A 132,589-nucleotide genomic window follows, 5' to 3' on the forward strand; every position below is an offset into this window, starting at 1 on the left:
CCATGAACAGAACCTCCTCCCTCAGCCTCTTGCCTGTGTTGCATGAATATATCCTTGGCTCTTGATTTCTCCCCACAGAAAGGTGGGAAGGGGAGGCACAAAGGCCATCATTAGGAAAGACAGTCATGTGCAGGACACAATAAAATTTTCTCCTTCTTTTTGACTGTGCTTACTAATATCAAGGTCATGGAACAAGCCCAGGGTGGTGGTTTGAGCCTGGAACATCATTCCTGCTGCCTGTAGTTGTGTTCATGGATGGGGTCTGGCTGTGAGCAGCAGGCAGAGCAGCCCCCAGCCCCCTGCAGGGCACCCTGGGGACCCTCTCCAAGCAAAGTCTCACCCAGTGAAGTCAGCAGGAGCTCACCTGGCCCATAGAGTCCTGCTGGGCTCTGGTGTGACACCTCTGCAGCCTCCAGAAGGGATCCCTGGCTGAGAGCAGCAATGCAGGATTGAGCTGCCTGGTTATAATCCTCTGTAATTGTGGAGAGTTAAAGAAATGCCCTACAGGTCAGGGTAAGGCTGTGTGTTTTCCCCACATTCAGTCACCCTGCCAGCTCCTCAGCTCTCCCTGCTAACACAGAAAACATTTTCCTTGTGTGGGACCAGGGCAGGGGAACTACAACCCCCCCAGTCTGGGTGCCAGAGTCAAACTAGGATTAAGAAGGGGTCAGTGGTTTTCAGAAAACTGCATGGTGATCAGCAAATTAATGAGCTGCTCCCATCACCCTGAGCAGTCTGGGCAGGCTCTGCCAGCAGAGCTTTGATTAGTATTGCCAGCACACACTTGCACAGATGCACGGCTGGTTGCTTGGCTAAAGGTTGGGACAATTCACTCCCCTTTCCCCCTTCTCTGCAGCTCTCAAGAGAAATATCAGCTGCAAGGCTCACCACTCTTAAATTCACCTCTCTTAAATTCACTGACCACATGGAAACTTTAATTTATAATTTAAAAGTTAATATTTTTGTGCTTGGTTGTTCTCATGATACACTGAGCAGCCTGCACCCCTTACAGGGAATGCACTGAGAGTTCTCCCTGCAACAAGGGAAAATAGGTTTTCTTCATTTGCTAATCTAGAGAAAAAGTCTGGCAAGGAAAAAGGGCATCCTAATGGGCAATGGGATTGGATGTATGAGCTATAAAAACTTAATTCCCCAGAGCAGCACCAGGAAGCTTTTCCACAATCAACCCCTGAAGCTCAGTGTGTCACAGCCCCCAGTCTGAGGAAAGGCTCTGGGTCCCTGCCTGCACAAATAACCACAATCCCCAGGTAAGAAACAGGTTACAGAAAATTCTTTGATGTTTTTCCTCACCAGCACTCAGTTCCAGCCATGATGACAGTCTGTCAGTGCTTGGCTCCTGGTGAGGTTTCCTCTTCCTCTAAAGTATAAACTTTTGATCTGTGTTTGTGTAATCCTGAACTGGTTTGAGGTGTTTCTCTCACCAGTACTGATGATTTTTCTGCAAGAGATTTCTCAAGCTGAAATAAGGCCTCAGGAAATCAAAGTCTTTCAAGCCAGGAATGAGAAACATGTGAGTGCAAGCAGGGCAGGAAAGCCTCCACACACCTCCTAAGAAAGTTTCTGGAGAGGTTCTTATGAATAGGAGAAAATGAACAAAGGAATTAAGAGCTCATGGGAAATGGCTGACCCAGCATCCCTACAGGAGTATAAATAGCTGCCCTGATTCACTGCATTCCCTTTGGACCAGTCTGCCCTTTGTCAAATCTTGCCTGGTAAGTGCTTGAAAAGGATCTTGGCAGCAGCTTCACCAGAGGCTCATTTCTAACTTTGGGATTTCTTCCTTTTCTGCACCTTTGCAGCCAAAGGGCTCCTGGAGCTGGTGTGGCTGAGCCAGCCCAGCCCAGCTCGGGCTGCTGAGCCCTGACTGAGCAGGAGAGCTCAGCTGCAATGCTCTGCTCTGCTCTGCCTTACCCAGGGCACTGGAGCAGCATTCACAGCAGGACACAGCCACATGCTGCTGCCTTTTCTATCTCTGGCCTGCCCTTCAGCCTGTGAAGGATTTGTGGCACAGTGAGACACATCTGACTTTGCAGCCTGACACAGCCTCCCTGCAGCATTTGCTGTGGGTTCAGTGACCCCCCTGCAGTGCCTGCTCTGGGGGTGGGAGCCTGCTGTGCAGATGTTGTGCAGATGTGTGCTCAGCAGCTTGGAAACCCCTGGACACAGGTGGGTGCACTGGCCACACCTGCAAGGCACATGCATGGGAATGCTGTGGCAATGAAGCACATTCCTATTTCTGGACTTTCTGGTTCACAGGGAGGGGAATTTGGAGGTTGCTCGGGCACAGTCTCAGGTTTCATTGGCTGATCCAGGCTGCTGGGTCCTGACCTGGCAGAACAGGCTGTGAATGGGGAGAGTGCAGCGGCTGCATCCTGTCAGGTGAAAGCACAGCACAGGGAGCTGGGAGAGCTGGTTCTCCAGAGAGGCAGAAGAATTTCCTGTGCACCTACACATTTTTTTGTTCCAGGGAAGGCAGCTCTCTCACTGTAGGGTGCTATCCCCACAGAGATCAGAAGGAAAGAACTGTTTCTCTGTACAGCTTAATCCAGCTGAGCACAGCCTTTCTTTTGGGTTCTCACCCAAGAATTAGGTACTGACATGGGGAAGAGAAAAAAATCCAGTAAGACCAAAGGTTGCAATAACCAGACTTCTAAGTAACTAAAAAAAAATTCTATCAAGAGTTTCTCCTGCAACCTTTTGACTTCTGGCAATTTCAGTAATGGAATTGTTCCTCTGCAGCTGGGTTAAGGCATAAAGAGTCAGCCTAACATCCAAAGCCCATGCCAAGACAGATGAGTGCCTTGAATTCTACTTCAACCTCTCTGAAAGCTGAGTGCTGCAGGATTTAGCAGGGATGGTAGTGAACAAGGAGGAGGAGAGAGCCTGGCTGCTGATCTGAAGGTGTGATTGTGTCACATCCTGCTTTAGGAGAAAAGACTTTTCTGCTGAAAATCTGAACTTTACAGTAAGTCACATCCCAAAAGCTTTTTTTTTTTAAAATTATATGTTACAGCAGCACTTGACATGTGAATAAGCCACAGGCTGTGGAACATGCCCTTCCTCAGGTGCCTCTGAAGATAAGTACCTGCTGCCTTCCAAATCTTACCAGCATTCTCAACATTAAAAGCTCAGGGCCTGATGGGTTTGGAATTCCTTTGCTTTGAAGCAGAACAAGGAGCTGCCCTCCAGAAGTGCTCTTTGTATTAAAAGCAAACAAGAATTTATGATTTCCAGTCTAAGCTGAGGCTTAGGAGGGGCTGGGGGGCAGCTTCACCACTTGGCTCGCAGGACAGAGATGTGATCTGAGGCCAGGTGAGGTCATGGGCATTTCCTACCAAGAGGGATTGTTACAGATTGTGCACAAGTGTTTTATTCACAACATCAGCAAATAAAACTGGCACCAGACCCAAGAACAAAACAATCCCACAGAAATAACAGAAGCATAAAGCAGGGACAGTAATACCCAACCTCAATCAGGACAGAATGATCAATCCCACCTGCAAAGTGTTTGAATACCCAGCATTTCCTGGGGTTGCTGTGTGGCTGACCTCAAAATCTGGGCAGTGCCAGCACAACTCACCTGCCAGCAGTGCCAGGGCAGAAATGGCTCAGGCACTCTATAAATCAGGGCAGTCTCACAAATCTGTGCTCCCCTGGGGGGCTGTGTAGAGCAGGACCCAACCACACAAAGCTGCAGCTGCTGGAACCCAGCTTTCCCTTCTGGAAGTTCTGTGCCTACCCCAAATTCTGCCACCACCCCATGAGTGGGGAACTCCCACTCACTCCTCCAAGGGAAGGAGGTGGGAGAGTTGGAGTTTCAATAAATGAAAGATGCACTTTTGCACTAATTTCCCTTCCCAAACCATAATGACCTATGCAGTGTCACAGCAGGGAGTGGAGCACAGAGAGCTTCCCCACCAAATCCCTGAGCAGGGAAGAGATTCTGCTGTGGGAATCCCAGCTGCTGTTTCCTTCCTTTGCCTCCTACATGATAAATGGATTTGCCACTTTAATATTCTTTTAGAGCAAGCCTCACAGCAGCTCACTGACAATGCAAAATGACAAGAAGAGGTGTTTAAAATCTCTCCATTACAACAGAGACCAAGCCCCTCTCCACCTCCTTAGAGCAGCTGCTCTGCAGAGCCTGTTAGGGATGGAAAGGGTGTTTCCTGGCAAACCACCACAACCATCTTTACCTTGTGTGCTGAGTTTATAAATCAGGATGCAGAGTGGGGAAAAGTGTGCTGGCACCATCCTGCATGTTCAGGTTGTATTAAAAATGGACATAATTTGGCAGAGGTATTAAAGATTCTCAATTTTCCCCCACCCCCTACTGCTTTATCCTTCTTCAGGCCAGGTGAACCCAGCATGTGGATTCTTCCAGCACATCTGTCTGCAGTGTGCTCTGCAGGTGTTTCCAGCAGCTGTGGCTGCAGGTTTGAGAGTTGTGAGCAAGGATCAAGGAGGGTAAAAGAGAAGCAACAATATGGTTCAGTGTCAGGCAGAGCAAGGAGAAAGGCAGCAGAGGCACTCAAACATTTCAGACACAGATGTGCTCCACCCTGCTCCAGGAGAAAACCTGCTGTTTGTCCTTCTAAAGGTCACCAGCTTCCCTTGAGAAGCCCTAGAATGCTGTGACAAAATTCAATGTTGCCAAAGGCTAAGGGCTGTTAACTATCAAATTATTTTTACTTTGCTCTTTAATTACCCCCTCCTTACAAGCTTCTCCCCATTGCTTCAGTCTCCAGCCTTCACAATAGTTATGAAGCAAAATCAATTACAAATTTATCCCAACAACACAACTGGAACCCAAGTGAACTCTGTCAGTGCTCAGCAGCAAAATGTAAAGGGCAGTCTGAACTGGGAACAGGCTGCTGAGCTCCACATCATCACAGCTCAGAACAATACAAGATAAAGTTATGCCTAATTAACATGTTAGAAAATAATTGTGGACAGCTCCTGATTCTCTGTTCCTGCAGCTTGTTAACAGTGTCTGCTAGGGTGAGACAGCCCCACAGCAACTCTTCAACTGATCTGTGCTGTGAACAGGCAGAAACAGAGCCCCAGAACATCTCAAAAGCTTTGGGCTGTTCCAGAACTCAGGTGCTACACCAGACAAGATCCAGGATAAACATTTCTGAAGAGCCTGCCTGGTACTACAGCTGTGATTGTTCCTCTGCATGGCTGAAGGCTTGGTGGAGTGAAGGACAACAGGAAAAGCCATGGCCCAGCAGGCAGCAGTGAAAATGTGCTGGGGAGGAGCAGGGGCTGGGGATTCTCACCAACACCTCAGGGAAGGAGAGCCAGGCTGTAACAATGCCAGTGCAGTGGCTCCTGGACAAAGGCAGCCTTGCCCTGTGCAAGGGTCACTGGCATTGGCTCAGGATGTGCTTTTGTGCAGAAAAATCAGGCTGTGAAAAGCCAGTGGCCATAAAGGAGAGAGAGCAGGGAGAGAATAAAGGGAGAGGCCAGCAGGGCACACAGCTGCAGGGTTTTCTCTCTGAGGGGTTCAGAGGGCTCAGCCTCCTTTAATCCCAAACTCCAGCCTCACATTCCCTCTTCTTTCCCCCATTGCTGAGGTACCAGGAAGGTGCAGCCTTCCCAAAGCACCCCCCTGAACCTGGCATTTCCCCCCAAAGTTCAGAAACTCAGCCTTGTGCAGACCCTTGCCTGTGTCAGAAGTCAAACTGTGACAGTTCTGTAACAAACCTGCCTGAAAGGGGCAGAGACACAAACACTCATCCCCAAGCTGTTAACACCCACCTTTCATCCTCTGGTGCCTGGAAAGGCTGAGCTGGAACAGAGACCAGACAGAGCAAAAGGAATAAAACAGGTATTTATTGGAAGGATTCACCTTGGGCAGTGCAAGAGCCAAATCAAATCCAAGATGGAATCTGCCCAGGAGTTTTTACACTTTTATAAGTTTTGGTTCATCTTGGGGTCAATTATCCAACCACAGCCCCAGGCTATGAAGCCAAGCCTTGCCTTGCCTTCCCTTCCCCTTTTTGGATACCAGTTGTCCTTGACTCTCTAGCTAGAAAGGAATTGTTTTGTCTCACTCCCCTGTGAAGAGAACTCACTAACACCTAATATGAAGTTTTAGAGTTGCACACGAAACAGCAGAGATTCTGAAAAATAAAAAAACTAAAACCCAAGGCATTGTTTGTAAATTGAATTGTTTGTAAAGACATTAGCACACATTTGTTGCCCCAATGTAGCAAATTCCTCTCCTTTGCTTTAGGAACTAGTTAAGCAATTGATAGTTTAGAGAGAAGGTGAGGGAAAGAATTCAGTGTCCCTCGTGTGGTTTTGAAAACTCAGGCACAGGAAAGTGCAACTGTGCTGTGCTGGGTCCTGCAGAGCCTGACAGAGCATGGCCCCAGCAGATGCCAGAAAAGGGAGGGTCCAAACCCTGTGCCCACCCCATTCCTCCTGCAGCTGGAGCCCAGCTACTGCACAAACAGCAGCAGGACTCAGGCTTCTTCCATTTCACTGATGCAGCTGCATGGAGAAAAGCTTCTGAGGTGCAAACCCTGAACAGTTTTAAATATTGATGTGGCAAACAAATTATGCCTTGGGTTTTAGCTTTGATATTTTTCAGAATCTCTGCTGCTTGGTGTGGAATTCTGAAACTTCATATTAGGTGTGAGTTCTCTTCACAGGGGAGTTGGACAAAACAATTCCTTTCTAGCTAGAGAGTCAAGGAAAACTGGTACCCAAAATCAGAAACAACAGTGAGGGAAAGGGGGCAAGCCAGGGGCTGAGACTTCATAGCCTGGGGCTGTGGTTGGATAAATGACCCCAAGATGAACCAAAACTTATAAATGACCAGGATCCACCTTGGATTCAACCTGGGTGCAGCCCCAGCCAGGATTTGTACTGTCCAAGCTGCATCCTTTCAATAAACACAAATTTTATTCCTTTTGCTCTGTCTGGTCTCAGTTCCACATCAGCCTTTCCAGGCATCAGTTACCTGATGGCAAAGCCTCAGGCAAACCGAGGCACAACCTCTCCTGAGCTCCCTCCCTCCCTGCAATGAATGGGATCAACAGCCACAGCCCAGCCACAGCTGAAAACTGCATTCACCTCAGGTTTCCTACCCTGCAAAGCATCACAGATCTGCTCTGGCCTCAGAGCCTGACACACAGAATGATCCACAGAGTGCTCTGAAACTCCAGGTGCTGGGGCTTGGCAACCAAAGCTGGAAATCTGACTGGAGAAGTGAATATGGATTCACCAGCTCCCCTTGCACTGCTTACTCCTCTGGAAGCACATCTGGGCTTGGAAGTCATTCCACTTCATTCAAATCTTACAAGAGATGGAGATCACTACAAAAGTTAGAACCAGAGTTTCCACAGATCTAGTCACCTGCAAGGAGGAAAGCAGCACCATGGGTATCACTCCTGTAGACAATTACCCAGCTGGAGCTGGTACCTGACCTGACAGAAAGAATCTTTGCATCTGTATCTGGAGGACAATTTCACAATGGCCAAAGCAAAACAGTTTTGCTTGGTCTTTTCTTTGCATCTAACAGGCAGTATTTAGTCATTGCCTCCAGCTGTCCTTTGAAATGTAGATTATAAAATACCCAGTGCCAGCATGGGCTGTGGAGATAAGAGGAGCAGCAGGCTGAAAGTGAGGCTGTGCTGGTAGTTATGGAATATTGTCACACAGAAGGAAACAGCAGAGTGTGGCAGCTGAGCAAGTGCTTCCAGCTCTGACAGTGCCAGCAGCAATGCTTGATCAGCCTACCTGCACTTGGCAGCTGCAAGGAAGTTGATAACACATCCACTCCCCTGATTGATAGCAATTGCAATTCTGATTGCATCTCTGAAATTCTCTTTTACATTTTTTTTTACTTTCTCTATTAAGTCTCCACTTCTTTCCTCATTTCAGGAGGTTGGACTGAAGTATTTTTTCACACATGCCTTGATGCAGAGACTGAGGGACTGGTTCACATAAAAGTTAACAATTAGGTAAATACTTGCTAAAATAATTTTATTTCTTTTGTGCATTCAAATATTTACAAACATACTTTCTGTAACTTTCTAAGACAGCAGCATCTTATCAGAAAACAATTTACTGAACTTAGCTACAATTTTTTTTTCTTTTTAAACAAGCAGTTCTGCTCTCAAAGTACAAAATTAGGTATGAAATTGAATTGCTTGGCAACAGAAACAAGCAAGACATTTTCTTTCATAAAAAAAACCAATTTCTTTGCAGCCTCATTTTGCAAGCAGGGACTATTAGAAGCAGATTCTTATTGGGCTTATCATGGGTCACCAGGATACTAAAATGCATCTGTTCATTATCCTTCCACATGACACACACACAGAAATCAGCCCAGCACTGCTGCAGGTTCCTGCATTTAAATCCTGCCTCTGTTTGGTCTCAATCATTGCCCTTCTGGTGACCATACCTGTGGCCAGTGTTTCTGGTTAGGGTGAGTTGGCACAACAGGAAAGTTGTTTGTAGAGTTTTCCACACAACCATAACCAATCAATGGCCAAGGCTGATGCATTAATCATCACAAAATAGCATTCAGGGTTTGTATTTAAGCAAAATGAAAATATGGAGGTGGCTCCAAAGTGCAGGTATGTTTAAATTCAAACCCTGAGCCCAATAATCCTCTTTTAAACTGTCTCCAAAATGCTCCCAAGTATCTAAACAAACTGGCTGCAGTGGCAAACAACACATCACCATTTCTCTGAGGAGGCCAAATACTACATTTTCCAACCTGTAAAATTTAACATTTATAATCCCATAGTTCTTTATGTTAACATAAAGCTTTAAAGAACAATTCCACCTTGAGGTTGTGTAAGGAATTTTATCATTAGGGAGAGCAGCTCACCCTCAGGACATGAGGTAAGCCCCGAGCTCCTGGCACTGGTAGCAAGCCACGCTGTCCAGGACCCACTCCCGAGTTACCAGGGCAACACGGCTCTGCTGCTGGATTGCTGCAAGACAAAGACACAAACAAAGCTGCAGCTGCTATCAGGCACTCCAAACAAGCTAAAGGTGAGCCCACTGATCTCTCAGAACAAGCTGTTGGCCTTATCTGTGGCATTTTCAAATGATAAAGAGCAGAAGTGTGAAGCAGATGTGGCACTCCCACCCCCCAGCAAGGCAGCAATGCTGCTGCTCCAGAGCTCTGTGGGACTGGCAGAGCAGGAAGCACCACCACAGAAACACTAAAAACAACAACTGCACTTGTTATCTTTTAATTTGGGATCTCAGTGAGAGCTTTGGTTCCTGTCTGCCCAGACACAGTGAGTCTGTGACAAGCAATGAGTCTCATTAAGGCAGAAGCAACAGAAAATTATTGAAGTGTTTTCAGAGTGTTCTTCCTCATTCCAGGATCTTTTTATTTTCTCATTTTTCCAGTGCCATGGAAACAGCTGGGTTTTTTACATCACCATCCTGCTCCACTGTTTTGTTGGACTTCACTGCAGCCTCACCAGCTCCCTCTCCTCCCAGAACCCCCTGTCTCTGAGCAGGCTGGAACACTTGCACCTTCAAAGTCTCTCCTGAGCATTTTGCTTAAAAGAAAAAAAATCCAAAACTCAATCTGTTAAGGCTTTTTTACATGACCTCTTCAGACCAAGGGAATCTTTTTCCATCTGAGGCTTTCTCCTAGATTTTACTGGTCCTCCAAGGACACCCTTCCCCACCTTTTAAAAACTATTCAATTAGAAAAGTTTCTGTAGAGCTGAGGATACAGAGAGGACAACTGAGGCAATAGTTTTTGTTTGCCAGAGAAGCTTTTAAGGCTATTGCTGGTTTTTAAGACAGCATACTTTGTCCTTCTAGATTTTTCTTACAAGACATACTTCCATCTCCAGATGCTGTAGTTTTGATTTCTCTACAACCCTCTCTGATATTTAGCTATTAAAAGGACAGATGTGATAAAGACACTCAATGTGTATCAGAAAGCAGCTCAGGACAGTGTTGCTTTACCTCTGAAATCCATGTTTTCCTTCCAAGCATCTGGCTGCACAACCACAACAGCAGTAGAATTCTAGGATTTTGAGATAAAAAATAAAAATGCTATTATTGTCTGTCCTTACATAATTCTCACTCTCATATCTATTCACAGAGAGCAATAACTGGGCTAATTCTGCTTCTGAGTTTCACTTCAGAGAGGAATTTAACTAGAGGGGAAAAGACATTAGTTGCTGAGATTCTGCTGTGATTTCTCTCCAGAAATTCTGTGACTATACTCAGTCCCTAAAAGGCTTTTGGAGCTGGAAAAGGAGGCTCAGTGCTAATTTCAAGACAAATTAGTGACCTGGCCAACACTAATTTCTCTACTATGAGGGAGCCTGGCCAGGCCAACCAAGGGGCACTGCCAGGCTGTGCAGACAGCTCTGGAAACTGGGAGAGGGTAAAAACTCCTCAGCACTTACTGCTGTGTGTGAGAACAGGTCAGGCTGCTTCACCACAGAGGCACCACAGAGCTCCACCATCCACTCCAGATGCTCTGAAGAAATCAGATGAAATCAGTTAGCTCAGTGTTTTGTGTCTCATTGAAGCTGACACTATTCCCTAAGCCCTTGGGTGTTTGTTCCAATTCACAAACCAACATCATTTGAAAGAGATGTGAGCCTCTGAATAAAAAAAAAAAATCCTTTCACTTCCAAACCTGCTAGGGAACATCAGCTCACTCCTCCCTCACCCCCCAGACAGGTCTGCACTAAACTAAACCCTGAACACATGCCCAAAACACTCATAATTTATTTCCACTTATCATAAGGATGCAAGAGGTGAGATGAAAATTAAAAACAAAGTTAGAACTGTGATTATCTCTCATTAACAAAAGTAGCCAATGTACTTAATTTGCACCAATTTGTTGAATTGGTAGTGAAGATTAAGTCTCTCAAACATAAGAGCCCCAATTGAGGATCACTGCAGCAGGTGAAAGCTCTGCACCCTTTGTAGCAATTACTGTAAATGTCAAGAAACTTGAGTATGTATCAACCAGTCAAAAATAAAATTATATTGGACAAATCAGAAAGTATCTGCTGAATAAGCCACAAAAATGGGAAGTTGAGTACAAATATTTTAGGTAGAAAAATGATAAATTAAATTTTAAAAAACTTGTAACCTATTTTATTAAATTTTAAAAGTCAAAAAATTAAGCTATCCTGAACAGATTTTTCTTTTTATATTAACTTTATATAAGTTATAACTTTATATAATTATATAAGCTTTGTCATGTTCCACTTTTAATACTGGCTCCTATAGACAGAAGGCTACAATAAGGATGTGTCAGTTGCTAGAAAAAGGAAACTTAGGAATTGTTTACTAAGACAGAAGAAAAGAAGAAAAAATGCTCAAATATGAGCGATCAAGAGCATCAATAATAATTACCAAACAGCATGACATCAATGCTTTCCCTTCAGTGCTAGAGAATCAGATAAACTAGATAAAAGGCCTGGTTTGAAATGCAGCAAAATTGCCAGGGGGTTGTCTGAGGACATCCAACATAGAGAACAACATTTCCACTCCATGTGGAGACAGAACTGGATAAAATGATTTACCTACACTTATCCCATGTAAGTATTTTTAAAAAGGAAAAGAGGTAAAAAATCATCCCAGAGGTCAAATATAAAATTCTGGTGAATGCACAGTGCCCCTCCAGATATTTTTTATGTTAACCATTCATCCCACTCCCCTAAAGTGACACACCTGTGGTCATATCAGTGAAAGGTCCACAGCAGCAGATCTCAAAGTCTTTAAAGATCTGAAAAGCAAGGAACATGTTAGAGTTCATATGGGGTTTTTAAAGTGCTTTACATGCTGTTTTCACTGCACTTCAGGGCTTGTGATCAAGTTATGACTACTTCACAAACCAGAAGAATATCAAAGACCACCAACCCTACATTATAAAAGGGCAGCATTCACTCCAAGCTTAGTGAGAATGTCTGAATATCTGCTCTGAATATCTGCTTCAGAATATCTGCTCTGCTGCTGACAGAGGTCACTCCTCATGTATAAAAATGCTTCATTTGTACAACTCTGTGTGTACAAAACAGCAGAGAAATTGGGAGAAGTTTCAGGTGCTCAGCCAGCACAGGCACATATCTGACACAGTCAGAGCAGGAGAGCTTGCATCCCTGATGTGTTTGTACCTTTTCAGTCAGGGCCTGTCTGGCCCTCTTAGGACCTTGATGATTTCTCCCATTGATTACATCTCCTCGAACTTCAAAGTTCTCCTGGAACAGAACAGAAGCAAGGAATCACAAGTTAGACTGAGAACACTTTCCTGTCAGAGCTCTGCTGCCAAACAGGAAGAGATGTCAGATTTCAGAACTGAAAACCTGTCAGTGTGTTCAGAATATGAATTAAAAGGCTTTGCAAGAGAAATGCTGGAGTAATGAAACCCCTGCAGCACCAGGAAGATTTTAAAGAAACAAATTATAGTCAAACTGTAGTAGTCTAGTAGTCTAGCAAACTAAATAAAAGCAGCAGCACACTCCAAGACTCTAATTGTCTTATTTGATAGAAATTACCTGTACATAACATGATTTCCTTAAGCAAAGAACAGATCTTTTGCTGTATGCTACAGTCTATTAATATCAGGTGAAACACCTATAAAAATATGTCTATAACCTGTTAAAAAATAATAGGGGCTCATTATGTCTTCAACACAAATAAATGCACAGGGCCTAAGTGTGGCCTTTGGTCCCAGCATTTGGTAAAAACAGAACTCCAGATTTCAGAGCTAAAATTCCATATTAAATGTTTAGACAATATTGGTCTATACAATACAAACAAACTCATGAGTCCATCATGTAACATCATTACTTAATCACTTGACATTTCACTCAGGGTAAAAGGTAAACCCACCTCATCCAGTATTCTTCCTTCTTTAAAAGACTGAATTATCCCTAAATAAAAAGATCAGAATAAGAAAAGTCATTTTATCCAGCAAAAAGGTTCTTCCACTACCAGTATTGTGACTTCAGTGCTATATTAAATTGAAGGTATTTATACTAAAAGAATACTAAAAGTACTTAAAGAATTTTTTTACCATTTATAAATATTACTAATTTTACACTAATTGATGCCATGCATTGCAAAGATTTAAATGAAGAGGGATAAAAGGCTTTTGCCATGGTGGGGAGGAATTCAGTGTGGCTATCTGAAAGCAGAAAAAGTTTACACAGGAGCAAGAAGCTTGATATTGCTGTTTGTTTGTGCTTCTTAATTTTAATTTCTTTTAAAGTATTTAGAAGAAGCACTGCAAAAATCAGATGGCAAGACATGAAGAGATTCTTTTTCTTTACTGCAACAAGTGAAGACTGCATTCATGGAAGAAGAGCAAAGACCATTTATCTCAAAAAAAACCAAAACAAAAACCAAAAAACAACCCAGTTATACATACACTGATAACTCACTACCCATTTTCCTCCTGCAATGCCCAGGAAATATTTCAGTGTCCTTTCACACACCAGCTCCTTATCTGCAGAGCAAACAAAGCAAGAACTCTTTTAATTTTGCCATTACCGAAAAACCACAGGTCAGGGTACTTGTATGAAAATGTTTTTTTTTTTTTTTTTTCTAAGTGCAGGAGCAAAATATCAAAGCTATACAAGGATTCCAAAAATCCAATATCATGATTCTACTAAACTGAAGGAAATGAGCAGAAATGAATCACAGGTACCACTTGTGAGCCCTTTTTAAAATTAATCAATAAAGATAAGAAAAAGCATGACTTCTTTGGGAACTGTTTTGGTTGGTTCTGAACTAATTCACACTGGTGTGCTGCCAACACCTGAAAATTAACCCAGCAGCTGGAGAAACAAATATCAATTAACAATAACACAAGGGAAAACTGCCCTCACACTGATTCTGTGAAACAGAATGAGAAAACTCACAAGCTTAAACAAAAAACTTCCAAGAGAAAAAGCAATCAATACCTTTTCCTCAAATTTATTAAATTTATTGCTGCCCTGTCTGTTTGTTGGTTAGCCTAAAGGTAAAATTCTGCCAATAGAGGGTTTGGGGCCCTAGCTCCCAACAAACCTGTTTTCATTATGACATGAGTTGTTCCTTCAGTAATGTGATTGGATAAAGTGCTCTGAGTTTTTTTCACAAACTTCTGGACCACCAACTGAAAAGTAGTTAAGAAAATAACAGTTAGAAACAGTTTTAAACCCCCCAACAGCCCCAGTTTGTAGAAGTGTAATGTAATAGGATAGTTACTTTAACAGTTTCATGTGTTGGCACACAGAGTGTATTTTTCTTTAAGTCAGTTTTGGCACCATTCAACAAGCTGAAGTGTGTTTTCACTCTTGGTGTGTGTTTTATAACCCAAAAACCAAATCCTTCTGGACACTGAGTGCAGAAACAGGTTTATTAGCAACTCAGAATGAATTACAGAAATGCTCACTGAGGATCAGAGTTTGGGTAAAGCAGCATCATCTGAGAATCTGAGTGACTGAACCAAACACCCCCACAGCCCCTCCCCAGCCCCAAGGCTTTCTCCAACTCCTCTGGCTTTGGAATCATGTGTTTTCCCCCCACACACCAGGGATCAGTTAAAAAGTTCAAATTTCACTAAGCTTAACAGTGCTCAGTGAAATTACAGGCAGCACTCTCGTAGTTTTAGGAGTGATAAAGGTTGACTTAAATTGCTGCATTACTCACCTGCAATTCCTGCCAGATTAGTTTTATTATACTTAGAGATTGAGGACTATAGGGCAATCAGGAATTATTAACTAGTGATCTCAAAATTCTAAAATTTACTTACATGCTCACTGTGATTTAGACCTGATGCCACAACTGACATTTCTTTCCTCTTGGTCTCAACTGGATTTGGAGCATTTTCTTTCCCAGTTGCATTGTGTAGAAGAGGTAGAGGTTCCTTTCTCTTTAATTTGTGTCCTGGGCCACGGTTTTTATCAGTGCTCTGAGCTACCACAGGCCCACCTGGGGCTTCTGCAGTTTGAGGAGTAAAAAGCCTTACAGAGGAGGAAGGGTGATCTGGACCCTGGCTCACATTTCCAAAAAGAGCTGATGAGACAGATGCAGTGTTTTGCCTGGTCCCAGATTTCTGCTCCTCAGCAATTTCTGAAGGGAAAGAGAAATTATTCCTTGAGAAAACTGCATCTCCTTCTTGCAGTCATGGCAAAGGTTGTTGCCCTCTTTTAGGTTTAAATTCTGCAGTTATTTCCTCTCCTGGTGTTTATTACTCCATCTTTGCCTCTATCATTACTTTTTCCTGACCTATAGGCAAGACAACTTAGAACACCAGAGAAACTTTAGCAGCATATTTGTCAAAGTGTCTGAATTTAGAAGTGAGACAGAAAAACTCCTACTTCTGTCAAAATGCTGTCACACACCATTTGATGGGCAGCCACAGAGCTGAGCTACCAAACAAAGCAGTAACATCTTTTTAAAATGATAGGAACATATAAATCAAAATAATGGATTTACAGGAAAAAATTGTATATTGTTGATATGTAAAAACATGAAGAGAACAGGAGAAACCCACCAGAAATCAAAATGTTCTGGGTTTCTCTTAAATGTTACCTTCTTCAAGCTGACACTGCCTGTGTTCTTGCACTGCCTCCTGCTCAGGTTTTGTCTTTTCAGAGGGAGTTTGGTGCTTTAGAACACTGTCACACTCAGGGCCTTTCTCCAGATCTGATCTCTTTGTTAAAGAGGATTCTGAAGATGGAAGCAACAATTCTGGAGACCTTGAGAAAGGGAAATTGATTTTAATACCCTTTTTGCTCTTCTAAGTATCAGAAAAATGCAGCAACAGTGAAACTATTGTAATTTCCCAGAAGCTCAGAGATAATTAGGATTTTTTTTAAAATAAAAATAAAGAAATAAACCTTAAAAACCCCAAAACTCCAAACAAAATCATTGACCTGTTTTTTTCTGTCCTTGTTTGCTCCATTTCAAATGCTCCTTCAGTACTGGAAGGTGGCAGCTCCCTACAGACAGGTAAAACTTCACAGTTCTGACTTCCATTCTGCTTCAGCACTGCTTCAAGTGCAGCCATTTCTTGCTGAAGTTTTTTCAGGCTGTTTTGCATAGCATTCTTTTGCTGCAAAGGAGGCACAGGAATGCCAACATAAGCAAACTCAGGATTAATTTCTTCAGCAAACACTTGAAAATTAGAAACAGTAAAATAGTTTTGAATTAAGTTTTTGCCACATGTTCAAAAAGTGATTGTGGTGCTTTTACTGTACCAAACAGTGCACACATCCCACATCAGGAGCAAGAACACCCAAACAACCACACACTCATTTTGCCACTCAGGTTATTTCAGTTTAGCTGTCTTAGAGTTTCATCAATCAGAAAACAGCTCCTGCACAAATTTATTTGAAATTAATTTTGTCCAAACTCCATTAGTAGCTGAATCCAGGATGTTCATTATTAAATTTTAAATTGAGTCTTCATTTTCCACCATTACTAAAAGCCCCAAAGATTATGTAAAGGACTAAAACATTTCATAATATTCTTCCTTATGTTCTCCCTCAAAAATTACACTACATGATCAAAAACATGCCATAGGCAGGTCCTCAGAAGAACAGCTCAGGGCTCAAAGGGCATTTTTAAAACCCAAACCCTTCCCTTTACATGATGAAGCAATTTCCACAGTACTGAATATTCCATTTGTAGCTCCAGCACTGGCACCATGTGGAGCCTCTTTGTTACTGAACCCATGAAAATCCCCAAGCAAACAGAAAATCCTCACCACACCTCAACCCCAAATCCCCTAGCCATGCTGCATTAACCCTTTCAGCCTGGCCACATCCCAGTATCTCCATGAAGCTCCAGTAGGAAGCAATGTCCTGCCAGCTGACACATTTTACACTGATGCTGTAAACAGAAGCACCCACAAAGCACAAAAATTAAATTCTTTTTTTTGGATATACATAAAGCCTGTAGGGCTGATAATGCTGAAGAGAGAGTTGGCTTAAGACTTATTTAAAGTCACTTAGGACAAAGAAAAACCCCAAAGAAAAACAAAAAAACTCAAGCCCCTAACACTCAACTGAACCCCTAGCCCAAATCACCCAATACATAAAGTCAGGCCACTGAGCTGCATTCAGGATTTTAAGAGCAGACAAAAATAAACTGCTGGACACACCTTTCATTAGACACTGCCTGTTGGGACTTGTATCTGTAATATTCTAATATGGAATTATTTGATTTAATCTTTACACAGTGAAGTCTCTGTGCTTGTAAACATCATATTCTAACAAATCTAATCCTTACCACCAAATCCTTATAAATTCCTATGATTAAAGCTTTTAAATACAGGGAGCTGACATTTCCAGCATTGGACAAGTGTGGAGATGCATTAATTAGCATCCCCCACAATTAAGCCCTGTAACCAACAGCACATCACAAGCTGTGGCCATTGCAGTGTAAGGTCACCAGGAGAGGCAAAATTGGACAAATAATGGCATAGAAGCAGCTCTACAGTTCTTCATTAATTATGCTTTTGGAAGTAATTTAGTGACAAAGAATTATGATGAAAGAAGTTTTCCAATGTATTGACTTCACAGCTTGCATGTGCTTGCTTATCTCCTGAATGCAAGCTGCTTCTAGCACTCAGTGCATGAACTCACTCACCTGTGTGGTGAGGATTTCCTCCACAGAGAATGGTTCACAAGAATCTTCTACAATACTTATTTCACTGTCAGATACAGACCCAGCTTCACCTTGAAGAAAGTGGAAAAAAACCCTGGGTTAAAGAAAAAATCCCACCAAACAAACAACAAACCAACCAACATTATCCATAATCTATTAGCATGTAGAGGTTTTATAGAACCAAAAACTGTAACACTAAGGTAATGTTTGAAAATGTTGAAGTTTGGACAGATCACCTGTAAGTGAACATTTCAAGAATACCATGTCACACACATGACAAAGTAACCAGAATTCAGTGTTTCAACAGGGTTGGAAGAGTCCTAAACATTTATAAAGGCCATAAAAAGGGCAAAATATTCACTACAAGATTCTACAGCCAATTTCAACAAATATTTCCTCTGGGGAGAAAGCCTGGATAGGCTGTGAAATTTTGCTGACAATACAAGTATCACATTGCAGTAGTGGAACCAGCATTTCCCTCAAACAGGAATTCCCACATTCAGGCTCTAGTGCCCACTCTGTTCACTTGTGATCTGAACAAAGAAAACTGGAAGAACATAATTTTCAGGAAATAAACCACTGAAGGTTTTTTGTTTGATTGTTTAAGGCTGATACATTCTTCTAGAAGAGCAAGCACCCCTTAAATACAGAACAAAGTTTCCAAACCAAACCTTACACCAAAACCTTGATTACTACTTTGACTTACACCAAAACCTTGGTGTAAGGACATGATAAACACAGCTGCAGAGAGAAAAATCTTGGTTTGTACCTAGGTTTGCTCCCATGTCTGGGTCTTCCTGGCATTCATCTTTGGTTGTCTTCAGCCCTTCACTGCAATTCTGAGAAGTTTCTTTACTGTCATTTACACTGCTCATTTGTATGGACTCATGAGCTTGTGGTAAATGTTTCTTGAGTTCTTGTGCTCCATTAGGTGATTCTTCAGACATGTTGGACTGGGAAGAAAATAAATTGACAGAGTATTCTGACTCCTGGCTTGGTGAAACACACTCATTGCTTAGGGCAGCTTCAGGAACTTTCTGCACAATATTGTCATCACTGGGAGCCAGCACACTGGGACTCACTGGACACTCTACCAAAGATGCCATTTGTTTATTAGTCTGCAAAGGTGTGCTTACTGATTTGCTGAAGATTAATGTCTGAAAGCATGGTAAGTCTTCATCCTCACAGGACTCCTCATCTGAAGATGGAAGTTTCTGCACTCGTCTTCGAGACCTTTGGACACCTTGAGATCCTGGCTCAGAACTTGCACTTCTATTGTGCAGTTCTTTCCCCAGGGCATTGTCACTTTTTACAAACACTGCAGATTGCTCTTTCCTATCAGTTTCACACAAACTGGTGTCCTCAATATCAGTGTCAGAGCACAGTAAACCATCAGGGGTTTCAGACAAACCTCTAAGATCACAATTCTCTCTGAGAGGCTCTTCCAGAGCTTCTGCAGCTGAACACGTGGGCATTGTTGTGCTAACAGTTTGGGCTGCTTGTTCTTCATTCCCTTTTACAGGTTTGCTTTTTCTTTTGCTACTTTTTGTCCCAGTGACTTCACAGCTGAATTCAGCAGGGTTTTGTTGACAGGTTGCAGGACAAATCACTGATGTGGATTGAAAATGCAGAATTTGTCCTTTGCCATCAACAACTTCAGTCTTTCCTGCCTGATTGCTTTCTGAACTGCAGCTGATTTCCTGGCCTGAGTTTAAATAATTTTGAGTGGAATCATGCTTCTCTGTGTTACTCTGATCACTCTGGCTTCCATCACTTTCAATGGGATTCTGTCTCAACTCACTTTCTATCCCTATCTCATTTGACACTGGCTTTTCATTGTCCTGCTCTTCTTGTAGCAATCCATTCTTGTGCTCAGTCTGAGCAGTCCCTGTTCTTGCTGGTGTCAGAGTCCCTTCCTCTGCAGCCTGTGAAATGTCATCCCTGTGTTCTCCTGTGCTGACAGCAAAGCAAGGCACAGGATCAACACTGGCAGACTCACAAGTCTTGAGCTTCTCTTTCTCAGAAACCCGGCTCAAGTTTTGAGCAGCTGTTTTCTCCTCATGCAAGCTTTCTGGTTCTAATTGTTTGCTAGGCTCATTTTCTACCTGAGCAGCACATGACAGATTGAAGGTTCCAGGAGGAGGATCTTCCACTGCACGTGCCTGCCTGGGAGTCTGGAAAAGGCTGAAGGAGGAGCGCTTCGAATGCCTGAATATATTTCGCAGGTACTGAGTGTCTAAGTCACTGTCTTCAGCTTCCTTAGTCAATTCCAAAACATTTTCAGCCATTGACAACTTTTCAGTTTTGAAGTCCCCTGGAACACTGTGTGAATTATGCCCACACTCCTGGGGACAAGCAGCAGGTGATTCAGACACCTCTTCAGTCTGGTGAGAAGCAGTTTGCCCAGCAGACACTGAAGGGAGTTGGAGGAGGAGAGGGCTACCCAGGATTTCACTGCATTGAGAACCTGTATCAGGCACAGTGGAACCACAGTTTGAAGGCTGATGTGGAGGACTGAACAGACTTTTTCCAGTTTCTGCAGTGTCAGGTAAGTTCTTTAGACTAACCTGCATTTTATCTGCTTCCAGATTACCTCCCTCCAAATGAGTGACTGGCCTGTGACTCAACTCATCCTGAGGCTCACACAGGTCTTTGCATTCAGCAGAGTGAGCTGCCACATTCCTTTGGTCTCCAGAGACAGACCTTCCATGACCACTGTTCTTCTTTCTTGCTCCCTTTCCTCCTCTCCTTGTTTCTTTTGTCATTTCTTCAGAAAGTAACTGAAGCCTTTTGCTGCGTCTGACTGCACTTTGCTCAGAGTCAGCTTTCCTGGGCTCCCCACTGCTTGGATAGCTGTCAATCTGTGGCTCAGCTGCATCAGGGAAAACAGAGCCTCTATCCACTACCAACTGTAGAGAACACATAGTTCTGCTAGAATGCCTGCTTCTTTTTGCTGCAGAGCCTCTTTTTTTGGTGCTTTTCTGATCACAGTTCCGCATTTCTGGCTCCCCATCACAGTGCCTGGCAGTGACATTCTCAGCACCTTTCCTCCCTGTGGATTCTCCTCCTTCCTCAAGCTCTGTTACAGGATTATCTGCTCTATTCTGAAAGAGGTGACTCTCATTAACAGCAACACTTTCATCACATCTTTTCTTTCCAGCATCTCCAAGGCCCCTATCAACACTTTGAGCTCCCCCATCTGCCTCCTCTGTATCTTTTTTCTTGATGAAATCCTCAGGTTGCAGGGCACAGGCAGACCTCCTCTTCCGTTTGAGTCTGTCTTTGCTCAAATTCTTCAGGCACTTATCAGCAGCCACATCTTCCTTTCTCTCAGTAGGCAAAATGTTTCTCAAGGTAGAAGTGGGATTTGATTTCCTCCCTCTCTTGTATGTTCTTCCAAATATTTTGTCTTTCATGCTTTCTGCTGTTTGTTTTGACTGCCTCTTTTTTCCTTCCACTGCTGCAATTTCCATGGAATCTGCCATAGGGTCAGTTTTTTCTGAAATACAGGACTCTTTGTCTGACAAACACAGATCTCCTTCACCTGAAACATCAGCTGATGCAGCAGATTCATCCAGGGAAGAACCAGAAGACAAAATCTCATTGCTTTTTGAAAACCATTCGTTGACTTTCTGAATGCTCTGCTTCAGTCTCTTCTTGGAGACTTTGTTTGGGGAGGCAGAGTGGGGAGTCTCTGGCTGAGGCAGCTTCTCCAGAGGCAGTTCTTGGTCATGAAAAGAGTCATTCTCAGGTTCAGCCTCTACAGCTTCCACACTTTGTACATCAGCCTCCATTCCCTTGCTTTTATCCAGCCTGCTCTCTGAGCTATCTTCTAAATCAAACTCTTGGTTTGCACTGTTGTGCTGGGTTTGCTGTTCATTCATTTCTTCTGTGTTCTTAAAGAATGATTTGTCCCCATTCCCTGTGGGACTGGCATCACCTGTTCTGCCACACTGCTCTGGGAGCAGGGCTACAGCAAGAACTTTTAAAGGAGAACTCTGGCATTCAGTCACATTCACTTGGTCAGGTTTGGCACATTCAGTGATGCTCTGAGTGCTTTTCTTGCTCAAGCATTCCTTTGAGAAATCACTTTCACCTGTTAGATTTATAGGTATAATAAATTATTAACCTCTATTTTACAAGCACAACAGCAAGCTTAATGGCTACTTTGTTTGAAAAGAACTGCTCTTACTTCCCCCCTAACCAGAATATTACACTGCACAAATCTCCCTCTAGAGAAAGGCAGAAAGATCATATTACATGTTCTTCTAAATTCGTACATGAATTACCATCCAGTGCTTTTTCATGTGTAATATGGCTCATGCAGAATAGATTAAGTTTTGTATTTTGACCAAGTTAACTTTTTTTCCCTTCTGTTCCTGTGCATAGAACATCCACATTTTAAGTATTTAGGCTACAGGAACAGTCTTGTATTAGCTGTAGGCATCAACAGAACTACCTTATACAAGACTACAAACATATATATATATATATGTAATCATGTGAAAAAATGTTAACTTGTGGTCTCTTTCAAGCTTAATCACCTTTGTCACCAAAATATCAACACACCTGGGACATTTGGTAGCATTATTTCTTTGGCACACGGTTTGTCAGGCTGTGCACTGCAAGAATTTTCATTCCCTTTCTCAGCACTCTCAAGTTCTTCCAGCCTTCCTTGAGAAGAAACCTGAACTGCTCCTTTCTCTTCAAACCTGTTGGGAAAGGAAATCTACTTTCATTATAGATAAAACTATAATAGACAGAATAGAAGATGATACTTATTTTTCCCTTTTTGCTCTCTGAAATAGTTTCTGGAGAAGTCAAGCTGCATGACTGACATTCACTACAACAGTTTCAAGCCATTTCTTCAAAAGATTCTCTCTTGCAATCCTGAATTTAGCATTTACTTTCTAAAGCACTTTTCTATGGAAAATCTATGTCCTCAACAAACCATTTAGAAAACAGTTTCAAAGTGTGCAATATTGCAAACTGCTGGAATTCAGCAACCCATTCTACTCTAATGCCTTCAAAGCTGGAAATAATTTGTCAGCTTAAGAATTATATCAGTCCTAAAAGAAACCAGAACAGAGGAAATGAGAATATTGAACTACTGTCTTTAGAAAATATTAATTCCTTAATCACCTTTACTTACCCAGTTTTGCTTGCCTGTTTAACAAACTCTTCAGATGATTCAGAGCCTGAAAACAAATCATCTGTTACTCCGGTTGGAATGATTCAGAGGAAGGTGACTTGCCTGATTCAGTGGTTATCATCACACACATGCCTACTCCTTTCTAGAGTTAGATGCTTTCAACTTTTAGCAGAAGAAATCAAGTTCAGTTGTGAAGTATTTACCTAATTATAATGATTTCTATGTATAACTACATGTCTCCAGCATAAAACTGAGTTTAAATACAGTGACTGGTAACAGACTGGTATCTAAGAATTAATTAGCTAAAAGTTACTTTCTAATTTCTAAATTTATACACAAAACAGCTACTAGTATTTAGAATTTTGAGCTGGAAGTCAGAGAAATATATTCAAATGTCTCTCACAGATCCTTTGATCCTGGCAGATGCAATAAGGGAAAAAGTGAGGAAGCAAACTACCTGTTAAAAGCAGCATTTCCTTCCTTGAAGGAACAGCATGGCAAAAACAAAGCTATGCATGGCATCTGTTTCGTTTCTCACAACAGTCAACACCAGATAAAATAAAATTCTGAAAAGCTAGGACAGATAGCAAAAAAATATTAACATTCAAATAGATTTCATTCTTATCTCAAGCACTGGTGACAGGCTTAGTATTATTCAGAAAACAGTGGCTACCTTTAGCTGTAACAGCTGTAATTTTTTGCACAACTCTAAACACCTTCTCTGGATCTTGTACACCAAGGCTTAAGGGCTCACTACAGCAGCATTTTTTGTCATGCTATAATAAATTATGTTAAAACCCCTTTTGATTTACCAACTTGGAATTGTCCATAATTTGTCCCTTTGTTGCCATTTTGGGTGTTAAGGAGAAAATAGTGCTTATAAAGAATTTGAGCATAATCACCTTTCATTACTTTGCAAGCATTGTACATTGGATTAATTAGTGTGGATTTACAACAGATCTTACCAAAGTCTATGTAAGTACCCTTTAGAGAATCAGATTTCTGGGGTTTGTTTCTTGGGTGACACATCTTGGCATCTGTAAGCTGAATATTCACACTGGCTTCCTGCTGACAGGAAAACAGAAAGGAATAGTTATTTACAGCAGTGGGGTATTAAACAAAATTCATAGCTATTTAAACTTTAACAGGGGGCTGATTTAAGTGCTTAGTTCATATGCATTGGTAGCTTCTGTGCTCAGTACAATAAAAGTAATTTATCATATTGACACCAGTAATTAAATGTGTCAATAGAAACAAGGTATCATGCTTTTAACAGATCAAATCATTAACAGTTTGATCTTGCATTCTGTATTGTCTAACATTCTATTCAGCACTAAGCAGATGAAAACAGTCACACACACAGCAATTACCCCAAGCTGGGTAATGCCTTAGGAATCCTAAGACACAGTTATGATCTTAGCCCTAAAAAGATAAAAACCCTACAACAGGTAGGCAGCCTCATGAAACAAGCAGGTGGAACAAGTTTTCAACCCTAGTTTCAGTAACAGACTGTATTATGGCAATATTATGTATAAGTTCAGGTCATTTTATGCAAACATCTTTCTCAAGTAGGTTAGGAAGACAAAAATATAGAGATGTGCTTGTCCAGAATATCACTCAGGTCCAACAACAATCTGAGATCAACCCAAAATCTCCTACTTCATCTTTTATGTATATGCACATATACACATTCCAAATACATTTTTAAACAATCCACAAAAATAAAATGGGAAAAAAACAGTTACCAAGGTGATGTTTTCTTGCCCATTGCCTTTAGCACTTTTTCTCCTGTTCCTGAAGCCCCTGCTTTGGATGACAGAGCTTTCTTTACACAGGGACTCAGCAGCTTCTGTGGATGCTTGAGCAAAGTGGTGACTCTTTAGAACTAGAAGATATTATTAGGCAAAAAAAAAAAAAAAAGTATTTTTTACACTGAGTACAACTCAAGTATTATATATTAATGAAACAGACCTGTGTAGACTCTGTGCCCTTAGTGCATATACAGCTAAAATAGGTTTAGCCAAGAAAGAAATCTTGCTGTGTTACTAGTCTGATTATTCTTTCTAAGCATTCTGAGACTGTTGAACAAATTAAAACTTCAAGGTTGGGCATAATTAAAAGCAGGACTTTTCCTCACAGCTACAGATTAAACATCTGATATACCAACAAACACACACAGTAAAACTGTTCAAGACATTTTTCCAAGAAAATCTTGGAAACTTCATGGAACTTATGTTTCTACATCCAAGAAAAACCACTTTTTGATAATTCTTCCCATATTTATTACTGCACAGTAAATGGGTTACCTTGTAAATAATCATGACTGTGTCAAAACCTTATTTAACAAAAAATTGGGGGCATACATTCACAACACTTACACTTCACTCCAGTGTCAAGCTCAAAAGCATGGATAGTTTCCAACAATCCTTCAATTAGTTGCTTAAATTTGGAATTTTCTTTCAGACTTCTGAAACAATATCAGAACTTCAGTTAAGACAAATGATCTCCTGTTCGTTTATAGGATAAATATTTGTACAATAATTATAAATATTTCTAGAATTTTGGCTGAACCACAAAAGGGGTAAAAGTCCAAAGTGGAAGATAAGACAAGAAAATGTTGCCAAGGAATAACAACACAATTCCCCCAAACAACCCTTCCCTAAGGGAATTGGAACTATCACAAAAGTGAATATATCATTTTCTCATATAGGTTTAGTAGAGAGAAAGCAGCAAGGATTAAATACCAAGATAGCACAAACATTTGTTAAGAGAGGTGTGATCACCTGGAAAAAGCTCACATTGAGGAAAAACACTACATTTATTCCTTTACAAATAGACAGCTTACTTAAAAAAACATCTTTTCTTCTGTATTTCAGTCTATGCTAATATATTTTAAACCTATTATTAGTCTTTCCTCAGAGTTCAAACACCTCATCCTCCAGCTCCTTACATTCCTCACCTCTTGGTAACTTCAGTCTTACATAGAGGACACTCCACCACACCTTTTTTCTTTTTGCTGAGAAGTTTGAACATGCAGAACCTAGAAAGAAAGAACACTTGTGATAGTAACAAGAGAAGGATATTATTTTCCCTAAAACTGAGTATGCACATTCAGCACTGAGTGAATCAAGTATGCATTCTTGGTCTGGTGGCACAGTGAGTTAATTTGACACATTTGCAAGCTGCAGTTCTCTCTTCTACAGAATTGACTTCTCCCCTCCAGTAGCTATGCATGAAGTTATCAACACACAGCATACACATGATTAGCACTGAAGAAGCACATATGGCATTTAAAACCTATATGCATAGAATTAGAAATTATAAACCCAAAACAATTATATATGGAAATTAAAAATTGCATTGCACTGGCAAGTTTTCAAACCTACCTGCAGAATATGTGATCACATTTCGTTGAAACGGGCTCTTGTACCACATCCAAGCTACAAAAAGGGAAACAAAAACAAAGCACTGAGGTTTTGGACACTGAGGAGCCAGACTCCAACCAGAACCTTTGCTACTTCAGCATCTGCTTGCATTAAAGAACTACATTTACCTTTCAGGGACAAGGGACAAAACCCCACAATTACATACATTTTTACCCCTCACTGAATAGAGGACTCACACATTCAGGTTTTAATAGAAAAGCAAAACTTACTAGAACATAAGAGCAAAACATAAGTTTTTTCTTGCACTTTCTCATTTGAGCCTTACAAAACATCGATATGTGTAGTCCTAAGCACAAATCTCTTTTGTTTCTGGTAAGCCACAGAACTAACAAAGCATTTTCAAAGAAATGAGGAAAAAAAAAAATTTCAAAAAATTAACTACACTGATTATTTTTCCCTGACATACCATATAGGGCACTCCAAGTTCTTCTGCATAGCTGAAAGCACATTTTGCACTTGTCCAATAGTAACCACTGAGAAGTCCATCCTTCATATCCAAAAATAGCCTAGAGAAAAAAAAAAAAATATTACCAGCTTTGCTCCTGCAAAAAATTCTGTTGTGTCCCATGATTGCGCTCCCACACAGCTCTGCTCTAACTGCAGAATGGCACCAAACACGGCGCTGTTTTGGTACCAAACACGGCGCTGTTTTTATTAAAACTTTGCAGTACTGAGGGGTTCTTACTCTGAAGCTCCAGTTCAAACCTCTCGAGTGTCTCGTAGCCAAAGGAGCGCCCAGAGAAACGTTCGGGTGAAACTCAGCGAGGGCGCAGAGCACAGAACAGCGAGCTGGGGGCTTGGGAGGGGGAAATGCAGGCAAAGAGGGAGAGGCTCATGGAAAGGAGCCTGGGCGGGCCCACACGGGCCAGAGCAGGTCAGACCTGAAAACAAAGAGAAACTGCCCGAGCTTCCCGCAGCGGCAGCTCGGGAGCGGCCCTGCAGCGAGGCCTGAAGGCGGGGGGAGGCGAAGGGTCCCGGTACCGGCGGAGGGAGCGCGGGCAGCGCCGGAGCGGGCAGCGCCAGGGCAACGCCGGTGGGGTCAGTACCGGAGCGAGCAGTACCAGTGCGGTCAGTGCCGAAGTGGTCAGTGCCGGTGTGGGCAGTGCCGGTGTGGGCAGTGCCGAAGTGGTCAGTGCCGGTGGTGTCAGTGCCAGACCACGGCCAGGCCCGTTCCGCCTCAGCCCGCGCCGCCTTTCGCGCCCTTCCCGCCCCGCCGCGCGCAGCCAATCCGCGGCGGCGGGGCGGTGCGCGGTCCTGCAGCGCCCTCTGACGGGCTCCTTCCGCCTTGGGGGGCGGGGCCAGACCGGGCTGGGCCAGCCTGATTGGCTGTGACTGGCTCTGATTGGCTATGATTGGCGGCTCTGATTGGCTGCTGATTGGCCGCAGCCTCCACGTGATCCCGGGGTGCGCAGGCACCGCCCCGGCGCAGTCGCCGGACGTGCGTGGCCGCGGTGTGCGCGCGCGCGCCCGGCTCTGTTTATTGTTGTGGTTCTGCGGCTCTCTGACCCCGCCTCCTGACCAATCGGAGAGGCGGTCTGGATGAGTGACAGGCGTCTCCGCCAATAGCAGCGCGCAGCGGGCAGGGGGCCGGCCGCCCTCGGGCCGCCATGTTGTGCCTGTCGGGAGCGCTGGCGCCGCTGCCCCCGGCCCCGCGGGAGCGCGCCATGGAGCCGCGGGTCACCCTGCGCGTCACCTGCCGCGGCGACACCCGCACCTTCCTCGTGTCCGACCCGGCGCACACGACGTGGGCCGATGTGGAGGCCATGGTGAGCGCGGGCGGGAGGCGGAGCGGGGTGTCCACAGCCGTGGGCAGCCGGTTCGGTGAGGGGCCGGCGCGGCCAGCGAGGCTTCGGGGGCCCAGCGTCTGCGGCAGTGTCCCTGTTTCACAGGCTGTTAGAACTGCTGGTTCATACCAGTTGCTGCGATCTTGATTTTTTTTTGTTTCCTTAATAGTGTAGTTTACTCCTGCCGTGTGCTTAGATTGACGTGAACGGCCTGGTTTGGAAAAAGATTCTCAAGGGCCTTTTTTTTTTCTGTATGAGCAGGTGGTCTTAGCTGTGTTCTTTGCCCTTTTCCACAGGTATGGACACTTGGTTTGGCTCTGTATCCCCCTGTAAAATACATCATATTCCTATTGTTTCCTATTCTTATTGAAGTACCTATGGTGAAGTAACACACGTCTGTTGCTTTTCTGAAGATTTTTCTGTGTTCTTTGGGGTACTGAGTCACTAATAGATTTTTGTTTGGTTCCCGGAGCTTTGTGTGTTGGTTTGGAATCAGCAGTGTCCGATCGGGCCGTGCATGCGTGGGCAGTGCTTAGGAAGGTCTGTGTATCATGCACTTGGTGTAGTTAAGAGTTTGTTTGGGTGCTTATTTTCAGGGCTGTTTACTGACGATTCTGTATTGGCTTAGGGTGAAATTCTGTTGTAAGAATTCTCTTGGCTATGATGAAACTAACTTTATTACTATTACTATTAATTAATTCTGTGGCAACTGTTCTGTTTTTTTAGCTTACTTTCAAAGCTGCATCTGAAGAACTCTTGTTGCTGTATTATTTTCTGTCTTTCAGCTCTTTTATAGCTAGTTTATTCCAGTATAATGCAGCAGGGTTTTGCTTTAGAATTGCTCAAGTTCAAAGTTTGACCTGCATCATCTTCACTTGTTGTATTTTAAGTCCTCTGAAAGAGGCCCTGGTCCAATCTGAAAATACTCAGTGCAAGCAGACCCTGCAGGAATGTCTGAGCTGCTCAGAATCCTGCTTGCATCAAAGCTGGAAGCAGATTACTGTGTAAGCACTGTGCTGCCCTTAATCTTAGGTATTCTGAGAGCCAGGGTGTGTTTGTTCAAGGTGTGGTGTTCTATTTCAGTGTTTCCCTAACCAAGGCAGAACCACGGGCTGTCTCTGTTGTGTGAATTACTGTTTCAAGGGAGAGTCAGTTCAATTTGTGTCTTTTTTATGTTTTTGATATTTTATTAAATGTGCTTAATGCTTATTAGGGATAATCTGAGCTCTCATTCTGCCTTGAGTTTAGGGGAACAATCTGTGGTACTGACCATGTATGTACAGACCATGGTTTTTTCCTGACAAAACAAGCTGCTTCTCTCACTGCACTGAAAGAATTTGGGATGTGTTGCTGGAAGAACCTGCCTGGAGCACGTTCACTGCAGGCTGTGTCCATGTGTGCCCTGTGTCCCTGTGTAACTCCCCAGGCAGCCACTCTTGGCTGGGGCTGCTGCTGTTGTTCTGTTAGGTCTGGCTAGCAGGACATGGGTCAGTTGTTTCAGGGAGTTTCTGTTGAGAAAAATACAGCTTTTATAGGAACCTGGTACAAAAACTTACAGGAGCCTCAAAGATTCAGCATATACAAACAACTGCTTCAATTTAATGGTTCATTTGGTGCTGCTCGTTCTGCCTTGTTAATGTAAAATGCCAAATAACTGCTCAGCTTTGTTCTCTGAGTGTTGATAAGCTGAAAAAAGGCTGATCACCTATGTGAGCTGTCTTCCAGGTGCTTTTTAATGTAAAATATAGAGTTTAGGGATTGTTTGTTTTTGCCTTCATATTTTGCATTGTTTACCATGTCTGAGTTTGTTAACCCTCAGCTTGTCCTCTTAGAATGGGAGGGTTGTTATGATTTATTTTGGAGTAAACATTAACCAAGCAAGGTACAACAGGAAAGAAATGTGTTTATTCTTGTCATTGGGGAAAGTTAGTAAAGCTTGGAGGGAAGGCACTGGGAAGAGTTCAGCTCCAGAGGAATGGATTTGGTAAAACAGTGTTTGCTTCAACTGAGAAACTGAAGGGAGGGGATAGAAGGGTTTAATGTTATTCCAATTAATAATCATTATTAATGAGGGCATCTGTCATCCTGCCTCACTATGGTTTTGTGTTCTTTTTTTTCATTACAGGTTAAAGTTTCATTTGGCCTGGACAACATTCAGATCAAATACATTGATGAGGATAATGATGAGGTAAAATACCTGCCACCCCACCCTCCTAATGAGCCAGCTGAAAATGGCTGATGCCAGAAATGACTTTGTGATGATTTGTAGTGGGTCCTTCCGGAGAGTCTGTTGTGCAATGGGGTGGGAGAACGTTTGCCCCTTTAATAAGAAAACCTGATAGTCTTGTGGTTTTACTCTTAATCCAGCATACATATTTTAAAATACCTTTTTTAGAAGCTACTGCCTTTCTTTTTCCCACCCTGATGAAACAGGCAGTGATTCTCTGTGCTCTGAGGGAGGAATGTTTCTATTGAGAAACTTAACTTTTTTTGAACAAGAATCAGTGTGATTTACAATTTACTATTGAGTAGTTTACTAATGAGAAGTAGTTGTGACTATTTGTGTTTACAGCTGTGGTAAAGCCCTGTCTGTTCAATCTAGACTCCTTGCTCTGGAAAATGTAGGTCCCCTGTCATTAGCATATGTTTGCTTCAGTGATCTGGTGTGCTCAAATCCTCTGCTTGCTTGATGCAATTGCTGTAATCTCCAAGCAGATTACTGACTCAGAGAACAAATTGGTTACTTCTAGTTGTCCTTGTTGAGTAACTTCCTGCTTGGCACAATCTCAGCCTCTCATATTATTTTTGTTTATCTAGAGATTCAGAAGGGAATGTAACACACACAGAATTGACCTTTTGCAAATGCAGTGTTCACTGCTTGGATTATAGCTCAATGAGATGGGGTGGGAGTTCTTGTTCTTACTTTTTTCCCCTAAGGGGAAATACCAAGAAGCTTCCAACAACCTTTTAGAGAATGATTCTCCCCTTATTTTCCAACCTTTTTAATATATTAACACAATGCATCAGTGAAAGCTTTTCCTGAAATACTGAGCAAACATTGTTCAGAATCCTGTGATGCTGTGGGGATTAAATAGCTTCTTGTATTAGTGGCTTCTATGTGCAGAATTGATAAATAAGTAGCAGAATGGGCTTATGAAACACTTAATGGGTCTTTTGAAACACTTAACTGGCATTTAAAGCAACTGGGGCCAAGCTCTGGAGTTGTGCAGTGAGCCCAGGGGGACAGGCAGTGACTTTGTGAGGTGAGCACGTTTGTTCTGTGTGCCAGCAGTGCCAGCCCCACCTCCTGTGCCAATCCAGTAAAAACATGGGCTGCTTCAAAGCACCACAGCTCTGGGTAATGATTAAACATGACAGCAATAACAAATACCTAAAGGACTGGTGTTTAGAAGCTGTGAATAAAATGTTTATTCTGAAGTATGTTAGTTTTATGAGAATTGCACAAATGTGTCTGTGATTCTCACTCACTGTTCCTTCTCTTTGCAGGTCTCTGTGAACAGCAAAGGTGAGCTGCTGCTTTATTGAGGTGAAATAAAAAAAGAGAGCCCAACTGTTGCTTGTGTTTTTTGAAAATGCAGTTGGGAATGCTTGCTTTTTGATTTTTGTATTTTTTATATGATTTGGCATAAAATTCTTCCTAAAGAAAAAAATTCTTGATCCATAGGAACAAATTGGAAGTGACTAAATTAATGGAATGTTGTGGCTCTTAGCTGTGAAAATATGTCCTTATTGCTGTATATACAATTTTTTGCTATTTGAAGGGAATTTACAGAAGGTAGGGGAGGCCCCTTGTCATGTAAGGGTTTCTAAGTGCTGTGTGCTAAACTTACATCTGTTGTGTGAGATAGGGGCCATTCACATTTCTTTCTATTTTTCTTTAGAGGAATATGAAGAAGCTCTGAAGGTAAATGTGCTCTTTGACTTTTCTCAATATATTCATCATTCTCCAATTAAAATTGGTGTGTCTGAGAAATGACATTATCTGGCCCAGGAAAACAGAATAACTGTTTTCTAGCTTTGGACAGTAGCTTGAATGTCTTAGTATGTTTTTCTTCCATCCTGGTTGGTCTTTGTTTTTGTAACTTAGGTTCAGGACCCTGAGCAACAGTGGGTTGGTTGAGACTGACTTTCTCAAACCCTTCAACAGTAATCCCATACTTGGAAATATTGGGCTTTAGTGAAACCCTTCAAACATCTTGCCACACAGATTCTGCTGCCAGAGGATTTCATTAAAACTTACTAGAGTTACTTATTAAAGTAACTTAGTTGCTTTATAAGCAGGTAGACAGAATAAGAATTGCATTACTTTATGTTTGTTTTGCATTATTAAGGCTTTCAGAAATGGCTCATGGCTTGAATTTCAAATTTAATAATTTCAAAATAATCATAAATTCCTGGACACAATCTGTTGTTTACTGGCTGCTATGAACACTTTATTGTAGGCTGAAAGATTCCAGTAGGATATTTGCATTATTTGGCTTTTAATAACCTTTTAAATAAACATATTAGTACCTTTCAGAAGTAGAACATTAGCTGACTCTACCTTGGCATCTCTCTCAGTTTTTCTTTTTGTCTGTTAGTCTTTCCCCACTCTGTTCCCAAACTCTCCAGTGTAGTGTAATTCTGTATTTTTACAGATTTTGTATGCTGATTGTAAGTGGAAAACATGGTGTATGTATGTACTGTTCATTTAGATTGCAGTTAAACAAGGAAATCAGCTCCAGATGAATGCCTATGAAAAGAACTCTTCTCATGCTTTGCAACTACATGAAAAAAAAGTTACAGAAAAGCTGATGCTTCTTAAAGATGAGAAGAAACCACTTTTGCATTATTCCATGCTGGCTCAGGGGTTAGAGGAAGAATTAAAAAACAATGAGGAGCTGACCATTCAGGTAAGAAGCTGAGCTGCATTAAAACAAAGAATTATGAAATGTAACTCACTCTGTAGACTGATTGTCCTCTTCAGCCATATATAAAAACTGAGTTCAGAAGTTGATCTCTGTTTTCAGTTATCTGCACCTGTTAAAGCTCACCAAATTGAATGTTTTCAAGAGGATAATTTGGTGCTGTCTTTAGAAATACTAAAGCAGGTGCTTTCATGTTGACCATTCTTAAGTATTTTGATAAACTGAGCAATTTGTCTCCTGAAGCCCTCATTGCCATCTGGTAACTCCTGGTTGACTTTGGTGTGTAATTACACTCAAATGCTAATGAGGCAGAAATGTGTCAGGAAACTGTCAGTGGCTAATTTGTGCCATTTCACTGTTTTCTGAAGAATTTTAAATAATTTTCTATAAAGACACTTAGAAACTATTTCAGCAGTTAACTTGCTGTGTTGAGAGTTTAAAAAAAAAATCAACATTGCCTACCTTTTTTTCTTTTTCCCCCCCAGCAAAAGTTAAATCAGACCAGAACAGAAAGCACAAATGAAAATCCTCCAGAATGGTTTACTAGCTACTTGGAAACAGTAAGTGTACTGTCTTGCAGGTTTTGGTGTACTTAAATACATAATAAGTTGTACCTGGAAGAGATCTTGTGATGCCTGACTCCAGACATCTGGACACTCTTTCCATCAGCACTTGTGGCCAGGATCTTAATGAGAACTGGAGTCAAACTATGTCTGCAGTGTAGTTAAAAAACCCCAGAACCATAAACGTGATCCATACCACTTGTGGAAAGTGGAATGTTTAGTTTATGGATTTGATTAGTTTGAGTGTGGTTTTAAGTAGCTCCCATAACCCGTAACAGAATCCTTGTGGCTCTCCAGGCAGCCATAGGAATTCCAGAGCTCTCACTGTGGGAGAGCACAGAGCAGTGTTGCTCTTGTAGGCTCTTGATTGCCCAGTTTCAGCAGGGCAATACTTTTGATTTCCTGTGATTGAAAGCAGAATATTTGATGACCTTGCTTTTCTTGACTGTTCACTTTGAGAAAATACTTTCAGGAAGGCATTGACAATAAACTGCAGATTAAGATGTGGATGTTAACTTGTTTTGAGCAGCTAATAAACAACATAAAATTTTTATCACTGAAAAGCAGTTTGATATCACTGCAAAGAATTCATTAGCTAGCAGATTCTTGAAACTATGTGTGTTTATCTTTAAGGTTTTTCTCTAGAGTCTTCTTTCCTTTGCCACCTATTTATACAAACTAAAAATAGGGGAAGTTCATGGTTATGTTTAGAACATCACTGATAGGCAAATCAAAACTTAAGGGTAGAGAGTCCAGAGGGGTTTGGGAGTTGTGGGAATTGTTTTGGAGATGAGTTTCCTTCCCTTCATGCAAGCTTATGGAAGAAAAACAATATTGTAGGCACAAATATGTGATTTTTAACTTGCATTCTTAAAAACTCTGGGTTGGTATTTTCTAAAATAAGAGTCCTCTTCTCTGAGGAATGTGGTATTTGTAGAATTTTATGTAGAGTGTGCTGGGGTAGGGGAAATGATTGTGAAGTAGTGTATGACTACTGACACATTGGGAGTCTTGTGACAATGTAACTCAGCTTTTCAAACGTAATGGCTGAAGCACATTCCTGACTGCTTTCATTTCTTTCCAGTTCAGGGAACAAGTAGTTAAGGAGACTGTTGAGAGGCTGGAGCAGAAGCTGTATGAGAAGCTTGTTCATCACCATCAGCCTGCAGACTTTGGAGAGAGCTCGGTTACAGCAGCCCCGCAGAGCCCGGCGGGGAGCGGCAGCCAGGGTGACTGGGACTGGCTGATGGCCTGCAGCAGCTGCCAGGCCCCCATCGTTGGGGTGCGCTACCAGTGCAGGTGGGGAGTGCTGGGAGGTTGGGGGGCTGGCTGCACAGCCTGGGAGGGACTCTGTAACTCTCCTGTAGGGCTGGGAGTGTGGGGAGCCTGGCTGCACAGCCTGGGAGGAACTCTGCAACTCTGTCTCTAGGGCTGGGAGTGTGGGGAGCCTGGCTGCACAGCCTGGGAGGAACTCTGCAACTCTGTCTCTAGGGCTGGGAGTGTGGAGAGCCTGGCAGCACAGCCTGGGAGGGACTCTGCATCTCTCTCTAGGTTCCTAACCCGCAGCTTGCTGTACACTTCAGTATGTCTGCTGTGTGTCTCACCCATAGCTGATGTTCTCTCCTGTGGTCACTAGACTTTATCTGTATAAAAGCAAGGTTAACAGTGTTTTGAGAAAAGGTGATTTGTGGAAACTCTGAAGGCATTCCCAGTTAGGGAACATGAGAGGCCTCTCTGTTGCCTCTCCTTGATAACAATCCTGTTCTATCCAACCAAAGCAACTCCTGTTCTGTTTCCTGGGTCAGCCCCATGCCCCTCTCCGTGTCCCTCAGTCTTTGGTCACTCCCACCCTGTTTCCATGTTGGCCCTTTGCCCTAAGCCCCCCCTTGTGACACCCCCATATCCCCTGGTAATTGGTCTCTGTTGCTTCTTCCCTGCTCATCCCATGTATTTAATCTGGACCCTCTCAAGGCCCTTTGCCTTTGTTCTCTGAACCAGGGACTGAGCATAACTAGATAAACATCTCTGTGAAACCCCTGCAAAGGCCCTTCTTGCTTCTTTACCTGCTAGCACCCCAAGCAACAACCAGATGCACCAGTGATTGTTAAAATGAGAGAAGTTTACAACACTGTGTTCTCAATTCTTTATCTTATCTGCATAGGACATGCAGTAATTGTAACAGAAAATGTTTTGTTTGGTTAACTAAACAGAAGTTTAAACAAGACTTGGAACCACTAGTCTGTAATAGTTGTTTGCTTGGTTCTGAGAAGTCAGTGAGACTAAGGCAGGTCATACTCTTTTTTAATGATTGCACTGTTGTGTGTCTAATAATATGAAATAGATTTTGATGAATGTCTTAAGTGAGGTGTTAAAAGTGAGAGTTTGATTTGACTGAGTCAATTGCTGTAATGATCAGCATTTTGGGACTAGGCAGAAGCAGTGGGTGAAATGCCAACAGGAGTTTTTCTTTGGATCTTTTTTTCCTTGCTGGCAGAAGATGACAGTCTGGTTTTTATCAGCCCTGTTCCTGGAGGAGCAATCTGCTTTGCATCCCTGGATGCTTGTTGATTTAGCCTCTGTATTTTCATTAAGTGTGGTGCTGTTTCTGGCACTGGATTTTGGTAAAACGTTTTGTCCTTTGTAGCAGCAATTTTAGTCACTTGTACTAAAAGAAGCATCAACTTTTTTCAATGTGTGTTCAAAGAAGTGGGAAGTGTGTTGCAGTTTTGCCAAGAAGAGAGATAATCATGTAGGTATGGCTCCAAATACTGATCTGTGGGACATCCAGCTGCTGTCACTTGGGAGCTGCTTACAGTGGTAGCATGACACAAAGTTATTTCTCTGCAGAAATCCTTTACCTCTTGGTAACCTTCTGTGTTTTCTGCTTGGCAGCCTTTGTCCAGCCTACAATATCTGTGAGGAGTGTGAAGCAGGAACATATGCACACGACCCAAACCATGTGTTGCTGAAGCTGCGCAGACCCATCCCCTGTGTCACTGACAATTACAGCCTGGCAGAGCTGTCCCCACGCCTGCCTGCCACTCTGGAGCAAGTCAGGTAAATGTTGGCACCTGTCAGTACCTGCCAAGATGGTCCTGAGTGCAAAGGGAAACACCTGTGTTGGAGTTGAGATTCAGATTTTATTTTAGAGATAATGAGAAATGGAAATGGTGCTTAAACTTTATTGTGAGTAGCTAAAAATAGCTACATACTTATAAAGGGGCTAAGGCATAAATCTCACAGTGTGTTCAATAGCAAAGTAGAAAAGACTTTTGTGTCATAGATGGGTAGTAAACTTTGAGAGGTTGCTTTTTTTTTGAGCATTCTGTGTCTGCCTCTTTTTGTTCTTTCAAAGACCATTCAAAGTATTTCCTCAAAACAACAGTGAGAATGTTCTTTTGAAATCATTTGGTACCCAGTCTAGAAGCATGGGGTATTTCCCAAAGGGTTCCCTTGAGACTGTGTTGGCTAAAGATGAATTCTGATCAGTTTAATGTAATAAGGTGTGTTAATCCCTTTGCAGGCTCCAGAAACAGATGGACAAAAGATTTCTGAAGGCAGAGAAGCAAAGATTGCGAGCAGAAAAGAAACAGCGAAAAGCAGAGGTCCGAGAGCTCAAAAAGCAGCTAAAATTGCACAGGAAAATTCATCTGTGGAACTCTATCCATGTATTGGAAACAAATGGCTCAGCTGCTCTGAAATCTGAGAGTCTCCAGCCTAATAACTTCTTGTAAGGCTTGTTGTTAACTGAGCATCTGGTAGTTGTGCTGTCTGGCCTTTTGTTATGACACCAAGTTAAAGTAACAGGAGGGAGGTTATGAAATTGCTCATTTGAAGTATGATTTGTCATTTGACTGTGTGAGAATTTTGTCTAAATGTGATTTGCAAGGTAGAATATTTTTAATTGAAGAGTGTAGGAGAAAGGAAAAAAGTGACTGATGGTTATTACCAGAAACTTAGTGATTTATGTAGATTTAGGAGGAAGGGTAGTGCTTAGGTTTATACATACACATGTATGCTCATACAGCATAAATTAATATTGCTGCTAGTTTTAAAAAATTCTCTATCTTCCTGCTTTATTAAGTGTGTCTGCATAAAGTCAAGTACATTCTGTATATTTATGTTCAGTGCAATTTTGCTTTTTTTTAATGTGCTGTCAAGCTGAGGTTCATTGCACAGCAGACTTTGCAGGCAGCTGCTCTGCATTTCCCACTCCCTTTGAGTTTATGAATGTGCAGTGTAAGACTTGTATAGTTTGTTTCTTTAATTCATCCTTTTAATTTAAGGCATTTAAAAGCCAAATTAACATTAATAAGCAGCTGAACTTCTTCAATTTTGTGTATTTTGGGTTTTTTTTATTTCCTCTCTCCAATCCCAGGAGCCCTAATCAACCCTTCCAAGCAATTGTCCCAACACTAAGTGCAGTATTTGTGGATGAGAATTTACCTGATGGTACTCACTTGAAACCAGGAACAAAGTTTATCAAACACTGGAGAATGAAAAATACTGGCAACGTGGAATGGAGCTCAGACACAAAGGTATCTTACCTTTGCTCTTCCTTCTGCACACTCAAATCATTCAGGATGATAACATTTGTATGTGAATTCTCTGGTAGGACCTGGTTTAATATTTCCTTTGGCCTGTTGATTCACAGCTGGAAATTCTGGGGCAATAAGCTGTGTAGGTACTCTTTACAAGTGTAACCTATAGGAAGAAAACAATTCAGAATAGCCTCACTGATCATGTTTCCCATTAATTGTATGTCCCCCACGTTATAATGGTGCAGCTTGACCCTGTTTACAACTCCTCTGTTGCTTTTCTGGCCTCCAAACCCCTTTGTTCTGTGAGTGGCTGCATTTGTGTTGGAAGATGGGGATATCTTTGTGTTGGTAGTGACTGATGTGAGGATGTGTCCTAGCAGCCAATCTTCTCCATGCCTGGGATCTACAAGGCCTTTCAGCAGAGGAACTCTGCTTCCTGCTGCCCACACTTTGCAGAGAAGCTTGAGAAGTTAACTTTTGGCTTTTTCTGTTGTGTATTTCAGTTGAAACTTATGTGGGGGAATCTGACCTTGGCATCTTCTGAGAAAAAAGATGTGTTAGTGCCATCCCTTCCATCTGGACAAGTAGGAACTGTTTCAGTTGAGTTTGTAGCTCCCAACATAGAAGGAACTTACACTTCTCACTGGAGACTGTCACACAGAGGGGAGCAGTTTGGGCCAAGGATCTGGTGCAGTATTGTTGTGGATCCCTCTCCAGCTGCTGACTACATAGAAAGTGATTGGAAGGATTCTGACTCCTGTCAGAAGAGTGGAGCTTCCAGAACCAAGCAGGCAAGTCACTCACCTGGTATTTGGGGCAGTTCAGAACTGCCTAGAAGGAGCATTGTGTATTATTTGGCATAGTATTCCTAGCTAACTATTCAGGGGGATTCTTTTAGCTGTTTGCTTTTAAATTTTATTTTTAATAGAGAAGAAATACAACATATATTGCATTTATAAGTTCTAAAGTAGTTGTTCTTTGACAGGCATGACATTAGCTGTCGGTCTGTTGCAGCTATTTAGATTTCATGTGATGTTTTATTTACTGTGGCTAAGGGGCTTCTGTTTCTTTGTTTTTGCAGGATGCTTCCTTAAAGACAGAAACAGGTGCTCAACTGATAGGTGAAGTTGCAGAGCAGACTGAAATACCTCTGCCAACTGTTCCTTTAAAGATCAAAAATCTGCCAAGTGAGAGAGAATTTTATATCCCATCTGTTGATCTCCTCACTGCACAGGTAAAGTGCTAAAATTCAGGTTGATACAAAGCAAACCACCTTAGGTTTGATATCTGGATAGGCAGACATTTGTAAGAATAAAACTTCTGAGCTCTAAAAATGGCCACTCTATTTTCAGAAAGAGTACATTGCATTTTATATAGCAGAGCTGTTTTCTCAAACTGGTATTTGGCACTGTCATTATGTGGAAGGTGTGTGTAGGACAGATTAAGATTCACAAAAAAGAGTCAGCATTGAGTTTTTCTCTGTCCTTAACAAGGGAGTTTTTAGCTTTGTCCCTTGCTGCCCTGATTTGTGCACCATATTCAGTGATGTAACTTATGTTGCCCCCTGAGGTTGTGTTGAGGAACAAAGTGTTATTTGTGCATCAGTGGGATCTGTGCTGCCAAGTGCAGATCTGATTCATTTGCAGAGTTTGCTCATGGAAATTGTGTGTGATTTTTTTCCTGTAGGATTTGCTGTCCTTTGAGCTGTTGGACATTAATATTGTGCAGGAATTGGAGCGAGTGCCACACAATACTCCTGTTGGTAAGGCTCCTGTCTTCTGTGTGCTCTCAAGCACAGACAGCTATCCTTTGTGGTTTTCAGTCTTGGCTTCTATTCACCTTCATTTCCCCAAGAACATAACATTCCATATGTTGAGGAATGCTGCCATTTTCTTTGCACACTCAGTGGCAGAGTAATGAAAAGCTAGTTGTCTGTTCCACCAGATTATCTTACAAAATAACTTAAGTTTCTTCAGTCTTGAAAGAATGTCCCTTAAAAAGAATAACTTGAAAAAATGTTACCTCATGAAGGCTGCTTCTCCTTCAGTGCCAATTATCTTTGCTCCCTGTGTTTTCCAGACATGACTCCATGCATGTCCCCTCTGCCACGTGACAGCCCCTTGCTGGAGAAACCTGGCTTAGGTCAGATAGAGGAGGAGAACGAGGGCAGTGGATTTAAACTAGTGCCTGGTAAGCAGCAGTCCTGAGGAGCTTGGGGGTGAAGGGAGGATGTTGTCACTTCTGTGTAGTCAGCACACTGATGTCTAAAAGGAATTGTAACTTCTGTCTTCCATTTCTTTGGGGAAAAAAAAAAAGTTGTTTGGCTCATAGACCTGGAGTGTGACACTACACTAGTAATTATAAAGGTTGGAGCATAATATATATATAGATTTGGAAATGGAAATCATAGAATCCCAGAATGGTTTGGGTTGTAAGGGACATTAAAGATCATTCAGTTCCATCCCTCCCTGCCATGAGCAGGGACAGCTTCCCCTATCTCAGGTTGCTCCAAGCCCTGTCCAGCCTTGCCTTGGACATTCCAGGGATGGGGCAGCCACAGCTTCTCTGGGCACTCTGTGCCAGGGCCTCACCACCCTCAAAAGGAAGAATTTCTGCCTAATACCTGATCTAATAAACCCTCCTCCATGTTAAAGTCATTCCCTGCTGTCCTGTTACTGCTTGCCCTTGTATAAAGTCCTTTCAAATTCTTCTGATTTGTCTGCCCACTAGAATTGTTGGGAGAATGAACAATCTGCCCTTTATAGGCCAGGTAATACTCCAAGCACTCCAGGTGTGCTCCCCATACTTCTCAATCATGTTTGCATTCAACTTGAGCTGAATTCAAAAATCTGTCAATTTTTAGAAGGAATTAACACATGGAGTCACTATTAGCTATGCCTAGTCTAAAAAATTCTTCTTACAGTTCCATTTCCTTGTTGTGGGGATAAAATCTGTTGTGTTTCCCTTTCCAAGGAATGGCAGAAGGCTGCCTCTCTGTGGACTCTCCTGTGGTGAAAGTGAAAGCTGAACATGCATTGAACCAGGAGGAAGGGGAAGAAGATATGAGTGGGACTCAATTTGTCTGTGAAACTGTAATTCGTTCTCTGACTCTGGATGCTGCACCTGACCACAAACCCCCACAAAAAACCCCAAAAGTTCTCCAGAGTAAGTGCTGCTGCCTTCTCTGGCTTGACTTGTTTGCAGTCAGACATGAGACACAAATTGCTCAGCTCAGGTGGTTGATACCATTTAATTGGTTTTTTTTTTCTGATTGGTTTTATTAGACTCTTTGCAAACATTGCAAGAAACCTTTAGTTGCAATATGATAAGTGAAGAATCTCCTGTGATAAATAGTAATTCTACTTCCAAAAAGGAAGCAAAGATTCATCAGTCAGAACCAGTGACAGAAAATTCCTGTGGTAAGTAAAATGGCTTTGAATGCGAGATGAAGCTGTAAAAAAATCATGTGTAAGAATATCTGATGCTGTTCTAGGAAACTGATCTTCACTAGATGAAGAGAATCATTAGATGGTCCCAGTTGTGAGAATCATTACATCAGAAAGTTGATGTCATTATTTAAACAAGCAGCTAGTTTAACAGCTAGTTTTTAAAGAAGTGAAATTGAGACCAAAAGGTTCCAATTGGGTATTGAAGTAAGTGCTCATATGTTATACATGACTGGTGCCTCCATATTTTGTACACATAGCTTGAAATATTTTTATCCTTTTTCTAATGTGTGGAATTTAGGAGCTGAAAACTGCAGTGTAAGTTCTCTGTATAGCTCTGACTCCTTTTTTTTCTGTAAGCATGAATACCAGCACTGTGTTTGCATAGGCTTAACATTGATCTGCTACTCTTTCACACTGCACCCTCCCCACAACAGGGAAAATGACACCAGTAATGGCAGCAGCTAAGGTTTAACAGTTGTTTCTAAATACTTGTCTCTTACAAGTGGAACAATTCTGTCTCTGCTGTTGTTCATACAAATGGACAATGGTTCATACCTCACTTTTTTCCTGCTAGGGGACCTTCCACTGTCTGATGAGAGCACAAGCCCCCATAGTGGTACTGGTGATGAAGAGGAAGATGATAAAGATGATGTTCAGAGTCAGTGCTCCTCTGCTTCCTCAGAGGATTATATCATCATCCTCCCTGAGTGCTTTGACACCAGTCGACCCTTGGGTGACTCCATGTACAGTTCAGCTCTTTCTCAGCCTGGTGTAGACAAGGCAGGAGAACCTGAAACAGCAGCAGAGGACCCAGAAGGGGGAAGCCAGCCACAGATCCAGAGGGTCAGTGATACACTGACAACTTCCCAAACACTGGCTGCAGTACCATTAACCCCAGAGACTGTGGACAGCTTACCCCAGGCACAAAGGTATGATCTGGGGACAAGAACAAAGTGGGCATGGTGGTATTGCTGAGGAGTCTGCAAGGTCTGGTGCTTCACAAACAGAATTGTTGTAACATAAGTTTTGTCATACACTGAGGTAAATGTTCTTAAATCCTGCAGCTTTTTATACAGCCTGCACTCATTGATTTAGGTGAGTGCAAGAGAGGATGTGAAGTGTTTCCTTTTTTCTGTTGATTGTGATTCGTTTATGTGTGTACTTGTAGAATAAAGTAGTGATGTTTTTGCCTTATGTTCTCAGGAATCTTTCATCTCTTCAGAATTCTACCTTCCAAGAAACAAACACACCAGCTTCAGAGAATATCTCTTCTGCTCCTCATGATCAAATACAAAACCAAGGTATTGAGATTATTTAATAAAGGGTGCAGACTTTTGCTATCACCTGTTCATTATGCCTAGTATTGAATTTGATGTCTCATTTCCCTTGAGGAGAGCAGAAATCTCCCAAGTAAAGATTTTAGTTTTTCTCTGGGTGTTGAACTTCTGCTATATGGATATTTCAAATAAAGAAATAATTGGCTTTGTGGATCAGTTAAGAGCATCTATTATGGGAAATGGTAAGAGGATACTCCAAAGTACTTACAGGCACCTGGAAAATTACCTTGCTCTGGAATTAATGAGCTGTGTATTTAAGCTGCTGTTACAGTCACTGAGACTGTAGAGTCCTACAAGAGTTCCTCTTGTGTTAAACACCTCTGATGAATCAGTCTCATGGTTCTGAAAATGCTCTGACTGCTTTCACTGCAGTGACAATCCTGGATACCTGGTCTGCATAACTAAACTTGGAGCATTAGTGTTGTACCAAGACACAGTTTTTTCTGTTCATGTATGTGTTGCATTTCTACAGCTTAATTGTCATTAAATGGGCACATTGACATTTGTCTTCCTCTTCCAGAACCCAGTGGTGAAGATAATCATGGGCCAGGATCTTCTGCATTTCTCACTAAGTTCTCAGAGTACCCGAGGTAATGAGGCTGAAGCTCTGATTTGACAAACACTATTTTAGACTGAGAACAGCTTAATTAGACACCTCTGGCCTACAGATTTCATGTAGTCATTAATTTGGAGAGAGGCCTCCCTTCTTAAAGCAAACATGCAATGTTTTCATAAGATCTTGGTTTCTACTTGGGCACAATTGAAAAAGACACAGAACTGGCAAACCAAAGTTAATGAAGAGCTCAAGTTGAATGCTTCTAAAATTCTGTGGGGGTTTTTCCTGAAATATCTCAGGAGTCTTAGAATGGGGATTTTAGAAGCTAGCTATAAAGTTGTCTTAAAATACTGAGACTGGAGAATTAAGTCAAAATGTTGAGTAGAATATTAAGTAACTTCAGTATTCATAGAAAACAAAAAGAAGTTACCCTACCCTGAATGGATGTGTCAGGGCACAGCTTTCATGTGGGTATGTTCTCCTCTAGATGAGAACTCTTTACAAAAGGTCATTTCATGGAAAGCATACACCCACAATTTAATAGGTGTCAAGAAAAAGGAATGTATAGCTCAGTTCCCAAACATTGCTGATTCCTTTGGATGACAGGCTGTTGTCTCCAGCAATCCTTGCCTTATAACAGGCTGTGACTTGCATTTCACTGAAACAAACCCTTGGCTGTACTGACCTGGTCTCTTCACAGGTACCCTCAAGGAAGCAGCATTGCAGGAGAACTCGTGAAAGGAGCTTTGTCAGTAGCTGCTTCTGCCTACAAAGCATTATTTGCTGGACCACCCATTATTGAACAGGTGAATGTCCTTCCTATGTGCTATGTGAGTGTCATGGAATGACAACCTTAAATTTATAGGTGTTTGTGTTTTAAGTGTATCAATATTCTATATTGGAGTTAATGTAAGAGTAAAATGTTAAGTTTGATAGTGTCCCTTTGAGGTTTGCTGCTCTCAGCAGACTCCCCATGCCATAGGGATGGAAGCATCATGCAAGAGTAGTAACTCACCTTTGTAAGTGAGCACTGAAGGGATTATAAATGGTTTAAATGGGGCCAGAAGAGCCTCTGTGGCTGAGTTTGATTCTGTTCAAATGGCAAAAAATAAATGACCATTTTTAGCTTATCTTACTGTCTGTTGTTTTCAGCAGCCTGCAGCTCCAGAAGAGCAGACTGCTGCTCTGCTGTCCAGCCTGTGTGAGATGGGATTCTGTGACAGGCAGTTAAACCTGAGGCTGCTGAAGAAGCACAACAATAACATGATTGAAGTGGTGACTGAATTGCTTCAGATCAGCAACAGAGACTGGTGCAGTAGGTGCTAAACCTGCTGCTTGGAGAGAGGAATAGTCTTCATTGAGTAAACTCTAATTAAAGATTGCAAGAGTAGCAATGCTGCTCCTCAGTGCTGTTTGGAGGTTTGACTTAAAACTTCAGCTTTTCTTTGAGCATTTGACTTTTTTTTTTTCTTTCCCCTCATGGAAATGTCAAACAACCCTTGTGGCATCTCTTGAAATGGATACCAGAATTTCAGTTTTTATTTGGACCTTGTAGTTAAATGAGTAGTCTTTTTAAATCTCTGATTTCAGATCAAATCCTTTTACCAGGGAATCATGTAGAACTAAACTTTGTACCCAGATGAGAACTTCCCATTTTATTGTGTATACACATTGTTTTAGGCAGCTGGAATTTTTTTCTTGGCTTATTAGCTTTGGAATAGAAACCAATGTAAAATGCTGCTGTAAAATGTAGTCCTGCTTAATTTCCAAGAGATGCCTGAAAGTAGGAGTTTTTTTGTTTCTTCTGAGGATTTAGTAATTGGTTTTCCAATGTGTTATAGTAAAGTGACAAGTTTAAATCTTACAAATTATTCTAAGAAAAAGAACTTACTCATAGAGGAAAGCCATCTTGAAGCAAAGGACTTTTCAAAAGTCTGAAAGACTAACTGCAGTTAAACTGATGAATACCAGTCAAGTTGTTGTTTGTTGTAGCAGAATGAAGCAGGAGAATTACCACCAGCAATTGAACCAGTAATGATAGTGCACACCAGATCTTTAACAGTAGAAGTATAACCTACATAAAATATTTTGTTAAAAACAGATTGTAAGGGTAAAAAAGGCTTTTCTAGGAATCTTTACAGGCTCTTTTTAAAAATATTAAAAATTTGACCATTACCTTTTTTCACTATAGTGCAACCATTTTACTCTGTTAATACCACATAAAAAATACAAGAATGTATAGGAACCCAGACCTGAACTGGAGTACAAATTTTGGTAATGTTTAGGCATGGAAAGAATGCTTGAAGCAGGGATCACATAACTTTACATTAGAGTTTGAAAAATGCATTAACTTAAGCACTTTCAAATGTACAGTGTCCTCTGATGGTTTTAGCTGGTCCTGTGTTTCTGTAGCCACATCTGTAGAATTAATTTTTCTCATAAGATTTTTAGATGCCTATATATAATTTGGAAATCTAAGAATTCCCTTCTAAATGTGCTGAGAGATTTGATTCTGAAGAATGACAGAAACATTACCAGACACTGCTATGCAGTGGGGTGTCCATAGATAACTTCTCAGAGTTCACTCCCTCAGCAGGTGACAGTGTTGGCTTTGTTCTTACTTTCAAGTAAATGTTTTTCCTTGCTGCAGTAAGAGACCATTGATTCTAAAATGTTTTATATTACTCCTGCTTCAACCCAGTGTTTTGTCACAGTATAGCTGAAGCAGTGTCAGTATTGTGGCTGACCAGTTATCAGTAATTTTTTAAAAGACTTAGAACCCATAAAGATAAAATACCATTAAAATAGGTCAAGAAAACAAATGTATCATACCACTTCCATTTTAAACCTATTTTTATAGATTGTGGAAGATATACTCTTAAATGTTTATTTTGAAATACAGTAGAAGTATTTTGCAGTGTTTCCCATCTCTCTGTACACTAGTACAACTGTGTGCTGTGGACCAGTTAAATCTCCTTCTGTAACTTCCCACCTTAACTCAGGTGTGTTGTTTTGAGTATCTTTTGACTAATGCCAACTCTGGAACAAGGAGGAGGAAAGGACAGGGGTGCAATGCAGAAGCTGATGGCACTTTGAACCATGGTGTGGTTTTTGCTTGGCTCTGTGAGGCCCAGCAGGACCCATGTTTGCTGTGTGTACCTTCCTACTCAGAATGCTGCTGTGTTCTATAAAATACAAAACGAAAACCTTTGGGGAGGAACACTTCACTATGGATTGAAACGGCAAGGGCGAGATGCTGTTCTCTTTACTTTTTACTAGAGTTTAGATGCTGTATGCTCAGGCTTACGATAGATACATTTCTGTTGGCTTTGTATATTTTGTTAATGGATGCATGATATAATTTATAATATATTCTATAGAGCACATGTGACCTCTGTATCTTATTTCGGGCGAGCACAGGGGTTGGGATGGGGACTCTGGCCTTTCCCTCGGCCCTGCCGGGAGCACAGGGCTGGGCATGGCCGGGGACAGAAACGGGACTGGGAGGGCTCTGTACCCGCAACAGGCGGGGTACCTCAGCTCGCCGCCTTTGCTGCAGAGGGAAGCGCCTTTCCGCTTTGCTTGAGGAGCATTTGCACGGCCCAGCCCCTTCTCCCAGGACTGCATCGATCACGGCTCTGTGCTCAGCAGGCACCGCCAGGCCCCGCCCACCCAGGTGGCGTCACGCGGCAGGCCCCGCCCATCTCTCGTCCCGGCCCCGCCCCCGAATCTCCGCCCCGCCCATCTCTCGTCCCGGTCCCGCCCCCGAGTCCCGGCCCCGCCCATCTCTCGTTCTGGCCCCGCCCCCGTGTCCCGGCAGGCCCCGCTCTCGTCCCGGCCCCGCCCCCCCGTGTCCCGGCAGGCCCCGCTCTCGTCCCGGCCCCGCCCCCGTGTCCCGGCAGGCCCCGCTCTCGTCCCGGCCCCGCCCCCGTGTCCCGGCAGGCCCCGCTCTCGTCCCGGCCCCGCCCCCCCGGTCCCGGCAGGCCCCGCTCTCGTCTCGGCGCCGCTTCCGCCGTGTCCCGGACGCGGCCATGGCGGAGGTGGCGGCGGCCGAGGAGCTCGCCAAGCTCGAGTACCTGTCTCTGGTGTCCAAGGTCTGCACCGAGCTCGACAATCACCTGGGCATCAACGACAAGGACCTGGGTAAGCGAGGCTGCTCCCGGCTGGTGAGCATCGCGGGCTGTAGCAGCCCTTCCTGTGGGGCCGGCTGCGTTTTGTCAAGGCTCTTTTCGAATTTAAATGTCAACACCCGTTGTTTTTTCTTCAAAAAACTTTGAGGGAACGCCTCGGTGTGGGCTGCCGGGGAGGGAGCTGAGGAGAATCCCCCCTCCCCGCACCGCCAGAGCAGCTTCTGTCCCGTGCGGCCCTCACACTGCTTTTTATTGTTTCAATTTACTTTATGCAGAATTTACTTTACTTATTTTTTCTTCACAGCCGAGTTTGTGATAAGTCTTGCTGAGAAGAATACCACATTTGACACATTTAAAGCAATTCTTCTGAAGAATGGTGCTGAGTTCACTGTAAGTGACACCTGGACGTTATTTATGTGTTATTCTTGTGCTGTATTTTACAGAACTTCCTGTTTTAAAGAGGGAGTTGTAAGGAGTTATTATTGGCTTTCTTCAACTGGAAAATGACATACTAATTAGTTCCTGATATTCCTGTCTCCCCTGCCTTCCCCTCATATTTTTTAGAACTTTTGTTGTCTTTGAAAAGCATCTTCCTAAGGACTCAAACTGCTTATTGTTATGTTGAGCATATAAAACGTGGAAGGAACAACTTTTCATGCAAGCAAATGTTGTCATTAAGTCTTGTTATGATGCTTATATACTGTGTTTATTGATTCCTTAGGAATAATTGTAGTTGGATTAAATAGATGATTAAAATAATTAACAGAAACATCACTTGGATGAAATTATCATAATTATTTTTGGGTTCAACTTACGTCTTTTTAGGATGTACACAAAGTCCAGTGATAGTTTTTAAAAATCAACCTGTATCTTCAGAACTGAGGGCTTTTTGTCCTGCAAACAAACCCTCACTAGTGCATTCTAATAATGAAAGTGTTGCAGTCATTTCCTGAAGTATTTAAATGTTTTTTTCAGGATTCCCTCATCAGTAACTTGCTGCGTCTCATACAGACAATGCGGCCTCCGCCAAAGCCATCCACAAGCAAAGGTAAGTGCAGTGTGTGGTGGCATTGGTGCAGTTACCGTTTCAGTTTTGTTTAAAAAAATCCTTTTGCATCCTGCTGTTGTTGTTCTGAGTGTGCTGCTCAGAGTATTCAGTCTTTCACATATTCACTAACCATCAGAATTTTGTTTGAAGGAGAGTAATAACACAGTATTCCTTGAATTGAATCTCTAAAAACTGTATCAACCTTTGCCTTCAGATGAAAATTTAACTTTGTATTCAATTATAGAAAAAACAGGAGTGAATTGTTGTAGCAGTTCTGAGTTTTGTGTTTCATTGTGCTTTTTTTTTTCTTTTCTTTTTTAATCTCAAAATCAGAGGCGGTTGTCAAACCCAAATCAGAGAAAGAAAAGCTGAGGGAATTGTATCCAGCCCTTTGCAGGCCAGACAATCCCAACATCAGGGTAAGATGGACATTTCATATTTCTCTTGTGATTGTGTGAAAAGTTTTAATTTTTTTCCAAGTTAGTTTCAACCTTTTTTTTCTCTAATGCATGTATAAAAGTGAACTTTGAGAAATGAAATGTGGAAGAGGTAGAAGTTTGTTGTTACTGCACAGAATTGCTGTTAGCAATTGCCTTTTTGATACTATTTTGCAGAATATGTGGAAAGTGAGGCTCTTGTGACATGAAATTTCTAGCCTGGCCTTCCTCAGACAGTGTTCAAAATAATGATGTGTTACAAACTAATTAAAAATGTTGTATATTCAGATGCTATGAGGGACTTGCATTTTGTATTTCTGTAATAATTTGGGGCATTGAGATGGAGCTTTCTATTGTATAAAAGCAGAATTGTCTCAATGTTGTGCCCAAATAGAGAGAGAGCTTTATTACTTGTTTTTTATCGCATATTGAGTCCGATCTTTTAAATCTTGCATTCTTTCTAAATAGATACACATATGGTGATAATTCTGTAGATTAATTCTTTGTGACAGGCTTTTTATCAGCCCTTTTGCTGAAAGTGGCAACAGTTTTCTGTTGTTGTAGAACATGCTGGATGAAGATGATGTGAAGGTGGCAGCCGATGCCCTGAAGGAACTCGAAGCTCTGATGCCCAGTGCAGACAGGCAGGGCAAGCAGAGGAGCAGCGACCATCGGTGGGTGTGCCCTGTGTGTCTGGGGGGAAGCTCCTGGCTGCTGTCACTGCCTCAGGTGGAAATCCACTGCTAAGATGAAATGTTTGTTTTTCAGGACAAAGAAAAGGAAGAGGAGCCGAAGCCGTAGCAGGGACAGGAAGCGAAGGCACAGATCTCGCTCCAGGTCTCGTTCCAGGACTTGGGATAGGAACAGGGGAAAATCCAGATACAGATCAAGGAGCAGGAGCTGGAGTCCCAGCAAGGACCGCAGGGATAGGGAAAAGTACCTGGATAAGAGCCATGAGAGATGGAGAGACAAGCACATCGACCGTCCTCCAGCTGAGGAGCCTTCCATCGGAGACATCTACAACGGCAAAGTCACCAGCATAATGCAGTTTGGGTGCTTTGTGCAGCTGGAAGGACTGAGGTACCCTTTGATGTTCTGCTACTATTTCAGCTGAATTCTCTTTTCTGCTTGTACCTGAAAGATGTGGTGAGGCTACCAGCAGGTATTCTGGACTTTGAAGGGCTGTTTCAGAAAAATAAATTAGACAGCAGAGAGTTATAAAATTCTCATTACAAAAACTGGTTTGTGAACATACGCAATCTCTTGACAGCAAAATATTTTAACATAGATTCTGAGTGATCTGAATGGCAGTCAGAGTAATAATGTGCCCCTGTTATGCTCCTCTGTTTCACCCCAGGAAACGCTGGGAAGGCTTGGTGCACATCTCAGAGCTGCGAAGGGAAGGACGGGTCGCCAACGTTGCTGATGTTGTGAGCAAAGGACAAAGAGTGAAAGTCAAAGTGTTGTCTTTTACTGGATCCAAAACCAGCCTGAGCATGAAGGTACAGAGGTGCTGAATTTGTTTACATGATGCCTCTTTTTGCTATTTTTCACTCTTTTTGATGGACACTAATATATAATGATTCCATTGGAAGCCAAAAACTCAGTTGCTGTTCTGTATTTAGGTCATCTATTATTTTTAACTCATTTTCCCTAGGTTCTTAGTTTTGATGTAGTGTTCCTAACAATTTCTTGACTTAGCATGATATCAGAAGCAAGGCAAGGCAAACCTCAAGCTGTTGCTGTTTGTCTTCCTTTTTGAGTAGGAGAGAAACTTTAAATTTTAAACTAAATCAGTACTATTACCAAGACAGAGTAGAGTGTTCCACACCTGAGGATGTTCTTACCCAGCAGTACCAAATGAAAAAACCAGAAAGTCTGCAACAACATTTTCTGTGGATGGGCTGTTACTGACATTAGAAAGCACCAGATTTAATAGAGAAGTGTAGAGCTGATTGATTAATCAATCCATCTAATGTAGGATGTTGATCAAGACACTGGGGAAGACTTGAACCCAAACCGTAGAAGGAACCTGGTTGGAGAAAGCAATGAAGAAAGCTCCATGAGGAACCCAGACAGGCCCAGTCACTTGTCCCTGGTGAATGCCCCCGAGGTGGAGGATGACAGCCTGGAACGCAAACGCCTCACCCGCATCTCAGACCCAGAGAAGTGGGAAATAAAACAGGTATGTGCTGCATTCAGGGAAATAGCATGGCAGGCTATGAAGTTGCCAGGGAGCTTCATGAACTAGAATACAACTCCTAGATTACAGTAATGTCACGATTATAAACCGCACCATTTTGACTAAAATTTTGGTCCGAACCCAAAGTGCGGCTTATAATCAGGTGTGGTTTATATATGGACAAAGAATGAAAAGTTGCTGTTTTAGTTTGGAGGACAGGTGTCTGCTGAGAAAGGCAGGAGCTTCTCTTTGAAATGGAGAATGCAAATCCCCTCCCTCCAAATTATTGTAATTTTGAAATCAAGGGGCTTTCAGGTAAAGATATGGGAATTAGGAATAACAGTTCTTTACTAGGGAAATTAAAATAGAAATACAGTACTACAAAGAACAAACCCCAAACCCTGACACAGTCAGAGTACAACCTGACACCCATCAGTCAGGCAGGGTGTTGGCAGCAGTCCCATCCCATGGTGGCTGCATCCTCCTGCAGTGACAGATGTGGCTCAGTTGGAGCAGTGCTCCTGTACAAGGTGCAGTTTCCCTCCCAAGCTCCAGTGGTGATGTGGAGAAATCCGGTTTTCCTCTGGTGTCCAGTGGAGAAAGGGGCTCCCTTAGTGTCCCAAAACCTCTGTTTTTATCTTGGTAAGAAATGTTGGGCTCTTCCTCCTGGCTGGAGCAACTCCCAATGGGATGCAGTAATTTTATCAGTCCCACAGTGGGACTCAATGGCCATGAGCAGAAAATGACTCATGGAAGAAGGATGGGAAGTGAAAAGATAAAGAACAATGCCCCAACTGGTTTCAATGGATGCCCATTAGCAGAATGTCTCACATGGAGATCAGGATCACTGCCCCCACCCTCAACAGATGGTGATAGAACAGATACCTTTGAGCACATCCTGGATTGTAATGTGTGGCTTATAATTGTGAAATTACTGTAATTGATTGTGTAACTTACTCCTTAACTCTGAATTGCTGCCTTCTGATTTGGGACTGTTTTGGTGCTGTTTGGACTGTTTGGTCAGAGGCTGGATGAGCTGGGGAGAGGTGTGCCAGGATACAGGGCCATTCCTTTGTTCCTGTTTTACAGGAATGGGGTTAGAACTGAGACATAGACATGAGTTGTGTTTGTTCATGGGACCATATTAATGTGGTATTCATTCTGTTCCCAGATGATTGCAGCTAATGTGCTTTCCAAGGAAGAGTTTCCTGACTTTGATGAGGAGACTGGGATTCTTCCTAAAGTTGATGATGAAGAAGGTAATATTTCCCAGTATTATAAATTCCTTGTCTTTCTGGATGTATTTTGATATTGATGATAAAAATAACTATAAATCATCTCACAATTTGCTGTCATCTTGTACATTTGGAAGTAGGGTTCCTCTAGCTTTATTATTAGTGGCATTTGGATGTGCCCTGTCTGTGCATTTTTATTTACAGTGTTTCACTTTTAAAACTCTTAAATCCCTCACAATCAAGTATACACATGAAACATTATTTGAAGAAGCACTTTTATGTACCTGAAAGATGTTTAACTTTTCTGTCACTTGTGAATTTTAGATGAGGATCTTGAGATTGAGCTGGTTGAAGAAGAGCCACCATTTCTTCGAGGTCACACTAAACAGAGCATGGATATGAGTCCCATTAAAATAGTAAAGGTAAGAGATTTCAGGGCTAAAACAAATGTACTCGATTAAATGAAATAAATATTTGGGAATTTAACAAGCAATTTCCCAACTGCACATTACTGAGAGCCCTGAAAAACATAACCACTGAACTAAAGCTCCTTCCAAATAAAGCTGGGTTTCTAACTTAACTGGTGACATGAAGTGGAATAATGGAACTGAAATGCCATTTTACATAAGTGTGTTAGAACAAAATTTATCTGTTCTGCTTTTTCTTACCTATTCAAAGTAGAAAGTCGTAAAGAAATACTTTTCATTGGTTGTGCCCATAATCCTTCTGACTGGGCAGAGTTAGGGTGCTCCAAATCAGTTTTGAATGTTAAAGGTCATGAGGCTAGCCTGATGGAAATATCCTGAAAATCTGATAAAATTTAACATTTTAAAAGCATTTTAAAAAGATGCTTCCAAAAGACAGTGACAACAGAAAGATAATTGAAGGTGAAGGAATGGTGGTCCTTGAAGTCTTTTCTTCTTGCTCTCCAGAATCCAGATGGTTCCTTGTCCCAGGCTGCAATGATGCAAAGTGCTTTAGCCAAAGAGAGGAGAGAGCTTAAACAAGCCCAGAGAGAAGCAGAGATGGATTCCATCCCCATGGGCCTCAACACACACTGGGTGGATCCTCTCCCTGATGGTATGTCTGAGCACAGGTAAACTGTGTCTTCTGTTTGTCTGCCACACTTTAAAAGTGAGTCAAAGAAGAAATGCTTTTCCACTGAAATGGAAATAGGAATGTCAAGGGAAGTGTACAGGTATATCCTGTAATAGTGGGGCTATACATGTAAGAACTTAAAAAACATTTAAACACTTAGAATAAAAGGCCTGGATGATGGAGCAGTTGGAGCAGGATATCAGGGTCTGTGCTGTTTGAACCTGGATGTCATGATGAAATTGTTTCTTTTCTAGTGGATGGAAGACAAATTGCTGCAAACATGAGAGGTATTGGGATGATGCCAAATGATATCCCAGAGTGGAAGAAACATGCATTTGGTGGCAACAAAGCTTCTTATGGCAAGAAGACACAGCTTTCCATCATTGAACAGAGAGAGAGTCTCCCAATCTTCAGACTGAAGGAGCAGCTGATAAAAGTAAGACTCATGAAAAGGCATTCTGGTTTGAGCAAGCATTAATTTAAATAGTCTTTGGTTTAGTTTTTTGACTGGTGAATAACCAGCTGATAATTTTAATTGCAGAAGTTCAGTTCACATTATGTATTTTGAAGTATTACATGTATCTGTGTACTTTAATGAAGTCATTGATGTAAATCCAAGTTGATATTAAGATCATGTGAACAATGGCTAAGTCAGCTGAGCAGTTAAACAGGTTGCTGATTTGGAACTTACATGGAATGTTAGGAATACTTACATGATTTTTGATCTGGGTCAATTGAAGCAAAAGCTGCTCACTCTAGTCTCAGATAGCCCATGCTGATTTTGTTTGGTTTGTTTTGATTTTTTAAAAATTTTGACAAGTGTATGTTTTCTGACCTTTTCTAGGCTGTGCATGACAACCAGATTCTGATTGTTATTGGAGAGACAGGATCTGGGAAAACAACCCAGATTACCCAGTACCTGGCTGAGGCAGGATACACCTCAAGAGGAAAGATTGGATGTACTCAGCCTCGCAGAGTGGCTGCAATGTCTGTTGCAAAGAGAGTGTCAGAGGAATTTGGTTGCTGCTTGGGACAAGAGGTGAGTTTCCATGTTGAAGAACATGCCAAAATGAGCATGAGGAAAAGTAGGAAAAATCAGTAGTGGAGCTGTTTTTCTTGTGTGTTCATGTGTCTGTTCCCTTGTAGGCTTTAAAGTGAGTTTGTGGAATAATCAAACTGGGAATTAATGAAGCTGATAATTGTGTAACTTCCATTTCTGTGCAAACTCTTCCTTCCAGGTTGGCTACACCATTCGGTTTGAGGACTGCACCAGCCCTGAGACTGTCATCAAATACATGACAGATGGGATGTTACTGAGAGAGTGCCTGATAGACCCAGATCTGACCCAGTATGCCATCATCATGCTGGATGAGGCCCATGAGAGGACCATACACACAGATGTGCTCTTTGGGCTCCTGAAGAAGGTGATGTAGCACTGGATTTTTATTGCTTTGAGTGTCCCTGTGTGGGTGGGAGAGCTCAGACAGAGTCAGGTTCATACTTGTTAGCACAAGTCAGGTGCTTCAAGAGCAAATGCTCTTAAGGGTTTGTGGTCTGAATCTTGGTGAAATGAACCTCTGTGTGAAGGCAGAGAAAGCAAAATGCAGCATAAACAATGACAATTTGCCATCCTGGATGTTCATGGTGGATGAACAGGGGAGTATTCTTGCTTTGCTCATTCTTCTCTGCCAAAAGCTTTCTTGTGATATGTTGCTAAGGGAGGCTTCAGTGGAACCTCAGTGGTCAATTTTCTGAAATTCTGGGTGCTGGGATGAGCTGCCTCTCTACTCAGATGTTAAACACCTTGTATTACTGGTTGTGTTTGTCTGACTTGAGTCAAGTGCCATATTTTATAGTTCCAAAGGCAGTGAATGACCTGAGAACTTTGTCCTCCTGCAGACAGTGCAGAAACGGCAGGACATGAAGTTGATAGTGACGTCAGCAACACTGGATGCTGTGAAATTCTCTCAGTATTTCTATGAAGCACCAATCTTCACAATTCCTGGCAGAACATACCCAGTAGAAATTCTGTACACAAAAGAGCCAGAGACAGATTATTTGGATGCCAGTCTGATTACAGTAATGCAGATCCATTTAACAGAGCCACCAGGTGAGTAGAGAATGGTCTTGGGTTATTGGTGATTTAAAGACCTCTAAACAAGGTATTTCTGTAAGTCATGGATCATGTTAGTAACATGAACAAAATGCTGTCAGGACTACTCTTTCTTGTTTGCAAATACAGTGACTAAAATGCTGAAAAATTTGAATGAAAGACTGAAGTCTGTTGCCTTTGGCTAAGAATTGCTGCTCAGGGCTAGCAAAAGTTGAAGATCCTCATTAATGGAAAACATGAGGAATGAAAATATGATAATTTTTCATTTCAGGAATTGTGCTAAACAGAATTGATCCTATGGATGTTTTAATTTACTTCCTGTGTAGGTGACATTTTGGTCTTTCTGACTGGCCAGGAAGAGATTGACACTGCCTGTGAAATCCTCTATGAGAGGATGAAATCTCTAGGACCTGATGTTCCAGAGTTAATTATCCTACCAGTATATTCAGCTCTGCCCAGTGAAATGCAGACCAGGATCTTTGACCCAGCCCCACCAGGGAGCAGAAAGGTAATTTAATCTATGTGCCCTTTCATCTGCTGCTGATACATTTTAATAGTGGGATGTATTACACTGTTGAAAGGATGCAGGTTTTGGAGAAAAGATGATTTACATCTTAGACCATGTTTTCTTTGTACACATATCAAGTTATCAAAGCCTTTGCACACATGTGTAAAAACATCTGGTGTAGCAAATCTTTGTGTGGAATGTTCTTGGTGTGTTATTTAATGTTGCCTTTAAAGGGTATTAACTTCAGTTAATCTAAAATCTAAATGCATTTCCTGTAGGATGGAGGTAAATCTCCTACCCAGCAGCTAGTGAATATCTAGGGATACATTCTCAGGAGGATTTTTCTCTAAATACAGGCTATGTCTGAGTGATCGATAAAAAATCTTCCTGAAGTCAGTGCAGTCTGCTTACAAGTTCTCTCTTGCTTTTAATTTTGGATTTTAGCACACTCTTTCCCTTTTTGCCCAAACTTTAAACAAAGGTAGATACTCTAAAACCTGTCCGTCTTTGTAGACAACATCTCCTTTTGTTCCCTGTGAACACATTTCTCCTTTCAACGTTAAGTGACACTTGTTGCATTTGTAACAAACTGCTCCTGTTATACCAATGCATGAAGTTGAGTGGTGGGGTTGTCGTGGCAGCCTGACACAGAACTGGTGCTGACTCAAACTGTGATTTGCAGGTTGTTATTGCCACCAACATTGCAGAGACATCTTTGACTATTGATGGAATATATTATGTGGTTGATCCTGGCTTTGTGAAGCAGAAAGTTTATAACTCCAAGACTGGAATTGACCAGCTGGTGGTGACACCAATTTCCCAGGTAGGTATTCTGTGTTTGGCTCTCCCCATGGCTGTTGTGTATCTTGCCAATGTGGCATCCAAGCACATGTGAGCAAAATGAGGCAATGATAAAACCCCATTTTTCATAGCTCCATGAGGCTGTGCCTACAGAATACATACTTGTATTAAAAACCTTTCTCTCAATACAAGTAAAATTGTGAATAACTATTTTATTTTACTTGTCTTTACCTGTTCCAGTTTGTACCTGTTCACTGAGTTGCTCTGTTATCTTTAGGCTCAAGCCAAGCAGCGTGCAGGAAGGGCTGGGAGAACAGGCCCAGGGAAGTGCTACAGGTTATACACAGAACGTGCATACAGAGATGAGATGCTGACCACCAATGTGCCTGAAATCCAGAGAACAAATTTGGCCAGCACAGTGCTCTCCCTGAAGGTGGGTATTTCACCAGCTTGGTAGGTAACCAGCATGCTAAGTGTGTCAATAAATGAGTCTCTGCCTTTGAGCCTTAGGAGGTAGTGCTGTAATTTCAGATCCTTCTAGTGATCAGAGGTATTTTGAAAGGGAGACTTCAACAAAAGCAATTGTCAGGCACTGGGCTTGCTCCTCTGTTTTTCTGTTGAGGGTTATTCTGTTGGGTATCCAGCTAAATTATGACTTTCAGCTGCACAGAACAGTTAGTTGCAGGAGCTAGAAGAAACAGAAATCTCAAGAGCAGTAACATTTCATATGTAGGGTACATTTATATTGTTATATATTTATATTGTTAACAGATGAGACATGTTGTTTTAGAGTGGGTTAAGAGCTGCAGACTTGGGCATGTCTAAGTGTGTACCATCCCTCTGGAAGTCTGTGAACTGAATTAACCCAGTCACAACTGGGAAAGCTGCTGCCATTCCCCTTTCTGGGAACATGCTCAACCTGTGGAGCTGTCAGGCCACACTGTTTTACAAGACAGAAGTCCCAAAAGCAGTATTTAGATTGTGTTTCTCCAAAACTGAATCATCTTGCTTGAGGGATTTGTGGAGCAGTACCAAAGCTGAGTAATGCAGGAATGCCATGGGCATTATTTCATGTGCAGGAAGGCTGCTGTGTGTTTGTGACTGCACCTGCAGACAGGATAAGAACATGAGGCTGGGCTTGCATAAAGTTTTGTAGTGCCTCAGTGTTTGCCATTGTATCTCTGGCTGGAGTTTGTTGTCTTCCTTCTGAGTGTTTTAACTTGGCTTTTCTCCAATCCCTCCAGGCTATGGGCATCAATGATTTGCTGTCCTTTGACTTTATGGATGCTCCCCCCATGGAAACTCTCATAACTGCCATGGAGCAGCTCTACACCCTGGGAGCTCTGGATGATGAGGGGCTTCTCACTCGACTTGGGCGCAGGGTAAGCAAAACAAAATTTCCTTTTGCCTCTGCCTGGGCTGTCAATACTCAGGAGGTGACATGAGAGCAGTCATGGCAGGCCTTGCTTAGCATTGTTGGTTTCCTTTTTCTGTCACTGTCTTGTGGTTTTTTGGTGAGTAATTGGGATATTCTTGTGATAGTGAATACAGACAAATGATTTGCTTCATGTTGAGTAAGGTTATTCTGGGTCAAGCACACCTCTTTGCAAAGTAAATGTTTAAGAAAGGGCCTTGCTTTCTTTTGCACTGAGAAGACTCAGGATTTTTCACTGAATGCCTTGAAACATGTTTCTTGTAGATGGCAGAGTTCCCCTTGGAGCCTATGCTGTGTAAGATGCTGATCATGTCTGTGCACCTGGGGTGCAGTGAGGAGATGCTGACCATTGTGTCCATGCTGTCTGTGCAGAATGTGTTCTACAGGCCAAAGGTGAGGAGCTGAGCCAAGAGGCAGCAGTGGTACAGTCTGGGTGGGCTTGGTGTGAATGCCTCAAGGGTAAGAGTGAACATATTTCCCAAAAGAAACATGTAGTTTGATCAGAACATTTACTTGTGCATTACCTCCCTGATGTTCCTTTTCATTTAAGGGCCTGTAGCTGTGCTGTTGATAGTTTCTATGGGAAGGTAGAAGTGAAAAGTCTTAAAATTTCTCTTGCATTTCCCAATAAACACATAAAGCCTAAACCAAGTCAGTCCCAGCTCTGGAGTTCAGATTGCCTTTGCATTTTCAGATACACAGAAAATATTTCTGTTTGGCCCCTCTATCCTGTGCTGCTTTCTTTTAAGGCAGTAAGCAGCAGGCTCTGCTGTGGTGGGTAGTCTGTTTACTTCACTTTTGATCTATGTAACTGCAGTATTAGATTAATGTTTTATATGCAGATGGCAGAAGTGGGGAGAGGTGTGTGGACCACCAGGCTCAAACCTACTGTTCAGCACATTTCTTGATATTTCTTGAATAACTGAAGAAAATTCTAGAGCAATAAGAAAACCAGTTAGTGCAGTGTGTGCATGTGCTTCGTGCAGGATAAATGAACCATTTACTCACATGTGTTCTTTCAAAAACAGGAAAAAAAAACTTGTGTTGTCTTAATCTTGTATCATCTGTTCCATGACAGGTTTAAAACTTGCCATGATGTGAATGACAAGGAACCTCTGTCATTTGTATTGTCCAGGGATTTTCTCTATGATGTAGATACCTGATTGATTTATGTTTTTTATGTGTTAGGATAAACAAGCACTTGCTGATCAAAAGAAAGCCAAGTTCCATCAAACAGAAGGTGACCACCTCACCCTGCTGGCTGTGTACAATTCCTGGAAGAATAATAAGTTTTCAAATCCCTGGTGCTATGAAAATTTTATCCAGGCCCGATCCTTACGGCGGGCGCAGGACATTCGCAAGCAGATGTTGGGAATCATGGACAGGTGAGCACATCAAGGAGGACGAGTACTGACACTGTCTTGGATGCAGCTACAAAGAACAGTGAATCTGGAGAGCTCTAATCTTTTTCTCTCTCTTGCCTGGCAGGCATAAGCTGGATGTGGTGTCCTGTGGGAAGGCAACAGTCCGTGTCCAGAAGGCCATTTGCAGTGGCTTCTTCAGAAATGCAGCGAAGAAGGATCCCCAGGAAGGGTACAGGACACTCATTGACCAGCAGGTTGTCTATATCCACCCATCCAGTGCTCTCTTCAACAGGCAACCTGAATGGTAAGGAAGGCAATAGCATGGAATTTCCTGTTTCTCTTCAGACTTTGTAAAACAAAGTTGTGCTGTTTATGGAGTACAGATCTGAGCAGAGGCTGCTGATTCCTTAGCAATGGGCAGATTGAGAAAAGTTTCAAGTCTGCTTTTCTCTCTTTCTGCTGCTAGACTTAGTGCCTGTGCAGAGATGAGACTGACTTCTGGAGCCAAGGCCAGGCCTGAAGTTGTAGTTGTGTGTTTCCTTTTTGTGGAATTGAGTTTAAAACACTTGAGTGTTGAAGAGGGAGAGAGTGTTGTTTAAAATGAGTTGAAGGAATTCTAAAGAGTAGTTGTGTGTTAGTGGCTCTACATATTAGTGGCTTATCTGTTTTTTTCTTTTGCCTCTGACTATAGTCAGGATTGAAAGCATGAGAGACAGGATTTCCATGTTCAGACTTAGTTGTTTATTAATTCTTATTTATATTACAGTGAGTTCTTCAGCACTTCTAGCTAACAAGCTAAAAGCAAGAAAATGTCCACAGATCTAGCTAGTCACAGGGTTTTTGAAAGTCTAACTACCCAATTAAAAGCTAACATTTATATTATTTATACTTTTGACCTAATGACCAAACTCCTGTGACCCACACTGTGGGATTTTTTATCTAACCAAAAACTGCACCAAAAACTAAGAAGAAGGAAGAAGAGCCACAGCCCCAGAACCTCCATCTTGTCCCATACCTGTTACTATATTTTAAAACCCTAAATTCCAAACCCTTCACCATGTGATATTACACACTTCTATTCAAACTACACACCAGTGATTCTAACTCCATCACTCAAATCTGGAACTTCTCCAAGGCCTCAAGTGAAGAGCAGTGTTCTGGGGGTCAGTGTCAGCAAGCACAGAAAGCTCAGAACTCCCAGGCTTCAGGGTTCCAACAGCTGTGGAGTAGGAGGGGGAATGTTGGGATGGTTCTTCTGGAGCCTGCACTGGAGCTTAAAAGGAGCAAGCTTAGCTACTCCAGCCCTCTTCTTGTTGCTTGTTGTTTGAAAAATCTGATCTGCAGAGTTGCTGTCCCTTTTCCCAGGGTGGTGTATCACGAGCTGGTGCTGACCACCAAGGAGTACATGCGGGAGGTGACAACCATCGATCCTCGCTGGCTGGTGGAGTTTGCCCCAGCTTTCTTCAAGGTCTCTGATCCAACCAAGCTGAGCAAGCAGAAGAAGCAGCAGAGGCTGGAGCCCCTGTACAACCGCTACGAGGAGCCCAATGCCTGGAGGATCTCGCGAGCGTTCCGGCGCCGGTGAGCTCGGCTCCCTCCTGGACTCTGCTTTCATGTTTGTGGGACTGGGACTTCTGCACTGCTGCCACTGTCCTGGGGGACAGACATTGCCATGAAGCTCACCTGTGCAATGCACAGCTAGTCAGTCTTGACAGAACAGGAGCTCAGGGGGCACTCCAGATGTGCTGCAGCTGCACAGAGCCACTGCAGCCTCTCAGAAATGGGTCTTGGAGCACTTTAGCGATTCCCTTTTTAAGTGACAAAATCTAAGACTCAGAAGTCTGGGTACTGAGCTGAACAACACCAAAAAAATGGTGATTTAAAACTGATTGTTCACCAACCTGACAGGGTTCTGAGTGACCAGACAGATAAAAGCTGGATTACTTTGCTAAAGGAAATTTATTTCTACTTAACATTCTTGGACAGTCACTGCTTTTTGGGAGCAGCCTGTTCTCTATTTTACCAAGTTCATGCATTCTTCCCATTCAATATAACTATTTGTCTTTTATTTAAGCCATCTCTGGTGAGATATTTGGTATCTCTGGCTTTGGGATAAAGCAGGAAATATTCTTGAAACCCAACTAGAATATATTTGGAAAATGGCACAGGTCAGACTGTAAGCCTTACCCTTCATTCCCATCTCCTGGGTGCTGAAGGGTTTATCAAGCAGGAATTATCACATCCCCTCTGCAGCACAGTTCCATCTGGAAATGTAAGTGGTTACAAGTGTTTGGACCTTTTATACAATGTGCCATGTGCTTTATTTTTACTTAGAATGGTTGGTGACGTCACAGCTGTTGGGTTTTTGTAATAGAATGAGCTCTTACAGCTAAAATGTAAAAATTGTGTAAAGTTTTGTGTTTTAAAAAGAAGTTGACTGCCCAGTGTGTGTTATGCCATGCCCAAACTATCTGTAAAATACATTTTTTGTTGCTAACAGATGAAATTTATTTAACTCCACAGCTGCAGAAACCTTATTTTTTTTCCAAAGCTGGGACATTTGCTAAAATTCCTGTTGGAATGAAGAAAATTAGGTTGACTGGTTGTTTTACACAGTGAATTGGAAAAATATTTCACACTGAAAAGTCGCAATGTTGGAAATACCTGTCTGTACAATGGTGAGCAGGGATGTTGTTAAATGTCCTGAGCTTTCCCTTGTGTTATATCATCATAAAATTAAAGGGAATTACAAAGTTTGTAAATATGGACTCAGAGAGTCAAAGCAAAAAGGACTGGAATGGAAGTGCCTCCAAAACATGCTTAAAGCTAATTTAAGGAAACAGAAATAGGTACCATAAAAGCAAAACTCAGCAAGAACTCAGGTGCCACAAACTCTTTCAGCTTCTACACTCCTCTGAGTCACCTTCCTCTCCTGCTTTGCTTTCTCACCTGATATATTCCATAGTTCCCTAGTGCCCAGGAGAATGGTTGTTAACATCGTGAGCAGAGCCTGGGATGCACACTGATGTGTTTGTGCTGCTGTACTGGGCAGGCACAGCAAAGCCTTCAGGAGTTTACAGCTCCACCACAAATCCTGGGGCTCTGTGCTGGGCACTGGTGAGGCCACATCGCAAATCCTGCATCCAGTTCAGCCCCTTCACCACAAAAAACCTGTTGAGGTGCTGAAGGTGTCCAGAGGAGCTGGGGAGGGAATCCAGTTGTTAGAGAGATGCTTCTACCCAAATTAAGATGCAAACAAGACACATGCTGAAGCCAATAGTACAGATTTTCTTTAACTGCAAATATGAGAGAGAGAAATAAATAGGTGTTACTCTTTCACAGAGATGAGACACACATTTCTAAGGAGTGAAAGAGGCTGCAGGTTTATTTTGTGATCCCCTTTATATAGAGTTTTGCAGACTGTCCTCTGTTCACTGTTGGTCAGTAACAAGCTATCACTCTGTAATAATTGGTCAGTCCGTGTCTACATGTAAGAAAGAGTTGTCTGTGAAATATTTTTTTCATTCTCCTATGGAGACTGTTGGGATTGTTAAAACAGATGCAAGAAGGTGTCCTAAGCTATAGAATTCTTTTGCAGGGAAACAAGTTGTTTTTCACTGTTACAGGACTCTGTTCTCAGGCAGAGCTGGGAGCATTCTCACAGCTCATGTCAGATAAGTCAGAGTTCAGTCTGAGCCTGTGCAGGCCTGCTGCTAGGCATCACTGTAGGGAAAGGAGAAGTGGGATTGAGAGAATGAGAGTGACCCATTCCATGGTGGCTGCATCCTCCTGCAGTGACAGATGTGGCTCAGTTGGAGCAGTGCTCCTGTACAAGGTGCAGTTTCCCTCCGGAGCTCCAGTGGGGATGTGGAGAAATCCGGTTTTCCTCTGGAGTCCAGTGGAGAAAGGGGCTCCCTTAGTGTCCCAAAGCCTCTGTTTTTATCTTGGTAAGAAATGTTGGGCTCTTCCCCCTGGCTGGAGCAACTCCCAATGGGATGCAGTAATTTTATCAGTCCCACAGTGGGACTCAATGGCCATTAGCAGAAAATGACTGGCTGGAGGAAGGATGGGTTGTGAAAAGATAAAGAACAATACCCTGCCTGGTTTATAAAACATGGTCATTAACAGGAGATATCCCATGGAGATAAAGAACACTGCCCCACCTGGTTTCAATGGATGGCCCATTAGCAGAATATCTCCCATGGAGATCAGGATCACTGCCCCCACCCTCAACAGTGACAGAACAGGTACCTTTTATCACACTCTGTATTGTAACCCAAGACAGCGGGGTTCAGCAGATCAATAAACATGCAGGTACAGGTGGGAATGCCCAGGCACCTTCCTGTGGGGGGTGCAGCTCTGCACTGTGTTACAGCAGACTGGTTCTGTTCCTACACTTGTTGATCCTGAGTCTTCAGAAATTAGCCCGGGGTGCTTGGAGGGTCTTGGATGAGTTTTGATCCCTTCCAATGTCCCAGGTGAATGTGACCTGGGATCAGGCAGTGTGTTTTACACAGAGTCAGTTTGTGGCAGGGAGAACTCTCTGCAGGGTCTGCTTCTTACCTGGCTTGTAGCCAGGGGATGGGTGTTCACCCCTCTGTACCAAACATTACTTCTCCTCCTCCTTTGCCTGGAGGGAAGAATGTGCAATCCTGGCCACAACAAGTGAGTCTGGGCTGTGCACCCTGCAGAGCCTGAGTTAATTTTCTGCACAGCTGCTGGGTTGGGCTTTCCTTTCTTCTCCCCCAGCCTTGTTAACTTCTCCTTAGACCTGAGATAATGGAACAATAGTGCCATCTTTATCTTACCCAAGTTCCTGTCAGGAGTCTGGGAAGTGGGGTGGGCTTTGGTGCAGTAACATCTCTGCAGTTTGCTGCAATGGGCAAAGCCCTGGGGTGATTGTAAGGGAGTTTGAGCCATTAATTATTTTGATCTCTCAGAAGGAGCACAAGTCTGATGAGGAGCAGTTGGGGGCTCAGGAGGGACCTTCTCACTCTCTACAGCTCCCTGACAGGTTAGAGCCAGGCAAAAAGGAAACAGCCTCAAGTTGTGCCAGAAGGGGTTTTGACTGGATATTAGGAAAAATTCTTCATTGAAAGAGTTGTCAGGCATTGGCACAGGCAGCCCAGGGAATTTAAAAGGTAGGTAGGTGTGGTGCTTAGGAATAGTTCTTCCTTAGTCTCTGATTTATGGAAGCTTCCGTGGGACTATTTTCTGTTTCTCTCCCTCCTGGAAGCTCCTGGCCATTTTCAGGACCAGCAGGAGAACTTCAGGACTCATCCATTACTCCCATATCTGCTGAGTGCATTTATTGATTCCCAGCTCTCTGATCTGGTTATTATGAGTCTCTGAGCAGCAGGGGTCACTGCCCCTTAATGAGGGGAACTTTACCTTGATGAATCTCTGTGGCTGTTGATCTATTGCCCTGAATAGAGAAACCTGAATTAAATGTGCAGCTAAAATTGCATTGAAATGTGTGAATTCCTGCTCTGGAAGGAAGGGCAGAGGCATAGCCCAAAGGATGCTGGAAAATGTAAAGTCCTTGGGAATCCTGCAGCTGGAGGTGTCAGAGCTGGTGCCAAGGGGAGGTGCAAAGCAAGCTCAGAAGGTAAAGGAGGAGCCATCAGTGAAGTTGCACTGGCCAAAGACAGATCAATTTATTAATGATAGCATTTTTACACTCATAAATACTTCAAGGCAGCTTATACCAAAGGAAGGGTTCCCCTACACCCTCACTTCTGGGACAGCACAGGAGCTGTGCTGGCCAGGGAGGTGCAGGGCAAGGCAGGAGGGTCAGGAACTGTCAGAACACCAAGTCTCTGCACAGGGCCTGCAAAGGCAGCAGCAGAGCAGGCTGCTCTGAGTTCTGCCTCTCCTCAAGCAGGGAATGCTGCCTTTCCAGGCTCTTGCACTCAGGGATGAGGCTGGGAGGGTTGGCATGAGCCATGCAGGGATGAGTCATCAGAAGAAAACAGGCTTTCAGTCAATATACAGAATTTTCTCTACAGGTTACCATGCTGACAGGATTGGCAATGCTCTGTATTCAGCAGCTGAAACATCAATCTGAAGCAGTGGAAACACTTTTTCTGTATGGCTACACTGCACTGCTCCTTGTCTAACTGGGAATGTGCTGGAGCTGCTAATTAAAAAATTAAACACATCTTAATCAGGATGTGATGCCCATTGTAAACATTTACTGTTGTGGAAAACCTGCCAGTTTAGTTAAATTGCATTGGACTGCAGAGAGAGCTGCCTCTTCCACACATCCAAATTCCCCTCAAACATGCAAATATCTGTGGAGTTAAAGTCTATATAAAGATCTATGTATGGTTTAGGTTGCTTTGTATAGTATTTTTTAATCACACCTCCACCAGGTCCTTCTCCTGCCTCAGAGGATTCTCTAGCCAAGCCCAGGATGGGCACACTGAAGAACCTGACAGCTCTTCAAATATCCTGAGAATGTTTGTTGAAGAAGTTTTTCAGTTTTTAAAAGCCTCACCAGACACTGATCTGTGTCTCAGGCCTTGCTGCTGCCCACAGTCCCTGGACCTGAAGGAAGCATTGGCTTTCACCTGTGTCCCAAACTAATACAATTGAGTTCTTCTGTGGTTCCCCTAAATGCCTTTGGGCCATGGACTCCAGGACTGCTCTAATCCTCGCCAAGGCTCAGAGTGCCTGAATGCCAGGAACTCCTGGCATGAGCAAGGAGGTGATAAGGCAGGAGCATGCATGTACAAGACAAGGAGTGTTCCTCAAGGAAGGCACAAATCTGTGACCATTGTCCTGCAGCCATCCTGGGAAGAAGGCTTAGCTGGCCTGTCAGAGTGAGCTCCTCTGAGCTGAAAGAGGTCACACAGAGGTTCAGGACGTGTGCTGGAGGAATGGAGTCAGCAGCAGCACTGTAGCATTCTCATACATGAACCAAAACCAGGGTGGGACAGCATCCCCTCCCTCTGCACCGAGGGGGATTGGGACAGATGTTTGGTACAGCTGGAGGCAGCAATGACCTGATCTGCTGCTGAAGCTGGAGCTCTGCTGCTGAGATGTCTGCACAGATGAGAACAAGCCCCACCCTGACATAGAGTTCTATCACAAGCACACAAGAGCCCTGTCTGCTGTGAGGTGATGATCCAATGTGTACCTGAACACCAAAGCAGGGATCCAGAATTCAGTGCTGGCTGGAACAAAAGCTGATACCATTGAGCACTAACCAGCCATCTCCTCCCAGCAGTGCTAGTAGGTGTAGCCTTTGCTGTAGAGCTGTGGAGGGAAGCTCCCCAGGTCTGGCAGGTAGGAGCCATGCTCATCCAGGTGAGCCAGAGGCAGCGTGTCCTCCTCGCTCACCTGCCGCTCCAGCTCCGCCTTCAGCGCCGGCCGCTGCTGCTCGGGGAAGGCCATGGAGAACAGAGCCTCAGGCTCACACACAAACTTGTACACATAACGCTCCCCAGCCACCTGCAGGGATGAGAGAGGGCAGGTGAGTGCTGCAGGCCCAGGGGCAGCACCAGGGAAGGCTTGCAAAAACATCTGCCTGCCCTGAGATGGGTCAGAGTTCTACATTTCTCCTTGTGCTGTCCTCTTGTTTCTCTGCTGCTCTGAGCTCCCCTGGAACAGCTCCTGGGAGCTGGGATGCTGCCAGCTGCCACTCTCTGTCCAGGTAACAGCAGCAGTCCCTGAACAGTCTGTACTGAGACAGTCACACTCCCAGTTATCTCTCCAGGGCCCTGGGTGTGCCACAGACCACACAGCACCAAGCTCCAGGCAGCCTTTCTCTCACCAGAGGAGGGACTGATTATATCTCCTTGAAGCTGCATAAATTCCAACTCTCCTCACTGCAGATATACACAGAAAAATAAAGAAACCATAATTCCCCCTCTCTTTTATTTCTCTGCATTCAGCTCCTTCACAGCTTCTCCATTTCACTACAGCAAAGAGAAGCTGGATGCCTGGCTAGCTCAAGGACATTGTGTAGCACTTCTTGTCTCAACCAAGAGAGGCATCACTTAAAGCATGAAGTTTGTCCTGCTTTGCAAACTGACCTTCTGCATGATGCCTTTCTCATAATAGTAGCGCAGAGATCGGCTCAGCTTGTCATAGTTCATGGCTGGACGGTTCTTCTGGATCCCCCAGAGCCTGGCCACCTGCAAATAAAGCACCAAACTGTGGCAAATCTGTGAACACAGCCTAAGGGAAAAGAATCTTATCCAGCTGCTTCTCTTTTCCTGGGTGGTACCATGATACATGCAAATATTTCAATAATAAACTCATCAAAAATTCAGCAGCTTTTAAACGTGAGTAGAACTCAAGCATTCTGTATCACACAGAAATTCTGGCCATTAGAGCTCATTTGCTGTCACCCCTGCTCTTCACTCTCCAGTACTCTTGAATTGGGAGGATGCTGCAGGGCTGCTTTATCCTGTGTTACACTTCATCTTCAAGGGCCCCATGTTTATCAGGAGCATGAGGGAACACTCTGGGAGAGACCTGTGCCTTCCTACTCCTACACGATTTTCAGCTTTATCCATGAGGCTCAAAAGTCTGTTGTAAGCAAATGTCAAACTGAAAGTGCCCATAAATTTTGACATGCAGCAAGAACAGTGCTAAATGCAGCTCTAACTGGAATAAGATATGAACAGATATTATGGACACTTCTCTCAGATACTGTCAAGTATCACTGTTTGTTTTGGCAGCGTTTGAAATTACACTTCAGTGAAAGTAAGTTTGAAATAAAGATGACTAGGACATATCTGCTTCCACATTCTTATGAAAACTTCTGCAATCAGTAGAGGTCAAAACTGCAAACCTCAATGTCAGCAGACAAGACAGCACAGGTCACTGCAAGCTTGAGAGTGAAGTATCCAGGGAAATGAAGGCAGTGAAAAATTCGCTCACTGCATAGCTGAGGTTCTAAACTTACACACAAGCCTTTCTTAAACCTGATACTTGTGTCACTCAAGTGATTTGACCTCTTCTAAAAACCTTGACTTGCTGCAGGGTCTGGTGAGTACCACTGGCAGGGCAGAGGAAAAGGCACTTGAGAGTTTGCAGCCCCAGAAACAGTGGGTGATTCCCCTGAGCCTGTAGAGAACCTCAATGGTTTCACCTCCTCTGGCTCAATGAGCTTGAACTCCATTCCTCTGCCAGTCCAGGCAATGAAGTGGGAATTGGTGGGATTGTCCAACAGGGCCACAAGGAACTGCCAGAGCTGGAGTGATCCCCGTCTCTGGTAGGGGGGTCCTTCCCTGAACCCTCCTCCTTCCTGCTTGATGTCTCCTGCTGGGCAGAACAAACAAGACATTTCTAAGAGAACAGTGCAAAAACCACAGGGGAGAAAAATGGAAAAAAAACCCCAGCACATGTCACAGTTTCACAAATGTCTACCTGGAGTATTTCAGTTCACATAAAACAGTGGCCAATTCTCAAGCCACTCTTCCAAGAGCAGCTCTGATATAAGTCACAATTAAGCTACTCATGCTAGAGGGCCTGGTTGCTGCTAAGAAAGCTCAAAAAATGGGATTCCAAAAAGCTGGGTACAAACACACCTGCAAGAACACAGTGTAATGCAGGCACTAGTCAAGTGGCTGGCTAAGATGAGGAGTAACCCTATCTTACACCAAAACTCCAAGCCTTTCTTTCTCCAACCTTCAAATTTTTCTGGAACAACACAGACATCATCAGTAAAGGACCTCATCTGCTTGTCATAGCTGCAGCCTGAAAGAAAAAGCAACAGCAGCAGTCACAGCCAGCCAGGGTAGGAGCAGAGGGGATTCTGTGCAGGGAAAAGAAGACAGTCCCTGCATTTCTTACCTAATGTGTCTTCTGGATTTGAATGGCTTGGGTAACTCTCAGCATTCATGTACATGGAAGGACAGTCAGGAACATCTACAGAACAATTAACAAACTCATTTATTTGAACAACACAGGTGGCAGAATTATCTTGCTCTGCAAGCTGGGTGCAGCTGTCTAACCCAGGCCCTCCTAAAGGGTTAGACTGTCAGAATGGTGATTACAACTTCATTTGCATTACCCTTCCAAGCATGAATTAGACTAATAAGTTTTTGTGGTACTATCACCCATCCTCAATGTAACCAGGATATCCATCCAATCACCTCTACATCACTTTTATACAAAATCATGGGCAATAGGCTAAATCTGAGCCTCTCTCCCATCTTAGTTGAAGATAATTGCGCACTTTGCTGTTCTCCCAGGTAAGAAGGCATTACATTTTCCCAGGGGAACTATGATGATGTAAATGGAGAGCAGTAGCATCTGAATGTTTCTGCAGACAATCTCCCAAATGTCATTTCAGGTGTCTCCAGCCTCCCTGGCTTTTCCACATCATGATGGGGCATTCTCACAGTTTAGAAAATATAAAAGAAAAAGAGCCTTTATTAAAAACAAGCAGGAAGTCTTTTCCTGGTTCTGTGTGTAGTGTACAACACTGTCTGTGCACTGCAGTTTGTGTCTTCTGTATCTTGTGTTTTCTGACTCAAATTTACTGAACACAGCTGAAACAGGAGCTGGAACTGGGAGCTTTGGAAAGGTTTAACTTGCACTTCCCTCTCACACCTTGTTTGCTTCCAGCAGGTATTTTTGCTGATGCTAAGGGAAGAGAACTCTGAGCTGACAGACTGGGTGTTATTACAATCATAAACTACTCTCACTAAAAGCACATTCCCATCTTCTGGGCTTGCACATTTTCTGAACAGAAGGACCCAGTGAAATTGTAATACCAATATCACCACAGTGATACCCTCACAGGAGCTTTTCATTTTTGTGTTTATTTCTGCTAAAGGAAACAATTAAAGATATCCATTAAAATACCAGGAAACCAGAAGTATCATTCCCTCTGGAAGAGGGTATTATGATCTCAAGGTAGTGAGTCTTTGGACAGAAAAAATAAGATTTATCCCTTGTGGAAAAATAAGAGGATCCTGGTGGATCTGCCATCTGGAGAGCTGTTTTTGGCATTATAGATTTTTTTCTCATCATCCCCTGAAATCTCTCTTCTCTGAGCCTTGTTTCCATGGGAAGCAGCAGCTGGAAGCTGATCCAAGGGACCCCAAGCAGCACCCTGACACTGAGCTGAGCCCACCCTGAGCCCCTTTCCTCTGCCAGTGCTCAGAGAGGCCTTCTGCTGCAAGGATCCAAGAGAGCTTTTCTGTACAAGCTCCAACATATTTGATTCCTTCCTTTCTGCTGCCTTTTACAGCCTGTTTTCAGTATGATTTCTTCACAGCTGACCTCTCATTTTCTGCAACCCTGCAGCTCAAAAATACCCCTGAAGACAAAAAAAATCTCTGTGAAACTGGAAACAGCCTTTTCTTCATTTCTGATGGTGTCAGTGGGCTAAGCATGAATTTTGAGTCTCTTTATTGGCTTCTTACTCCCTTTGGGGGGAAAAAACCCATGCTTTAATCTAGTTTGAATGGATTTAACATCAACTTCTACCCCCTATCCTGCTAGACTTTCTGGTAAAGACTTGAAAACTTTCTCTCAGAGTAAGGTGAGTGTCCCAGCCTTATCTGGGATGCAGAGTTCCCTGCTACACAGCCAGGAAACCTTCCCAGACAGCACCTGCTCCTTCAGTGCTGTTTCAAAGCTCAAGGACAGCATGTTGGATGCTCACCAAGGATCTGCTCACCCCCCTGGTGCCTGGATCATGCAGGAAGAGCCAGTTCTGCCTACCTGAGTCGTGCAGGAACTCCACCTGCTCCTGCTTCACCACCACAGCTGGGTACTGCTGCCTGCTGCCTGCCTGCCCTGCTTGCTCGTACTGTGGGTCCTGGTGCTCCTGCTTGAAGCCCTGGGGAGGGAACTGCAGGCAGGGCTTGGGCAGCTGGCACTGGTAGGCAATGGGATCTTCCTGGGCCATGGCCTGGGAGGGTGGGAAGGAGTGGCACATCTCCACAGGAGGCTGATACACAGAGCTAAGGAGGGAGAGATGTGAGACAGCTGCTTGGAACCCTCTGGGTTCAGCCCTGGCTCAGGGTTGCTCGAGGGACAGAAACTTCCTCAGCCCTTTCCTGGAGCTGCAGGAGCTCACTCATGGCTGGGACATGTTCCAGAGATGTTCCCAAGGGTAGCATCCACACAGCCCCCACCACCCACAGGCTCTGGCAGGGTTAAGGTTATGGATTCAAACCCCAGGCAGCAGAGGGGGGTCCCACAGGAGGGATCCTGTGCTGTGAACAGAGCACTCCCATCTGGATCTGCAGCCCTTCCTCCCTTAGCCACCAAGGAGGGCAATCCCTGCAAGGGTCTGCCTCCTCCTGGCAGTGCCTCACCTGCTGTCACCGAGGTATCCACGGCTGGATGTGGAGCAGGGGGGCCCTGCAGGGCTCAGGAAGCTGCTGTCCTGCCTAGGGAACTGCTGGAGTGCTGGCTGGAGCAGGACTCCTGGGCTGGGAGACTGTCTGGGCTGGTCATAGGCACTGCAAGAGCCAAACAGATATTGCACAGATATTGCACACTTCAGTTCTCCAAGCAGGACTTGGGGCAGCAGCTGGAACATCAAATGTGCTGTCCCTGTGTCCCACCTAGGCCAGGAAACTCCAGCATGAACTCCCTGCTGCTCCACTGTTCACGGAACAAGAGTGGACAGAATTTGGAAAGCAGTGGGGAGAGGCAGGTGGTAGATGTCAGGATTATCAGTATGAGGATGGCTGAGGGACAGGGGAAATGAAAAGGGAGAATAAAAAGGGAGAATAAAAAGGAGTCAAACCCAGAGCTGATGCTGACAGGCCTGAGCTGCCCAGTGCTGAGCTGTACCCAGCAGGCAGACAGGGCTGCTGTCACACACTCCATCACCAGATAATGCAAAACACTGGATTTCAGCACAGCCCTCTCCCCAGATAATGCAAAACACTGTATTTCAGCACAGCTCCTGTCCCCCAGATAATGCAGAGCACTGGATTTCAGCAGAGCATTTGATTTCAGCACAGTCCTGTCCCCTCTCTGTGAGCCCCCTTACCTGGCATAAAGGCACTGCTCACTGTTGTGCTGGAGTGGCTGCTCATGGCTGCAGGACAGCGTGGGCTCCGAGGGGCTTTGGGGCTCCTTTTTAATCTTAGCAGGAGGACTGTGAAAAGCTACTGCAGGAGAGAAAGGAAAGAGCAGATTGACACTTTTCTTCTTTATGGGGAGCTGTGATTGTCAGGCATTTCCAAATGCTGATTCTCTGCTATGCTAACAGTCCAGCTGCCCTGAATGTGGGACTGGGGATCTCAAAACCTCTCTGCTCATCCAAAACACCAGGGAAGAAAATTTATAAAGTTTCCTTCCATTTTCAGTGCATTGGTCATGGCAAGAGCCCAATGCAGACAAGCAGAGATATTTCTGGGCTTGTCAGAATTTCATGAATAACAAATGTGGGTTGCAGTTTACAGCACCAGGAAGGAGGATGTGGGTGTTTACTTTTTATGCTTTATTCAACCCAGCAGGGGACAAACTTGCTTCCTAGTTCCTCAGAAAGGCTTGTCCTGGCTGCAGGATGGGCTGAGCCTCCTCTGCCTCTGCTGCTGCTCTCAGGAGGTCACTGGCATTTAGGAGAGTAACCCCAGACAGGTCCATAAGTCTGGGCTACTTTTTCAAACTAGGGAAGGATCTGCCCTCCAAATCCAAGCTGTAATCTTTCAGTAAGGCCAGCACCAGCTTACTCCCACCTCTTTAAGTCCCAGACACTGCTCTGGGTCTGGGATGTTCAGCACTGTGACTGCTTTTAAGGATGGGAAGGAACATCCTGATCCATTAACACCTCATATTTTTGATGAGTTTATTTCAGGAGTGACCTGAACCCTTCATGCACCAGCCATTTTCAGGCTGGTTCTCCCTCACATGAAGGACTAAGAGTCCCTTCAGAAGGAAGAGCTGGCTAAAGGGCCAGAAAAGGCTTTGCTGCCTCCCATGGCACAGGACACTTCTGTTGTAAACATCCTTCCTCAAAATTAATTCTCACACCAAGAGAACACTGCCCCTTCCCCATCAAAAACCCAATTCCTTTTGGCTGCCTTTGGTTTCATCCTACACCAGGAAAGCCCATCTTGGCAGCACTCAGAGAGGATCAATACACATCAACAAACCCACAAGATCCCAGAGCCTTCTGCTGTTCCTGGCTCCTGCTGCTCCTCAGACACACCTGGCTCTCATGGCTGCTGTCAGTGGGAGCAGAGGAACCCACCCACAAACAGCTCTGGGCACTGCCCAAAATGACAGAGGGGAGAACATCCTGCCCCAGCAGTGTCCACACACCTGGGAGGATTCAGCTTTCCAAGCAGGGCACTCCTGCATCAGTGCAAACAGCCCAGGCCCGAGGAAGGGCCAGGAGAGAAAAGATTCTTTATGTGTCTGGTAAAGATTCTTTCTGTGTCTGGTGCACCCTGCAGCAGCCCTTCTCAAAGTGTGGGTGTGTACAGCCCAGGTAAAAATGCTGATGGGTCAGGGGGGCAGAAATTGCTCTCTCCAGTACATGAAACTCCATGGAATTTTTAGTGCTAGGAGCAGCAATTCTTTCCAGCCAATTCTTTCCAGCCCCTAACAGCTGGAAGATGCCATCACATTGCACCTGACTGATTGATTCAGAGAAGTGTGGGACCATCCCTCTGCTCAGTCTAGGTCAAAACCAGAAAGAAATAAAATATATGGCTCAGAGAGCAAGCTGTGCTGCAGGGTCATGCCTGGGGAAAGGAGGGAAACAAAAGCAACCAGTAAAATTCAGTTTACATGGGGGGAAATGCCTGGGCTGGGGGGAAAAGGCACCAGAATTTGGGTTTGCCCTTCCCCCAAGAGACACGAGCATCCCCAAGCCACTTACAGTTTTCTGAATGGAAGTCAGGCACAAATTGCTCATCATTGTCTGGAACCTGAGCTGTCAGGAGAGAGAGGGAGAAAAAGAGGGAGGGAGGAGTTAGTTTTGGCACTTTGTACAGCATAATTAGCACTAAGGCAGAAATAAATCTATGCAGGAAAGATCTGAGCTTTCTGCTGGGATGATGATTTTAGTGACTTTAGTTTCCCTTTGGGATTAATGAACACATGGCAGTCCTGGGAGAAACCTTGGGGAGAATCTTACCCATATTTTACAACTTCTAACAATTACTTTTACATTCCTTTTACTGCAGGGAAGGGAGAGCTTGCAGCAGATTGTTGTTATTTCATAAAGCCTGCTGCTGCTAACAGACAAATTTTTGTTATTGCAGAGTGGACAACTCTCAGATTGCACACTCTCAGCTCTAAAACAGAGGTGATGTAGTCAAAATTAAGGGACATAAAGGATGGAAGCCCACTAATCTCAGTCAGTTGAAACTGAGCTAGAATGGACATGCCAAAAATAAACCTCAGGGAGTAACACTGTGCTAACAGAGGGTGGATAAGAATGGAACTGGCCAAACCCTTCACTCTGAAACCACTGCTCCTTCAAAGAACCTGGATGACAACAAACTGGAAATGTCAACAATAGAACATGGGGAACTGAGGGGAAAAAAAATCTAGAAAATTAATTCTCTTAATTATCTTTGAAAAGCAACATGGAAATAGAAGAAATTATGGGGATCATATTGCAAGAAGACAATTTCAATGTTTATATTCACTGGCTACTTCATAAGTTGCAAACCAGGTGTTTTCTTGCTCTCCCCAAACCAACACTTGGAAGAACTGGGATAATTAATCAGCAAATTAATCAGCTAAACCCAGCTCTGGTCTCCTTCCATCACTGCAGGCAGCAGCACTGACCTCCCCATTTCCACATTTCTGGGAGCTGGAGCACTGAACTGAAATTTTCTGCCTAAGGACACCTGGAGTTGTGAATCTGCTCCTTGCACATCACAGGAGCTGCCTGGGCCACTTTTCCCCAAGGAAATTGTTTTTTGTTTGTCTCTGAATGCTGATGCACTTCTGGAAATGATTTGGCTTGAGGTTAATTCAGTTAATGCAGTTACCAAGAGCAGGTTCACACCCAAGAGTGCCAGATCCTGCTAAAAACAGGGCAGAGGAAAACTGGATTTTTAGTGAGCAGGATTTTTCAGTGTGTGTTTCTTTAAGTGCCATCTATATGCAAAATAATTATTTGACTCTCAAAATGAGAAATCGAGTGTTAATTGACATTAATAAAAATATTTCAAGATAACAAGAGATACCTATGACTGAAATCACACAGATATATATAGTGACACATAAACACACACATACAGCTGTACATGTGGTTTAAATTTAATTTAAATTCACTTTTTTGACTGATGCTTTATTTTTAGTTTGCTTCATTCCTAGGTTTGTTTCTCTTTTATTAAAAAAAGTAATACCAAAAACTGTAAATAAATTTAAAAAATAATTAAATGTGATAAAGGAAAATAATGAATAACATATTTAATGTTTTCACTTTTTCTTTGCACAATTCAGGAAGGTGCACTTCAGTGTTCTGATGCCTTCATTTAATGAACAAATGTTGACATGGAGACACAGAGCACATTAGTAAAAAGTATTTTCACCATTCAGGAAAATATTTTGACATATTGGTGAATAGGAAAAATCAATAGTTTGCTTCAAAGAGTCATTTTTTCTTGTTACAAGTCTGGAAAAGGGAACAAAAATGGGAGAAGCCAGTTCCTTGATATGCAGACTAAAATAAACTAGAATGTTAAAACTCATCTTGAATTTCTCAGGGATTTCAGTTGGACTCTGATTAGATGCTATGAGCTATATATAATAATAATAATAATAATAATAATAATAATAATAATAATAATAATAATAATAATAATAATAATAATAAATCATCTCTGCCTATATTCCAAAAAGATGCAGTAAGGTTTGCATTATCATTTACTAATCCTGGCTAGAAGAAAAGCATCTCCTTTTCATGGGCCCAAATGTGACCACAGGGCACTTACAAACTCATCCTACAAACACTCTGCTATGGCAAATATATTGTAAGAGATTCCATGGAAATTCTTCAGATTGGTGAGCTAAAAATATTATCAGCCATGAGAAAATCTAAAATCGAATGTCTACCAAAAATCAGTTCTGAGGCAAACTTATTGGCAGCTCAAATTCTTCTGAGATTTGAAAGAAATCAATCTTGTGCACATTCAGCAGGTCGGTTACACAAGCAATAAATAAATAATATTTATTTTCCTGCTCTGATAAAAGTTACATGAATGATTCAATATTGAAACACCTCCAGGTAATTCCTGCTGCATCCTTACAATCCTTACACTCCTGAAACACCGATCAACATCACCTCAGTTCAGTTTGTGATGAACATAAAATTTTTAATTTTTTTCCTTAATAATCCTACTTAGTTGGCAAATACGTTTTTGAAGGCTTAAAAAAAGAATTATTTGACAAGATTGTGGCAATATTTGAGGAAATAACCCCGCTCAAAATGCCACGCAGATTTTCACATCATTATTGTTAAATATTTTTAAGAACCTAGATCACAATAAGTGTTTCTGTATTTATCATGAATCTGTACTCGAGGGTAAGTTTTGAATTTTCAACAAAAAGAATAATCTGGAATAGAATAGTACTGGAATTAGGGCAAAATCATCGTGTTTAGAACTAGTTTCACTTGTAATTAATGCGATTCCCTGGCATTCGAAGTTTTTCTTGAAGTTCTGAGTCAAAACACCAAACTGAAAAGTATATAAATTCCAGCAAGGTCCCCACAAAGTATTAGATTAATGGAAAAAAAAAAAAGAAAGAAAGAAAAATAAAGGAAGAAAGAATAGAAGCATTTTGTTCCCCAAACTAAAACACTACTTTATTGCTTAAGAAAATATCAACGTTCTGGCAACCCACAAAGATAAGTGACAAATTAGCATCAAATCGAACCAGTTCCAAACAGCCCGAGGGGAAAATTGTACCCAGGAAAGTGGGCGAGCAGCCAAGTTCCATTCATGAGCAAATGCCCAGCACAATGGTGTCATTCAGCGTCCTCATTTACACAGCCAGGCCTTGGCAAGTCTGAAAAAACCCATTTGTGCTGGGAGCCGGGCAAAGGAGCGGGACAGAACTCCGAAACAAGAGAAAGAGGAGCAGAAGCAGCGGGGCTGGGGAAGGAGAGTTACCTTCAGTGAGCCAGGTCTCCTGCAGCTGCCTCAGGTCTCGGAAGAGCTCTGGGGGGACAGGGGGACATCAGCGGGACCCGAGGGGTGCGACAGCGGGACCCGAGGGGTGCGACAGCGGGGACGGGAGGAGGCGCCGGGGGGGATCCGGAGCCAGCCCCGCTCACACCGACCCCGCCATCCCCAGCCCCGCTCACCTTCCGAGTCCTGCTCCGGCTCCCCGGGAGTGCTCCCAGCGCCCAGCACGGCTCCGGCCCCCGGGGGCTGCTGAGGGAGGAGCGGGTCAGAGCCCGGAGCCTGGCCCGGGCGGAGCCGGCCCGGAGCCCCGCCCGGAGCCGCCACTCACCTGCGGGAACGTGAAGGGCACCTGCTGGTCCAGGTAGCCCGTCATGCTGCTGGGGGCTCCCCGCTCTGCTCGGGCATCGGGGGGTACCGGGCCGAGATCCGCTATCGCTGCCGCTGTCCGGAGAGGCGGCGACCGCGCCGCAGCTGCCGAAACTTGGGATGAGAGGCGGGACCGAGCCCGGCAGCCCCGGCTGGGACGAACCTCCGGGACAGAAACTCGGCTTGGGTCGGGTCCGGTCCTGTCCGGTTCTGTCTTTCAGCGCCGGCAGCCCCGGCCCACGCGGAGCCCGCGGCGGAGCCGCCCCGTGCTCGCTCCGAGGCCGCCGTGGGCCCGGGGCCGGTCGCCCATTGGCCCCTGGCTCACGGGCCCGGCTCGCCCACTCCTTTGTTTCATGGAATTTGTGAATGAAGCTCCGTGCCGGGGCACGCCCGCCAATCCCCGCTCGCCTCCGCCGTCACCCATTGAGCAGGGGGCGTGGCCTCTGCCCTGGCGGACCAATCAGATCGCAGGGCCGCGCTGTTCATTCAGCCCCAGCTCCCATTCATAAAAAAAGAACCGAAACCCTGCGGAGTTCATTCATGAGCGGCTGCGCGGGGTCCGGCCGGGCCCGTGTGTCCGGCTGTGTCCGTGTGTCCGGCCAGCGCGGACAGCCCTGCCCCTCCCCGCGCACAGCCTTTCAAACACTCTTTGTGGTCCGTCCCAAACACTCTTTGGGGTCATTCCCAAACACTGTTTGAGGTAATTTCCAAACGCTCTTCACGTACTTTCAGTTCTGCTCGAGGAAGTTTCAACGAGAATGGGAAGAAATCTCACACATCCAACTGCAGCGAAAAGAACTCAAGCCCTGGCTATCAAAATCAGTTTTATTCATGTAAATGTTAAGGGACAATAACATTTTATATCTATATATATATATATAGATATAGACATATAAACCTAGTATTTGGATTTGTACACTAAAAAAGTGGATTTGCTTTTCCAGCTGCCAGATGCTCCTGGGCCATGTGCATGCATCCAATTTTTTTTCCCCCAAATTTCTCCTTTAAAATTCAAAAATGCTATTTAATAATTATTAATCTTCTTTATCCTCCAAAAAAATATTAGTGACAGACAGGACCTGGTGATAATAAGATAATAATTCATGGAATATTATCTCCTGTAAGAGAAAATGGAACTTGACATTTTTCATGTTTTCTCTCTAGCTCACCCCTCCCAGTCTGCTGTACTGCTCTGCTTGCTGTGAAAGGAGTGTTTGTGAAGTTTAAGTATTTAGTCAATGTGTATTTTGATCTTTCTGCTAATAGGCTACAACTGCTCACTGTGTGAGGGAACCTGGCTGACAGTTCTGACAGCAGTGGGAGCAGAACCACACGTGGGAATTGTCGGGAGGTTTCCATCCAACACCTGCTCCCACATCCCCAGACACTGTAGATGAGTCCAATGCAGGAATTCCAACTTGCTCTGCTTTGAGAAGGTCACTGAAGCATGTGAGTTAATCTGAATTTTCAGTTTTACCCAATTTCTTTCTGCTCCATATGATTTGGAGCAGTCTGTTCAGGCTTTTAATCTTAATCCAGTTTTATCTGACAACTGTGAGACAATGTTTATCCTGGTTAGAATGTTGTTATAAAATTTATACTTTAAATGTCTTATGAAGCTCAAGTGTCAACACACACTCATGTTCTGCCCTTTTGCCTGTATCACAGCAGAAATGGTGAGTTTGACACTCAGTTATTAGTGCTACATTTCCAAGAGATAATAGAATAGAAGAGATCTGATTTCAGTGCCTGGTTGTGCTCTGAACTCCAAACAGGATGGGATTTTCTGCTGTAAGATTTGTTTACTCTGTGATGTTCCAATTCCCCACCCAACAGCAGGAACAGGAATGCAGAATTGTGAGGAGCCTCAGGTCTCATTGTAGCTGTGTTTTCACTCCTCTGTCACTGTGCAGAGACTCTCTAGAGCACAAATCTGAAAAGGAGCAGCTGAGGGAGTTGGGTGGGCTCATCCTGGAGAAAATGAAGCTCAGGGGAACCTTTTCACTCTTTCCAGGTGCCTGAAGGGAGGTTGGAGTGAGAGGGGGTTTATCTCCCAAGCAGAAGTGATAGGACAAAGAGGAAATGGTCTCAAGCTCTGCAGGGGAGATTTCCAATGGATATCAGGAAAAATTTCTTCATTGGAAGGGTTGTCAGGAGTTTGAACAGGCTGCCCAGGAGAGTGGTGGAGTCTCTGCCTGGAGTGGGGGTAAAACAATTCAAACTTCACCCTGTTTGCAAACCTGTCAGTGGGGAATGCAGAAGGGAGGGATTCACGCTGCTTTTGGTGCTGGATAATGCTGAAACCTGCCTGGCTGCTCAAACTCAAACATCCTGACAGTGAGATGAAAATCAGAGCTGCTGAAGTACCTGCTGAAGGAACACCAGGTGACATTACAGATATTTATTTACCTGCTGAGCTGACAGATGGCCTGGGCACTGTAACAGTCCAGTCTCACTTGCTGACAGCAGCTTTTCTAATGTTTGTGGGAATTCCTCCCTGGAGTGGGGATGGCTCCAAGCTCACTCCTCAGAGGCTCAGTGAAAGAGTTGTTGGTCTGGGAGAGTAACATCAATCTCTACTTCATAATTGTTTTGGCTAGCTTTCATGTAATATTCAATATTGTTTCAAAAATAGTGCACTACCCTGTACCAGTAGTTACAGCTATCCATACTATGTAGTAAAAAATTCTGATTAAGATCTTTTAGTATAATCATTATCATAATAAATCATTTATTTTTATGTTAATATACTTGATTTGCCATCCTTAATCCTGTGGGACAAAGCTGTATAAAGTTTTAATTACACCTATACAGTCCTTTAGACAGAAACTGCTGACAAAGTCCTGGACTAACTTGATCCAGCAGCACCCAGAGTCCTCTCTGAGAAGAGTTTAAAAAGCCAGATGATCTTTCCTACACCTCATTGCAGTTTGTACCAGCCAGGCAGGAATGCCTTGTTTTACATTTGGTATTTTTTTCTCTGCCAGAGATGTCATGTCAATACTATCAATGGCTTTTTCTATTCCTATGTCACATTTGTTTTCAAAGGCTGGCTAAATATGAGCAATTAATGTTCAGGGTAATTAATTGCCTTCTACTATTTTTTTCCTTGAGGCGTGGAGTGTGTGAAGAGTTCAGATGTGATACATAAACCAGGAGCTGATTCTTGCTTATAAAGTACTAGCAACAAATTTATCCATCAGTGTAACACACACTGCCTGAGGTGTTTCTTCCCTGGACTTACAGTTTATTTTTCTTCATCACCAACTGAATTTTGTGCCTAATCCCCCTCCCAGCTAAGATTTAGCTGCTTCCATTTACTGTACTGGTTTCAGAAAACCCAACCCTAAATTTCAGCTGCATCTCCTGCACCCACAGCAGCTGTGGTTGGTGTAATGCAAAGCTCTCAGACAGAGATGCTGACACAGACAGGATCAAATTACAAATGTCAGTGACACACTGAAAGCTGAAAAAAAAAACCTCTCTGTACTGTAGAATGGAGCATGAACAGACCTGCAGCTTTATAAAAATAATAATAAACAGCTGGATGAAGAGCTCAGGTTTCTCAACATCAGGCATGAAATCAGCCCAGCTGCTCCTCAATCCCTGAGCAGGAATATCACAGCAAGGTGCTGAGGCCAGAATTGCCTTTTGTTTCCAGGCATCTTTGCCCTGGGAGGGGATGAGGGGATGCAGTGCCTGAGAAAACACAGAAATCCTGACACTGTAAACACCTGCCAGACACTCCAAGCACTCAAGTGATTATAATAACTTGAAAGAAGCAAGGCACAATTATTATTTGAATTTGAGACAAATATATGCAAATAAATTAAGACTAATTTTGCCTTCTTTCTAATAGGGTATTAGGTTACTATTACAAAAATAATTCTTTTGGGTGTTTCCTGATTTCCTTTCTTAAAAATTAAAAAAAAAAACAAGTTGGTTTTGTCATTTCCTTTTGATCAGGTTAAATAGGTGGGACATCATCTCATGTTTCTAATATAAAAGTGAGTACCTTAGCACCAAGTATGTACTGTGTTTATTATGGTCCATGTTACTGGGAAATCTTACTAATGTACAGATCCTCTCACTGGGGGAAATCACCTTGTCTGTGTTTGCTGCTTTCCAGTAGCACACACCACAGTGCCATGCACTTTCATGTGAAAAGTCTGAGGGAGGATCAAGCTCTTGCTGCCACCAAAACTGTGGGAAAGACAAAAAAAATCTTCAAAAACATTTTTAGTGTTAGAGAATCAAAGCATTACTTTATTCTGGCCAGGATGTGCAACAGAAATAATTTCATCCACACATTGGATTGTGCAGAGAAAATCATTAATGACATGAATTTAATTAGAATTTTCAGATACTTACACAGTTGAAACCCAGAGAAATTCACTGGTTCAATGTTCATTGGTCCTAAGTCAGGCAGTTCCCAGTATTTGGTTTTTATTATTTATTTATTTATTTTTTATGTGTTGGTGACACTGTGACCTGCCAATGCCAGCTTTGCTGTCCCTGCAGCAGCCTCTGGTTAATCTTGCTCAGGCTGTGGAATTTTGAGCCTGTGCAGCTGATGAGGCTGTCAGTAAAAGCTCTGCCTTTGAAGTTTGTGTGATCTCCCATCCAGTCTGGCTTAGGCCAGAATCCTAATGAGGATTTTCCAAATCAGCATGATCAAGACTGAAAAGTGTGATCAAGGCTGAAGGAGTAATTGGGAATTAAGCACCAGACTGCAGAGGGTGCTGGGCAGGAGCAGGAAATGTGAGTTCTGATGGGTAATGTGCAGGCTGCTCTGCAATCCCTTCCTCACATGTCCATCCCTGAGCAGTTCTGGCTGCTGGAACTGTTTTCCACAGCACTGGAACATGGTCACAAACTCTCCCCTAAGCCTTTTCTTTCCCCTCAAGAATTAAAACGTCCAGTTCTCAGCCTTTCCTCATGTGGCAGCTTTCCAGGCTTTGGATCATCTTTGTGGCCCTTCTCTGGACCCTTTCCAACCTGCCCACATCTCTTTTTTTTTGTATAGCAGGGATCAAAACTGTTCCAGGCATGGGCCGTCAGGTGTTGAGAGGGACACTGCTCTGGCAGTGCTGGTGATGCCCAGGCTGATGCAGCCCAGAATTCTGATTTCTCTGCTGCAGCAGCACTCTGGTCACTCATTTTGCTGCTCATCCCCCAGGAACCTTCCCACAGTTTGGAGATTTCCCCAGCCTAATTCATTTTGAGACAAAAAGCATAGAAAAGAAAGGTTGTGCCCAATGAGGCCCAAAACTGAATCTGGAATAATCAGTCCAGAAACAGGGTGGATGTGATTGGCAGAAATGTAAAGAAGTCTGAATTGCAGGCATGGGATAGTAACCAAAGTTTGAGATGCACAGAATGTCCTCCCAATAGGAAGTTCTCTTTCTCAAGCCTAAATATGTAAATCACAAAGGTGGCTTTTGTTCAGTCTCTTTCCTCAAGAGGCTCTATGGTTGTATGAATTATTTACTTGTGATTTGAAATTTGTGTTTTATTTTCAAGCTGTTGTGTAAGAGCAGGAGGACAGGAGATTTCCACTGGCCCACAGAACTTTACTCATGAGCCTTGCCAAGCTTTTCAACTCCAGGGGACTTCCTGCAGGGCAAGGAAGTGTCTGGGGAGGTTTCTTGCACCTTTGTGGCTCTCTGAGACACAACACAGACTCCAGAGAGAACAGTTTGGTATCAAGTCTTGTGAATAAAACAGTCCTTTTAAGCATTCATGACAGCCACTTTTTATAATGTTCTGAATCAGAGAAGACATTTCAGGCACTCTGTCTACAGGAAGGAAGCAATTATTTTATTAGCACTTTGAGAAATTAAATTATGTGAATTATGGCAGAATAAGTTTAGCAAAATGCTATAATGTAAGAAAACAATTAAAAAGAGTTATATAAGGTTGGGTGGCTTTTTTATTCTGATAGAGTGTGCAGTTAATTGATTGTCACATGGCTATAATGTACCAGGAGAGCTCTGAGAGCAAAGAGAGAGATCTCTGCTCAGGAGAGAAGAGCAGAGAAAGGGCCATGTCTTGTAGTGAAAAGGGAATGGGCTGTCACCCTCAGCTCCTTCTCCCTGTGTGCTGTGAAGGGACAGAAAGGGAATTCCAGGGAGTTTTTCTGTACTTCATTTCCACAGCTGCAAGATCACCATCTGTGCTCTTCATGGCTGCAGGGAGCAGAAAGGCTTCAGGGTTGGGTTCCAGAAATGAGAGAAGCAGGGAGGTTGCTCTGTTGGCACTGGCAATGAAGCCAGGCAGTTTTGTACCAGCCTGGCCCCTGTTCCTGCTCCTTTCTGAAAGTTCTCAACATTCTGCAAACTCTCCTGGGCTGTTGCTCAGATAGTTTTTTTAAAGAAGCTGGAAGAAAATTATATCCTTTCTCGTAAGGCCATTGCACAAAGCATGGAGCTTCTAGCCAGGACAGCAGCTATGTTGGAGGAAAGGGAATGAACCTAGAAGCTGCAAGTTAGAAATCACTTGCATTACTGCTCTGAAGGGTCCTTTTCTTAAAATCTGTGAAGAAAAGTCTTCACTTGCTGATACTCACAGACTTTACACTATGCAGTATCACCTCTTCTGCTTAAGTTTTTAGCCTGGCTTGTAGTTTCACTGGGGTGCTTTTCACTTCCCTGCACAATTATGAAACTCAGAAACAAATCCAAAAACCTTAACTAGTCTGGAGTCCCAGAGAGCATCCCTGAGAGCACTGAGGACACGTGTGCAGCTCTGCAGTGAGTGGGGCTGGCAGAAGAGCTGGGGCAGGCACTGCCCAGCAGAAATCCTGTCTGCATCTGGGTGAGCTGCCAACTTCTGGGCCTCAGTTTCTCACTGCAGAGGGGGAAAGTAGTTTGTGGACTTCATAGACACTGGAGACACACAATGAATCAGAGCCTGCACCACAAAGGGGAAAGTATTGGGTTAAATTCTGCTGCAATGGAGGTTGTGGTGATTAAAATCACAGTAATTACTTTATGATAGTTTGGCACCTTCATTGCTCTAATGGCAGAAATCACAGCAATTTCTCCTTAAATTCTGACTGATACCCCTTAAAACAGAGGTAGTGAAAGATGCACAGGCCATCACTGCAAAGTGTTATGGGTCAGGGAAAAGCCTGGAAGAGAAAACACCTCAGAGCATGGAGTCTGCATTGCTCAGCAGCCAAGAGGGAGTTGCACCTAAGTCATTTGAAGAAATGCCTGTCCTGATTATCAATTTGTGTTTCTAACAGACACAACCCAGCGATGCTTCATATATGAAAACACAGCAGTGTGGAACATCAAAAGTGTGAAGGGAGGACTCTTCAGTGTTAGGTAACTTTTCACTAAAAAATAAAAATAAATCCTTCTTTAAAGGATGCTCATTTTGCTTTGGAAGTGGTGATCTCTCCACTCCACTGTTTGCTGGCTGGGATACAGAGCTTCAGCTGGGGTTTGTGTGGCTGCAGGGACCAGAGGCAAACAGAGAAATAAGAGGAGTGAGGTGCAACCCACAGCAAACAGAATTTTGTCAGGAACACTTCATCATGCAGCTGATCTGGGGCACTGAAATATAAAAAACAACTGAGGTACTAAGAGATAAAGAAGGTGCTAAGTAATTACCCAGCAATAAGGCAGCAGAGAGGAGCTGCACTTGTGGCAGAGTGTGCAGAGCCAGGTACCAAAGCAGGACCCACAGCTGTTAGCAGGTACCAGCAACTTGGGCCATTATGGTTGAGGTAACCACCAATAAAATCCAATCAATGAAATCCCTTTTAAGTTGGTTGGATCAGTGACCCAGAAAATAGCTCCCCTGCAGAAAAGGAAATGATAGTCTATAAAGTGAGAACTCAATGGGAAAAATCTATTAAAGTGAGCGAGCTATAAGGAGACCTTTGGTGTTAACTGAAACCTTTTGGAAAGGAGCCACAAAAAACTGGGAGCAGACTTTTAACCCTTCAGCTGCTGGGCAGGGAGGAGGTGGCAGGGTCACAGAAACTGTGGGAAAAACAAAAAACCTCCAACAACTCCCAGGGTTAGAGAATGAACACATGACTTTATTTTGGCCAGGATGTGCAACAGAAATCATTTCACCCACACATTGCACGGGTTGTGCAGAGAAAATCCTTCCATCACACAAGGTTTTCACTGGGTTTTTCTCATCCTTTTACAATCAAAACCCAGGGGAATTCATTGGTTCAGTGTTCACTGGTCCCAAGTTACACAATTTGCAGTATTTGGTTTCCTATTGATCCCTTCACCTTCCATATTATTTCAGTTCTCATTCCTGATTCTCTCATCTCTCTTTTCCCACTGTCTCACACCATGCCAGGGGTGATGTTTGGAGCTGATGTTCATTCATGGTTGTTATCTTTTGTGTATCTTCTGTGCTGCTCCCAGTCTGCTGAGATGTTCAGCTCCTCATGCCTTGAGTGATGAATCTCTCCTTTGAAAAGAAACTTCAGTTCCTTTTCCCCAAGGCAAAACCAAACAGCACTGACTAAAGTTACCAAAAAAATTTTATATTTTGTACAATTTTCCAGCAATGGGGTGGGGGCTCAGACCCAGCTGAGCTCTCAGAGTGGATTTTGGAGTATCCATAACATCAGGAATCAAACTCCAGGAACAGGCTCATCCCCAAGGCTTTGAGCTGATTTCTCCTGTGCCAAGCAGTGAGTTCACAATGTGCCCAGAATCAGCACTCAGCTTTTTTTTTGTACCAAAGAAGGAATTTAAATCTCAGCTAGCAAGGAATCCTGAGCCTGGGACAGGGCAGAGGGTGAATCTGATGGACCCAGGAGTGCATTAGGAAGGAAAGGGTTTTCTGGTACCTGAACTGAAAATATCCCACCCAACTAAAAAAATTAATCTGTTTTTCATAGAATTCTTTTTTTGGTCCAAAAATCAGCTTTCTGTTGTCTACCTAGAGACAGTATTGATTGATTGCTAAGTCTAGAAGTCAAAAAGCAGAATCTCTGCCTTTTTTCTTCTGATATATCAGTGCAATTTCTGATCTGTCTGAGTAGCTAAATGGGGATCCAACAGTCCCAGGAATGAAATTCAGTAACAACAAAACTGGGAAAAGCATCCTGAAAGAATTTATTAACACAGACCTCTCGAAAATCAGAAAATTCAGAATATGCCATACATTAAATTCCAGATAAGATTAATTTGATTCAATTACTTCATTATTTTTTAAATGCTAGGCCATTCCCATTCATTATCTAAAAATGAAGGTAAATTCAGTGATGCAAAATAAGTCCAGGATCTAGGAAAATTTGTTATCCAGAGCTAGTTCTTGATCAATCAATATAGATTTCATTCTTACACATAAATCAAAGTAAAGAAGCTAAGAATATCCATGTGGAAGTATCACTCAAATGTGTTTTCACATTTTCAATTTTAAAAGTATTGGAAGTAATACAGCAAATCTGCCCCCAGGGACACTTATCCCTTTTTACCTTTATCTTCTCTTGCTACCTCTGACTTTTTTTATTCCATGTAAGTGGAAAAGGGATGGGGAAGAAAGCTCAAATGCACTGAAAGACTGAGTGAAAAACATGTGTAACCTCTGCTCTTTTTAAAAGTGGTGAGAAAAATCCATGGAAGTACAATTTGGGAAAACTTTTCTAAAGAACCTGCCTTGGGACTGGAAGGTCACTCCAGACCTGACATTTCTGCCTGTAGTAACCACTAAAACTGCAGATTCTGAAAGTCTGATAAATCCGAATTTTACCTTCTTTTCTTTGAAAACCCTTCAGTTGTTTGGCCAGGTGGGTTTGCCAGGCAGAGCTTGGTGAGGGGAAGAAGTGAGGGATACATTTGGAGCACTCAACATTTTCGGAGTGAAGCTGCTCTGCCAGACAAACTGGTGTGTGCCAGACTGAAAACACAACGATAGACAAACATAATATGTGTTATACATGAAATTAATTTTAAATTCACTGTTTAAAAGCCATTTGAAGTCACATAAATGTGCCTCATACAATGGTTTTGAAGAAATAAGTCAAGACTCCTTTTTTTGGCTGTGGATGTATTTATGTGAGGCAAGTAACCTGACTGTAAATATTGATAAAAAACACTTTCACATTTGATCCCTTCCATGCCCCTGGCCAGGATGTGTGCCCTGCCTGGGGATGGGAGGCTTTGGAGTGCAGGGTGAGGGGGATCCTGAGCAGCAGATGCAGAGGAACAGATCAGAGCCACCCCTGCACCTCTGCCATCCTTCCTTTTGTCTCCACCTTCTGTGGAAAGGGCACAACAGGGTGAAAATTCCTCAGCTCTGAACTCAACTGAAATTACTCTTAGTAGCCCTAAAAAAAGAAAAAAAAAAAATCAAAATTTTTAAAATAAACCTTTATTTTTCTTTATAATAATTGTCAGCATGTGAGACTGTTTCAGGGCTTGCTTACAAGAAAAAGGAAAACAAACACAAATTTCCCAACCAATTCTGGTAATATTTGGAAGAATCTTCCAATGACTTCTGTTTGTCTGAGTTTTGAATGTAAACTCATGGTAGTGAATTGGCCAAATGCTTTTCAGCTTCTGTTCACGTTTTTGGGGGTTTTCTCTTTTTTTTTTTTTTTTTTTTTTTTTTTTTTTTGTTTGTTTATTTGGGTTTTTTTAGGTTTTGTTTTGAGGTTTTTTTGTTGTTGTTTTGTTTTGGGTTTTTTTTGTGTGTGTGTGCCTTTTATGTATATATGTGTATATATATATATATTTTTTTTTTTTAAAGGTTATTTTTACTTTTCTCCTTTTCAGAGCACTTCCCTCCATAAGAGGCTGCTGAAAGCTGCAGAGATGGGGGAGCACAGGGCCTGACAAAGCCCAGAGCTCAGTGGCAGAGCTCAGCAGAGCCCTGGGCTGCTCTGAACTTTCACTGCTCTGCTCCCCACCCTTCCCAGACTCTGTGGTCACAAACTGTCCTGGGTGCAGCACAGTTATAATGATGCTTGGTCTGTCAGTGGGGATGAAAAGCAGTTTTTTTCACCATTATTCAGCCCTTTTTTGAACTCCCTCTAACATCTGTAGCCATCCCAGCTCTTCCAGAGCAAGAACTTTGTTCTCTGACAGTGAAGGCATCTCTTGCAGCAAACCCTGCTCACAGCACAACCTCACAAGCAAAGACAACCCCCTGTGGCTCCCCTTGTTTACTCCAGCAAAGAATGAAGTGATTAAAGAGGCAGAACATACCTTTTCTCCCCAGGATCCAGGGCAGAGGCACAGCTGAATAAATAGGCAGTGTTATTGCAGGCTGCCTGCCTGGGTCACACTGCAGGTACCAAAGGGCTCTGCCAAATGTAGAGATTGCCACTCTGCATCACTGCCAGCCCCACAGAGCAGCCTGAGAGATTTATAAGGGAAAGGCACATTCCTGGAGCTTCTTGTGCTGCAGCTCTCTGGGTTCCACTGAGTGCAGGGCATGTCTCAGCCTGATTCCTGATGGGATGAAGGCTCTGGGATGTAGCAGAGACAATTCCAGGCTGGTTTGTGCTGTGCCAGCCATCCCTGCCCTTACGCAGCATTTTTTGCACCTTTCTGTAATGCCCACTCTTTTTCCTAAGAAGCTTTGAGCTCATATCTCTGTGGAATTCCCCTCTCAGGGAACAGGAAGGTAAAGGTTGATGCTTTTTCACTGAGCTGGCAGGTTAAGGTGTGTGTGAGCAAAACTGTTCAATAAGAACAGAAACCCATGGAGAGCGTTTTTATAATCTCCACTCCTGGGACTGCAGCAAATTTTCTTTCTCTCCTTCACTTTCTCTGCCTCTTTTGATAGCTATTAGCAGAACAGAGATGATTTTTTTTCTTAAAAAATAAAACAAAAAAATAGACCCAGTCAGTCACTGGTTTCAGTGAGCACAAGAATGGCTGCATCTTGTGTAATCAAAAACAGGACAACAAAATTAGGGAAAATGAAGAAGCAGAGCCCTAATTAGGGGAAAAAAAGAAACTTTTTTTTTTATCCAAAGAAAAGCAGTATTGAATAGTTCTATTTCCATGCTCAACTGCTGAAGTGTGATAAAATGCTTTGAACTCACAAACAGAATAACTCTCCTCTGATGCTGCTCTGAAGTCCACAAAGAAAAGAAAGATGCTAATTTAAGATATCCTGCAAAAGGCAGGGGGAACCTGCTGGAGGCTCCTGCTCTTTGTGTCATGGGCTGCACTGACTTGGGACCAAACTCGAGCTTCTTGATTGATGGAAGAGCATTTGCCACTAATTTTCAGTGAGCCTAACTTGCTAACACGAGCTGGCTGAGTGAACACAGAGACACTGTAACTGGGACAAATCCCAGCTTCCTCTGAAATTTTCAAACATTTTTTTTTCCTCCTGTCAGATTCCAGACAGATGAGATTTCCTTGGCATAGACCTATTCCATCTCTCCTCTGAATCACAATCAATCAGGGCTTGGAGGGTAAATGATCAAGAGTGTGGGAAGAGAAGCTGGCTCTGTGTTCAGACACAGCCTCAGCTGCCCACCAGCCTCCCTGCTCCCATGGCTCCTGCCTCTGCTACCACTCATTTTCTGGAAAATCCCAATTTCAATTCGATTCCAAAGGTTGCTGAGTCCAATTGATACTGTTGTTTGCATGATAGTGTAAAGAGTGAGTACATTCCTCAGGTCATAAATCATCTCAAGCTGACCCCAATTAACTACAGACCCTGGATTTAATTTCTCTCAGTTCTCAGCAGCCATAACAAATTAGGTCATTCTGTGTCAGTGAGACACTGGAGCAGACACCACTGGGAGCACCACAGGGGATTCTGGTCCAGTTCTGCTGCAGGGAGAGTGAGGAGACAGAATGGATCATATCTTCCTATTGCTTTCCAGATAGGAGTCATGGCATTCTTGGCAGCATAGGTAAAGGATTTTCATGAGGATACAGGAAAACCACGGATCTCTGAGTTTTATTTAAATTGTGCTCCCACAAGAGAGTGAGGTGATCTCTGACACCTGTGGCTGCCTGCCTTGCACAAAATGATTCAGCTGTAGCTTGTGCAAAAATCTGGCACCCAGTCAAACCCAGGATGAGCTCAGATGTGTTCAGGCACCTGAGCTGTCCTTCCCTCTTGAAGGCTCTTTATTTTCACCTGACACATGGCAAAGAGATCTGGGAAATGCACTGCTGTAGAGAGGATGGTCAGCAGATTCCTCAGGTCTGAGACATTCTTCTGAACTGGTGCAGCACCACTAGGAAGGATTCAGTGGAATAAAACCTTTTGGAGCTCAGTGTGATGCTAGAAATCAAAAAGTTGTGGAAAAGGTGCTGAAGCCATTGTTCCTGAGGCTGAGATTGATGCTTTGGATTTGAACAGGAAAATCCAAATGACTCTTTCCTATAACTCACTGCTTTCACTATGTTATTTTACCAATAACATTTATCTTGTTCTTTTAATGTTATCATAAAAGTGCAGTAACAATACAATAATGGTGAACAAGCTAAAGTTCCATCCCTAAGGAAGATTAATCAGATCAGCTCACTAATGACAACCAGCATGAGAAAATAATTAATACTTTTTGTTTCCAATTAAAACTATCTGCCTTTAACCCTGTTTTATACCACTGACTACTTCTCAATTGAGTAATGTAGTTTTTATTTGTGAAACCTCATACTATCAAATGCAATGAGCTCATCCTTTTTCTTGGCATCACCTCATCTCAATTCTGGCAGAGACACAAAGAAATTACAGCAGAGAGAAGACTGTTAAAAAGAGAGATCATTTTTCTCTTAAAAGTAATGCTACTCAAGTTGGCCCTGGCAACTGTGAAGGAAAGTGAAAATTCAAGCCCAGTTCCATATTTGAAGTTATACATGGATTACAAATCCAACATTATTTCCCTTGAATTGTTTTCCATATGGTGAGTTATATTTTTCCTACATATTCTTGTGTGTGCAAGATGTCAAAGCAACTGCAATTGGAAGAGATTTTTTCATTTGGAAGTGACCTGTAACAATCACTGACTTCAGGACTAACCAAAAGTTGGAGCATATTATTAAGAATATTGTCAAGTGCACTGAAAGCTCTAGGAAGTTTCAGGCCCAGCTTCCTCTCCAGCTGTTCTCTCATCCTGTCACTGGCTGAGAAATTCTCACAATGCACAAAGAAAAGGAACTGTGATGTGTAAGAGCAATGAGATAATGTGGGCCATATTTCATCTCTTGAGGAAGATCAATATTGAACCACACAAGGGCTCCAGATGCCTCAGTTCCCTCACCAGTGATTTTCCAGCACTGGGCAGGTCCCCATTTCCAGTTTGGGAAGGAGGGTTCATGCACATGACCATTTTGGTTTTCTTCTGGATGCTAGCCTGTTTGAAATGACAAAGTGTCTCTGAGACAAGGCTGCCAAGCACTGTCAGCCTCTGGTCTTCAGTAAAATCTCATGGTACCACAAAAAAAGGGGTAGATGGATGGGCTTTCAATGAGTTTGTTTCCCTTATGGCTTTCTTGGACTTTTTAAACAGCTCTGCCAGGATTGGGAGGCTTGGTTTTTGTTTTGGTTGGTTTTTTTTTTTTTTTTTTTCTTCCCATCAATCTTGTAAAGGCACAGGAAGAATTTAATTATTGCAGTAGAATGACTTTTTTTCCATGCATATTTATTTAATGTTTGAATAGTTGAAAATGTCTTCTCAGTGTGTGCATTAAAGACTTCCTGCCTGGAGTGTGTGAAGCACCCTGAGCATTCCCAGTATATAAACCAGATTCATTCTGGAACCCAGCAGAATAAACATTTCTTCAGTGCAGACAAGAACCCTTAAGTTTTGTAATGTGAAACATACTCCAGTTGTGTCTGTGCTTTCTTCTGCAAACAAACCAGTGAGAGATGTGCCTAAAATGTTTTCCTGACACAGACAATTTCTCACCTCATTATTTTATCCTCTTTTTAATAGATTTATTTTTTTATTGGGCTATTTTAAAGAAGTTTATAACTCAATCCAGCTAAATACAGGTGACTTGAAGACAGCAAGTAGCCTGACACAAGTCCATCCTGCCAGGGCTTTTGAAAAAGAGGCCTCATTTTATACTTTGTGCCATTCCTAGGAATAATCTTAGAATAGAATATCTGATGTTTGTACACTTAAATGAAGATTGGCTTCTTGAGCTACACTTTTCTCCAGAATCTCCTCTTCAATTAACTTCAGACAGAAACAATTGTGGATAATTATGATGGAGAGTTATACTTTTATTCACTGGAAAATAATTTCCAGTCCAGATTTGTGACACTGGCATGAGGGGTCTGTCCTCCTCAGCTAAGAAAAGTGGATGGAGCAATTCAATTAGATCTGACAGATTTTCTGTTTTTTTCTGAATTGGAAACTGCACAGTTCTATCACTTTTCTTGATCGTCTCTCATGAAAGAAATAGAGAATGGAAAGTGTTGTAATGCAGATAAACATAAAAATATAGAAATATAGAATTAAAAATAGAAGTATAAAACTGCTAGGATGTTTGTGGTGAGTATTGAAAGGAAACAATCCTTTTTTTTGGGTGTCTTTACAATCATCAACTTCACTGTAGCATTTCTGGGCTAGCACTCACCTGGTGAGAAACTCCTGGCTGTAGAAAATACTTCACACGTGGCATCCTGGCTGCCAAATTAACCTCAGCTATCAGGGGGCCATAATAAACTTTCACTGAACTAAAAACTAAAGGCTGTAAAAAGCATGTCAGCTCACATGTCTGCTTCCTGCTCCAAAGCCAGGGATATTCAGTGTGACTGAGGGAGGCTTGAAAAAATGTTTTCTTCTTTAGTAAGGAAAGAGAAACACGACTCAAAGCTCCATGGTATGAAGTCACCATCCTCTCTCTTACTCACCCCCATTATCTCCTCTGCAATCTGCTCCCAGAGGAGCTTCCAGACAACCTTGGAAGCTTATCCCTGTCTAAGAGTTATTTAAAAGAATAAAATAACAATTATGGTATGGAGGAAGGGAGCAGTGGTGTAAGAGTCTGGTGCTGTATGAAAATCCTTTCTTCACACAGAAACAAGAACAATGTGGCATTGTTGGGGAGGGTGGGGATGGGAGCCCACACCTGGACCCAGAGCTGAGGGGAAGCTGCCCCATCATAACTCACAAATACAGCCTGAAAGGCAAGAGCCTGAGCCTGAGGTTATTTTACAGCCAGGCAAGTTCCAGTCAGACAAAGCCCTTGTGCTGTAACCACTGGCACAAAGTGGATTTCCTGTCCATCTGCCTAGAGGAGCTGTGTGGATCCAGCACACTGAGCCCAGAAACTGATGCACTTCTTGAAGGGGCTGTGCACTTTCCTCAAGGGAAGGGAATTATCCAAAATATGAGATAGTGGCTGATGAAATTTAATATGAGCACTGCTAGAGGTGGGGGAAGAAAATGGGGTAATTGAAAAATTGTGTGTTCTGTAAAATGCCCTGATTTGTTGTGTGTGCTTGTTTCCATGCATAGGAAATTCTACAGGAAGCAGGATTTGTGAGCTTTGCTCGTGCAGAACATGTCCCAGTCAAAATCTCTGGCTGTGGAATGCTTGCTAAAGGGCTCTCTTGTTTCCCAGACAGCATGAACTGGAGGGTTTGGTTCCTTATTCACAGCATGTGCATGACATTTTTTACTGTGAGGCTGGTGAGTCCAGGTTGCCCAGAGAAGTTATGGATGCTCCATCCCTGGAGACATTCAAGGCAACATTGGACTGGCCTTGGGTTATCCTTGGAGTTTAAGTAGCTCCATTGACTGGAAAAATCACTGGCTTAAAGCTGTGGAATGGCATGGAGAAACTGGGGACTAACAACAGAGCAGTCACAGGACACAGAACCTGTAAAACAAATCAGGGCCTCTGCTCCACTGGCATCTGGCTAGATAGATAAAGAGTCCACAAAGTCTCTGACTCTAAGCACTTCTCTTGCTCTATTTAGAAGAAGCAGCACAGATAGAAAGGGCTCCAGCACATATTTTTGTGTTTATACAGATATCCCCATTCCCTGTGGGCTGTTTGCACTGGCAAGGTCTCACTGCTCTGCTTGCCTGGGAATTCCTGCCAGACTTCTCTCATGCCAGGGGGTGACTGTGTGCTCAGATTATTTATTCAGAATAAGGCATGGAAAACATTGCCAAGCATCCCAGGTAGCTCCCCTCCTTCTGTGAGGAGAATACAGCCTGATGTGTATTTCTGAGAAAAATAATTGCAGGTCAAAGACTTTTTTCCCAGACAACCAGCCTTCCCTGGAAGATTCCTGGCACCAGAGGTTCAGAGGTCAAATGCTTTGATGTCAGGAGTGAAATGTTCCTTCTCAAAACACTAAAATCTTAGAGTGAGCAGATGGTTTAATGAAGAAACTGCCTAAGCACAAGATCTCACAGGTGACTCATAGCTTATTTCTCACAATTCAGAGAAAGAACTGTTTAGGAGCTTTAATTATGGGTACAGACCAAGATCCCATTGATTAGTTTTTAAGTAAATTGGGATTCATTATGCTACCATTCACAGCTTCCTTGAAAGGGAAGATTTATTAGCTTCTCATCTGGGTGAGGAGCCAGTTTTGGTTTATGTTAGTAGCCAAGAGCCCAAAAGTTTTCATCTCAAAATAAGCTGCTCCTGCAGGTTGCAAACTTTCTAACCACAGTGGAGAGGAGGTGATGTACAGTGTTAAATGGCTTGAGAGGTTACAAGGATAGAAGTAAAAAAGAACTCCTGCTCCATGGTGTCCCAGAAGAAGCAGGCAGGATATCTGAGCACCAGAGTCCTTCACAAAATACAGCTTTCTTTAGTGTTTGCCAAGAGCCAAGCTACTGGTTAGTCAGAGTCTAATCAGGAGGCACCAAGGTTCAAGAAGTAAAGCCAAAGACATTTTCTGTTCTGAAAGACAGAGTAAACTGTGGCTTCTCATCTGTGCCTAGGCAGTTTTTAAGCCAACTGGTTTTATGCCACCTGAGCAGTGAGATTCTGAACCTGTTCCTAACATTAGGTCTGTTAACCAAAAAGTGCTGTTCTGTCATTGCCCACCCTTCTCAGTGCTGCAGTAACTGGGATCTGACCACAACTCCCTGTCTTTATCACCTTAATTTAGATATTACCACAGTGTCCCAGGAGACAGCTGAGGGTATTTTTTCTGTATCATAAATATCTGCAGAGGCAGGGGTAGGTCTAGCTCAGAGAGAGAACATGCACACCCCTAAATATCAGACCTGATTTATGTGGTAGTGATTATATCCACAGAATTTACATGGGTTTGCATCTATGCAAGTTTGTGGAGAGGCCCTGTGTGAGACATCCCTGGTGCTGTTTTCTTCAGGTTGTTTTTTTTTCAGGGGCAGAGGAATGTTGGCATTTTGTTTTATGTAACTTTTCTTTTTTGATAGAGAGGATAAGAGCAAGTTGTGCAGTATGGGAAACGAGACAGTGACCTAATTCACTTCCACAGGGCTGCTCAAACTGCTCAAGTTTCTTTTGTTTTAAATAATTTCTTTTAAAAAGTAATTATTGCTTTAAATTGGTTTTGCACAAATATATACTCTAAGTTGTTGTTTTTTTCATCTGTCAAGCAGAGTTTGGAAATGTTGAGAAGGAATGGAATTGTATGTTTTTTCTTGGTAGATACAGTGAACAGCTCTATGAAAAGAATACAGCATCTCTGTTAAAATAAAAAAAAAAGTCGATATTTATCAAATATGAGGTCTTTTACAAATGGAATTACCACTAACAGCTTTATAAACATATAATCCAGATATACAAATTTGTATCCATCATATCTACAGTTCACATGCAACCACAACAGCAGTGCATCAGTGTAAGTGGAAGGTTGTAGCTGCAAATAATGGTTACCTTTGAAATATTTAAACCAAAGTTTCAGTATTCTCAATAATGTGGTACACTAAATTCTGCTTAAAATAAGGCATTAGTACATGAAACAAAAGATATAAGAAATGGGAGCAGGCACTTTGCTTGTCTAAGCCATCATAATTTGGTGCACTACAAGTTTTGGTTGAAAGCAGAGATAATTTAAAGTGGGAATGTTCTTAAGTGTTCTTGAGACTTCTGGTGGTGCTGTGGCAATTTACTGGAAAACTGAATACCAAAATAGTGATATTTTAGCTGTTGTGTTGAGAGTTCAATCTCTGCTTTGCCTGCTGGGACCTTTGGTAATGACTGCTTTGAAAAAATATTTAAAACTGAGATCTAGCAATTTAATTTCAGGAGGAAGAATTCTCCCTTTGCAAATTGCTGCCATCTACAAGGCACCAACCTTCCTGGACTGTCAGTGTGAAAGCCATCTCTTCTGAAACTGGTCAGCAGACTTCTGTGTATATGTAATTTTAGTCTCACATTTTATTTTGTAATCTTATTGTCTACTCGTACAGGTGTTCAACTCATTTTGCAAGAAAAATCAGTGACTGTCAAAAAAATTTATTTTTCTCCAAGTAGGGCACAAGGAAAATGTGCATTGTCAAGTCCAAATGCAGACTGAATAGATGTGACCAGGGAAAGCCTGGATGAGAACACAGCTGCATATGCTGACTAACAATCTGGATTTTCTGAATGTTTGAGAATCTTGACATCATTACTCCCATTTTATATTCAGTGTTTGTTGTTTTTTTTTTTTTTTCTGCAGACACATCTGTGTAAGACAGTTCAAGAGACAAAAATCAAAACCATGTTCTCCTTTGGCTTTTTTCCCCCTGTGCTCTTTAATTGCCTCTGTAACCTCAAGCAGCATGCACCTTTTAGAGACTATGGCCTACAGCACTGGCAGGGTGATCTCTTTGTGTAGCTGATTCCAAGCAGTTGCACCCACATTCCAATCAAACTTTCTCCAAACTCCTCTCCCATTGCTGCAGGAACTACTCAGAGCTGGGGGAGGCAGCAGAGTCCACATCCTCTGTGTCATGTTCGTGTGGGGGCACTGCTTGCCCACCTTTAACACGTTTCCACTTCATTCTTCTGTTTTGAAACCATACTTTGACCTGGGTGATAAAAAGAACATAATTACTGAGCTGTAGAAGCAGAGCTATGCTATGTGTGTAGACAGATTATTTGTGGAATTCTAGAAGAAAAGGTGAACAGAGCCTCACAAGTTTGACTAATTTATCTCTCTAACACAGACTGGAACAATTCTTTCTAAAATGCTCCACACAGATGTTCCTCTGAAACCCTCAAAGTGCTTTGCCTAGAATCTGTCTTCATGTCAAATAAGGCACAGTGCCTCTGATGTATTTTTAACATCTAGGTCATCCAATCTAATGCATCAGGAATTTTCATTTACCTCACATAATTATGCAATCCTTGTGCTGTCCACTTAGCCTTGATAAGGAAACCTGGACTGAGATGACAATGGGAGAACAGAAATACCTCTCTCCACAAAACTCTGTATAATTGTCTTATCACCTCAAAATACCACCTGACCCAGGAAGAATGCATGTATCAAACATTCATTGGAATAATTTCCAGTTAGTCACAGTCTAAGGTGATATCCATGTTCCATATGTAAACCTTGATATATCAATATGCACCAGTGAATGGTGGTAAACAAGAACTCAGTAGAGAGCAGCTATTACCAAGTCTAGCTTAGAGAAACATAATTAAATTTATTAACTCCTTACAGAAATGTGTAATGAAGGTGTTTGAAGGAATGTGGAGGCTTTGTTTTAAAATACCTCTGTGCCATTGCAAAAGCAGACCCCTGAGTAACAAAGGTTTTTAGCATTAGGGAGAAGTTGTGGGGAGGAAGAAGGAGAGAAGGGTTTGGGAAGTACTTGTCTTTCGGTGAGATCCAGGTTCACAGCAATCTCATATCTCCTGAGCCTTGTCAAGTAGTTATGGTGAGCAAATTCAGCCTCCAGCTCCCGCAGCTGCTCCTTTGTGAAAGCTGTCCTTTCCTTCCGGGACCTGCTGCTGCTCTCTGCCTTATTGCCTGGGTTCTGGCTCTCTGGAGACAAGCACATTGACATTGCTTGAAATGAAGGGATGGGGCTACCATGGTTCTAAGGTTGATTTATTGTTTCAAAATGCATCAGACTCGAGGTTGTGGGATTTAGAGAAGCAAGAAGTCAGCCATAGCCAAAGTGTTCAAGGGTTTCCTTGTGACAAGGCCATAAATAATACTTTAATCCAATAGAGAGTTACTACCAAGATTATTTTATTTTTCTGACCTATCACCTTTACTTAACTTTGCTGCACTGCACATACTTTTATCCAATAAGCTGTTGTCACATACACACACATGCTTCTATTACAACACCTAAACTCTTTACTCTCTAGAATTATATTCCTACACTATAAAACTCTTTACCATCTTATCTAATACAGTTTCTTACTTGCTTAAGGCATAATCTTACTTACAGCTATGGAAACATAAATCTATAATTTTTCTACCTAATATCTGTGTAATTCTATTATTACATCAATCCAAGCTTTTCCAATAGACCTTTCAGCTTCATGGAAGTTTCTCCCTTTCAGTTTCCCACACAAGCACACTTGTGCAATTTGTGGTTATGCTGATGTGTGTGAACATGTGCAGTTGCAGAGATCTAAATGACTCCTTGAAGTGCTCAGAGAAGCTTTAAGATGTTTGATTTATGCCCCCTGGAGCTCAGCACGACTGGGTGGTGTTGCCAGCCTTGGTTTTGAGAGGACAGAGGTGGGACAGCTCAGTCAGGGTGGGGAGTGTTGGCGGAATTGCCTGGGTCTGCACAGTCACAGAGCAGGAGCTGTGGGAAAGAAGCTCTCATTCCTTGCTGCCATTTCATTGAAAGATTTTCCTTCCCCACATTTTTACTTTTATTCCTCATATACATATTTTCAGCTCCCCTGATCTACTGTGCAGCATGCAAGATGTTAGGAGTGCACGGTGCCCAGCTTTGGTGCAGGACATGACAAATCAGTCATGCATGGCCTGGAAATACTGGGGATGTGGGGCAGTAAATGAAGCAAAAGCAGAGAAACAGTGCTTTTTGTCTAGATCCACCTTGAACACTCCTGTTTTTAAACTTTTTAATCCTGCTAAATGAAAACTACAGGCAGATCTGGTGTCTGTAAATGGCTGGCCTCAGTACCATTGTCATTGGGCTGTCCTGAAAAACCTGTCTGCTATTTGTGTACATTTTTGCAATGTAGTCAAGAGCTGTATTTCAAAGCTCTATTTCAAGCCATAGCCAAAGTGATGCTCTACCAATTATGATAACAAGCAAACACAAACTGACTTTGCATGAGACTGTGGCAACCCCTTTTCATTTTTTAAAATCCTTTCTGTTTTTTATTTTTCTTTTTTTCTTTTCCCTTCTTTTTATTTTATTTTTTTCTTCTCCTGTGTTTTTGAAGTCGGTGCTCAAAGAATCTCCAAGCAATGCAAGAAAAAATGCATTTCTTTTAGTGAGTAAACTCCAAACTGCCAGTGTTTCAGGGACTCAGTTTTGAGTTCCTTGACTCTTTCTCCCCTCTTGCTCCTCTTGCTAGATTCCCTGAACTAAACATGCTGGTAGCATTTTGTTATGCTGAGAATGAATTAATTAGTTTTTGTGTGTAACCAGTACTCAGTGGAGCTCTATGTGTCCCAGCTAAATATTTCCACACAGAAAAGATAAACAAAATGGTAACAATATGAGCTTCATCTTCCAGGTATCATTTTGGTGGCCAAAATAGTAAAACTGGAGAAATCAGTGAGGTGTGACTGTGGGCTTTGTGACTGCTCTGCTCTTATCTGTGCCCATCAGCAGTGGAGAAATTAAACACAGCTCTCATTCCTGGTAATGCACATAGGGACCAGTGTGTCACATGGACTGCTCTCCATTCCAAGGGAATTAGTCTGGTTTCATCCATACTGGTTTTGCTGCTTCAGAAATCCCCAAATAAAGATGGGGACAGGAACAAAACTGCAGAAGTTTCTCCCCATGTTTTCGCCCAGAGTTTAACAATCCCCTTTGTTCTCATCCCTTACTGCACAGACACACGATCATATTTCCCAGGGGCTCACAAGTGTGACTTGGGAGGGAGAAGTGGGGAAGCAGGGCTTGATTGTGGAAGAAGGGTTTGATGTGTGGAAGCAGGGTTTGAAGTGTGGAAGCAGGGTTTGATTGTGGGAGCAGGGTTTGATGTGTGGAAGCAGGGTTTGGTGTGTGGAAGCAGGGTTTGATGTGTGGAAGCAGGGTTTGGTGTGTGGAAGCAGGGTTTGGTGAGTGGAAGCAGGGTTTGGTGTGTGGAAGCAGGGTTTGAAGTGTGGAAGCAGGGTTTGATGTGTGGAAGCAGGGTTTGATTGGGGAAGCAGGATTTGATTGTGGAAGCAGGGTTTGAAGCGTGGAAGCAGGGTTTGATTGTGGAAGCAGGATTTGATGTGTGGAAGCAGGGTTTGAAGTGTGGAAGCAGGGTTTGAAGTGTGGAAGCAGGGTTTGGTGTGTGGAAGCAGGGTTTGATTGTGGAAGCAGGGTTTGGTGTGTGGGAGCAGGGTTTGAAGTGTGGAAGCAGGGTTTGATTGTGGAAGCAGGGTTTGAAGTGTGGAAGCAGGGTTTGATTGTGGAAGCAGGGTTTGAAGTGTGGAAGCAGGGTTTGGTGTGTGGAAGCAGGGTTTGAAGTGTGGAAGCAGGGTTTGATTGTGGAAGCAGGGTTTGAAGTGTGGAAGCAGGGTTTGATTGTGGAAGCAGGGTTTGAAGTGTGGAAGCAGGGTTTGGTGTGTGGAAGCAGGGTTTGAAGTGTGGAAGCAGGGTTTGAAGTGTGGAAGCAGGGTTTGATGTGTGGAAGCAGAGTTTGATTGTGGGAGCAGGGTTTGATTGTGGAAGCAGGGTTTGAAGTGTGGAAGCAGGGTTTGATGTGTGGAAGCAGGGTTTGATTGTGGAAGCAGGGTTTGAAATGTGGAAGCAGGGTTTGATTGTTGAAGCAGGGTTTGATGTGTGGAAGCAGGGTTTGGTGTGTGGGAGCAGGGTTTGAAGTGTGGAAGCAGGGTTTGATTGTGGAAGCAGGGTTTGAAGTGTGGAAGCAGGGTTTGGTGTGTGGAAGCAGGGTTTGAAGTGTGGAAGCAGGGTTTGATTGTGGAAGCAGGGTTTGAAGTGTGGAAGCAGGGTTTGATTGTGGAAGCAGGGTTTGAAGTGTGGAAGCAGGGTTTGGTGTGTGGAAGCAGGGTTTGAAGTGTGGAAGCAGGGTTTGAAGTGTGGAAGCAGGGTTTGAAGTGTGGAAGCAGGGTTTGGTGTGTGGAAGCAGGGTTTGATTGTGGAAGCAGGGTTTGAAGTGTGGATTTCTTGCTGGGAATTTTGCCACCAGCTTCTGGGAGCCTTGATCTCAAGGGCATTCCCTGGGGTCCCTGCTGCCCTCACACACACCTGGAGGGTGCAGCAGCCTCCAGTGCCTTCAGCACGTGGCAGAAACCACAAACAAATAACTAATGCAAAGTACATGTGAGCTCACCACAGCCCTGTGGGAAGGAGTCCTTTTCACCATTCTGCATCTCCAAAAGACAATGGGAATAATTTAAAATGGATATTTGGATATCTCTGGGAGCAGAGTAGGATGCAGAGCTTGGAATCTCTCATCCCTGTGTGCCACAGGGTACTGTCAAGAGAAAATGCTTCTCCATGGCTTGGGGTTCTGGGAGATTCCAGAAGCGAAAACCTGGCCCAGCTGCTTCAGTTTTGACAACAGAATGTGAGAAATGACAAATGTATGAAAGCACAAATAATATTGGGCAGGTTTTTCCTACTGCACTGCCAGTTTAAAAAGAAGAAAGGAGAGCAAGGGAAGTTCAGGGAAGTTTGGAGAAATTCAGGGAAGTTCAGGGAAGGGAAGTTCAGGAAAAGGAAAGAAAGTTCAGGGAAGGGAAGTTCAGGGAAGTTTGGAGAAATTCAGGGAAGTTCAGAGAATGGAAGTTCAGGAAAGGGAAGTTCAGGGAAATTTGGAGAAATTCAGGGAAGGGAAGGGAAGTTCCGGGAAGTTCCGGGAAGTTCCAGGAAGGGAAGTTCCGGGAAGGGAAGTTCCGGGAAGGGAAGTTCCGGGAAGGGAAGTTCCGGGAAGGGAAGGGAAGGGAAGGGAAGGGAAGGGAAGGGAAGGGAAGGGAAGGGAAGGGAAGGGAAGTTCAGGGAAGGGAAGTTCAGGGAAGGGAAGTTCAGGGAAGGGAAGGGAAGGGAAGGGAAGGGAAGGGAAGGGAAGGGAAGGGAAGGGAAGGGAAGGGAAGGGAAGGGAAGGGAAGGGAAGGGAAGGGAAGGGAAGGGAAGGGAAGGGAAGGGAAGGGAAGGGAAGGGAAGGGAAGGGAAGGGAAGGGAAGGGAAGGGAAGGGAAGGGAAGGGAAGGGAAGGGAAGGGAAGGGAAGGGAAGTTCAGGGAAGGGAAGGGAAGGGAAGTTCAGGGAAGGGAAGTTCAGGGAAGGGAAGTTCAGGGAAGTTCAGGGAAGTTCAGGGAAGTTCAGGGAAGGGAAAGTTCAGGGAAGGGAAGGGAAGATGCTGCTTAGGAACCAGGGGCAGATTTGTGTCTCTCCCAAGCACTGTGTCTCCTTCCAGGACCCCAAGCAGTTTCAATGCTGGGTTGAATTTCACAGCTGCCTCTCCCCAGGGCTGCAGTGTCACAGAAGATGGAACCCCAGACCTCCCAGGGATCACTGCTTTAACTCCCTGGAAGGAAAAGTGTAGGGGACAGCAGCAAGTATGAAAAGAAAATGTGAAGAGTGCTAGTAAGACAGAAGAAAGGAACTTTTTTCTTCTACTTAAAACAGGGAGATGTGCTTTGGAATCAGTCTCTAAGGATAAAGATATCCCTCTAATGTGAGTAAGCTGAAATCTGCTGTTTACCTAGGACTAGCTGATGTATTAATGAAAGTGTTGTTCACCTTTCAAATTATTAATTTATTTAAACTTCTTTGCATTTGGGAAAAATTTGCCTAAACATGCTTTTTCCATATAATGAACTTACACTCTACAAATGTCTGCAAAACCTAGAAACCAGTCAATAAATATTTTTATCCCTGCATTCTCTGCCTGTCAAATGGGGCTACTGGAAAATATTCTTCACTTGGTAGCAGGGCTGTGGGAAAAAACACACTGTAGCTTGTAAATGAATACTATGGCATTTGAATGCACATAAACATCTTAAATTTTAACAACTTTCTTAAGAAAAAACTATTTTATGCACATTTCACAGATTTGGATCTGAGATATCAGCAAGTTAGAGTGTGTATAACTACGAAATTAGTGATTTTTACACTATAGAAAGAATGTGTTTTGCTAGCTAGGATGACACCATGAAAACCATGCTCATTTTCTGCACAGTTGGACATTGTACTGATGGGTAAACTTTTAGTACCTCCTGTTTTGAGGTTAAAATATTTAACATTTATTGAGACTGAATGGAATTTATATTTAAAGGAAGACTTTGCCTCTTGCACTTCTTACCATAAACTGAGATGTCAAATTCCTAGTATGACATTTCCAACTACTACAGGCAGCTCAGCATGAGGGATCTTTGCTCTCTGCCATTCTCTTTCTGCTCAGACAAATGGCAGGTGTGAATGTGTAACTCCACATCCTAGGACTTTCTGTGTGTACATGCCATGTGATTCCTGTTCAGTTACAGCAAATGTGCATGGTGCTGGTGAGTGAAACGCCTAATTCAGAACCCAAGATCTGCAGGAGTGAAATACAAAGACTAGAATAAGACAGTTAAATTAGTTACAGTGGTGTTACTGTCTAAAGTTTCCCCAATCAAGTATAATGAAATGTTTTGCTCATCAGCTTCCTTTCTTAACTCCCACTCTCACCAGCTGTTCTCACTCCATCTCCTGCACTCCACCACAACCCTGATTTCGTATCACCTACCTGGCCTTTCCTTTTTCCTTTTGGATGGCTTTTTCTCAGAGTCACTTGTAGGATTCGCTGGTGCCTCATCATCTTCATCCGCACCCACAGCCACACTCACTAGGCTGGGGCTGCTGCCCTCCGAGTCTCCAGAAGCCAAGGCCAGTCCTGGATTGGTGGCTCTGGTGGCCTCGGTGGCTGCCAGGTGCCACTCGGAGCGCTGCAGCGGAGGATGCTGCTCCAGGAGCGCCCGCTCCTCCTGCGGGAAGCTGTGCGGAGCTGTCACCAGGCAGGAGGCTGAGAAATCGGAGTAAGCAGCGAAATCTGGTTTTTGCTGGAAGGAGAACGGTGCTGCTGGATAGTGGCTGAGCCCTGGAGCTGTGGCCAGGTCGCTGTGGGAGCTCCTCGCACATCCCCAGAGCAGGGTGGGAGGCTGCGGGCTGCGCATGCAGCTGCTGCTGCTGGGATCCATCTGCCTCCAGTCCTGTCCTCACCTCAGCGCTCCTGCCTGCTGACAGCTCAGCCTGCAAAAGCAGAGCAGAAGCACAGGGAAACGCTTCCAAATTTTACAGAATACTCCTCCCTAAACAACAGTTTGCTTGTGGGATTGATGCTGTTGCAGGTTTGCTACTTTAGGAACTCTGGTTCTAAAGGTCTTCATTGCCCTGGCTGGGGCAGCCAGGTTCGTGCAGGGATTGCCATGAGCTGCTGCCTTGATGTGAAGTGAAGGGCTGGGCATGGGTGAAACACTTTTTAAATACTGTGCTGGGAGACAGTGACAAGTTTGTGGAGTGAAATGTGAGCGAGGGGAGGGAGGGGTTAACACACATACCCTCAGCCCCTCCAACCAAAGCAAAGCAGGCAGCTATTAATCATCTGAAACCTTATATGCACATCTAATGGGATTTGCAGATGGAGCCTTTTAAAGAAACAATGTCTGTATTTTTTTTTTTTTTTAAGGGAAAGAGCAGCACACAAAAGTCTTTAATGTTTCCTTGTAACACTATGAAGTTATTTTTATTGCACTGTTAACAAAATTCTCCGTCTTGGGTTTAGAAAAAGCCCTAAAACACAATTCAATAGACACCAAAATTCAAGAACTAAAGTGGGAAATAGAAGTAAGAAAGGACTTCACTAATTATATATAATTTAAGGCCCAATCGTAAGGTTTAAAAAAATTATTAAACCTGGCTTGTACACACGTGCAAGACTTTGAGTGATGTTTGTTTTGTTAGATTTCTAACACATGTATTTGCTGAGAGTTGGATTTGCTGCCAGTGGCAGTTATTCTTTCTGTATTCTACTTTCTAGGGAATTTTCAGTACACCCTCCTGCAAGGAAATCTCCTGATTTTATGCCAATGAAAGACATGTTTTTCATCTTTTGTTGAACATTTTATAGTTTCTCCTAACAGAAAGCAGACTTTTCAAACCCTAGAGCCATCCCAGCTGAAAAGACATTAACAGGGAATCTGCTCTCAATCCCTTTTTCACAGAAATCTGGCAGCTGAGAATGCCCCAAACCCTGCTATGCCAGGTTACTGCAATTCCCCTCAAGGTTGTTCTCCATATTTTAAATGACAATTTATGTATGCATGTGTTCTGTGTTTCCAGAATCTGCTTGCACCCGTTTGAAATTCTCCCCCACGTTGTGTGTGCCTCTTTCCCTTCTCCCACCACTGCTGCTGGGTTTTGTCTCAGGAGCACAGAGATTTGACAGACATGAGCTCTTCATTTTTCACAGGAGCTGAAATGAAAAGTTACTTTGGGTTTTGTATAGTTCAGAATTGTAAAATTTCATGGAATCTGGGTGAGGTGGGGAATGTGTTTATCCTGCTATATCTGTTGGTTTTTAGAACTTGGCCTTTTCCAGGAAATCAAATTACTTTAGCTTAGATCTTTCTAAAAAAGAACATCAAAATCAAATGATTCTAGTTTAGATCCTTCTGAACAAAACCATCAAATTCCTTTCTATCACAGGAATCCAAATTTTCGTGCAAAATGCTCAGTATCTGATAGCTAATTCATTCTCTAGGAAGAACTCACCTAAATCCTTAAATCTGTTGCTCTGTTGCATTACATAGTGAACATTTAAAAGCATTTCATACCCACAGGCAGGAGGAAGACCCTCAGACTGCTCTTTTTTTGAAAGGCCAGGTTGTGATGAATTTGTGAATGGCACAACCTAAGTCAGAGCCCAGAACGTTTCGCCAGCACGGATTATTTAATTTATGTTCTGTGTGTGTTGTCATATGTGTAACACTTCACTTACTCGAGGTTTGTATGAATTCAGACTGGTTTTCAGTCCTGCCTTTAACCTATAAAAAGATCTATCTAATTAGCCAATAGGGATAGAAGAGAAAGGAGGATTGTCCCTTAGTCTCAAGCTCAGTGGGTCAGGACCAGCTTTAGGCCTGCGCGCAGGAATCGCCACCAGGCCTGAGCAGGGCTGGACCGAACCCCCCATGGCTCTGTGTGCTGCTCATGCTGCCCAGAGCCCGATGTGCTGCCGCATTTGCGCATTTCTCGCTATTTTTCCCATCTGCGGGTGGGCAGGGGCCGTGCTGGCCTCTCCCGGCCGGAGCCCTCAGGCTCCCCCAGGTTCCCCAAGCTCCCTCAGGCTCCCCCATCTCCCTCAGCTTCCCCAGGCTCCCCAAGCTCCTCCATCTCCCCCAAACTCCCCCAGGCACTCCCAAGCCCCCTCAGGCTCGCTCAGGTTCCCCCATCTCCCCCAGGCTCCCTTAGGCTCCCCCAGGCTCCCCAAGCTCCCTCAGGCTCCCCCAGGTTCCCCCATCTCCCCCAGGCTCCCCCAAGCTCCCCCAGGTTCCCCCATCTTCCCCAGGCTCCCCACGCTCTCCCAGGCTCCCCCATCTCCCCCAAGGTCCCCAAGCTCTGTCAGGCTCTCCCAGGCTCCCCCATCTCCCCCAAGATCTCCCAGACTCCCCCATCTCCCCCAGGCTCCCTCAGGCTTCCCCGAGCTCCCCAAACCCCCCCAGGCTGCCTCCATCTCTCCCAGGCACTCCCAAGCCCCCTCAGGCTCGCTCAGGCTCCCCCATCTCCCCCAAGCTCCCCCAAGCCCCCTCAGGCTCGCTCAGGTTCCCGCATCTCCCCCAGGCTCCCTCAGGCTCCCCCATCTCCCCCAAGCCCCCTCAGGCTCCCCCATCTCCCCCAAGCCCCCTCAGGCTCCCCCATCTCCCCCAAGCCCCCTCAGGCTCCCCCATCTCCCCCAAGCTCTCCCATCTCCCCAGGCCCCGCAGCTGCCGCTGTCGCTCGGAGCGCAGCGGGGGCCGGGCCAGCGCCGCTTCTCCTGACACTTCCCTGCTGAAAAACAACAACAACCTGCCCCTGCTGCCAAAGCCCATTTGTTGGCTGGGGCAGCCACCTTTAACCTCGCTAAAGTCAACATCTCTGCGGTCAGGCAGCGAGCCATGGATGGGAAATGGCCTGGATGGAGGTGGGGTGAGGTGGGGAGCGCTGTGAGGAGCTGAGGGAGGCAAGGATTTATCCCTGAGGTTTTTATTTCTTATTCCGAGGTTTCCCCAGGTGAGGAGCAGACCCAGCAGAGCGCAGGAGAGCTGGAGAAGGGGTGACAAGTGTGTAAAAGGAGGTTTGCTTTCCTGCTAAATTTTAACAGGTTTCATAAAAGACAGTAAGAGTTAAACAATAAAGCAAAAGGTTGGCACACCTGCTGTTTTGGAGACACCCCTTAAATTCATCGGCATATTCATAGACCCATCATACATTTTCAAACTTTTTTATAAACTATTTTCCATATTCTAAGAACTGTTTTACATGGCCACTACTTGAGTCTGCCTTTTTAGAGCCTGTGAGCTTCTTGCCTGTGGTTTTCATTTATTTTTCTTATCAGTCTTAATTTGAGCTGTGGTTTTTAATTTTTACAGATGGTTGGTGCTGGTAGCTGGTGTAGCAGTAGCAGGTGTCTTCACTGGGGGTTATCCAACCAAGGCAGCTCACTTACTACAAACACACTTTACTCCTAAAGAAAACTACATCTTAAAAACCATTTCAACACCACACACATGTAGTATTCACCCTAATATTTGTGAAAAGCCAATACCATAATATGTGTTTCTAACACAAGGAGAGCCACAGCAAGGGAGAAGAGGGGGAGAGGGAGAGGAGAGGCTACAACAGCTGGGAGGAAATGCCAGGCCCAGAGATGGGCCAGATATATATAATTTTAATAATTTTCTCAGCCTTTCTGGAAGAATTAAAGAAAAGCTTAGACTAACAGAGGCAGTGCACCTAGAAAGGAAAAATCTCCTACCAATGAAATTAAAGAGCCATGTGATTAAAGAGCATTATTAAAAGACGTCAGCTATTGGATAAAATGTCACAAAATGTTAACTTGCATTTTGATGTAATGCCATATGACAGATTGGTCAAGTTTAAAAGGCCTGTATTTGGAGGAAATCAGTGTTGGATTTTTGATAATTTGAAGGAGATTTAGAGAGGAAGTCTGCATTCCTTCTTTAAAAAAAAAAAATTAAAAGTGGCTATTCTGTAACAGTGGTATCACAGCTGTATGATATCATCATCTCCTTTCTCTCTAAACTCTAAGTTTTCAGTCAATTTGTAGGGAATTTTGAAGCACAAATTATATGTAATGTCAGAGAAATATTGTTGAAGAGAAGATGCCAAACAACCAGCTCCTCAATCTGCAGCAGTCCCATGAAAATCTGAAGTTAAATGAGTAAATAATGCTTTTGGCTCCAAAGCCTTTCACCTGAAACGTGCTGCACTTACTGAGACAGAGAGTCTGCCTTGCTCTGCCTTGTCTGGGGAGCTGCCATCACCACCACAAGCGTTTCTAATTTTATGATAATGTTTCCCTTAGCACTAAGTCAATATTTCCGGGATTAATTAAATTTGATGGCTTCACAGTAGTGAAAGAAAAAAAAAAGAAATCCTGCTTCAGGTAGAGGAAACATCAAGAGGTGTAAGAGACATTTACATGATAATTTATCTTAGGACAGAGAGCAGTAGAAGCAAAAAGCAGAAGAAAGAGGGGACCAGCTTTAAGTTTGCAGAAGTACTAAAAGGAATAAATACTGTCTGGAAGCTGCTGTAATGTTACACAATGTTTTGTTCCTTAAAAAATTGACATGAAACCATAAAAAAAAAAGAAAAAAGAGTGCTGCTGTCATTGAAACTGGGAAATTAGACACAATAAATTCTAGGATGGGTAGATGCATAATTTTTTTTTAATGTTAGATCTGTTCCCACTTAATTGGGATTTTTTTTACACAATTTGTTTAAAACATTGTCTTTTGGCTTCTCTCTACTATTGAGTGAGTATGAATGCAAATAGATAAATATTTCTAATATTGATTGAAATTTAGCAATTGGAGGAAGAAAGCAAATTCTGTTTTTTCAGGAGCTGAGTGCTAAGGGAGCAAAGATCTTGGCTTGCAAGTCTAGCCAGAACTTCTCTATTCCTTGTTTGTCTCTCCTCTTGAAGTTCTGTTTTGTGGATTTGAGGCCCAGCACCGTGTAAAGATGAAGAATATCCCTCCCTTGAAAGGTCATAAAAGCAAATAGTGTCTCAGCTACAACATTAATCCTTAAGACAGGAAAGACCATCTGCCAAAATCTTTGATAAATCATCTTTTTTTAATGACTCCTGTCTTTATGTTGTGCTTGCTATTGTAGCTGTTTTGTGGAGAGCTGAATGTCCTGAACAAGGTCCAAGGCAGCAGAAAACTTCTATTAAATCAAGAATATTTGGTAAGATCAGCAAAGGAACAGTTAAAGCATTTGACTGGCAAATAGTTTGAAAAATGCAAAATTAGCTCAGCTTTTGGCAGGTTGCAAAACTCTTCTGTTCTTTTCATCAGGTAACGTGAAAGAAACAGGAATCATGGCATCCCCAAGGAGCAGAGGAACAGAACAGTCAGCCTTTTAAAACCATTTATTGTGCATGTGGATTAACAAATCTACACTTAGACTTCAGTGTGTGGTTCATATCTTTTGAGGCAGAGCAGAATGCAACCTTTCCATTTTGAGTTTTTGTTGAATTAAGAATCCCATCTGTTTCTGGAGATCCTAATAAATACATTTATAGCATTATCTGACAAGTGATAAACTTCTAAATTTCTTCAGTACCATAAGGTCTGCACCACTTCTCTTGAGACCACCCTTTGCCTCTACCATTGTGCTCTGTGGTCTCCTTCAGTGGAGCTAGTTAAATTAAAGGCAATTAAATGAAAAAAATTTAAAGGATTCATAGAGGAGCCAGAATTCAATGCTCTTTTGAATTATTGTAATGAATTTTTTTTGGCTAAATTATGAAAGCATTTGTTAAGTTATTATTATGTGGAATGTAGTTACAGAATGTTTTGAAGAGATCAAAGTAAATTCCAATATTAAATGTGTCCTATGTGATCCTGTCTAGTAATTAAAGCGCAGCCAGTTGCCTTTTCTTGCTGAAACCACAGCACACATTGTGTTGTATTACACCTGAGAACCAGAACAACAATGACTTGTTTTGTTTAGTTTAAATTTTCTTCTCCAGTAAGTTCTGCTGTGAAGGAATTAATTGGTGGAGTATCTCCCTCTATTGGAACATTTTGAAATGTGATGTAACTACAGTTCCCATTTCGTTGCACCAATTTCACTGTTTTGTTAGATTTTTTGGAACACTCTAAGTTATGCAGCCCATGAAAAGTGAATTTCCACAAACCAGCCTGTCAGAGTCCTGGAAATAAAGGGGTGAGGGATGCAGGTGGTGAGAGCAGAGATTGTGTGCTGGCCTCCCTCTTGGTGTTTGTAGCCAAAGCCTTGAACCAAATTCTCCTTGCTCCATTCCCTGATGATCTGTCCTCCCAGAGGTTACAAGGTATAGAGAGCTGTTGCTGCTGTGCAGGACGTGGATCTGCAGAAAAGGAAATTCAATGCAGCATCCTCATGTTACATGATTCATCCTCACATCAGTTTATATATGATAATCATTCATTATCATCACATCAGTTTATATATGATAATCATTCATTATCATCTATCAACTCTTTGGTTTATGTGTAGCCAATAGTCTATAAAACCTTTTTCCTCCCTGAATATTTGTCTAAGTGTGCTGCTTATGAGCACACTTTGCTCTGGAAAATAATTTACAGAAGTCATTTTAGCCTGCTGCCTTTGCATGAAATAGCAATTCAGAATTTTTTGCATGATACTTTGTTTTCACACCACGAGGTGGAGATGTCTGCCTGCAATTCTGGGTAAAGAAAAAACTGGGAAGTTGTGGCTGAGGTTTAAATGAAATGGTGCCTTCCTCCTCCCCTCCTTCCACTTAGAAATAAATAAAATAATATGAGCTAAAAGTATAAAGATGCTTTATCAATGACCTCCGTTATTCTTTTGGTTTACATTAAAAATAATAATTAAAAAAACCCCAAAACTGAATTGCAGCAGCTGCCCACTGCTTGGTGGATGTGTGAATTTCCATGGATTTTCCAGTTTGTTCCCCAGCCTCATGGGCAGGATTTGCTTGCCCAACCCTCATGATGCAGCTGAGAGCTGGAGGATGCTTCCAGCTGAGGGGCAAGAAAAAGCAGCCAGGAGCCCTTTCCTGTGAAAGAAGCCACACCTGGGCACAGAGAGCTGTCAATAAATTCCCAGCTGGAGCAATTCTTGTGGGAGAGGTCAATGCTGAAGTGTAGAGCCAACAAAAACACACAGGAAATCATGGCTTCAGCCAGGACAGCTCAGGATTTCTAAAAAGAGAATTTTGGAGACTCATTTTTGCACAGGAACAGGGCAAGCCCAGGAGTGGGGGCACACTGAGGAGTCTTTGGGTGCAGGGCCAAGGCTCTCCCAGATTTGCTCAATTCATGCTCCCCTCTTCCTGCTTGTAGGCAGAGCCTTGTGGCTCTTTAATTTGGTTTTATTTTATGTTTATAACTTATACAATGCAGGTCCCTGCAGCAAATTATCAATGTGTTTACCAGACTATTGTCTGGGGACAAGGAGAGACATTAATTTTTCTCTGGTCATTGTTACTATTGTGGGAGAAATTGTGTGAGGAGCAGAATTCTGTGCTAGAAGGTGACAGTGACAGTCACTCCTGTGGTTTGTTGTTCAAAGACAGTGAGGCACCATGGTTCCTGCTGTGACAGGATGCAACAGTTATGGTTTATGGAGAAAAAATTGCATTTTTGCACTTTCTTGAGTACTACATGTCTTACTCTGTTTAGTTCCATGCATGATAACAAAAAAAAAAAAGGTAAATTTTTTCTAGTGAATACTTTATTTTTGAAAGTGTCAAGCAACTGGCTATCCCAAAAAAGCAGCAGTTTCCTCAGCTGGAATGGTCTCTGTGGTTGCCATGACAGTGACTGGCAGGATCATAACACAAAGGTGAGGAGCCTGTAAGTTGAAGGAGGCCTCATGTAGGGTTTGATTGATAGAAAAAGTGATTTTTAGCTTGGTAAGAGAGTGTGAGCAGCTCCTCCACTTGCCCCTTGCTGGGTTCCCAGGGCCTTAAGCCCTCTAGCAAATAAGGAAGTATTTGCCCAGAAGCTGTGAGAACAGAAGCTGATCTTAAAAAAAAACCCAAAAAAAACCCAAGGAATTTTTTTTTTATTTCTGAAGGACCTAAAGTTGAAAAAAAGGAAAAAAAAGCTAACAATGGGGTAAAGAGGAGCTACTGATTTCTGAGTCTGTGTTCTGCTGTGACCAGCTGGAGCTGGGAGGAGATGGGGCTGTGACAGATGGAAACACCCTGACATTTGGGGTTTGGGTAGGATATTTGTCTCTTGGCCACTCAGTCTGACTGGTTAACATTACTTTTATTCATTAGAGACAGCCCTGCAAGACCAGGTTGGTGCCCAATATTTCTGTTCTGATTCCCACAGAATGAGAAGTTGCTTCTTACCCATGTTTTTTGGGGGACTCAAGACACAAAGCTGCTGCACCTGTGCCTGCTGTAATTAACAAATCTGCAGTTCCCCATTAGTGGTAAAGATTAGGAGACTATGGAAATGCAAAATCTTTGACTGAATTTTTTGTTACTATAATGTTCTAATTGTCAAGTCTGGTGAACACATGTATCAGCCACAAGTTAGAATGTGTTTGTGGGTCCAACACTCATTACCAACTAGTGAGTTCTTAGAGAAAGAAAATATGAGGGGAAACCATGGAAGAAATACTTCTGTTGCAGTCAGGTAGATAAATTATAAAAGATAACATCAGGCCTTGTTCTCTGCTAAATTAATAACCAGATTGTCACTTCTATGTGCAGCTCAGTAACTTGCTTGTTCCCATGCCAAAACAATCCTCAACATGAAAACAATTAACACAACAAGTTGTTCTGAGAACCATATGCACCTGCAATAAACAATAAATCTGTCTCATGAGAATCACTGAACAAAATGTGTCAGCTAACCAAGAATAGAGAAATTTGATAGAAAAGTAAAATACTTTTGACTAACCAATGGAGTAATTGGCACAAAACCTGTAACCAATTCGAGTTGCACATGAGATCTGTAAAAACTGTATGAAATAAATGGTGTGAATGAAGAACTGGCTTTGCCCTGCATGAAGAAAATGGAGTCTTGGATGATTTATTACAATATACTTTTATGATACTTGCTAGTGTTGTTTCAGGCCTGTAAGAGAATCTCAGATATGCAGGTCAGTGAAATGTGAGAAGAGTGGGAAATATCCTTCTGCTCTCACAGAATCAATGAGGTTGGAAAAGACCCTCTGAGTGCAGCCTGTGACCCAACACCACCTCATCAGCTGAGCCATGGCTCTGAGTGCCAGGGACAGGGACTCCACCACCTCCCTGGGCCTTCCAGGCTCTAATCACCCTTTCCATGAAGAAATTCTCCCTCTTGTCCAGCCTGGACCTCCCTTGGTGCAGTTCAAGGCTGTGTCCTGTTGTCCTGTGCCTGGGAGGAGAGGCTGCCCCCGCTTGGCTACAGCCTCCTTTCAGGCAGAATGTGATTCATGCTTGTGATTAAATACATTTTTGATAAACAGGCAGAAGAGATCAGTATATTGTAATAATATTCCTCTTTTTATTTGGCAGCAATCAGAAACTCTGGTTTTTAGCCATGAATGACCCAAATCATAGCATGAGACATTTTTAACATGCAAATGAGTGTGGTTTCATCAGAGAAGGTGAGGAACAGGGACCTGGAACCTGAAAGGATTTTTTCAACTTTTCCACCATATAGCTGCAGGTGTCTCTGTGTTATACCTACAGCTGGAATTAGATATTCAGGAGCTCTCAACAGGGATAAATTGCTTTGTCAAGTTGTCTGTTCTGCCACTGGAAGCCAACAGCAGGAGAAGACTTAAGAGGCCTCAGATGTCTGCTCTGTGCAGGACTGTCAGTCCAATGCAAGTAGGAAATGGCCAAAATTAAACACAAACTGACATTAAATTCACACTTTTAGAATACTGTAGGCTAGCTCCAATTAGTAATTACCACTTATTTATTATGAACAAGTAGAATTCTAATTAGGCTGATTCGAGCCTCAGCTACTCCCTCAGATTGGATTGGCAATTAAGGTACTTCTTGTACTGTAATTATGGTTTACCATGAAATTACTTTCCCTTCTACCCCCAAAAAAGCATCGAATTAGCCATGAGTGGAATTATATTTATCACAGGACCCTGTGCAGTAGAGACTTTGCAAATAAATACAAACAATTAGAAAAACCACTCAGAGTGCTGTGCCAGCACAGTAATTAGGGTTTGAAGACAGGAATTTTTGCTGAAGCCAAACTGGCTGGGTTGTCATTCAAGAGAAGCTGCCCTGAGGGTGTGTCCCCAGCCTCTGGCTCTCCTGGTCCCCTCCCAGGAGCCAGCAGGAGGAACAATGACAGACTAGAGTGTTCCAGCAGCATGGTCCTGGAGCAGGGAGCAAACTGAGAATTCACCAGGCTGATGTTTTCTGAGATGTCACAGTGACCCCAGTGGGTGACTGGCAGGTGACCAAGCCAGACCAATACAAGGCTGGTGCAGGGTATTTCAGCAAACAGAAGTGTCAACAAAAGGATAGCAAGCACAAGCTAAACCTGAATTCTTCACTTGCCCAGAGAATTAAAGAGCAAACTTATTTTCCTAATATTTGAATTCTAGTCCCTATATCTGCAGTGGTTATTTCAGTGACAATTTGAAAGGGTTGTGCTCTTGTACAGGCTAATGAATAAATCAGCTTCTGACCTTTGCTCTCCCCTTTCCTTGCCAAAATGCATTTGTCTCTGGCCTCGTAGCCAAAATGCAGAACCCTGTGCCACAGAGCTCTGGACTTTCATAGATGGAATAACTATCCCCCTTCATTATCACATTAACATTGGAAGGCCATCTATAAATCAGTTGGGTTTTCCTATCATCAGTGGATCATGGACTTAATCCTAGTGTGGATAGACTTTAAGAACCACTTTAATTTTTTTTAACTTTTAAGGTAGTAGCTTTGCCTCACCCACTGTGCAGAAATAGTGAACATTTCATGCTTCAGTTTGTTTAGCCATCCAAATATGCATGAACATATTGAATTTCCTTTAGAACATGAAGAGTTGTTCCTACTTTAAAGTGTTAAACTCCTTTTAACCATGGAACAAAGGAAAAAAAAAATCTTTGATTTGTAAGTTCTTATACCTTGACCAACTTTAGATTAGGAGTAAGAATTACCTCTCCCCAAAGACCCCCTTCTCACCACAGGAGTCAATCCCAGGCCTTCAGATCCCTGGGAGCTTGGGGCTTTGCATGAATTATGATAGGTAATGTCTATTTTCCAATCTCCTGGGATTCCTACAGAGTTAATGCTGCACAGAGTCTTTCTCTTCTGGAATTTGCTCTCTGCTCCTGTTCCCTCTTAGGCAGTTAGCACCTCCAAGGACTCCAGCTCAGTTTGGAAGGCAGATAATTCTGTATTTGTCCAAAGCAGAGCTGTGCACACACTATGGCTTTCACTACAGGAGTAGGGGTAAAATATTGAGGAATGTTTCAGAAAGAATCCTTCCACAAACTCTCCTGCAGTACACCCCACTGGCACAAGAAAACTCCTTTCCTCTTCTGTGTCATCTGCCACAGCCTTTTGCCTTCTTCCATGGGCTTATACCAGCAGGGTGTTCTTATCTGAGAGGCATTTGATTCAATGCTTTTGTGGAGTAAAAATCTATTACCAAATATAAAGGGTAGAAGAAACGAAACTAATAGAGTCTTACAATGGAAGTATTCACATGTTTGTACCAGTAAAAAAAGCACTTGTACTCCCATCTGTGCATGCCTTAGATTTCATCCAAAGGAATAATTTCCCCTTTTCTAGAAAGTAGAGACAAATATAAAATTAACTTTTGGTGCATCTGTCATGTGTAACCACCACTCAGGGATGAGTTACTAAACACATTGTCAGCTACTGTTTGCAGAATGGAGAAAAGGAGCTGGAAAATGAATTATATTACATATATATTCTCCTCTGGTAATTGTCATGATTTTTATCATTTGCCAAGGATTAGAAATTAATCATTAAGGACTGATATTGCAGTAAAAGGATTATTTCTCACAGTAATCTGTGGGGTTTTGTCTCTTGAGCACATATTCATAAATTTATCGAAGTCTAAAACCTCTGGACACAACCTGGTCTTCCTGTGCCTTAAAGCATTTAGTTTTCAAAATAAATTACATGTTTGGAGAAAACACCCAAATCCTCCATTTGCTGTCTCTAAAATGAGCACAAGAAAGATAGAATACAGGCAAAAGAAAAGTTTGTCCTCCTTAAGTCTGCAGTAGTCACTGTATGTGTCAGGGAAAAAAGAGAGTTGTAATGATTCTGTTCTTTCTGCTGCTGAAACATTCAAAGGACAACAAAATTTACTGAATATTTTGGAAAAAAAAGAGATGTATTTCTTTGAAATGGAGGGTGGGTTGGTCTCTATAAAGTAATGTGAAGTAATGTGTTATTTTTTTAATACCATACCTAAGTTCCAATCATAAGTCTAAGGCAACTCTTTTTTCCATTTCACTTAGATGTGATTTTTGATCTTGAAAGGCCTAAATAATACAGTGAGGAATGCAATTCAGAGATAGACTGTAGAAGTGAGTAGATTCTGAATGGCAGAATAAATAATGAAGTTACAATTATTAATAAAAATACTTGCCATCAAAGGAAAATAGATGGAGGATGTCCATAAATTCCCTTCACCAGACTTATATAATTCAAGATCTGTTGACAAAAGAAGCCTCATAATCATTTGTCCACATGTCTGTAAAATATGACATGATAATTCTTCCTATTTCAGTAAGAACAATCTACCATGCAGACAGCACAGAATAGAACATTTGTATCATAGTAACTCAAACTACCAATTTAAGTTAGACAAATGAAAAAAAATAGGCTCCAGCCCACACACTGTGGCCTGGCACAGAGCAGCACCCAAAGATGAATGCAGATGATGAGATTAATTTGTTGGGCCCTTACTTATCACCTAGAGGCTGAGGCCTCGTATATTCTGAGGTAATTTCCTGATGCATGCCCAACGTGCTATTTCAGCTTGGCTCCAGCCAAACAGGGCAATTTAGTGCAGCCAGAAGGGGCCAGAGTTACCACATCTCCCATTATTAAAATGCACTCACAGCTCAGCTCTTCAGCACCTGAGCCTTAGTTCTGCCATGGGCTCTGCTCAGGCTCTGAGAGGGCTCTGTCCTTTGGTCCATCTCATGCCTGGGGCTTTTTGTCCCTCTGACATTTTAGACAAGAGGATCTCACAAGCTCTGGTGCAGGATTTTCTTGTTTGCACTTATCTGTGTGATGGTGATGCCTTGGGTTTTAGCTTTTCTATTTCTCAGACTCTCTGCTGCTTAGTGTGGAACTCTGAAACTTCACATTAGGTGTTAGTGAGTTCTTTTCACAGGGGAGTTGGACAAAACATTTCCTTTCTAGCCAGAGAGTCAAGGATAGCTGGTACCCAAAAATCAGAAACAACAGTGAGGGAAAGGGGGCAAGCCAGGAGCTGAGACTTCATAGCCTGGGGCTGTGCTTGGATAATTGATTCCAAGATGAACCAAAACTTATAAATGTGTAAAACTCCTGACCAGGTTCCATCTTGGATTTGATTTGGGTGTAGCCCTGGCCAGGCTCTTGCACTGCTCGAGATGAATCCTTTCAATAAATACCTGTTTTTTTTATGTCTGGTCTCTGTTCCAGCTCAGCCTTTCCAGGCCACACTGGTGTTTGAGCATGTCTTCCCTTCATGAAATGTTGGTGTATGGTTTGAAGGAGACAATTCCCCAGTGCTGCAGAAGCTGTCCTGCATGTGGGGTCAGCCTAAGGGACAGAGCTGGGACACCTGGTAGGGTCACACTGCCATGTGCCAAAATTTCCTTATCTGTTTTCCTGATGAAAGTGTGACCTGAATCATCCTGGTGGCTTTAATAAACATCTTAGAGATTTGCAGCTTAATATGATTCTTTAAAGGCAGCCAGGACCCTTCTTCTGCCTGGGAGGTTCTGGCAGTCCCTGCAGGAGTCCTTCCCCAACCAGAGCTGCCTGCAAAGTGAAAACAGAGATGCTCCATCATTTGTCCTGCACAGACACAGGGAGCTCTGTCTGCAATCACAAATTAACATGAAAATTTCTCACAATTCAGTGAGTTGGACAGAGTAAGTGGAGTTCAGCTTGGGTTTTTTAAAACTTAACAAAGTCTGTGGGGCTCCTGTTTCTCTGTGTGCAGTCCCTGGCATGCTGTGTCCCTGAGGATGGAGTACCTCTAATAAACTTTCTGTTTTTATTTACCAAAATTGGATTGTGTTTGGAAGTGTGTCTATCACACTGCCTCTCTCATTTCCATTGGAATTGTTTGTTCCTGCAAATTGCTATTAAGATTCAACATTCACAGAGAGAAAGTTTTTTAGGCTTGACTAGAAACAAAAGCTGTAGAGTACCAGAACCATTCTGGGTGTTCCTGTGTGCTACCTGTGATTCCAAAGAAAGGTGAGCATTTTACTTACACTGAACTAGTTCCTATTGTGATATGAAAATCAGATATTGCTCTGATGGCATTTGGAATCAGTGAAAAATCTTATTTTGACATCATTATCTGACTGTGATGTTTCTGTATTTCTTTGCTCATGAAACAATCTTCCTTGCTGTACATTTAAAATCTAGGGGTAAATGTTTTCTGGTGAACTCAATAATTTAATTCTCCCCAGCAATACTGCTGGTTGATTATCCACCAGGCTTGCATGTGCTTTTGTTTTCCAGGACAGAAATAGCTGCCCAGTCCTGGGAGCAAGATAAGATGCAATTCTTTGAACTGCAGGAAGGACAACACGAGTGAGTGACAGCAGCAAGCCCGTGAGACTGGGGGGGGACAACTTTAATTTATTTGTACAGCATGCACATGGAAGGGTCCTTGCCTCCTGTTTGGGTAATGATAAATGACAAGATGTCGACAGTTATTAATTAAACTGCCTGGCAGAGCAATGTACATGATGATAAGAGCTAAGAAATGTGTAGCATTCCTCCTACCCCATCATGAGAATGAGGCCCCTCCACTGTTCTCTGGCACAGCAGAGATTAGACTAAAGCATCAGTATTCACTACAAGCTGGCTACCTAGTAACTGCCTGAACACAGGGCCCTAAAAATTGAAATTCTCCCTCGTGTGATGTGTAGTAATTAAACTTCAGCATTCTTTCTGCAGGAAATGTTTCTCCTGTGTTGTTCCCACAGATTGTGCTACAACAACGATTTTAGCCCCATGAACTATTAACCAATTATGAAGGGATTTTCTCAGTCTGCTTTAACTGAGGATCAAAGACAAAACCCAATTTTTTTCTTGCCAGATATTGTAATTTAGGACACAAAACACCAAGCATGGACTGAAGGCTTTGGTCAGTGAAACAAAATGGATTTAGTAACTCAGACCCCATTTCAGCTTTCCTGATTTGCCTTGCCAGTATTCCAGCTGCTTTTCTTCCTTAACGAATACCTTACCACACAATTGCAATATATTTATCCTGTTCTACTTCTGTTAATTTCTTTCACATCTATATCCTTTATGTATGTGCTACTTGGAGCTAAGTATGTCTATATACTGCCCAGTAACTTAGAGTGAATTTTTTGAAAATTAACTGATTTTAAATTGCCATGGGCTGCAGATGTGAAGAATCCTTCTATTATTACTGCTAAATGTGTTTATTCTGGCTGATTAGTGTCACTTTCTTGGCCTTTCATATGCAGCAGATCTTTTCTTTGAGCTGCATAAATGCAATCTGGGTGATTGTCCTTTAAAGACTCTCTTAGGATTCAAATGTCAAAAATCAGTACAGCTCCACAGGAACCCATACCAGTTGCAGTTATCTCTTGGGCATGACTTTCTTCTTACTTATATTTTTGGGGTTTTTTTTGGGTTGTTTTTTTTGGGTTTTCTGGACCAGCCTTTCACCAGACTCATGTGGGAGGTCTCCCTGAAGAGCCAGGTCCAAATAACTTTTACCATAACTGTCATTACCCCAAAGACCACCCATAAAAAACATTTCCATGAATGCCCTTTGGCCTGTGTCCTTCTATCTGCACTCTAAATATATATTAGAATTTATATTTCCACTGTTTGCAGAGAAATACAGGGAAATTCAAGGTCCTTTGGCATGTCTATATGTAACACATACTTCAAAATAATAATGGTGTTTTTCAGTAAATGCAGGGTGATGGCACTGCTGACCAAACCAGAATTACAGATTTGAGGGCTGTGTAACTTAAAAGTAAATTGGATGTGGGCTGAGCTTATTGCTCACATGCAAACTGCCAGCTCAGGCTGTGCTGCAACCCAGCTGCACTCATCCAGTGTCCCCTTTCAGGTTCCAAACCCCCAAATATTGAAGAACTAGTTAAAATCCTTACAGGTTAGACAGACAGCACTCCAAATAGAAGAAAGGGATCTGTCTGAGGGTGTGATGCTTGCATTCTGAAATGGTGCCAGTCTTCCCACTAAGGACAAAACTCCATTGAATATTTGCATTTATTAGCACTTTTCATTCTACAAAGTCCTGTTGTTCCACTGCAAGTTCAGTCCTTGTGACTGATTGATGCCTTATTAGAGATGATACTGAAAAAAAACCAGTTCTAGAGAAAAGTATCTTTTCCAAATGGGCCCATTTTTGATTCCTAGGAGGACTCTGGACACCTCTGATTTGAAGATTAATTTATTTGGAAGCCCATACTAATTGGTGATCAGGCTTAAATCCACACATATTTTCACTGGAAGTCTATGTCATTGTTTGTCCTCTTCCTGCCCTCAATAATTTCCTGATAGCACCACTTTTGTTTCTAGACATGCAGAAATGCAACATGAATGAGAAGTTTCTGGTTTTGAGTGCTACCCTTAATCTGAAGAACAATTTTAGGAGAAAACTATCACTTTTAAAACTCACTTCTCCTGCTAATTTGACTAGGGGAAAAAAATAAGGCCCTGCAAATAGCAAAACTCTCCAAATGGGAAAGTAATTACCTTAAATTAAGCCTTATTTCTGGTTATAAAAAACCCAACAAAACAACAAACCAACAACCACCCAATTCTAAAAGCATGTTGGGCAGAGTGGAAGCATTAGAGTTAAATACTGCCCAGTTTATGGTGAAAGGGAAGGAAATAGGCAGGAGGAAGGAAGGAAGAAGAGATTAGAGAATTTGGGAGATGTAAATAGTCTCAGAGGAGCCACCGTGTCCCAAAGCCTCTCCTAAGGGAAGTTTTTACACCAAAGAATCTGGAGGGGTGAATGAAGAATGACATCACTTATTTATTTAGCCAGAGCTGAGCTGTTTTCTTAATTGAAATAACCTCATGCTGCAAGCATTAAATTGTTGGTGGAGTGATAATGATGTCTGTTTAATTTAGGGGCTTGATAACCATGAAATAAATACTCTGTTATTCCTTGGCTTGAGGGTGTATTTAAATTGCCTGGAAAGGCATGAACTAGAAAGTTGGAGCCTTAGGGTTAGAGCTGCAAACACCTGATGTGGGATCTTCAGTGGGGAGAAGCTTGGCTTTGGATTTGTAACTCAGTCAAGGATTTGGGACTCAGGATTCACCCAAGGACGAGATGAAAATGATGGTGTTACCCTTCTGGACACCAAGAACAGTCCAGTGTGTTCTTAATTTCATAAGAAAATTCACAATTTCCATCTAAAGTGCGAGTTCCAAGTGTCATGACAGCCCCTCTGTGTCAGCTGTAATCTAAGTGGCCAATATGGGGCAAAAAAAAAAAAAATAAATCCCATCACACACTGCCCCATCTGGGAGGGCTGAGATGGATGTTTGTGGCTCCAGGAGAACTTAGAGCAGACTTCAACACCTCAGTAGGGTCTGCAGGAAACATGGGCAGGGCTCTGCACCGGGGCAGACTGAGAGGCAATGGGTTTGGATTTCGGGAAGAAATTCTTTACTGTGAGGGTGGTGAGGCCCTGGAACAGAGAAACTGTGGCTGCCCCATCCCTGGAATGTTCAATTTATCTGTACACTGAGATGTGGTAAAGGTGAGATGTCTTCAAGGCTCTCTTTGTGTTTGTTATACTTTTACTTCAGAATTAACAGGGCATGTGCTGATGAGTTTTACCTCTATTCAGGTTTTATTATTCTCTTTTTGCAATAAGGATTTGTTCTCACAGAAGAATAGAGAAAGCTTTTGGGATTGAAAGAAATGACCAGCTCAGGATACAACATCAGAACAGGTAACAGGGACAGAAGAATCAGCATTCCTTCCTCCCTTTGGTCTTGTGTTTGCTATACTGTACCCAGAGTAAAATTCATTTTGGTGAATAATATAAAAAAAATACAGCAAAGCCCCATATTCCCAATTCAATGAAATGGCAACAAGGCATCATGAGCCTTGTCCATGGAACTCTGCTGCTTGACTCTCCAACACTGTGTTAAAAACAAAATTCTGGGAAGAAAATGTCAATCCCTTGAAAAAATTCTGAGTTGAATCTCCTTTGCTGGCTCTGGGACTGCAAGGGGAGCAGCTGCACTGTTTTGTGTGACCAAGTGACATTGGCTGCATGTGCTGCAAGTTCTGCAATTTGTGCTGGCTTTATTTTAAAAGCTGAGTTATTTTAGAAGTGCACTTCCATTACTGGCCTGACAAGGGGAGGTCCAGTTTATCAAATTTCAGGTTACAGCTGTTCAATCCAAACTCCAGCTACATATAAATATGTTATATGATAATTTAAGGCTTTCAGGGCTGTTTATTATAGAAAAGTTGTTCTGTGTGCCCATATGCTGCACTAATTTGAGTGAAACAAGCTAATTATAAGTTGATGTCATATGGCTAAAAAAATACATGTTTATTCCTTCCTTATTTCACAGGGCTGACTTTCTCAACCACACTTGCAGAGCACACATGGGATGTGTTCTCTGGGCCTAGCACTTCACTGGATAAAGTTATGGTCTTTATTGTGCAATTTCTAATTAAAAAGATGAACCTTGTGCAAAATCTTTGGGGCCTTGTGGACAGCAGCAGGATCCTTCTTCTGCTGGTAGGTTTATTTTTCACTGAATAATAGCAGAATTGTAATTTTGCCAGAAAAAGAAATGAGGTAAGCACAGTGACTATTTTAAGCCACTGAGTGTATTGTAGAGAATGTGCCACGGGCCACACAAATTGTTGGAAATAAAAATGCTGGGGGGAAAGCAGATTTGGAGAAATTATGAATTCTGTCTGAAAAAAGTGACTTGATTGCTTTTGTGAGGACTGCCCATCATGGCATTGTTCAGTTGTGACAGGCAGCTGGCTCCAGGCAAGGGAAGGTAAAAGCAGTGACCTGTTACTATTATTCCTCAGCAGCACCTAAATGACACAAATTGTGCTATTTTATTGCAAGAATGACAAAGATATTCACTCTCATTTGAAGAATTTACAATTTTGAAGTAAAACTATGCAATGCTTTTGTAGAAGGAGCCCACAGCAGATCTCCGTCCATTCTTTGAAAAGAACTGAAAGTATATAATTCTGTGTAAAAGAGAAACTCAAATTTCCTACAGACACTGTCTCAAACCCACAGTTAGGGATGCTATCTCCTCCCAGATTATGCACACCTATATTAGAGGTTAAGAAAATAGAGGGTGATTGCAAAAATAAATAAATGAATGAATGAATAAACAATCCCAAATTCCCTGTCTGAAAAGAAGCCACATGGATGTGAGGGTGGAGGAGAATCTGGCAGTCTCCCTCTGAAACATTCTGTATTTTGATTTTTTCCAGCTGTTAGCAAAACACTCTTTCCTGTTCCTCTCCTGATAACATAAATTGCAGAAGTGCTGGTGGGAGGGGTTGCTTCAGGAGTAAGATCACAGAATCATTTCTGCAGACTGCTCACCTCATCCACCTTTAACCTGAGGTAAAACCAACGAGGAGTCACTGCAAACAGGATGGGTGATGAGAGCAAACACAGCAGTAAAAGTGCCCCAGGACTCTTTTAAAAGCTTTTATCATTTACAAAGAACTAATCCTTACATTGGGAGTCAGAAAAATGCAAGATTTGAGTTTGACAGCAGGAGACATTGGCACTTTTGGGAGACAAGAACTGCATGATGTTTTTTGGGGTAAGAGGAACTCTTCCAGGTGAAATATTTGGGAGAAAGACATTACTGCTTCACCTGAAGCAGGCCTGATGTTTCTGAGTGCCTGAAACCCAGGATGAAGTCTGAGATGAAGTGGAGCAAATCTCTTTCACTGGCTAATCACAATCAATATTTTCAAAACAAAGTTTCATTGACTTGGGATGTCTGAGAGACTGGAACAGCTTCCCAGAGAACTGAGCTGCCTTTCTCACCTCAGCAGTGCTTGCAGGTGCTCATACTGCATTCTGAAAATTAAACCCAAGTGTCAAATTCATGAAGTCAAAGATAAGTCTGGAAAATGTTGTTGCAGTTGTGACAATGGTTTATTTTGGGTTTTTATACCATATGTCAAGTCATAGTAAGGAAAGGACAACTTCTATACTGGCTGTCTTGAAAAAGCTGCTCATCTCCACATCTGCATTGAAAGACCTGCATGCTGTGTGCAGCCCAAGCTCAGTTTTCTCTGACTTTATTGGAAAATGTTTCCTAAAGATAAATGAAAATGAGCATAGGTTTACAATACCAAACTGTAACAATATTTAACTGTTGCTTGACAGCACTTGCAAGGGGACTCCACATTTCTTTTTATTGGGTTTTTTTTCCCAATAAAAGAAATCTGAAGCAATCAGATTTCAGTCAAGAACTCTTGATTGGCAGTTCACAGATTTATTGTTTTCTTTGGTGGCTTTATCTGGTTGTGAACGAATCAGGAAATGTCCAGGGGAAGCAGAAATGAGAATACAGAAATAATTCTGAGCTGCTCATTTGCCCAGGAAGACTTTTCCCATGAGAAACATCCTGTACCAGAGCAAGGAGTTCCAGGATGGAGATTCTTTAGGGATGTGTAAGTTGTTAGAATTAAAGATCTCAACACTTTGGATCACAGAAATTTGACTTGACACCCTGACTGTTCTGTAAATCCCTGGCTTTATACTGTAGCTGAAAATCAATGAGTCTTTCTATAATTAGTCATTGTTTCTACTTTATTAACAATGCATTTAAAATTAAAAATAACACACTAATATTTTAAAAGCAGTATTTCTTCTAGTTCTCTAAAAGTTAAAACATTGCATAAATAATTTCTGGAAAAAAAATAAATATGTAATTCACTCTCTGAAATGATGCCTTTTCTCTCTAGGTTCTGGTCCCACATAAAATAACTGAAAAATCTATCAACATTTCAAATTGCCACAGTTTATATTACTTCAGCATAAATTCTACAGGATGTATACAGTATGTGACAATTCACTTTCTAGCAATATTCTTTAATGTAAAAACACAAGCATTAGTCTGAGTGTTGAAAAGCTAAGTAAAGGAAAGTTGCTGCCAAACTAAAGTCTTATCAAAGCTGCATTTCCTAAAGGCTTTTCTAGAGGAATTCCTGACTTAGCAGAGGCTCACTTTAAATGCAGAACCACCACCTTACTCACAGAGCTTGGTTTGCACAGTTTAAGTGCTACAGAGTGTCCAAATAATAGAGATAATCCAAACTCTACAGAATAGAAAATGTCAATGGATGTTATCTAAGCTGATATTAAAGTTAAACGTGTTCTAGGAAATAAGGAATAATCAGTATCTTCTATGTTAAACTATGGATAATGTCAGCTGTCTACAGGACAAACATCAGTGAGGTTATCTGGTTCGGGAGGAGCATCTTTTTCATAAATCTGCTCCCCTTAGGAGAATTTGTTGAATTGTCCCTAAAACAAATCATTGTTCCTAAATCAATTTGGTTTTAGTTGCCAAATCTCAGTTTTGAATTTGTTGACCCCATAATATTTTAATGAAATAGATTTGTCCCACTTTTGAGTGTCCTAGCGTCATATTTTGATTTCTGTGTTTGAGAGGAAACACCTGGTGCATGAGGACATTGCTAGAGTGTTAATTTTCCAATTTGACTTCATTCACCATAACTTGAAATCCCTGCTCCCCCTAACTTTGTACAGCTCCTTCAGAGAGTGCAAACTCTCCTGGTGCCTCCCTAACTGCAAGCTGGTCCTGCACCATTGTCTGGGAAAGGGATCTCAATATTCTGTTCACATAAAGTGAGTGGAATGATTTCTAACAATCTCAATATTCTGTTCACATAAAGTGAGTGGAATGATTTCTAGCAGTGTGATTGTCACAACAGCTTCGCTTTGCCTCCCTGCTCGCTCAGGACACACAAACTCTCATGGACCTCCAGGGTACCTCCAGCTGCCTCCAGCTCATTTCTCTCATTCTCCTATCAGACCATAAGTGCTATAATCTGATCGATTTTTGCCTATGTGAGCCTTTGACCCGGCTTAGCAGAAGGAATTGGAACCTGCTGCAGTCAGAACATCATGCTGTGGCCTCTGAGTGCCTTTTGATGGTTTAGCAAACATCCAGAGCTGCTAGTCCGTGTCACCCAGAGCCACCTAATAAGCATTTTCCAGCTCGTGCTGGTTGGATTTGGCGCTCCTGGCTCTGGACAGATGAGGCTTCTTGTTCTTCTGGGGCCGGGCGCTGTCCCTGCCGAAGTCCTTGAGCTCGGACTGGTTGTGGTAGCGAGTGTAGCGCTTGCACTTGCAGGACGTGACCGCTCGGAATTTGTAAGTCCGGGTCTCCTGCTCGGGACAGGCGAGCAGGATGCGCTGGGTGCGGCTGTGCGCGGGGATGCAGCGATAATCCAGGGCGTTCTGCCGCCACCACTTGCCCCTGCCGATGGAGTTGGGCAGGAGGTGCGAGGGCTCGCACTGGCCCGAGCACAGCAGCTCCTTGACCGGCTTGAGGCTGCGGCACGGCCCGTCCGTCACATAGCGAGTGGTGCGGAGCTCCCGGCAGCTGAACTCCGAGGGGTCTGCGAACAGGGAACACGTTATTGCCTTGATTCCTTCATCCTGCTATTCCTTAATTCCTGTCATTCCTTAATGCCTGCCATTCCTTCATCCTGCCATTCATTCCTGCCATTCCTTCATCCTGCCATTCCTTCATCCTGCCATTCCTTAATTCCTGCCACTCCTTAATGCCTGTCATTCCTTCATCCTGTCATTCCTTCATCCTGCAATTCCTTAATTCCTGCCATTCCTTCATCCTGCAATTCCTTAATTCCTGCAGTTCCTTCATCCTGCCATTCCTTCATCCTGCCATTCCTTCATCCTGCTATTCCTTAATGCCTGCCATTCCTTCATCCTGCAATTCCTTCATCCTGCAATTCCTTCATCCTGCCATTCCTTAATGCCTGCCATTCCTTCATCTTGCCATTCCTTAATGCCTGCCATTCCTTCATCCTGCAATTCCTTCATCCTGCAATTCCTTCATCCTGCCATTCCTTAATTCCTGCAATTCCTTAATTCCTGCCATTCCTTCATCCTGCCATTCCTTAATTCCTGCCATTCCTTCATTCCTGTCATTCCTTCATCCTGCAATTCCTTCATCCTGCAATTCCTTAATTCCTGCAATTCCTTAATTCCTGTCATTCCTTCATCCTGCAATTCCTTAATTCCTTAATTCCTTCATCCTACAATTCCTTCATTTCCGCTAATTCCTTAACTCCTACTCATTCCTTCATTCCTGCCATTCCTTCATTCCTGCTCATTCCTCAATTCCTCCTCATTCCTTAATTCCTGTAATTCCTTCATTCCTGCTAATTCCTTCACTCCTGCTCATCCCTTCATTCCTGCTCATTCCTCAATTCCTGCCTGCTGGCTCTGCCAGCTCTGAGCTGGCACCCACCTCAATCCCCACACCCTGTATCCCTGTGCTGGCATGGGAAGGAGGAATGGTTGGGGGAATAAAGGTGTTTTAAGGGCTTATTTTCCTTCTCATTATCCTCCTTTGGTTTTGTTACTGATAAAGTCACTTTGTACCTCTAAACCAAGCCTGTTTTGCCCTTGGTGTGTTTTCCTCCAGCCCTTAACTCATAAACCTCCAAGTCAACCTGCAGTCAGCTCAGTTTCTCTCATTCTCTTTTCAGACCAGAAGTGCTGTAATCTGATAGATTTTTTTGGTTCATTTTTCTCTCCTCTGCCCAGCTGTGGCAGGGGAGGGTGAGTGAGTGGCTTTTGTGGGTGCCTGGTGTTGGGCCAATGCCAAACCACAGCAGCTCCTGCAGCAGATCTCTCTGAGCTACACACAAACTGAATGTCTTGAGCAGCAGATTTTCAGGAGAAATATTTTAAAAGGCTCACTCATTCAGCTCCTGACTATTCAGCTACTCCAGCTGTAAGACCCTTGAATAACAATGTCCAAGCTGGTGAATAAAATCCACCAGGTACATTTTATGTCAGTGCTGTGCAGGGCTGGAATCCAGCCCCAGCAGCAGCTGGGAATTTTGGACAATATTCTGCTGGCTTCATTAACTGTGGGCAACACCTTCCCCCACTGCTCTAGTTTATTGACTTCAGATGTTGACTCCAGATTTAAATTCTTTTGCAACAAAAAGTGTTCCTTAAGTGAATTTTTGCTTGCATAGTATGTTCCAGGTTAGAGAAATCACAGGTACCAACAGCACTAAGGAATTCCCACTATTCAGGGACCAGCTTTTCCAAGTTTACTACACTCTGTGGTAATTCTGCATGTCCCACAGAGTTCCCCTCAGAGAGCTAGAGGCACCTTCTGGCTCTTAGCAACCTTACAGATTTTTTCCTCTCCTTTTTCTCAATGGATATCTATAGGCAAATGAAGCATTAGAAAATACAAGATTTTTTAGCATTAAGTATTTAAAAACTTTCCAGTTACAGGAACATAACTTTTCCCAAAAATGTTTCTTCTCCCAAATTACATCCTTGATTAATTGACTTGTTGGGAAGACACAAAATTTGATTTTTAAGTGTTTATCAAATAACTTCATTTAGACAAAGACAATAATGTTCTTCTCTTAGTCAAAGGGACAGTTTTAATTCAGGAGCAACTGGTGGTGGAAGCCTTCAAAGGGCAGCTCACAGAGAAAGCTGTGGCTGTTGAGCTCATTCTCCTCACTGGGTACAAGGTTTAGTTCAGCAAAAGAGAATTCTGAATCTCCTGTTAGTGACACAGTAGTATTTGTACAGAATTTTTTCCTGTGAAGTACAGAAGCAGGACTTTTAGTGTTCAGATTTACATTTGTCAAAGTCTATTTAAATTTGTCAAAGCACAGCTAGCAAGATTTCATTTTTGAAAAGTTTGAAGGACTGCATGAAAGAAATGAAGCAATCCTTGTCAGCTGTGACAAAAATACTGGCAACTGGACTCCATGTGCACTTTAGTCTAACACTCCCAAGTTCCCTAAGTGAGAAAATTATGTCTGTCTGTAAATAATGTGTTGAATAAGGTGTCTTGTACCTCCATAATGCACAAGCAGTTAAATACCCAGGCATTTAACTCAGTTCTGCAGGTGACATTAGGTGCATTAATGTCCTGCCCTGCAAGTGTGCAGGTGTAGAATCACTCATGGTCTGGTGCATATGTGGCCACTTGGGATCATAATTTTGATTCTTTATGTTAAAGATGCCAAAATAAGTATGCAAGACCATTGTGTTTCTAAAACTACTTCCCAGTTTCCTTCAGTCTTTGATTTCTTAAGTTAATTAAGTGCTTTCCACTTTGAAAAATATGCAGTGGGGGCAGATTCCCAGCTGATTCAGAGCAGTAAGAGGCTAAAAAGTGAAGGTATTGAGATGTGACAAGAAAATAAACCTGCTCTGACCTGGTGGGACTACCTGGGAGTGATCTCCCTTTTAGCAATTTAGGAAGTTTAGGGTCACACTCTCAAAAGCATGACTTTTTTTTACTTTCTTTCTTTTAAAATATTGTTTTAAAATATGGTTTTAAGTGCCTTAATGACAGCTGCAGCAGGAATTCACAATTGCCATGCAGTGTCCCCAGAAAAAGGAGGCTGGCTAAGACCTGCAGTGCACAACAGTGGGAATTCTAGGTTTGACCTGTGGTTGTTGCTCTGTGCTTTTTTGCTGTGTGTCTGGAGGACCAAGCTTGCCCTATTTTCCAGTGGAAAACTTTTTTAAAGCTACTGTTCTCTGTTTGGTGTTAGCTTTCCATCCTCTGTCTCTCCTCCAAAGGCTGGTGTCTTGCATCACTGCTAAAGTCAGACATTGGTCAAGTGCAGTGACTGCATCTTGAAGCATTTCTGGCTGCTGGAACCTGGCTGAAGATCTGCCTGTTAGCCAAGGACAGCACATTTCCCTCATTTAGCTGAACACAACCTCAATGTGCCACTTCTGATGTGTGATCTTAGCCACAACTGCTGGGGGTGTTCCTAAATATCACAAATTTATATTATTGCCTCCACTGTCAACCCATTCCCCCATCCTAACATTAAAGAGGGAAAGATAACTTGTGATATTTCCTCACAAAACACAGAGAAGTGTTAAGTATTATCTACTACAGGTTTTATTTATTGAGTTGTCTGCAGAGAGCAGCTGGGCAGAGTAGCAATGTTCAACAGAGAGACAATGTTTGCATCAGTAAACTCCAATTTATTTTCTAATGTTCATATTCATACTTCTTTAACCTTTGATGTAAATCCCTATCACTCAAAGCAGTTGGGCCACAGCTAAAAGTGTTAATAAACAAAGATACATGATAACAAGCATTCTTTTACAAATTGTCTGCTATCATCCAAATCAGTAACAATGATGTTTTTCTTACCGTTAAGCTCTGGAGCTTGCTGTATGTGTCTTCCTCCATGTTTGGCCTGATTCATTGTGTTGTTGTTGCTGAAAGTCGGCTCCATGGGTGTTTCTGTATTTTCAGAGATCTCAGGAATGATTTCTGTAGCATCATTTTTAAACATCTGCCACCCTTGTGCAGGCTGAAATGTGATTTGTGTCACGACACAGACAGCACACACAGCCCAAGAGATCTGCATGGTGGCAGCTCACAGATCAGCTTTTCAGCACCCTGACAGTCGCAGATCCCAGGCAAAGGCACATTATTCCCCTTTTTAAAATCCCTTTTAGAACCAAGCCAGCCAATGACTATACAAAGTGGGAAGGGCCAGACAACTCATTCATCTCAGCTTTTGTCAGTGTGAAATAAAATGGGTGTGTGGGGGTGGGTTAGTGACAATATTTTACAACTTTTGTGCAAAAACTTCTCATATCCACCTAATTTTTGAGCCCGGCAACA

At 42.8% G+C, this 132,589-nt stretch overlaps 6 protein-coding genes across 10 annotated transcripts; 2 read left to right on the forward strand and 4 right to left on the reverse strand.

Annotated features, from left to right (window-relative positions):
* Window positions 1-7,998: 7,998 nt before the first annotated feature.
* On the reverse strand, window positions 7,999-27,346 carry BRCA1 (BRCA1 DNA repair associated). The gene is made up of 22 exons (XM_033078703.1): window positions 27,282-27,346; window positions 26,642-26,741; window positions 26,176-26,229; window positions 25,749-25,829; window positions 25,168-25,256; window positions 24,535-24,674; window positions 23,755-23,857; window positions 22,790-22,835; window positions 22,207-22,349; window positions 18,407-21,733; window positions 17,620-17,708; window positions 15,903-16,081; window positions 15,559-15,725; window positions 14,777-15,096; window positions 14,050-14,137; window positions 13,409-13,486; window positions 12,871-12,911; window positions 12,153-12,236; window positions 11,710-11,764; window positions 10,428-10,501; window positions 9,979-10,039; window positions 7,999-8,978 (listed from the first exon to the last, which is right to left on the reverse strand). The coding sequence occupies exons 2-22, from the start codon at window positions 26,719-26,721 to the stop codon at window positions 8,875-8,877; spliced, it is 5,403 nt and encodes a 1,800-aa protein (XP_032934594.1). The 5' UTR covers window positions 26,722-26,741; window positions 27,282-27,346; the 3' UTR covers window positions 7,999-8,874.
* Window positions 27,347-27,827: 481 nt separating this feature from the next.
* NBR1 (NBR1 autophagy cargo receptor) lies at window positions 27,828-46,779 on the forward strand. Of its 2 annotated transcripts, none has more exons than XM_033078708.1 (21): window positions 27,828-28,001; window positions 30,145-30,207; window positions 31,527-31,545; window positions 31,922-31,944; window positions 32,735-32,932; window positions 33,433-33,507; window positions 34,595-34,809; window positions 36,403-36,567; window positions 37,034-37,240; window positions 37,889-38,048; window positions 38,555-38,842; window positions 39,133-39,285; window positions 39,738-39,813; window positions 40,131-40,241; window positions 41,025-41,216; window positions 41,336-41,470; window positions 42,075-42,429; window positions 42,704-42,801; window positions 43,358-43,427; window positions 44,094-44,199; window positions 44,546-46,779. In XM_033078708.1, exons 1-21 carry the CDS (start codon window positions 27,843-27,845, stop codon window positions 44,717-44,719), a joined length of 3,042 nt encoding a protein of 1,013 aa, XP_032934599.1. In that variant the 5' UTR covers window positions 27,828-27,842; the 3' UTR covers window positions 44,720-46,779. The 2 variants fall into 2 exon arrangements, with proteins under 2 accessions (XP_032934599.1, XP_032934600.1); XM_033078709.1 differs by having other exon boundaries at window positions 27,860-28,001; window positions 44,549-46,779.
* Window positions 46,780-47,389: 610 nt separating this feature from the next.
* Window positions 47,390-62,506, forward strand: DHX8 (DEAH-box helicase 8). The gene is made up of 23 exons (XM_033078707.1): window positions 47,390-47,536; window positions 47,828-47,913; window positions 48,499-48,571; window positions 48,905-48,990; window positions 49,573-49,682; window positions 49,777-50,088; window positions 50,366-50,510; window positions 50,990-51,193; window positions 52,362-52,449; window positions 52,750-52,847; window positions 53,358-53,505; window positions 53,778-53,959; window positions 54,368-54,562; window positions 54,762-54,947; window positions 55,423-55,633; window positions 55,963-56,144; window positions 56,827-56,967; window positions 57,223-57,378; window positions 58,190-58,327; window positions 58,645-58,773; window positions 59,569-59,765; window positions 59,869-60,048; window positions 61,110-62,506. Exons 1-23 carry the CDS (start codon window positions 47,425-47,427, stop codon window positions 61,327-61,329), a joined length of 3,579 nt encoding a protein of 1,192 aa, XP_032934598.1. The 5' UTR covers window positions 47,390-47,424; the 3' UTR covers window positions 61,330-62,506.
* Window positions 62,507-65,371: 2,865 nt separating this feature from the next.
* ETV4 (ETS variant transcription factor 4) lies at window positions 65,372-78,274 on the reverse strand. Of its 4 annotated transcripts, none has more exons than XM_033078723.2 (12): window positions 78,150-78,274; window positions 78,001-78,067; window positions 77,807-77,854; window positions 74,557-74,610; window positions 72,718-72,838; window positions 72,032-72,178; window positions 71,433-71,674; window positions 69,552-69,626; window positions 69,357-69,455; window positions 68,848-69,020; window positions 67,784-67,885; window positions 65,372-67,199 (listed from the first exon to the last, which is right to left on the reverse strand). In XM_033078723.2, the coding sequence occupies exons 1-12, from the start codon at window positions 78,192-78,194 to the stop codon at window positions 66,978-66,980; spliced, it is 1,395 nt and encodes a 464-aa protein (XP_032934614.1). In that variant the 5' UTR covers window positions 78,195-78,274; the 3' UTR covers window positions 65,372-66,977. The 4 variants fall into 4 exon arrangements, with proteins under 4 accessions (XP_032934614.1, XP_032934616.1, XP_032934615.1 ...); XM_033078725.2 differs by having other exon boundaries at window positions 68,848-69,017; window positions 69,387-69,455; window positions 78,001-78,070; XM_033078724.2 differs by having other exon boundaries at window positions 69,387-69,455; window positions 78,001-78,070.
* A 19,569-nt stretch (window positions 78,275-97,843) lies between these two features.
* On the reverse strand, window positions 97,844-105,392 carry LOC117006349 (homeobox protein MOX-1-like). Its single transcript, XM_033078738.1, has 3 exons — window positions 104,942-105,392; window positions 98,910-99,082; window positions 97,844-98,120 (listed from the first exon to the last, which is right to left on the reverse strand). Exons 1-3 carry the CDS (start codon window positions 105,390-105,392, stop codon window positions 97,998-98,000), a joined length of 747 nt encoding a protein of 248 aa, XP_032934629.1. The 3' UTR covers window positions 97,844-97,997.
* A 20,410-nt stretch (window positions 105,393-125,802) lies between these two features.
* On the reverse strand, window positions 125,803-132,503 carry LOC117006354 (sclerostin-like). Its single transcript, XM_033078743.1, has 2 exons — window positions 132,110-132,503; window positions 125,803-128,324 (listed from the first exon to the last, which is right to left on the reverse strand). Exons 1-2 carry the CDS (start codon window positions 132,327-132,329, stop codon window positions 127,903-127,905), a joined length of 642 nt encoding a protein of 213 aa, XP_032934634.1. The 5' UTR covers window positions 132,330-132,503; the 3' UTR covers window positions 125,803-127,902.
* Window positions 132,504-132,589: the final 86 nt, after the last annotated feature.

This window comes from Catharus ustulatus, chromosome 23, assembly GCF_009819885.2.
Source record: "Catharus ustulatus isolate bCatUst1 chromosome 23, bCatUst1.pri.v2, whole genome shotgun sequence".
NCBI classification, from domain to species: domain Eukaryota; kingdom Metazoa; phylum Chordata; class Aves; order Passeriformes; family Turdidae; genus Catharus; species Catharus ustulatus.

What these genes read in the sequence shown, in the direction of transcription:
- BRCA1 (XM_033078703.1), bottom strand. Translation starts at nt 26,721, where the DNA reads ATGGACTTCTCAGTGGTTACTATTGGACAAGTGCAAAATGTGCTTTCA. An exon ending in GCAGTGTCAGCTTGAAGAAG is followed by an intron (nt 15,097 to 15,558) that starts GTAACATTTAAG and finishes CTTTCCCTTCAG; the next exon opens with AAATTGCTGAGGAGCAGAAA. An exon ending in GTCTAAATCACAGTGAGCAT is followed by an intron (nt 14,138 to 14,776) that starts GTAAGTAAATTT and finishes ACTACTTTTCAG; the next exon opens with TTGGTGGTCCAGAAGTTTGT.
- NBR1 (XM_033078708.1), top strand. Translation starts at nt 27,843, where the DNA reads ATGTTGTGCCTGTCGGGAGCGCTGGCGCCGCTGCCCCCGGCCCCGCGG. An exon ending in AGTGACAGAAAATTCCTGTG is followed by an intron (nt 41,471 to 42,074) that starts GTAAGTAAAATG and finishes TTTTCCTGCTAG; the next exon opens with GGGACCTTCCACTGTCTGAT. An exon ending in AAGTTCTCAGAGTACCCGAG is followed by an intron (nt 43,428 to 44,093) that starts GTAATGAGGCTG and finishes GTCTCTTCACAG; the next exon opens with GTACCCTCAAGGAAGCAGCA.
- DHX8 (XM_033078707.1), top strand. Translation starts at nt 47,425, where the DNA reads ATGGCGGAGGTGGCGGCGGCCGAGGAGCTCGCCAAGCTCGAGTACCTG. An exon ending in GTCCCATTAAAATAGTAAAG is followed by an intron (nt 52,848 to 53,357) that starts GTAAGAGATTTC and finishes CTTGCTCTCCAG; the next exon opens with AATCCAGATGGTTCCTTGTC. An exon ending in TGAAGGAGCAGCTGATAAAA is followed by an intron (nt 53,960 to 54,367) that starts GTAAGACTCATG and finishes GACCTTTTCTAG; the next exon opens with GCTGTGCATGACAACCAGAT.
- ETV4 (XM_033078722.2), bottom strand. Translation starts at nt 78,194, where the DNA reads ATGACGGGCTACCTGGACCAGCAGGTGCCCTTCACGTTCCCGCAG. An exon ending in GAGCAGTGCCTTTATGCCAG is followed by an intron (nt 72,179 to 72,717) that starts GTAAGGGGGCTC and finishes TGGCTCTTGCAG; the next exon opens with TGCCTATGACCAGCCCAGAC. An exon ending in AGAAAGGCATCATGCAGAAG is followed by an intron (nt 67,200 to 67,783) that starts GTCAGTTTGCAA and finishes TCATCCCTGCAG; the next exon opens with GTGGCTGGGGAGCGTTATGT.
- LOC117006349 (XM_033078738.1), bottom strand. Translation starts at nt 105,392, where the DNA reads ATGGATCCCAGCAGCAGCAGCTGCATGCGCAGCCCGCAGCCTCCCACC. An exon ending in AAGGAAAAAGGAAAGGCCAG is followed by an intron (nt 99,083 to 104,941) that starts GTAGGTGATACG and finishes GCTTGTCTCCAG; the next exon opens with AGAGCCAGAACCCAGGCAAT. An exon ending in TGGATCTCACCGAAAGACAA is followed by an intron (nt 98,121 to 98,909) that starts GTACTTCCCAAA and finishes TTTATCACCCAG; the next exon opens with GTCAAAGTATGGTTTCAAAA.
- LOC117006354 (XM_033078743.1), bottom strand. Translation starts at nt 132,329, where the DNA reads ATGCAGATCTCTTGGGCTGTGTGTGCTGTCTGTGTCGTGACACAAATC. An exon ending in GCAAGCTCCAGAGCTTAACG is followed by an intron (nt 128,325 to 132,109) that starts GTAAGAAAAACA and finishes CCCTGTTCGCAG; the next exon opens with ACCCCTCGGAGTTCAGCTGC.